The sequence below is a fragment of the Ammospiza caudacuta genome, chromosome 1 (genome assembly GCF_027887145.1).
Source record: "Ammospiza caudacuta isolate bAmmCau1 chromosome 1, bAmmCau1.pri, whole genome shotgun sequence".
NCBI lineage: Eukaryota > Metazoa > Chordata > Aves > Passeriformes > Passerellidae > Ammospiza > Ammospiza caudacuta.
Window position 1 is genome coordinate 43,257,332 of NC_080593.1, and position 105,730 is coordinate 43,363,061.

Below are 105,730 nucleotides of genomic sequence, written 5' to 3' on the forward strand. Positions count from 1 at the left end.
TGCTCCAGTTGAACACTGCCAGGTCCTCAGGACAGGGTGTTTGTCTGAGCCTGGTGGTGTGGCTCACTGTTGTCACACGTGTCTCCAGGTGCCAGGCCTCAGTTTATGACTTGCAGGGTGGTGCAAGGCCATGCAGCCTTTGCTCTTCAACCACAGCCAGGGCAGGATCCCAGTCCCACTGTTCCGTGCCAAGGGAGTGGTATTGATGCCCAAAATACGGCAAGACACCTGTTGCTGTTGACCTCATTTCAGAGAGATGAGACACACTCTTCTCAGGAGTGAAAAAAGGTTTATTTTTGACATCCCTTTGTGTAAAGCTTTATAAACCTTTCTGTGTCTATCTCCAGTTGGTCAGTAACAAGCTGTTACCCCATGGCAATTGGTCAGTCTTGGACAAGGTGTCTACGTGCAAGAAAGGGTTGTTTGTGAGACACTGTTGTCATTCTTAAAGCTGAGATGGTTGGGATTGTTGAAACAGATGCAGGAAAATAGACCTAATCTGTAGATTCTTTTGCAGGGAAACAAGTTATTTTTTGCTGTTGCAGGCTTCTGTTTTCATGAAGAGATGTTGGCTTTCTCAGGGCTGTGTCAGGCCAAGTCAGGATCCAGTCTGCAAGGCCTTATACACGCACACCTGCTGTTTGCCACCACAGATACCCATGCCTGCTTTTCTGGAGCTTCATTCTGCTCCCTTACCCTGTGTGAGCAGACAAAACCAGGAGCCCACTGCAGAGCTGTACAAATGGCTGCAATCAGGCTGCATCAGAGCCAGGTGAACAGCAGCAAGGGATGGGTTTGCCCCGAGGAAGGAGAGGTCACTGCAGAAACTACTCTGTTTTCAACTGATGGAATGAGTAATTTCAAGCTGCAGCTGTACACAAATGTCTCAACTGCTGCTTTAGTAGGTAGAAACAGAACAGCAGGATTGTTCTAGATGAAAATGGAGGCCAGGCTAGGAACTGCCAGCTGCACTCAGGGATTCCAAATATACTCACAGGAGGAGGTTTCTCCTTGCTTGCTGGAGGCTCTCAGTTGCTCTGTGGGATAGGTCAGCCTTCTGAAAACACAGCAGAGCTACTGGGGCGAGTCCTTCCTCACTTGCCAGAGTGGGAAGAAAAGGTGAGAGGATGCAGGGAGTGTCACAAGTGCTGGGGGAGTCCCTCTTCAATCCTGGGAAATTGCTGATAGAATCCCCTGTGAATCTCCACAGGGCTGAGGTCAGCCAGTATTCATTCTCCACACCCAGAAGTAAATGAGAGCTGCAGAGTTTGAAATAGCTGCCCTCAGGTACACAGGGGGGTGTGAAAACAGGGATGATGCTTCAGAGAAAACAGCAGCTTCAGCTTCAGGAGCATCAAGGCATGAGAGGTCACAGCAGGTGGGTTAAGGGATAAAAACTGGCCTTAGCCAGGGGCAAAAACTACAGTCATTGCTTTATTCTGGGAAAGCAGGAAATGTCCTGTGCCTGTTGCAGGCAGGGAGCCTCTGGGTGATGCACTGGAAAACAGCAGGCTTTGGGCAGTGCTGATGCCACCTCACCCACTCGAGGTCAGCACCTGCAGGGCTCAAGCAGCCCTTTAGGGTGGCAATACATAAATCCTGCCACACACAGGGGGGCTCCCCGCAGCCCCATTGTGCAGTGCTGGTCTGAGAGAGGTGCCACGCTTGCCCATGCCAGCCCCACGCAGGCAGCTGGCTCGGGAGGTGGCGGCTGGTGACACGGCTGAGGGGACACTTCCATCGCTGCACAAGTGTCCGCCTTGCTCCTGTGGGGCAGGGAGCCAGAGCTCCAGCTGCAGCAAACCCCTTCAAAGAACTAAATTATGCCCAGCCTCTCCTGTCTGGGGATTCCCCTTGTACACTGAAGGCAGAGACTTAATTAGCTGCTAAAGCCTCGCAAGCCGGGAGAGTTGGACCTCACGGACTGGAGCAAATGAAGCCGTCAAGCTTCCATGCTCCCATTACCTGCCAGACGCTTTAATCCTGACTTTAGCAGATGTTAATCCCGTCCCGGGTGACTTGTGAGGAGGAAGGCTGCTCCCTTGAGGAGTCACCCGGGTCCGCAAGGGAAGGGAGCGGCCCCGCGGTGCTCACGGCCCTCAGCGACAGGGCCCGATGGGCTCGGGGAGAGGCCTGGCAGCTTCCTCTTCTCCTGTTTGAAGCCGGTTTACAGAAACAGCTAGGAGCGAAGGGAGGGGGGAGGTTTTGTTAAAATGTAAACGCGTGTTCAAACAAAGCAATCTGTAAACAGGAAGAAAGGAAAGTAGGGCAGGAGCTCGACACAAAGCATGACTCCGAAGACAAGGGGCCAAATGCGGAGGCACAGAGCACCTGCCATTTCCAGCGGGCTCGGCTGGGCCCGCTTCCCTGCACCTCAGATCTGCCTCCTCTGAGCTCCTGCCTTTACGAGGAGTGAGTCATCTTGCGTCAGCTGAGGATGGGCTTTATGCAATTATTTATTTATGTCAAACCCTCCTCCCTGCCACCATGCATCCCTGATCTCATCCCCCTCAGAAAACAGATGCTTTATTACATGAGGGCTGGAAAACTCCATCTCACTTGGCTTTTGCTGAGGCTCCTTGTTTCCCAGTGGCTGGCTAGCAAGGAGACAGCAGGAATGAGCTGCGCAGCACCTCAAGGGCAGTGTGCTCTCCTTGCTTTGCTTTTTGGACACCAGCATCCCTGTCCCTGCAGGGTGGGATGGAGCAGGGAGCCTCCTCTAGTGAACAAACATGCTGAGGGATGTTTGCAGACACCAGCAGGCTCCAGCCTACACTCCCCCCAGGCACAGACATTGCTCAGGTGTCATAGCCTCAGAAGGAGAATGAGACCTTACAGAACAAGGCACTAAAACACCAGGGGAGGAATTTCCCTGTTTAGCTCCTGCTGCTGCAGGAGACTCTTCCCACCTTCCCACTCTCTTTGCTACCAGGTGTGTGTTGTTCCCCTCTTTCTGCTAAAAACAACACAGCATCCTGAAGTGGACATAGACCACTGGCTGTACCAAACAACAGTGTGTGGTGGCAGGGCCAGACACACACACAGGTGTACAACATCACTATCTATTGCTGACAATTCCCAGGAACACCCTGGGGCCAGCACAGCATCCCAGTTCATCCTACAGGACAAGCAACTTGGGGCAAAGGTGGCATGTCTCATGTCCCAGCCACAGGAAGGTAGGATGTGATTCCAACAGATGCCACTAATTTAAATTTCACACATGAAATCCTTCACCTACTGAACTGGAATGATTTCCTGCAGATTTTTCTGATGCAAAGCCAAACTCGGCTCTAACTAGTTATCGATTGCTTCCATAACACAGCTCAGGACTGAGCAGGAAAACACAGAAATGATCGGCAGTTAAGGAATTCAGGCTTTCCAGAAGATGACTGGGCTGGGGAAGTGGGAGGGGTGGTGGAAAGAAAGTTACTCTAAGAAATGATAGGAACATGTTCCTCAGTTATTGCATCCAACTGTTTCTGGGTGCAGGCTTGAATAATTTATGCATTAGAACTCTCATCTCCCACAGAGAGAATTGTGATGATCCAAAAGTCACTGTGCTTTAGCAGTGGGTTCAGCTTCCCCCAGCCACACCAAAAGGCTTATCTCAAAAGTGGAGCAAGGATGTGAACACAGCCGTGGGGGAATCTGTGCCATCAGTCCGTGGATCACATTCCATCAGCCTGCCCAAGTCACCCTGGCTGGGAGCACTACCCAAGAAGCATCTCCAGCCTGGAGAGTGAACTCCTTTTGTTTTCTCCCACATCATCCACATAACCTTGGTGAAATGCACTTGGTTTTACTCAGAGCTCCCACAGCTCCACTCCCAACTGGTGTAAGGGGAGAGGTGTAAAATCACACTTTCCCCGCAGCAGACTTACCCCATACACTGTCTGAAACCACACGGCTCAGCTGTGCTCCTGTCCTCATCTCACTTTACATTCAGCACAAGGGCTACAGCTCCCCAGCTGCTGCAGGCCAGGCAGGAAGGTTTAGAGGGGTAACTCAGCCAGCCAAGTCTCTCACATGCACAGCTACCTGCTGCAGGTGACCTGACTTGCAGGGCTGCAGCCACTAGCCCCAGGAGAAAGTTTCCAGGCAGTCCACATCACAGTGCTCTGCCCTTGTCAGGATGCTCCACTGGGGAACAATTTAACACCCACAGTGGCTCTGGGCAGAAATTCCCTCCTCCAGCAACCTGTCTCTGCAGGAGGTTGTTATAGTAGCCTCCTTCCAGCTCTTCTGTTTAAGAACAGACCAGAGTGCTGGGAACCATCCAGGACAAAGAAATCCATGCACTGCCCAGCCACAGGTATGCTGTCATGGAATCAGTTTTTAAGAGGCAACCATGAAGTGTTTTGGGAGGAAGCTGAAGTGGAATTTGGGTTTGAGGAAACTGTAGGAAAGAGCAGCTATTAAGTTACCTTGATCCTCTGATGGGGGTTCCCAGACTCCAGGTGATGAGAAAGGCTATTTGCTACCATCTTTGCCCCATATTCCTTTTTTTTTTTTTTATTTGGAAACCACCTATGAGTTTCCCTACCTACTGCCCTGGCAGCTCTAACTTATGCTACCCTTGAAGGCCATTATGTCTGCTGAAGACCTACAGAGGATGCATTAACCAGAGACATCTCACCTCCAGCCACCCCCACAAAACAGCAGCTACATCAGCTCTTGTCTGCTGAGACCTTCCCTGCCCAGAGGGATATAAGCCTATCACATCACTGCTTGTGGGACAGGTGAAGAGTGAGAGGGACTCAGAGGGGCCAGAGGGGGCCTGAGGATTGCACTCCCACCTGCAGGACTGCAGAGAGGTGAGATGCCAAGCTGCTTTTCTGGCTGTGGCTCTAAACCATGCACTGCTTTTCCTTCCTCTGCTCCAGCTCAGACATACAGAAGTTCTGTCCCACAGCAATGCCTCTTTCATCAATACTTGAAAAAAAAATCACCTGGAAGTGTGAGGAAAACTGTGCTTCAAAAGATTTATTACATATATTTGTACATATTTTACATGAATGGAATGTTAAACATACAACCTAAAAATCAATAAAAAAATATTTTCATTCGTGATTATGTACTGGCAAACCACTGAAAAGAGTACCTTAGAACAACTTAAGTCAACTTGCAATCATACTGCTCAATTAAAAAAAAACAACAACAAAACAAACAAATATATTTTACATTTACATTAGACATTGCAAATTACATTCCAATTTCTGCTCCGGGTAATGAAGGAAGGTATCTTGTCCATTACCACTGCACATACAGGTGGCATTTCAGAAGCAAGCATGGACTTCCCTCTAACTCACCGTGGGCAAGGTTAGGTCTGTAGGAAGAGGCATACAAAAAAAAGGGAATACACACTCTGCTCCCTCCCAGCAGGTATCTGCCAAAGGGTGGGAAGAGCCAGAATGAGATTTGTAATCAAGGGATAAAGGTTAACGCTGGATCACCACTCATTCAGTGCCACACTGCAGCTCTTAAAATTTGTTACAAGTAGTTTTTATGTAGCTCACTAAAGCATCCCCTCTACAGCTAAGCCACCTCCCTTCTTCCTTGAAAGTTATAGTGCTTTGGCAATATCAGCTAGGGGAGAATTCTTCACTGTATGGTAACAAATATTCCAGCTTCATCTTAATATATACAAGAGCATAGAATCAAGCTTTGATTTCTCTTTCTCTTAGAATTTCACACCTTGAGAGCTTGTGACCAGTCGTGTTGAGAAGTGTTTACTATGAAATATAACATATCAGCATTAAAAGGGACAGATTTGAAAGAAAACAAGAGGAACAGGATTCAGCAACAGATTATGTTCTTGCAACGTCGGGTTACTTACACTTGAAACTCTGCCAAAATCAAGCAAATCCTATTTATCGTTGCAAAATCTTTGCCAAAGCACACCCAAGGGCAAAAGTCTCTCAAACAAACACACATAGATTAAAAGCTGCCAGAAAGATCAGTGAGTAGGCTGGCTGCCTTCTACTTCTTTACACTGGCAACTTATTAAATCCAGGACAGAACCAAGTCCAGCCTTTTTCAGGTGCAGGATATTCTTATGGTGCAGGATATTCCTTTTTCAGGTGCAGGTTACTCCTATGGTGGTTTACCTGAGCAAGTCTTCAACAACTAATAATGCCCCACAGTGAGGTCATTTTACAGTTTATCCCATTATCAGCTCTGATGTACTAACTGAGACATGACTTTACAGAACACAAGCAGCTTGGAAAGCCAGCCTATAATTGTGGAGTAAGATAACCAAATGTAATTTAAGAGTATGGACTGGATTGGTTTTTTTAACCCCCAACAAGCTAAACCATCTCCAACTTGATTTTAGAAGCAACTTACTTATGTGGAGAAACAGAAACATCACAGATTTTTCATTCAGGAAAACAAATCCTGGACATAGTTCTGTCACGGATTTCTCACGCAGAGTGTTTTGAATGACAAAAAGTTAAGGTAGGAACTGCATGAAAAAAACCACATTTGGCTGGATTGTAGGAAATCCATAAGAAGCCTTCTCTTACAGTTACAACCTCTTAGATCACTTTTGCTGATGCCAATGAAAAGCCTATTCATATAGGAATATGGCCTAACATATATCTCATCTTCAGCTAGGCAGAGAAGAAACGGATACTATAATGACTTTAAAGCTCGGAAGGGTGGCAAGTGAATCATCAAATATAGCACTCATCAAAAAAAGAGAGAATCCTCCACTACCAAAGGTGAGCTGGAAGATCCCATAGTAGCACTTCTGCACTCCCAGGTGTGTGGTAGTCTCTCAGCAGGAAAATCCCAACAGCACAGCAGAATTAGTACCAAATTTGCACACAAATACTCCTTCAATACAGGAAAATGGCTAAAAGCCACAAGAAACTCAGAGAGATCACTGTCTGCATCAAAAGCAATGTTTTGCCACCATTTGCAAAGAGAGATAGTAACATCCAAGTGCCAAGTCCCTTGCTTTTGGTGGAACACGGAAGAAATGGAGCAAGTTTCCAAAGCCTTCACATAGAAAAGGCAGAGCACTAAAAGCATTCTCCAGCACATCTCGCATATTAGACATATCCCTCCATAAACACCAAAGATCCACATTTCTCAATAAAAATTATCTTTCCCATATTTGCTGAGATTTCAGTTGCCTGGGAGTCTGTTGTACCAGCTCTCCAGCCTTTCAGCAAAGCTTAATTAAAAACCCAGTGCTCCTAAAATTAAGAAGTAGGATAAATGTATAAATATTGAGATTCAGTCATAAACCCCCTTTACATCATAAGAGGAGAAGCAGGGAAAAAAACCAAGGTCACAAGTATCCACCCACATTTTTGTACATACCCTACATGTTTTCCCTTCCAAAATACCCCAGTACACTTCCCCTTGATTATGACAGCTAACTTGACTACAAATAAGACCATCTGTTTTTGGCTTTATCCCTCCCAAAATTAAAATACCAATAATTTGTGGTGTGCTTCGTATTTTTGCTTTTACATCCTACTCAACTCATTGCTGAATGTACACACTGCAAGAAAATGAGCTACCTCCTTCCAAAGGGAAGCATTATTATAGATATACTGACTTGTAAGTGCCAGGACAAAGGGTGCCCTGTGCTGACAGCAGTCTTGACTCCCTTGTTATTGTATGGGGTATGGTTAAATACAAACCAACTCACAGCCACCTCCACTATGAACTTCAAAACACGAGCTGCTACTGAAGAGACATGGGTATGTTACAAGTTCAGAAAAATCGCACATTTCAAGACAGTGTAAAATCTACTCTTCCCCTGCTGGCAAGCAGCATGTTTATGGCAGACCTGAGTATGGGAATTATTTCACACCCTTACATACTTAGGGAAGATATAGGCCAGATGACAGAAAATACTCTGAAAAGCACAGAATTGGCAATCTCAAGATATTTACAGGCAAAGAAGCATATCGCACCGAAATTGAAGTTATTGCTTCTTGTGGACAAGCGTGGTGTTCCTTGTTTGAGACACAGGACTTGTTTGGTGTTTATTTTTCCCTTCTGAAGCACAATGAGTTGACACCCCTGTGAGGACATTTTCAAAATGAAGGTGTTGTCTGTGACTAGAGCTGTGCCTACAGCATGGTCATCACCAGCTGATGGTGACAGAAAGCGTACCTAGGTGAGTTTCCACTGGTGTTTTCAAACCCAAGCATCACTCTCATGCTTCCAGGGTCATTCCAGGCTTGGTCTATCTTACAGGTTTTGATACAAGAAAACCTCCCATTGTCTTTCAGAAGAGATTTATGGATACCAAGAACATCAAACTAAAGCTGACCTTGTATCAGTTCCTCAAATAATCCAAGGAACTGCTGCTCTACTGTGCTGATGGAAGCAGCCATGGACTCTTGCCTGCAAAAGCTTCACCAGTGCAATAGCTAGTGATAGCTAGTGACCTGCTTTTCCAACACTGTTCCTAAACATGGGACAACAGTCCCAACTGCTGGGCCTTTAAATCAGCTACTTCCATCTGAATACAGAAGATGAAGGGTTTTGAGGAAACAGTGAGTGAACTAGAAGTATGAACTACCAAAACTGAGCTCAAGTTTTACACAGATTTATGTTTCTTGTATTTACGTACTTAACCCTCAAGCCAAAGACTATCTATGACCTCAGAGCACAGGACATCAAAACACCGACCTACCCCCTTTACATGGCTACAGGTGAGTTTCTGCAGGCATGAAGCCAACAGTAAACATTAAATCAATGCAAATGGAAAAGTTTTACTTTCAGAAGATATCAGGAGTTTAAAACATTGGGAAAATGGGCCTGCAGGCAACACCACTATTTGAGTATCACAGGTGCTGTAGTTCCACATCCCCTCCCTCCCTCCCCCAAGATAATACAAGGCAACACAAATATTCTCATCAAAAAAGGACTCTGTACAGGGAATGACTGTACATTTGATGTGACTACAGAATCGAATGTGTGACAAAATGATTCTGCTCCCACTGAAAAAGAGAACTCAACAGGGCCTCATAGCTTACAGGTTCAGCTGAAACCAGTGATGCAAGCCCAAAAGTATAGAAACTGCACTGGCAATTATGACAATTATCTAGTTTGGACTCCTTTAGATTTGCAGCGTAACAAAGGCATTTTACAGAGCAACATTCAGGAGAAAATGTTATCCAGGGAAGAACTGCTATTCAAGCAAGATGGGAGAGTTTAAGAACATGAACTGCACTTCTTCTCCAGATAGTGGTAGTTGCTCCTGTTCTTTGCCCTTTTTGATATAAATCACAGCAGCAACGGAGAGAAATGTGTACTTAAACAAAACAAACAAACAAACAAAAAAAAACCAGAATCCAACCAGAATTATTTATGTACAAGAAAAAGTCTGAAGTGTTGTGCAACTTATTGTAGCCATTGAAACTAAGAATACTGTTGCTAATAAATATTCATAAACTCTTCCCTGTGTTGTGAAATTCAGAAACTACTACAATTAATTCTCGATATAAAAAGTATGCTTCTAAACCCTGATATCTGTTCCAGTTCATTGTCTTTAAAAAAAAAAAAAAAAAATCAATTTTAACTGTGATACTTTGTGGGAACTAATACATATCCACAGTTTTACTTGGTGTATCCACCCAGAGACAACCTGTGTTTTGTGGAGCTCTGGTACACCAATATAATACAGTAAAATAATAATAAATTAAACAAATGCAGATGAATTTAAAAAAAAAAAAAAAGAAGAAAGATAGAAAAAATCCAAACTAAACGAAAACCCACACTGTCAAATGGTGGTCTCCACACGAAGACACCAAGGGTTTAGATGCAATGTACTACAGATCCTGCGACCAAAAACCACATTCAAACAAGGAAACATGAACTTGCGCATGTTCGAAAAATAAACACAAATCCCACCTCGATGTAATCTCACCCATGCCTATAAAAACCTCTCCCCATGCCCACACTTGCAGTTATTCATTTACACCTCAGGAGGCAGCCTGGAGATGAGAGTAGTACAATAAAATAATTACCTGAAACATCTTTAAAAAAATACCCGTTAAACAAATTACCTTAACTGGCAGCACTTAAAATTGGTAATTCATTTCTTTTTCCTATTTTAAAAAAAGTTGCATAGCTGTAAGATTTTGCTTTGCTGCATTTCTTTCTGTCATTTTGACTCATGAGCAATAAAAGAGACATTTTTGTTACTTAAATAGCAATACAATGTGCAGATTTCAACAATCTCTATAGCTTGATCAATATAAATTAGTTACCTGTCTTGGTTTTACTCTTTGGACTGCATTGTGACAAAGGTTTAGTTACAAAACTTTGAAATACAGTATTCCTACACAGAGCGGGTTATGTTTTCTGTTCTTGAAAAAAGTGAAGAACGTAAAACAGGGTGTGAATTCAGTAAATTAAGGTCACACTGTTAGATTTTATTTAGTTTGCCATGTACTGTTCTTCAGCCAACGAGAAGGTGAAAACGTTCCCACTCCGATCTGGGGCCGTTCCCCTGCGAGGGTCTCAGAGAGCACGTATCAAATGTCTCCACTTCCACTGGAGGCAGTAGGAAACATGTCCAATAACTCGCTTCTTCACAGAACCAGAAGTTGGGCTGAAATTTGGAACTTTGGCCTTCGATACAAAACAGTGTCAGTAATGTCTCTGGGGAGTCGATTGTTACAGGATGTGCAGCATTTTCAAAATCCCTGTGTGTCCTTTGCATGAGTGTTTGGTATACTGAGCACTACTGTCAAGTAACGGTGTCTGCAATGCTTTCTCCATGTCACTGTCCATCTTTGCCTTTTTCAGCCACAAAGAACTAAGTCTCAAGCCAGGCACGCTGTGTTCAGCAAGAGAACCTCACATCTCCTATGTTTTCTGATCAGTGGAAGCAGCTGTTGGAAAAGCAGAGGAGAAAATACTATTATTTCAGTACAGAAACCATTCAAACAGCATGAGCACAACAACTGAGTTTTCCTCCCCTTTTTTTCCTAAGTCTCCAGTTATCACCATCCCTGCTGTGGAAAAAGCAAATAGAATTTAACATGAGGCTGGACAGCCATAAGCATGTACAGAGACACAGGTGTTCATGAACAGCATGCAGCCTTCTGCCACAACCAGAGACTGGGGGCAATATAGGAAATGTGTTTGGTTATTAATTTTGGCTAACACTGCCCTGAGATCAAAACAATTATCTCAGTAGCACGATATCTTCCTTGAGGTTTTCTTTGCTAGCCCTACAACACAGACACATGAAGCAACATGAAAGAAATGCACAAATAAATGCTAGTCATGAATACTTCTGATTTTTTAAAAAATTTCCTTCAGAACAACAAAACCAAACTCTCAGCTACCAGATAGGATTTCAGATATCTCTATTTCTCTAAGAATTGTGATTGTTGGTGTGCTTTGCAATGCTTAGGGGCAATTATTTAATGTAACTTAACATTTCTGAGTCAGTCAACTAAAGAATAAATCTTTAAACTTTTAACACAGAGTGCAGATCTGCAACCATTAACACAAAACATAAGCTGGAAAAATGCAAACTTCTGTGAGATGGGATAGAAACATGTCAACATTTTTCATTTATTTATATGCTTTAAACATTCTGGAATGCATTAACATTAAGGTAGTTTTGAAAATACCTAGTTTCAACCTTTTCATATGATTCCAAAAGACTTCTGTCCGAAATACATGCCAGTACTCACAGAACAATCCAAAATGACTTGTAATTGTATAATTTTAATTTTGTTTCATTTCTATGGAAAAATCCTCTTAGAAGGTTAATGCTAAAGGTTTCTTGACACTGACTTGCCACTTTCCAGTACTAAAACTGGAAAGACCACACCATGCAAGGATGTAGAAACCTTCTGCCTATATTGCAATATACATCAATTCTTACTGATTAATATTGTCGTTCTGAGACATAGTAGTAAATTCACAATTAAAAAGAAATAGTACAGTGATTTCAGGTAGTCAAGATATTTATTGTTGGAACATAAATAGACATTACCTAAAAATATGAGTCTTGTCTTAATCTGATGGATGCTCAGGGCAAGATCTATTTACTTCAAACCATTCATCTATGCAGCTGTTGGATACATGACAAAAATGAGAACAATTGACATGAATACAAGTAATATTTAGCAGTAGGATATGAATATAAATTGGTTTCTCCATTTCAATGACTAGTAGAATTTTATATTATACAAAGAAGTATATGCATACACACACATCACTGGAAAAATTAATAACCCCAAACCACAGTAATACTTGGGTATTAAACAGTGTTGAAAACCTAAATTTCTTAAGTGTTAAAATTTTCTAAGGAAACATTTTACAAATTACAGACTTCATACACAGGTTAATTAGCTACTAACATCATCTTGCTTGTATCATTCACTGACATTTTACTTTCTGTAAAGTACAGACACTTATGAAAAAACAATATGAAAGAGGTTAAAAAACCAATCCCCCCCCCCCCTGCCCAACTCTATTAGCATTTGACGAAACTTAAGCCCACATGACCTAACTCCTCAGCCATGATACACATTCCTTCCTCATCCAGGTGATTTTCCAAGAATGAGGAGTTTGTAGCAGGGAAAATGAACTTCAAATGCATTTGGTATAGATGCAGAAAGATGTAATTTAAAAAACAACTTTAAGGCTGCTACTGCTGTTTCTTTGTTATTTTTAAATGCAAAAAAGCAACTCAGTTTAAGCACATCTTTAAGCACCCCTTAAGAAGAGTTACCATAAATGCAACCTTGTGAATTTTACATCCATTCCAGTAAGGAATACTTGCCCTTTATGATATATGCAGAGGCAAGGCAGCCGTGCTATAGTATCTCCTTGCTGCAGCTCTTCCAGGCATATTGCACACTCCCCAGCGTCTTTACTCAGCACATCCTCTGGGGAAAGAGCACAAAGTGAAAGGGTTAAGAATTAGACTACTACAAGCAAAATGTTCTTTATTTGGAACATCATGGACAGCCATAGAAGAAGGTATTTTTTGTCCTGCAGAAAGGCAAGGATCAGTGACACACCAACTGACTGAAGATTCATTATGAGAACCCATGCTCAGTTTTCAACTTGGAAGTTGAGTTCAAGCCTGAATGTAATATTTCTCTGACAAGGCACTGTAGGTAAACAACTAGGTAAAGCTCTTCCTAGCTTCTAAACACTTAGCCTGTCATTTGATTTTTCTACTCTCCTACTCATCTCTCTTGTATACATCTGGCTTTCTTCCACCAGCCTTGCTGGTAACTCATATTTCACACCTTCAACTTCTTCTCACCACGCTAGCATGTTCTACATCCCATCCACCTTTTTCTCAGTGTAAAGTATGAAACTGCCAACTGTAGGAATGTGAGATTTCCATGAAGGAAAGGTCACTGCTGTATAGCTCCAATGAGTCCTGGAGACTGAATTTTTTGCAGCATTACCAAGTCTGAGAAAAAAGGAGGAAAAAGTAAATTACTAGGAATGCAGAAGAGTTGGCTTTCACTAAGAAGTTTCTGGGAAAACATATTATTTTTAATAAAAACCTTCTCTCTTGGACACTTCTCTTAGCCAGAATGTGGGATGCACAATTCAGTCATACCACAAACAGAAGATCACATAAGGCCCTGTTTGCCAGATGCAGATTAGAAATCCCTGTTAGACACAACCTCACACTCCACAGGGCACTCCCAACAAGAGACCACATAGCAACCAAACTGGCCGATCAGAAAGGTGCACACTTGGCAAAGTAAGTCCACATGTTCAAGTTTCCATGGTTTCAAGAGAAAAGCTTCCTCTTCATTGCTAAAAGGCACCTCGAGTGATTGCTTATGGAGAGTACCTTTTGCAGCTATGACTGAGAAACCAGCAGATCTGTGCTGTTCTCTCCTGTGGCTCCATCACCACTGGCATTCCAAATACAGAGAATGACAGACTACTAGAAAGCTACCGTGGCAGCAAGAAAGTAAAAGGAAATTAGGTCTACATTGTTTCCATTAAATGACAGTCAGTTGTCTTGCAGGTGCTTGAGGTTCTAAAGCAGTGCTTATTTCAGTCTCCACTACATTCATTGGTTATTCTAAAAATCCTGTATAATGCCATGTGCGTAGCACCATGATGGAGATGTGAAAAATATCTTGCATGAAGTGAACTATTATAAAGAAAACTATTCAAAACAAAAATATAAACAATATACATCCACCACAACAAAGAAAATTTTAAAATGTATTTTAGGCACAGTAAACTCCTGTTGTTCAATCAGAAACTGTAAGCTTCTCAGAAGATTAGAGATACTAGGGAGACAATGTAATTTAAAACAATAGAAAATATTTTAAGAACTCTTACCTGTCAACTTGCCCAGAAGAGGGTGCTACGGATAAATACTTCCTTGAAGTTGGATTTTGGTATTTGATTGCTTGGGGTTTTTTTAATACAAAGGTATTCTAATGTCTGACCAGGAGGCAAATACTCTCCAGACATTGTCTGGCTACAGAGATATCAATCTTTGTCTGATGCTGTCAGACTTCATCCTCCTAGACCAAAACTTTACAAGAACTCCTGTGAGCAGTTCTCTTCTCACAGTTAGGTTGTAGGAAGCAGCACCATTAATAATTCAAGCATCTATCATACATACAGAGCATACTTAATAAAAGTAACTTTTTCCACAGAGTCCCTTTATCAGATCAGCAGCTGCTACCCAAACCAAAATGTGACTAAGATACCTCTAGTGAATTAAATCCCAGTCTCACTCCCTCAAGCACTCTCAAGAGGGAAGCATTTAGTCAAGCTTTGATAAGAGAAATTGAAAAGCTGTCCGATAAAAACACAGTTTATAAAAGAAAGCATTCCTGTGAACAGCTTTCCCATCGTTCTCCATTGTACATGTCTGGCTTATCCTGCACTCCCCAGACTGCACAATGCTTGGGTCTGAACTCCCACTGAGCAATTTAACAAGGTTCTGCACCTTTTGGCTAACATTAGGGCGTGATGCCAATTCAAACATTTGTACCTCCCACCAGCCCTGGCGTAAGTGTCTGACACTCCTTTTATTTTCCCTCCAGTACTCCTGTACTCTCCCTTTTGCCAGTACTGGCCCTCCTGCACAAATCCCTGGCAAACAACGTGCTGCCCTCCCTGGCTTCACCCCAGGCTTTCCAACTGGGACGAGGCACCAGGCACACACTGGGCTCTGCCCAGTCAGGCCAGGGGGAGCTGCTGCTGGCACAGACCGGACTCAGAAACGCGGTGCAGCTCTGCCATCCCTGCAGGAGAGGCTGCGTTAACAGGTCTCCATGCTCCTCTTCCTCTGGAATAATGAGGAATCAGCACTCCCTACTTGTGCAAACCTCATGAATCCTACCTAAGGCTCTTGTGCATAAAATACTGAGTGCAAAAAAACAACTGCTCTAAATGCCCATGTGTAACTTGCACATTAACATACTCCAAACCCATATAATTAAGCTTATAGTTAATTACACACGTAGAGTGATGACAGCAAAACCAATCCTTCACAGACTTATGACACCTTAGATCTGACTGCCTTTTGACCATTTTAGGTGATTTGGATCATCAATCTCATACAAAGAAAATGGAATGAATAATCCAGTTAGACCTGGATCTGGTCAGAATTTGTTCTGCACTCTCCTACACCAACATACTGGCTTGTATCAGATGCAAGTCAGTTTAAGGGCTATTTAACAATGACTTAAACATACCTGTTACAGAAAAATCTGTATATCATTTTGCACAGAACTACTGCAGTCTGAAGAGGGTTTTTGTTTTCACCTTTTTCTTGCAGCAGAGTGATTCAGCAGATACATTTTATTTGAAAAATTTTCCCTTAAAAAACCCAAACCAACAACAAAACACACAAACCAAAAGAAGGAGTAGCTTAAAACTTCATCAATTTTATGATTAGAACATTTATATCAGTGTATTACCTAAATTAAAGTGGGAAGAGGAAATAAGCCACATTTTTCCATTTTGCCCACATGTGGGGACACAGACAAATACCACACCCCCACATCCAAGTGCACTGCCCTCATAGGAGGTAAACACTCCTCCACCTTCCCAGCTACTTGAGCGAGTACTCACTAGCCAAAGACTGTGTTAAAGATGAAATCTTGCAAAAGAGCACGGTATTTCCCTCCTGAGTCTGCTCAAATACTTCTTCCTCTTCTCTATCCCTGGTTACTACTGTTTTAACTTTGGGTTGTCAGTAATTTTTCCTCCTAAGCTTCTGCTTTTATCTTGACTGGAAATTAAATTCTGTGGCATTTCTGCATTTATAGCAAAATAGGTAGTAGAGGATTTAAAAACAGGCATTCTGGCAATTTTGCACATACTTTAGCATTTAAAAACTTTTCTTAGAACTTTTGAAAAGGCATCTAATAATTATGAAAGCCACTACCTCAGCCATGATTAGGATTATACGCAATATCTGTGATTAAAGTGTCTTTAAACTGAGGACTGCAAAAGTGTATGCACTGCATACCTTCTGGATAAGGTAATTAAAATCCGTGCTGATGCTTTTTGTTTTGCCTTTTAAAACACAGGCAGATATAGCCCTAGGCTCAAGAAACTTGAAGTCACAAATCATGGAGATGTCAATATATTTTGGGAGCTATCACTTTATAGCTGCAGTATTTTACTTCACTCTGGGCATTCACTGGAAACAGAACACTAAGTTAGAAACACCTTGACCCAACTCAGATTGACAATTTTTGAAAATGTCTGCATTTTTTCTAAAATTTAAAACCTTAAACATCTATGGAAGCTGCCAACACAAGTAGCTTACTAGTGAAGGACACCACAAAGATCAACCCTTTCAGGAACACTGAAACTTAATGGAAACATACCTTTTGAACAGCATTGACACTAAAATTGGTTAAATGTCAGCCATTAAAAATATTGATGAAACTTTATTAAATAGTACATATTACCATGTATCTGTTTTGAAGCTGATGACTAAAAACCGTCCTAGTAAGGTACTAGAGACTGTCTCTGCTTGCTTTTAAATGGAGTATGCAGAGCTCTAGACATCTAGAAACCAAAATACTTGTTCACATATAGAGCTTGAATTCATTCATATTGCAAAATCTACAATTTTGCTGATATCACAAGGAGTCAAGGAGGACCTACACATTTCTACAGGTACCTTACTATTCAGCAGCCAGGAAGCATGTGTGTATGTGATTACACACTTATTAAATGTTACTTAATTTACTAAATCTTTATGGCTTCTGTCACATCTGTTTTTCTCCCTCTCCATTTCTTTCTGGCTGTTTCTTACTATGCTTTCCTCCTCTTCACACTCATTTTCCTTAAAATGTGTTCTCTCAAGACCTGGATTTTCTACCACTCCTCCTGCCCTCCATCATCTCATTCCATTTTCTGCTGCAATTCAGGCACTGGAGGAAGGAGGAAGAGAGAAATATTTTAAACTATCTGATACAAATAATATGGACAGCCTTCTTATAGGGGGTTAATGTCCTTGGGAGAAGTAGACACTGGAATGGAAGGAAAACGACTATGCACAGGAAGTGCTTTTCTCATGTAGCTCAGGGACTGAGCTTTGCAAACTGGTACTGACTGCAAGCAAAACCTGTCCTTCCCAGTGCACCCTAAGCACTAGGAGAGCCAGCAGTTCTTTGACATTACAGCTGGTTTTTAGTATTCTGGCTGCCACAAGAGGAATACTCTTGATTCTCTAGGGATCATTCTTGGATGACCAGGTCAGCCAAGGTTTTGCTGCTCAAAAGTTGAGGCAGAAAGGCACTCTGAAGGAAAGATGATACTTAAGTGCTCAGAGCTCCCAACAGAAGGAGGAACATAATTCAGTTGTCACTGCTTATGCTTATTTTGCCACTCAGCTTTCACAGCTGCAGGGTCAGTCAGCAGATTGAGCAAGGCAGAGCTGAAGCCATTAGCTCAGTTCACCTATGAAGATTGTGCTTTCACAGCCAGAAGTGGAAATTCACTACCCTCAGCACGGTAGTGAAGAAGCAGTGGATTTCTAACTAGAAAGATTTCTCTTTGCTTTAGTATAAGCCACCTCCTCTGGATCAAATTTAAAAGGGAAGATATTTAACATCCAATATTTTAACTTGTACCACAGCTAAGCAGTCTTCAGGATTCACAACACTACAAAGTTGAGCATGTCAATAACTTAAATCCAAATTCCCTTCTATGCTGCTGAAAAAACCAAATACCCTTGTGCTAATCAAACAAGCACAGGTGGTAACTTTTTGTGCATACAATCACCCCAAACAGCACTGCATGACTCATATGGTAATACCTAGAACTTAAGCAAGCCACAAATACCTTCCCAGCCACAATATACAAGAACTAAACCTCTCCAAAGCAAGCTGTCAAGCTGCAACAAACGTGAGCCTTCATCAAATACTGACAAAGTGCTTGATGAATTGCTGGGTTGGGCAGTGTGGTGATGTTTTTCAGCATCTCACTCTTCAGCCCTTGCCACACTGCAGCCCTTTACAATCTCCTACTCCAAGTCCAAGTGTTATCCTTGTTTTCCCCATCCCTCTCACGTTGCTCAGTGTTGGTCCAGGACTGAGATAGCTATGCACAAACAGATATCCATCATGAAAGACTTCCTGCACACACATTGTCTACAGTCTTTGGTGCTCTCTCTTCTTAAAACACAAAAGTAAAGAGGAGGGAGCTTGCAAAACAAAGGCAAAGTCACACCACAAGAAAAATATTTGCAGAATTAGGCCTAAGTGGCAATACTTGTGTAGCAACACCAGGCTGAGATAGAAGGAGATGGCTACAGAAGTGTCATTGTTTCTTAGCTAACCCACATTTGAAGAACTGGATTTAAATTTTTGTGGGACATTCTGAGTTTAGTAAATTCTGAGAAATAGCTAGATGCTTCCTGTTCAGACAGATAACAATCGGGTCTACGGTAGAGAAAAACACTTCTGGTGAGATAAAGATAAAACTGAAACAGTAGTGACAGAAATACATTTAAGCGAGCACGAGTAAAAAAGTCGGTGTTGTGTAGTCATAGTTTACCTAAACAGAATTGTATCCAGGTAGCTAATTAATACAGAAGGCAGAAGGATTTGCATGCTGAAGAAAACTGAGTTCTTCTGTGGAGAGATTTAGCTTCAGTGACAAGGGAAACCCAGCTCGAGCTATATGATACAGGGTGCCAGTACAAGTTATGGTTCAATAAAACCCAAAATTTAAATCCCAAGTATAAATAACACAGGTTTGATACAATATCCAATTAAGGTATCTTGCTTGCAGACAAAGTCAAGTTTGCACCTCAGGGCTCCCACTGAAAAGTTACACTTTGCAAAAAAAGGCCAAGCAGTCAGAGAAATAAAGCTCCTCACTTCCAAGCATCCACATCCATTCCTGTGCTGTTGTTATCAGTGTACCAGCTTTCACAGTCCAATTTTACACTGCTGACAGAGAGTGTTGGGGTAAAATAGGTATTCATACTAGATAAATTCTATTAGCCCAACTGGCCATGAAATGTCTTGTCCTCCCATCTTGAGACTTACTGCTAGTGACTATGCCTTTCCATAGTGATTCAAGATTTGCTCTCAATATAATTATCTGATTTACTCTAAAACTTCTGCTTCAGTCTTTCCAATGTCTGTTTAATCAGTCTGCCTGCAGTTTAAGATGCCTTTGGACATTAAATAATCTCAAGATAGCTAAATAACTTTCTCCTGTTGCACTGACTACTAAAGATAAATTCCATTCACCACATTGACATAAGTACTATGTCTTAAAATTGCCAAATTTTAGTTTAGGTATCAGCCAAAGAGTTACACCTGTTCATAACTGAACCACAAATAAACAGTCTTGTCCTCCAGAACATGATGTAAAAAGACTTTTTGCCAGCCTTATCTGTCTTGTACTAAGTCACTTCAAGTGAGCTGACATATATTCGTTTTTTGGATGACCCAAGGGGTACCTAATTCTTGAACTATCTTCCTTGGCATGATGTATTTTGTCCTGAGGCTTACCCCTCTCCTATCAGAAGCAATCTCCTATTGCTTCTGGGGGACAATACTTTAAATCTTGTCTTCTCAGAAGGTGATTGAGTGAAAAATTCTTGAATGCAGCCATAGCCATGTGAAATCTCACCATGAACATGCTGCCTGAAACAAAGCTGCTCACAGCAGCACATGGAATAAGGAAGCTGCCTTCAGGGTGTTTTCTTGGGTTTTCACCAGTATTACATGACCTCTCAGGTTATCGAGTGTTAATCTTGAATGTCAGGAGTTAAAAGCAGCATGTAAAGGGGCAAACCCACAAGAAACAAAACAGCAGCAAAACAAGATACCTTAGGAAACAGCGTAAAGAAAGGATCACTTGGGAAATACATCCTCCTTGGCTCCATCGGGGAAGAATGATTTACACTTCTCAAGGCTGAGTTTACCATCAAAAAGGATCTTGCACGACAAGTATGCTACAAAAGGAGGAGTGGTTGATTAAATGGCCAGAGGCAACCAGATTGTATTGCTGACAGAGTCTGCTGCATTTAGAGAGGATCCTTTCTTCCAGGGAGCTGGAGATAGAATAGAGCTGGGATGAAAGTAACTTACAGAAGCAGGCAAGAAAGAATAGAAGTGCGGGATCCACACATGCAGATCTTTTATCATTTTTGTTTGTTCAGGAGTAAAACAAAGCAAAATATTTAAATGCTGCTTATGCATACCCAGCAATTTATATCAGTACCAAGAAACTGCTATGACAGATGAAAAATCAACTTAGGTCTATTGAAAACTTGGGACTGCAGGCCAGAAATCCAGTACAAAGGTGGGTGAACTATACAGTTTCTGCTTAAGCAACAGGCAGGGTTACCATGCAGGGTACACTCAAGAAAAATGAGAGACTTGAATTCCAGCTTGCCTTGCATAGCAGATAACTTCTTTACCAAAGGTAAAAAAACACCAAAACCGAAACCCAAAAAAACATAAACCCAAACACACCAAAACAAACCCCAATCACTCAACCAATTAACCAAAACAAAAAAACCCAAACAAAACAAAACAAACAAAAAAACAAAAACCCAACCCCACCAAGGCATTTAACCCCAAGAATATTTATCTATATAAGGTTCTTCTGGTAGTAAATCACTTGAGTATCTGAGTTAATGATTTCATGAAGAAAAGCTACCACTGTGGTCAGGTGAAGGGTGAAGAATTCCTTCCAAATACAGCGCAGAAACAGGTCTCTTCCCACAACTTTACAGTCAGAAGGAATATTTCACTCAGATGCTATAAGTCTGTTAAAATGAGCAATTTTTGCAAATCAAGACTGGATGCTATCACAAACAATGTTCTTAAAAACTTAGCAGGTAAGGCAGAGCACGGATGTGGCAGAGGAAACAACAGAAGATGACGGTCTGATCAAGCTGAAGGAAAAATCTAAGTTGGATAAGATCTCGCAAGTGCAGGATGTTGATGTGGCAGTTCTAAAAGATCCCCACTGAGTTTGGGAAATCCCTTTTGCTTGGTCAGCTTCTTTTATCCCCAATGTAACAGAAGATCTAAAAGATTGGAGAGAAAACTTTTCCAAATGGCAAATCTTCAGTCGTCACCATCACTGAAATTACAGCCAGAAGCCAGAGAAATTGCATTGCAAAGATTTTCAAATAAGATGTTTCATTCTTCATGGTCTGCAATGAACTAGGAGTGTGATGGGGACACACTGACCTAATGAAATGCATGAGAACTCTCACATGACAGATAAAACAAGCACATTAGAAAGTGTCACAGAAGGAAAGGGTAGGGCAGGAACAACAGAGGCAGAGAAAGGAAATGAAGAGAAGCAGTTCAGATGAAGTTATCTATCCTATTAGTCTGGGCAATATGGGTTACTTTAATGGTGACTTGTTTTGAAGTTGGATGAAGGATTTGATTCCATGTTTTGCTCACATTGTCCTTCTTCAGGCTCCTATTCCAGGCTTCCTGCAGGTGCCCTAAGCACAATAAGTTTTGTCAAATCTTTTTTCCAGTCTTTTAACATTGGCCAAGTAACTGACTCATTGCAAGCAGAGGAGTTTGGTTTGATCTGATGCAAAATGAGTGCACAGGGAGATGGCATGAAAGATGAAACTATGAGCCTAAGGTAAAACAGGAGGGGGGGGAGAAAAAGCAGGTGTGTGTGACTAAGACACTATACTTAGGGAAGATAGGATGCATTACCAAGCAACAGACAATGAAAACACTGGTGCCAACACCCAGTGTGCATGAAGTCTGGCTTATTAACCCCAGTGCCAGGTGCTAGGCCTAGAAGGCACTTTTCCCAGCAGGCTCCAGATCAGCCTTCTCCAGATGAACACAACTTTTGGTGTTAACATGCATACATGGGACAAGGATATAAATCACTGCATAATTTTTACTTGTCTGTCTTTTCTGTTTGCAGCAGACAGACTCCTTTTTACAAGCTATTCCTATTTTAAATGCAATTATCCTTGTGATATAGATGGAATGCAAAACATGTCTGAATGCAAAGGTTCTGATAACATCAGATATTGAGCCAGGGTTTTCAAAGTTATCTCAGTTTTTCTACTCTACACTAACCCATTAGCCAGTATTCTAATTTATTGCAGCAAGCATAGAGATACAGTATTTCTGGTGCTAACAGGTACCTACAGGTTATCACTATCCCAGTGAGATACTGAGTATGTAGGTATTGAATTGCAAGAGGATGAAAAAAAACCCCAAACAAAAACCAAAATCAAAACAAAACAAAAACAGAAAAACCAAACCATCAATAGACCTTCCTTTAAATTTTAAAGTGACTAAGTGAAATTAAAAAAAAGGACAATTCCAACAGTACTCAGTAATCATGATAATTCACAAACAACAACACAAAAAGGTTAGTATGGAAGATGTGTTTAAAAAAACCAAACGTCCCCAAAGACACTTCTCCAGTATTTGTTCCAAGTTACATGCCCATAATCTGGCTGTGTATTTCTACAGCCATTTAAAGTTTTATTCTTCTCCTTGTTTTTTTCAATTTAGATGTTTCCAAAACTATTGAACATCATTATGACAATTTCAGCTAATAAAGCCATAGATTAAAATAGACTTCCTTGGAACTGGGAGAAGAAAAAAAAAGGTAAGTGTTAACCAAACAATTCCTTCCACCACTTCTTCATTCCAAACAAACAAACATTATTTATGGGCTAAAAATTAACAGTGAATACTATATTCTTGCTTAGCTACACAGGGGCCATCAAATACCTAACAATACACATCAATAGTACCTAATCAAACTTCACACAAGGAAGGAGGGCATGAGGAACATGGTCAAAATTATGAAAATCTGATAATGGTTTAAATTACAGATAAACTGGTAGTGCAGGGTTAAAATGGAAGTTGATGTTTTTATGAGGAAGTTTTAACAACGTTTCATGAGTGTTAATATAATTCAGCACTAAACACCAGTGAAGTTTCTCATGTTTCAGCTGTGTGTTAGAACTTGGGGTTATTTCTGAAGCTGAGCAAATCTACAGCCATATGAGACAAAGTCATGCAAACTTTGGGGAGCAAAGAGACTCCCCCAGGGAGGACAGAATAGGCAAGTCTAGTATTTTGTACCTATGTCAGTAGGTGTTTTACATCTTGTTCTGGAATCACTGGATTTTGTTAAAAATACTAGAAACTAGAGTAGAAACTAGAAGCTGGTAATCTTTCCCCAGTGTAAGCAGTGATAAGAATCCCCAGTTTAGAAGTGAGAGTACTCTCTCACACCAGCAGTGTTCTCACCCAGCTTGTTTCTGAAGAGTTTGCCTTGTTTTATCACTGGAATCCCCTACAAAAGCTGGATTGACTTCTTTTGTGCATTGAAAGGCTGAGTCTGCAGCTCAGAAGCACAGGACTACTTAAGTAATCAAAGGGCAGCAGGTTTTAAGCAAGATTTTAATCTGAAGAAAAAAAATAAAATACAAATGACATTTCAGGCAGTAGTTTCTAATTGATCTGCCCTTGGGGCAGTTTCTGAGCCAGAAGGAGTAGCTTATTCTTTCATACTTCTTTAGAGGGGGGGAGAAAGTCCTGATCTGCAAATAATCTGTATTAGTTCCTACAAAACTGAGAAATTCAGAGAAAGAAATATCATTAAATTCCTACATAGATCAGTGAGATGTACTCTGGTATTTATTTTTTAAGACCTAATGATTTCCAAGAGTATTATTTCAAAATCCAGCAAATGAAATCCATTTTCTATGATTAAAAAAGGGATATTTTCAAGGTTTGTCTCCACAGGGCAACTAAAAAATAAAAAAAAAAAAAAAAGAAGAAAAAAAAAAAGACTGCTGCTAGCAAATGAGTAAAATCTCAAGGTTTTAGAGGTATCAGCTTTAAAGACTGCAGAATTACCACAGAAAGCTAGCAAAGCTCGGAGCATTATTTCCCCTGGAGCTAAGTTCGCAGCAGTCACAAGACTGCAGCAGTTGCAGACGCGATTTATGACATCCTCTGAATGACCTCTCCAGCTAAAGACTGACTAAGTGCGAGCCATGGAAGGTAGCTCCGTCTGCCCGCATCACATGGTGCGCACTCACAGCACAGCACAGCACATGGCGGCGCGGCACGGCACGGCGCGGCACGGCACGGCGCGGCACATGGCAGCACGGCACGGCGCGGCACATGGCAGCACGGCACGGCACGGCGCGGCACGGCGCGGCACGGCGCGGCACATGGCAGCACGGCACGGCACGGCGCGGCACGGCGCGGCACGGCACATGGCAGCACGGCACGGCACATGGCAGCACGGCACGGCACGGCGGGCAGAGCTGTCCCCGGCCCGGCGCTGCCATTATGTAAGGGAGCACAGCACACGGCCGTTCCCTCCCCGCGGCACCCGCTCATGTTCGCTGCCTCACAGGTGTGGCTCTCATTTTCTAGGACAAGAACTGTCCTTTGACTTCAGCAGCGCTGTCAGTGCAACAGCGGTGTCTGGGGTTAAGGAGTGGCATATGAGCAAAATAAATAACTTGAGCTATTCAGCACATGAATGATCCCATTTTCTCTGTTTCTTCCAGAAACAAGTGGGCTTGTTCTATAGCTGTCAAAAGCTTTACTGTATTTATCCACAATATTCCCATGGCACAGGTATGCATTTAAAGGCAGGCAATTCCAGTGTATCGAGAAAAAAATGTTGTCCTGCTCTCAAGAACTGAATTAACTATGAGGTGACATTGAAGCTATTTTGCCATGGCTTTGCCACAGGAAGTTCAGTCTAGCAGATTTAGGCCTGGCTGAAGGAAAAGTATGCGGAAAATATTTCTCCCCAAAGGTTTGTTAGAAGAGTAAGTCACATGCACAACAAATCAGAGAAAAGTGTAAGATATTAATAGGTGTGATCTCTGCAGCGTGTCCTTCTCAGCAGGATCAAAGCATATCCACTTTATTTCATTACAGTAGAAAGAAAATCCAGCATGATCTACTGAGCATCTCCAACCTGAACCATGAAAGTGAGTTGTCATAGCTTCTTTACAAATCTATATCCCACATTTCTCTTGCATGCAAAGTAAAACAAGAAGCAATATTGATACTTCAACCACCACCACTACATCTCCATGAGTGTATCTTGCAGAGATAAATGGGGCAGTCTGCAATTCTGGGAATTGCTGCTCCAGACATTCAAAGTACTTCCCTGTCAGTTACACTGTGTTCCCATTTGATGAGCTTTCTTCACAGCCACACCAATACAAACACACAGCTTACTTTTCTGGCTCCATAGCAAAGGGTTGACAGTTTGTGGGTGTGGAGGAAAGATAAGAGACTGCAGCTTCTAAAAGTGCTGCAACTCCACACTGTAAGAGACTGACCCAGTTCATCCAGTGACTGAGGCTGGAATGGGGTCACTGAAGCAGGTCCCACCTCCTCCCTTTAGGCAGGCACAGGTTGCACAAGTTGAACTGCAGTGTGGTCTTATTTAGTGACATTCATCAGCATTACTCTTCGAGATGAACTACCTCCCTTCCCAACAAACTTGAAATGTAACAGGCTGCTTTTGCAGTGATGCTCTTCTGTGAGGCACCAAAAACTGCTGAAGGAGAGGTTTGGGATGGTGGGAAGGAAATACAGCTTTATTGAACAAAGGGAGGAAGAAATTAAGTTTGCCACTGTTCCTCTTGGCAGTCTGGTTTGAACAAGTAGCTATCTTTGGCTTAGACTGGTGAACATCAGTAAAAGCCTGCTCTTGTCCAAACATTATCAACAATTCTTAAAGGGAGAAAGTACAAACCAGTCAATCTATTTTAATCAAACATTACTTTAAACATAATTGCTCTTCTCAAATCTAACAATGATTTGCAAGACAAGTTATGAGAAGTCTGGGCCACTATTATATTAATTCACAGCAGAACATCTGTGCAAATGTCTGAGATGAAAATTTTATTTACTATAATAATGTTCTACTGTCACCACTTTAAAAAAATCTCAAAGTTCAACAGTTTTTTATATTTTCAAGAACTACTGAAGAAAACAGTTTTAAAGCATTGGGGAAACTGAATGAACCTCCTACATAATCTGGAGGATGTTCACGAGAACACAAGATCAAAAGAAAGAGTAAATAGCACTATTTTAACTGCAAGCATGGGGGTAAGTGTCTTTTTACATGTTCTGTTAAACTACCTTTTAAACTATGCTCTTCTGCCTCCCCAGCATCCCTGAGGACAGAGCACAGAACCACCTAGGGCAGAGTAAGAAACAAGAAACTTTTAGCCAGGAATCTTGTTAAACTTTAAAAATTACAGAATCAATAAATTCTATGAAGAATTTTACACCTTGGATAAAGTGGAATGAAATAACTGATCTGCCTTAGCATTATTTTGTACTGCTCCGCTAAAGGTCTAGTCCTATTAAAGGATGAGGACAAGGAGGAAGGCTTAAGCTTTTCCAGGCAGACTGGCAAGATGCCCTTTTGCAAGGTCTTTCAAGGTATGATCTCAGGAACTGTGGCAGAGAAATTAACTTGAAGTTAATAATCCTTTTCATTCCAGAAGTTTTGAGTGCACCAGTCAAAACAGCTGAGAGCATCAGCCCTGCTGAATACTCTCCTTTGATGCACAGAAGTGACCAAGCAAATCAAGTCACTGCAGTGGGCAGGACTACCAGAATCATGCATTTTGGTGCTTCAAACATTAGGTTAAGGTGCACTATTTTTCTTTCCTTCTATCCAGCAATATGAACTCAACAAGTTCTGGCATAATTATCTTGTCCCAAAGATGCTGAAACAGGCAGCAATCAACAAAGGTTGTAACTTTAATTTACCTAAAAATTAGGTCAGCCCCATTAACAAAGAATGTTTCCAAAATATTTTTATTTAATCCTTTAGGTGACTCATGCCAGTATCCAAGTCTCTGCTTTTGATCAAAATGCATGTTATGGCCATCATTTCAAAGCTGACAATTCCTCTAGAAGGATTATTGCTTACACAGATCCCAGCTCAAGATTCTGCTCACATGCAGGCCTCAGCATATGGCAGCCCCAGCAAGAAATGCTTTCCTCTCAAGACAAAACTTGACCCAACACCTCAAACCAATTTAGAACAAAAATCAGTGTGTTTAAATCACAACAAAACCCTGCTTTGCATGGTTGCTCATCTGAATCAATTGCACTGTTGTGGCCCAAGTCAGTTTGAGATCAGCTCAGCTGGTCAGAGCACGGTGCTAATAACACCAAGGTTGTGGGCTCCATCCCTGTGTGGTTCATGCACTTAGGAGTTGGACTCAATGATCCAACTGTGTGTACCTTCCAACTCAGAATATCCTGTGATTTTGTGAATTTGGTTAGACAGCATGGGAACATTCCACTATTTGTGCCTGGTGATGTAAACACCCCAGAAAATAAAGTACATTGCCAGAGAGGAAGAGCACATTGAGTTCCACTCCTGTTTTTCCTTCTGGTACACATACTTTCATTTTTAATATTCTGTCTATAACAGTTTTCCACATAGTAATTCTCCATTTCAAAGAAATTGGATAAACTCTTAATATAAAATCATTTCTGTAATCCCTGCTATCTGTGATGTCAGATCTCCAGCTGTTTTTTAATGACAGGTCCAAAAAATTCACTTATTGTAACTTAAATAGAAAAATTACAAAGTCCTTCCTTCAAGTAAGGAAATAACCTTAAGCAGTTCATGCACTGGATGTCTTAACATTGTTCCTCTCTGAATTACACTAGTGAAAGCTTTTCCCCTTAAAATGAACCTGAGTAAATATGCTGGCCAACAGTCAGACCCACTGCCACATGTGAATTAAATGCAGAGTAGTTTGAGCAAGAGCAGCACTGATGTCAAAGCAGAAGCACCCCTGAGCGAGCAGCTTTGAGGAGATCAGCTCAGAAAGTTTCCAGTAGAACACCATTCCAACAGAAAGTGCTGACTTGATGAAACCCAAAATATTCCACAGGAATGTGCTAATTCAATCAAAACTTTTGAAAGAGGACAGGCCAGCTCTCCAGGCCAGCCAAGCAGCCTAGTGAGCTGACTGGCTCTCCCCAGCCCTGCAGGGTCACTGGCTGCCCCATCTGGCCAGCTGCCAGGCTGCTGTCCCTGCCCTCTGAGGGGCCCTCGAGTCATAATAAAACTAATGGAGTCTTACAAAGTGTGCTGAGAAACAACACAAGAATTTAAAAATGAAAACCAGAATTATTTCAGAATCAAGTGGCAGGGTTTCAGCAGAAGGTACTGGGTATGTTTGTTGCAAAGCATCTAAAGTCATGAGTCTCTCTTGTGTCTCCTCAACTTTTTATAGAACATCTTCCAGTGAAAAAAGCTGTATTAATATTGCAACAACTCAATAATTATATTCAAAATCTAAACTTTACCAGGCACCTGTAATCATCAGCAGGGAGTTCAAGGTAAGTTGCTTCCAAAGCACTGAGGAAATTTACATAAATGCCGGTATCTGACCAAAACATGGGGCTACAATTTAAGCAAAACCTTTCACAGAGCAGTCCCTAAGAGGGCTCCCTGCTTGTCACCAGGACAAATTTGAACAAGATGGTGCAAGGAGCCTCATTTAACACTCTGGAGAAGCTCAAAGGATTAGGTATGGCTACACAATATTTTAGCAGTCTTTCAAAAAAAAATAAAAAAACCAAACCCTGTCAACTAGCAAGTAACCCACTTTCTTCAAAAACTGATTTTTGGCAACCTGTGGTTAGCCAGTGCATAGGACCTACTCTGGCTTCTCAACAACTCAGCAACTCAGCAAGCATTTGCTAACTGCTAGGAAAGGTTTTTGAAGACAACATCACCAAGCACCATGATATTTTCTGCACAATACCATTAATTTAACCAGCTTTTGTATAAAGATGCCTGGATATTGGTTCATGTGTGAACACCACAAGTAGTTTAAGGAATGTGGAACAAAGTTCCACAGAAAAAAAGAAAGAGCTCTTTTAAAATGCCTAATTCAGTCAGCAATGGGATCTCTGTTACAGACAAGTCACATGATTTTGAAAGAATAAGGCTAATAAAATATATTTATATGAAAATCAGCACAACTTCCAGCATAGAACTGAGACAATTTTGTGACCACTCTTTCAGAAAACACATGTAAATCAGACAGCTGCCGAAGTTTGCAGTTCACTGACCCTTTCAACTGCCAAATGCAATGCACAAAGGTAGCTCAGAAAGCAATTAGAGATTGGCTGGGAGGACTCATTAATTTATTTAAACTTCAAATCACAGCTAAGCAGTCTTGTAACATTTTTTGGGGGGAGACTGTATGCCTCAGACTCATATTTAAAAAGAAAGGTTTGGCTTCTCAGAATGACAAAATACATGCAATTTGCTCCCTGGTGTTTCTTAGAAATAACTAATACATTTACAGTACCATGAGGAAAGACATCTAGAACAGAACTAGACATAAGCACAGTTCAATCCAACTGCTCAATCTCTAAATACTTCTGCACCTGCAAAGTCTAAGTCTCTCTTCAACTCCTTGCAACACAAAACTAAGAGCTAAAAGAAGGTGAGGAGAAAAAAAAAAAGGAAGAAAAGAAAAAAAGATATTTTCCCTTCTATTGATAATAGGACTGGGAAATATCAGTGACCAACAGAAGCAAATGATGCCTGCTTGGCTCTATTCTAGTATATATGGCATGAGGCCAGGATAACAATGAGAAAGTAAAGCATAAAGAGATGCCTTCTATTTTGGAAGCAGGTATCAAAAGTTGACAGCAGCATCTTTTCTTCTCTCAAACAAAACTTGAGATGCCCTTGGCCTGTGGCAAAAAGGCCGATTCATCACTGATCTCATGATGACAAACAGCAAAACAGACAAGAAAAAAATGCATGCATATAGACATTCATATACAGGTCTGGGCCTGAAATCATGGCAGCATTAAGTTACCAACCTGCTAGTTAATTTTTTTCATTAGCCCCATTAAAGGGACCACAACTATAACACAAAGGAACAACTGAGCACTGCAGAACTGAGAAGCCATATCCTCAATTTCTTCATGCTGCAGTAATTTAAATAGCCAGCTACAGGCTATAATTTCACCTTTAGTCCCTGACTCCAGGAACTAACCAACTGGAGCCACAAGGATCAATGCACACTTCTCTGAAGTGTGCATGAAAATGAGACCATACTTCTACGTATCTTTTTCAAACCAGCTTACCTAATTTGATAGTTTCCTTATTTCACACTTACATAACCATTTCCTAGAATCAGTTTCTGAGGCTCACTGTACAGCAAACACTCCTAAGGCAAGAGATGACAAGCTGCTGTTAACTCCTACTGCATTGCCCACAACCACTTTTGTCATGCTGCAGATTATCCAGAGTGTCTTCAGCTGCCATTCACAGGTTTTTCTTCTGCTCATCTGTTGACTTAAAAAACTGTGCAAATGTAACAAAATGGCCCAAAGGGGCACCAACCAGTAGTGTGTAAGCTGAAACAATGCAAGATGAAAAAAGGAGTCTGAATAAGAATATATCACCACTGTGATTCAAACAAACATCATAAATGATACTGAGAGGTTACATTATACAATTACCATATCTTCAAACAAAAGTTAGTCAGCTGAGTGCACTCATATGTACATGTAGGAAGCAGCAGGGGAAAAGGATTTCAGTCAAATTTGTGCACCCCCCATCAGGTGGATTAGTGCCAGAGCTTGTTCTCTGCCAGTCTGCCTCCTCCTGCTCCACCCTAACTGATCCCAAGTGCATTTTCCTGCCCTGACTGGGGTGACTAGTGTGCTTCTCTTCTCTCCAATGTCCAACATCTCTCAGTACACACCTTATCTTGGAAAATGCTCAGATCTGAATTTAAGAAGGAAAAATAAAGAGGAAAAAAAGCACTCTTTGTTAGATGAAGTCAACCTTCTCAAATACATTTGTGGTAACACCGGGAGAAAAAAGAAATATTTACTTTTCCTAAGTACTGTGCCTTCAAATGGATTTCGCTACTCTAAGCATATGATTTCAAATTATTTTTGCAGTTAAGAGCCAATAGTTTTGGATAGCATTATGGTATCCAAAAAATAAGATGGGCCCAACCATTCTTCAAGACTTGTTTCAATAAAATGGTCCAGTGTAGAATACCCTAACAGCAAGGTACCTGGAGGGTCAAAGAGCTCGTGACACTGCAGGTTATTTAGTTAGTAAATAACCTGTGTTGGAAGGGATGTCTGGTGGTCTTCTGGTCCAGCCCCTCACTCAAAGCATGGCCAAGTTAGACTAAATTGCTCAAGGATGGAGGTTGCACAACCTCTTCAAGTGCCTTGACCCCTCTCATTATGTGACATTTCTACTTAACACTGAATCAGATTTTTCCCTGATGTAACTTGTGAGCACCAACTTTCAGCTTCTTGCTGTTCACCTGCAAAAAAGCCCAGCTCCCTCTCCTCTCCACAATTTCTTTCTAACTGCATTCTATTCTGACATCTGATGACTGGTGAACAGTAATCTCATTGAAGATGCACTGGAAGATTTTCTGCCAAAGCAGGCACTAAAATTTCAGTAAGACTTTTTAATTCCTTGTTTCCTCAAGCCTTTTTTTGTGCTTGCCCTAGTAGAACTGAGTGTCAGCCTAAGCCACAGTGATAAAAATGCTTGAACTCAGTGGCAAAAGTCCTGTTTGCCTTGCATTAAGGTTTGCCTAGAAGGAGAGCTTAGTAGTAGGGGAAAAAAGCAGTGCTACTACAGGTGATTCATTTAATATTGGCCAGTTTGATTAAAATAACAAAAACATATAGCCAGTCTTTATGAAGTATCACATATGGAATCAAATGAAAAAGGAGAAGTTCTTTAGTTCCTCCCAGAAAATGTAATTTTCTTGAATAATGTGCAAATGCACAGCATGTCAAGTAACAGTCCTTAATAAAGTCCCCAGGAGACTCACTTGACCCACCTCACTACCTGATGTCATTAAATGAAAGGAGGTGTAAACTACACACATCTCCACTGGACAATAAACACACACTGACCAGTAGTCAAAAAATGGAATAAACACATTCAAATAAGAATAATTTTATGTTTGCAGGACACAGGACAAATTATATTGGCATGCAGCATACAAAGACCAAGTTCTTAGGAATTAATTAGAAAACAAACTACAAGCAAAAAACCCACCTAATTAATGAGTCCACCAAACCAGTTACCAAAATATCTTATTAAGTAAAGGACTATTATCACACCAATGTTTAAAATGAATAAATAATTATCAGCTTACTTCTTTCTTACCATTGTAGGTTATCCTTGGTTTTGTCAAACACATCACAAGATGTAAATCCATTTCATCAGAAGATACAAATTTTGAACATACAGGGCACTTGAATCCTATGGAAAATAAAAATATGTAAGTGTGAGCATACTCAACCATGTAGCAAATATATAAAAATAAAGAAAAAAGAAATCTGGGGGCTTTTCAGTTTTGCCCTGACATTTCTTACATAAATAAGATTCCCTTGATTTCAAAAGATCTCAAAATGGACCATTGTTTCTGGAAATCATTCTGTTGACAATTGCAAACATTGTTAGCACCTATGGAACACTAATTTAACAACTTAACAGTTTAGGGCAGGAGCAAGAGAATCACATGACTTCACTAAAACAAATTACAAATGTGTAGAGGATAGAGCCATTAAAATTTGAACTTGGGCAGGAATCCTGAATCAACATGTTTGTTCATTTTTACTGGGAATTGTACTGAAACTTCAACCAAGGATCTTGGTTTTGCATCTTGTCATACAAGCTGCAGCATCTTTTACCGGTCTGGGGCCCTGGGAAAATATTAACTCAGGGGTGTTGCCTCACCTACTGAATCACTAAAACTTCCTGTAGCACTGAATTCGTTTTACTGTTCTCATCCTAGCCAAACACAACCTTGTTTAGCTTTTGAGGTCACCGCCTCAGGCAACATGGGGCAAAGAATAATTAAGACAGTCTGGATTGTGATGCAACTGCATCACAGCCTATGACAAAAGTGCTTCATACCTAAATTTATGTCACTGCCAAAGACAGCAATCTTCCAGTTAAAGGACAAGATCAGCTGGACAACTTTTACAATCCACAGAAGAGCCTGATTGATTTTGATCTGCTGAATAATTAACACACAAGTGAGAGACAAGAGAACCACCAGCAGGGATGTTGATGCATGGTAGCTGTTCAGGAGTGGACCTACTGGTATTTTCCAATAGGACAACATTCAGCAAAAATATCGAATCTACATCCACTCTCAGCGCAAAGGCACAACTTTCTCTCTGATGCTGTGAAGAGTAATGATGCAGGCCTGTATAAAAGGTCACTGCACCTTCCACCAGCATTCCCATCTGGGCCTGCTCCCACATGTTTTAGTTTGTTGCCTCTTGCTTCTGTACTTCTAACCTTGGGAGTCCACAATAAACCGAGTCAGTCAAGGATGACAAGCAACTTGATGCTGCACTTTCAAACAACTGATGCCTGAGAATTTTCATCTTTACTGTTAATTATTATCCAGATGTAGATCAAGCAACTAACCTGAAGCATTAGCACTTGATACAAGTACTGCACTTTCCTTATCAAGAAAATTATGTATTTCTTATGGGCAGCTCATAAGAAGCAAGTCAAAGGACAGCTAGTAACAACCATAAGGAACTCAGGGCAGCAGCTGAACATGTGCTAGAAACCACTTCCTGAGATAAAGTACAGTTCTGCTTCTTCCAGTTTTCAATTTTAGTCATATCTATTTCTTTGCGTCAATCTTACACTTCAGTTTGATCACTGCTCTTCTCTTCTTGATTTTATTCCTCCTCCCTCAACCCACATTTTTACAAACAACAGATCAATAAGCATAGCACAGCCAAATATGTCTTTTGGAAAAAAACAGGTGAAAGCATTCATTTACTTGTTGAAAGCTTTATCAGTGACCTTTCAGCCACTGTGTAGCCTCCTTCACACAGATGTCCTGGGTGACTTCACGATGCTGAATTGTATCCCCATTTGTCTGTTTAGTCCAGAAATAAGTTTTGCACCTTTAAGACTGGTTCAGACAGCAAAGAGGGGGAGAGAAGAAGCACAGAGTTTGTTTTCAGAAACTGCACTCACTCCTCCACATTCCTGCTCCTGGACTGTGTTGTCTGCAGAACAGACAGTGAGAGAGAGCTCTCCTGTGCTTTTAGTTAGTTTTTGGCTAGCTGAGGCAGTGAAGTTCCCTGGACTGTGTTGTTTGGTTTTTTTTTTTCTTGGAACTGTTCAAACATACTCTGGACTGAAGAACCCAGAAAAACACCAGGAGCTCACTCACACCTGTGGCCCACCAGGCCCAGGACACTGCCAGAGAGACTGGTAACAGACTGGGTGAGCTGAGCTGCAGCCCACAAAGAGGGCTTTCTGAATTTATTATCTCTTCAGAGGAGCAAGAGGTTTTTTGGTTTAGTATTGTTTGTTTTTTGTGCTGGTGAACACTTGGCTTGTTAAATAAATAGGGGGTTTTCCACTTTTCTCCAAGGAAATGTTTTCCCAAACCAGTTAGGGGAGAGGCTGCTTGAATCTGCTTTCTAGAGGAACCCCTTCAGAGGTTTTCTCTCAAATTTGCCCTAAACCAGGACAGCAGACTACACTTCAACATGATGAAAATAAAAATTAGTAACTCAGTCTTCCAAACACCCAAGCCCACCACCCATTACTGTTCTGTTAAAAGTTTCTTCAAAAACTGACCCAGGGTAAATTTTCTCTCAATCTTTATCACCCTACTGCTGCTGATTGCTAGGTTTTGACTAGATTTAAGACCCAAGCATTATTCTCATTTATAACCTTCTGTAAGGCATAATTGACAACACAGTTTGATGTGAAAAAGCCTCGAACTTCCTTATATGCTTCAGACCGAGTCCTGCTGTGACAGAAGGGGGTGTTTGCATTACAGCAAGTTGACTTTTATTTTCATGGCTAGTTAAGCACTGAGACAGTCATTAACAAGTTCTCTCTGCTTTCTGGACAGAACTCTTCTAGCTTATTCCCTAGAGTCATGAGCACATGTAATTGGGAGCGACAGGGAGCAGGGACAGCCACCAACAGGTCCTTAGAACTATTGTTAAAGTTAACAGTGTTAAGAAGGTATGTATCCCAGGAATTCTTGGAGGAAATATTTTAATCCAAATAAAGTACTGGGGAGAGCTTGAGTGAATAATAATGATAATTTAATAATAATACTGCTTTAATTTAAACCATGCTTCAAGATAGACAGCAGTGAAAAATATTTCAGGTTATCCTCCCCCAGAGTATTCAGATGAATATGCTTTTACCACCATGCACCTGCCCTTATACCTAGTAAATAATTTGTGTTCTAGCAATATAGTAAGTATTTTAACAATACATTTTGTTGTGGCTTGTCCTGTGCCAGAGGGGATGTGAAGGTAATGGTTAAACAACTACAAATATACTGACACAGCAAGTCTGGCATACCTGGCTGTTGTAGCTTTATTCAGTGTGCAGAACTGAAGAACCCGAAGAACAGAGCACATCACACTTAACTAAGATCCAAGGAACAACTCAGCTGACCAAAATAAAAGGTGTGTTTGTGAAAAATATGGTTTTCCAGTGACCACAGTCAGCTGTATGCCAGAGACTAGCATAATAGCAGAAAAAGAGCCTTGGGCTCACAGCACTTGCTGAAACATTCTTTAAAAACAAGTGAAATCTGATTTCTCATGCCTTCACAATGTTGAGCTGCAATCCAGCTCCTGGATTTAGCCATCTTCCCCAAGAGATGCATAGTGTAAGTTTTGTGCGAAGGAAATTGCCATCTCCAACTCCTTTTGGTAACCCCAAAGAACAATTACTTTGACTACAGACAAAATATTTACTTTAGTCTAACTGTATTTGAAAAATATGAATAAGCAAACAACATACACTGTCCACAAGCCAGTTGAAGGTCCTTTAAAATCTCATCTTTTTCTTCCTTTCCTCAAATCGGAAGGCAATACCTTCAAATCAGCATGACCCAGTTTACAATTAAGTACTGGGAAAGAACAAAGACTCTATTGTACCCCTGCCCAGCAGGATAACAACATTTATAGCCCATGTTTGTTTTTACTGTCTTCTCAAGGAACAATTCCAATAACTTAAAGAATATTTCACATGACTTTAACAATCAGCAATGGGTCAGAAATAACTTGTTTTACTGGGTTTTGTAGATAATTCACAGACATTTGGACAAAAAAGTGGAAGCAGTTATCAGATGAGGTAGCATCACATGAAGTGTCTTTCAAAAACCTATGAAACTCAATCAACTACTTTCTCACCCTCTTTACAAGGGCAGCACAACAGATAACATACAGTTCTAGGTAAAATCCAGCTCTTAGGAAGGTGTTGATTTCAGAGCATCCCTTATTTTTGTCCCAGATAACAACTATCACCTTTGCATCAGCATTATCACTGTCAGCACATCACTGCAAAGTCCTTCCTTCTCCCTCAGTAGAGAGCTCGGGCTGTGACACACCGTAAATCCACTGAAGGACCATCTCTCACCCCATTCCCTACATACAGAAGTACAGCACTAAAGAACCGAGCACCAAAACCGAGCAAGCACACACACCTCTAGCTGACTTTTGCAACTGCATCCTTAGGAGGGCACGGAGCCAAATTCTTACAAGCTCCCACCATCTAGTTTCACAACCCTAAGTACAACACTGAAAGTAACACATTACTTAAAACAAAACCAAAATCCTGGGGGAAAAAAAAAAAACAATTACAAGAAACAGAGGCAGAACAGAAAGTTGCAGTACAGCTACTAAAAAATCCCAAGGTGACAGAGAAAATCTGAAATAACTAAACCTACTTAAGTATCAGGACATAGCAGAGGTGAATTCTGTCTCATTCTCTCTTTATCACTTTCTTCAAGCTCTGCCATCTTTTGCACGTGAACCTCCAGTTAGCTAAGAAATCCCATATTCTCTGACATCAATCTACCAAACTCACACTTTTCCTCTCTGGCAGACTTGGGAATTACCCACAGGGACAGGTTGATGGGTGGCCACTCACTCCATCAGCATCAATTTCAAGCTCTTAGCGATGCCTTACTGTGTTTGCCTTGCTGTGCAAACATCAGGCTGCTTATGTTTGCACATCAGTGCACAGCAGAGCAAACATAAACATCCAACGAAAAACAAACTCTCGGACTGCTAAGATTTTTACAAAATCATGCTGGCACTTATTCTGGAATATCTACTTTGTGGAACAGAAAAAAAACCCCCACAAAACTGCTAAGAGCTTCCAGAAAACACAGGGCAGAGTGTCACAGAATTGCACATAAAGAAACATATTAGACTTGCACAGAAGAGTGGATGATCCTTTCAGACAAATATTAAACAGTTGTAGAAAGAAGTAAGCACAAATAAAACCTGCACCAACACAAAAGACTGAATGAGCCTGATCAGAGTAACTTTTCAGCAGAAAACATCAACTGGAACACTGCCAAAGCCAAACTAAAAGCAGAATGGGAGCAGCTGCTCTTTTAAAGTATGCAGCCTATTACTATTTTAAGTCTTTGTATCCTTGTGTTTTCAAATAAGATGGATAAATCTACCTTGTTTTGCAGTAAAAGAAGTCATAAGAGAAATCCTTGCATCCACACACTTTTTCTAAAGTGTATTTGAGAATAAGAAGCCTGACAAATGTTACTTACATATTCACACATGTTCTTTGGTACTTCAAAAAAGAAGTACAGACAATCTGGAAACATAACATCCAGTAAATTTGATGTATGAGGGTGGTATGCAAAATCACTATCATACAAAGAAAGCCTGCATAATAATGCTAAAAAGGAAACAATACAACACAAAAAAGAGTTGGTTACTTCTTATGTGTTCAGTAGACATGGAGAACAGTCAGTAACTCTGCTCAGTATAAAACACACATAGACACTGGGAAGTGTGCACCCTTTATCTTTTCCCCCTAGTCTGAAAACAAACAGGTTACTCTGATGTTTCCTCACAGGCCTTGATGCCAAAACCTTTTATTGCTCTTCTTGTCCTCTCTCCAATCTTACCATCATGCACTGCCAAGAACTGGGCAGAGATTTCGGGCTAAGACTTCATAAGTTCTAAGCAGAAATTAATACTTCCCTATTACACTGTTCCATTACAGTAGGTGTTAGTATATATAGATCTATTTATACACAGTGATATCTCTTTTATGGGTGTATATATAGGTAGGTACATTTTAAACAAACCAACAGGTGATTGGCTCATTCCTCTCATGTCTCACAACAACCCCTAAATCTTCAGCAAAACCATTGCTAGCCAGGTCCATTTTTATATACAGTGCTATATTTCTGCTCACATTTATTAACTCTTATCTGTCTTTTTTTAATCCATTATTGGCACTTTTTAAACTTGTTAAAAAATTATGAATGCAATTTTTTCCCTCCATAATGCTTATAAGTTTAGCATTTTATTTAGTTTTTTCAAGTGCCCAGCCTCCAAAAAAGAAATTGACTGAAAACAAACCCAAAGCAGACCACTATGACATTTCATTTGAATTATTTTCCTAAGGCAGATGTATGATCTTTTTTCCCCAACTATTTCAGCATTCATCTACTTTTTCACCTAGACCAAATTCTCTGACTTATAAGAATATACATCAAAATAGCATAAATATTTTCAAGTCAAAGCATAATGCCTCTGCTTATTCCACTTCTTCCTTTTTCTGTTCAACTGTGTAGAAGACTGTGAAGTAAAATTTTAAGGACAGCAGAAAAAAAAATGGAAATCATGCAGCTGCTCGGTGAAGTAACAGTCCTGGTCAAGATAAAATTCTATTACTCCCTTCTTCTGTAAACTAATTTGTAAAACTTGAAGTAGTTTAAAAAAAAAAAAAAAAAAAAGCTGTCCAGTAAAGGCCACATGGTCACAGAATTCTCTCTTCTCCTCAGACAGCTGAAATGGAAAAAGAGAATGAGTAATTCTGTAAACAGAAAACCACGAAGCTTTGTGCACTAAAGCATATTGCTTTAACACAGCTGAGATCTTGCCTGGCAAGTTTACCCTAGCCATCAAAGAGAATATGAAAATTATTTCACACTAAATTCAAGAACAAAGAACTAACATTTTTTAAAGTCTTTAAGTTAGAAAGCAAAAGAAAAAAGAACATTAGCAATTGCCAGGGAACCTTCTACATGAAAATTTCTAGGTGCTGTAGCTGGCAATAGAAATGGCTACTCAGAGAAAGTTTGACATTTTATGGACTTAAGTTTTTTGTTAAGAAAATGTCTCAGTGAAAAAAATCACACCTAGTTCTCTACCTTTCATCCTTCCTTCTGTTGTCAATTGTCTAAGCCAGGAGAACACAGCACCACCTGGAAAGACTTCTGGAGGTAAAAAGAAATAAAGAAACACTCCCATCACTTTGGGAGATAATATGAAATCAAACAGAAATAAGGAACACAGTACAAACATTCTAAGCTCTGTCTCTTCTAGAAAACAGTAAGAACAAATAAGCACTTACTGATTTCAGGTTCATAATCTAGTGGGGTTTTCTTCCCCACTTTTGTGCCTTAACACTGAAGTAAACAAATGTGTGAATTCCTTGAGTGAAACAAGGGATTTTCTCTTGTGTTTTCTGATTTAAATGTCTCACAGAATTCAGTGGGAAAGGGGGATATATATAAAGTGGGGAATAAAAACAAATCTGAACTATTTTAATTTAGGAGTCCACAGAATAATAAGAAACTATATGTTTGGATAATACTTTATGTCCTAAGCAAAACGTTATGAAAGACAAAATTTTATTACAAACTTCTTCAGCTCCCTTCATCTTGGTAAGTGGGAAAGTTAGATCTTCAGTAGCAATCACTGAAAAATAATGCAGTACAGAATGAAGAAGATCAATTGAATAAGACATTTTCTGACTCATAAACAAAGCCTTTATCAACTACACAATTCAGGTGTCTAATGCCAATGTAAAATTATCATGTAATGATGATTATAATTGACAGCTGTACAGTTTTAGAAACTGAATGAACACAACCATTAAGACAGAAAAAAAGCGCCCAATTTTAATATATCTTGCAAACTAGAAGATGAAATTACAGGCAGACCTGTTGAAAGCTTGATATTAACTTTAAACAGAACAACAAGAACAGCTGTTATTAGAGGAACAGCCTTTTAAGAGTGACATTTCAGATCAATGCAAGCACCCAACAAAGGGAGAAAGACAAGACCTTTTTGGCTCCACCTGTTTTGTGGGGTCAGTGTTATCCCCCCAGTCCCATCATCCATAGGGATCTGTGGTCAAGCTAAAGGAGAGACTGCTCAAGTCTCTGCCATCCAAAGTCCTACAGTACCTGCACTTTTAAACTCACAAGCACATCAACAGGAACAGTTCTTCAAGTGTCTTGTAAGCCATTTATTCACTCTTCAACTAACTACTTCATTACCTGCACTTGAAACACTCACACCCTGCCCATCACAGATCCACACCACAAGTCTCTCAATGGATCTGAAGTAATTGAAGACTGACAAGTGTGAATATAAACTCTGGTTGGGAGCAAGCTTTGGTTTTCATATAAAAAAGGCTCCACCCACACCCTAAATCCAGAAGATTTTAGCTTTTGGCTTACAACCCTCAAGAAGCACATTTTCAACTAGCAACCAAAAAACTCCCCTTAACAATGAGACTTTTCCCAGAGGAATATCTTTCACTTCCATTGTATGTTCCCAAGGGAGGGTGAAGGGCAGAGAACCCAAGGAAACACACTTCTCTTTTTCATGTAGGTGCGATGACTCCCTTCAAAATCCAACTCAAGGACAAGAAGGAAATACACTTTTCTTCTCTCTCCATCATCAGATCTTTTGCAAGCAGAGACAGGAGCAAGGTCCCCCTCTAGCCTCACCAGCAGGGTAGCATAAGGAGTATGGGAAGAAAGTAAGCCTATCACCATTTCAGAGGCTTCTCTACACAAGTGGAGCTACTTGCCACTCAGGTGAAAACATTGTGGAGCTGAGATGTCTGAATATGAAGTTCAGCCAGGGTGGACACATTTTTGAGCCTATCTTCTTCAGAAAGCAAGTAGCCAGAAAGCCCAATCAATGGTTCAGTGCACAAATATATTTTATTTACACTCAGCAGGCAAGATCATCCTGCCGACATTCGTCTAGCTCAATTGTGATGACAAACAACCCACTGCAGGCCAGCTTGGAAGTCTGAAAACTTTTAAGCAAATGAAATGCCTGAAAACTCTTACTTCAGAGATACTCCATATTCCCATTGCTTTCTTCTTCTTAACTCACTGACCTCAGTTCAAAGAGGAAGAATTCTCTCTCATTCCCAGTCTATCCTGAACCTATACATTTAGTTTTTTCTTTCTTCTTGAATTTTGCTACTCCCTCAATTTTCTCTTACTGCCTGGAGCAACATTTTTCTCAAACACCTGAAAAAGGTCTTTCCACTCATAATTTCACAACACAAGTGGAGGAAGACAGACAGGTCAACTGTGTTCTGTTGTCAGAAGGCACTGCTTGGGCAACTGAGTAATTTGGCAAGACAACAACAAAATTTTAAGTGCAGGGAACCAGTTTGTCTACACTCCCCTGCCCTACTTCACACTGTCAATAAAGATACTACATTCAAAAACATACCAGGGTTAAAGAAAATTTTCCATTAGAAACCACATAATTGAAAAGGGAGTGTAGGAAGAGCTGCTCCAAGATCAGAAGAATCAAGCCCTAGTTTTTCAAAATGCACAGCTGTAAATATCTTCCAAACTTGTACTGTATAGCACAACAAATCTGATCAAAATTACATGAAGCACGACAACAAGAGAGGAGAGGGTGGCTATACCATGCTGAGAATATATTTAATGATAGCTAAAAGGGAAGAGGAATGATGTGAAAATGGTTGAATAATGGTTGACAAGGATGACTAAACCGAACACGTGAAACAGAGCATCTCGTTGGACGCAGAGAAGTCTTCTGAGCAAACTGGCCAAAATGCATACGAGGTCTCACGAAAAAAAGAAATGGGAGGGACAAAGTAAACACTGCACTTGATACGCAGCAGACAGGAACAAAGGAGCAAGCCCCAGGAGAACGCAGCATCTTGGAAGACAGCACAGATAATGATGCTGCTTGAAAGCATGCAGAAGACAAAGTCTCTCGGAGAATCTGAACTATTATTCTACTACACAAACAAGGCGATAATGGAGACCTGAGAAAGCACAGCATTTACAGACAATTAGTCTGTTGTCTACAAAGTTTTTACCAAAGTAAGTGAGGGTAAAAAAAAAAAAAAAGAGGTCCTCACTAAGGCAAAACTTTGTAAAGTCTGATTTAGTCGAAATACTTACCAATAACCTACTTGTTCCTGCAGAAATAGAGGTAGCAGTGACAAAAACAAAAAAAAGGGGAAAACCAATCAATGACAAAAAAGTCAGAGCACAAAATAAAAAGATTACATCTGGGAAGAATATATGTAAGTAAAATGCTAAATTATTATGTGGAATGTTCCCAGGAATTTATATACTAATTCTAAACAGAATAATGATTCATTTTTTGACAGCAGCATTCAATTATATACCAAAAGTACTTATTATTACATTTATTACTCAGTATAACAGGAAAATTTTACCTATTACAGTTTCAAGAAAGCCAGGAACAAAGGTTTCAAAGCATACTTGTTTTCTTGTGCTTTTCATCTAATCTTCCATCACACAACAATAATTTTTATTACTTAAGCACGACAGCAGATTTTCCTGTATCATTATACACTATATTTTCCCCCTTTATCTCTCCACAATAGCAGTCCTCCATAGATGACATCATTTATCAATTCAGCAGGGAAATATCTAACCAATGCACTCATCTACTTTCATTCACTTAAACTGGTGAGAGTTGAGTAAGGAGGGCTGGTTGGTTGGTTATTTGAATTTGCTGGGGGGGGGTTGTTCAGGGTTTTGGGGATGGTTTTTTGTGGTTTTTGTTCATTTGCCTTGATTTTTTTTCCAGAGTAGGAGTATGGCTCATGAATAAAAACAGAACTTATTAGAAAAGTCTGGCTTAAAAATACCATTCATTGTCAGAACAAAGGAATTTTCTTTAAGGATTAACTTTTTATCTAAAAGCATGGACATCCTCTGCTTATCATAAAGCAGCCTTTTGTTTTTAAATGGAAAATTCACGCTAAGAGAAGTTCACTGTACGTTGACCCATTTATTCTTACAACTTGGCAAATATTTACCTTAATGTATGGACTATTGGCCAGACTAGGGTGTTGGATCATAATACACCAGACATTTAAGATAATTAAAGAGAATATTACAAAATATAGAGACATCCAAGGGGTAGTAACAAAATGTTAAGTTCAAAAGTGTACATTGGAATGAGACCATTAAATTCCTCAGTATTAACATAATTTAAGTGTTTAACATAAGCAGCATACAAATTTTGGGAAAATGTATTTTGGGAAAATATGCTGCATTACATCTATGTAATGCAACCACTAGTTTTGCAAAAGTTCCTATGTCCAAGACAGAACCTTTTAAGAGCATTTGAGAATGTAGCATTGTGAAGAAAGCATCTAAAATGCCTAGTAAGAGGAACAGTAAAGAAGATGCATTATTAGTTCAGAAAAAGACAGAACTGAAGTAAAAAAGATATAACCCCCTCAAGTATTTATTGTCAGTAAAAAGTGAAGAAAAGCTATTGAGTTGCATGCTTTAAATAGCTCAATGAGAGATTTGTCCATATTTAGTCTTTTACCTCTATTATGACAGTACACAGCATGCATAACATATTCCACAAAATCTTTAAGAACATCCATAAATCCCAAACCAACCAAACTTTCAAATGATATGTTACACCACTGCTACCACAGTAACTAAGGCAGAAAATGTAATTCTTGCTTCTTCACAGCTAAGACAACACCATTTGAACAAACTGTTCCTATTTTGTGTATCACTCTCATTTAAATATCTCTGGTAAGGAATGCTACTCAGCATTTCCTTTTTTTTTTTTTTTTTTTGCTCTTTACAACTGCTGCATTGGTCTAACAGTCAAACTGTTGAGAAAGTTGGTTAGTTACCCATTTTAAATATCTGCATGCAGAAGAGAAACATCTTGTTTACATTAACCAGATCATGCTAATAAGATGCACATATGCATGCATACACACACACAGAGCATAGACTCTAAATAGATTTTAACAGGGATCTGCAGTTGGAAATAATAGATTGAATGACAGTTTGACCTCTCAGCAGTTTGAAAAAATGACACAGTAACTCAAATGTTTTTACTGATCTAATTACACCTTTCACTTAGGGTGTTACATGTTTTCATTGCTTTACTCATCCATAAGGTTACTAAAGGTAAAAGAACCTACACCTGCTTAAGAGGTATGGGGTTTTTCTTCAGTGTTCACAGAAAATCATGACCTGTCCTTTGATATACATAAGCAATACTCATAAAAAAAAAAGCAGACACTGTCTTGAGTTTGAAAACTGAGATAGCATTAAACTGCAACATGCTAATAAATTCTACTTTAAAAAGAAAGGTTGTTGAGGTTTGTGTTTTTTGTTTTGTTGTGTTTGCTCTTTCTTATGAGTGACTAAGGAGCAATCACAGTTAGTATTCTTGTTTCAGAAGTGTCTGTATAAGACCAGAATCACAGCATGCCAAGTGTTAAAAATATGTTTGTTCACAAATATGTATTAGTCCCTCCTCCAGAGAGCTTACACTCTAAAATAGACAAGAACAAGCAATGGTTACAATGGGAGCAATGTCTCCATTTTATACTTGAGAAAGGCAGTAAGAAACTAGCCCTGCCTTACACAGAAAGTCAAACAAGTCTCCCAAGTCCCTAGCTGTCAGCTTTTATAAAAATGCCTATTTGGCCACAATAACATTGAGACAAAGATCACAGAAAAAGTAAATCAGTGACATAAATTTGCTCTGCCTTCTATGTAGCAATGCCTTCTTAACCAGCATCTTACCTAATGAGCTAGCCAGGCCCTACCACAGGGTCCCTAAATCCAGTGACTGCATAGTTTAAACATAAATAATAAAATGCTCATTGAAAAAAATTTTATGTTTTGAAAGAATTAAAAAGCTCTTTGGAACAGTTCTTGATTGCAGCATAAAAAATGCCTGAGTTTGAGCCTGCACTCCTAGCTTATTTACACATTCATCCCTTCACCTTCCTTTTCTGCTGTATTAGCCAACTTGAAGATTAAGAAGATCAAAACAGAAGCCAGAGGGGAAAGGCCAATAAGGAGCATCTGAAGAAACCCTTCCACAACATAACTCCAAACAGCAAAAAAAAAACCCATGCTACAAGAGACAAGCAAATGAAAGATGTGCCCAAAATGTGTACTGTACACATACTTTACCAGCAAGGAATTTACTTTTAGAAAAAAACCCTTCCATAATACACATCAAATAACCCAACACCTGGGATTTAATTCTCTTCAGAGAGGCACTCAAATTATTTTTTAGTGTCTCTCACACATTAGGACAGCTAAAGCCCTGAGGTAGACTACTTAGGACAACTACTACCCAAATGTCAAACTAATTAGAGACACAGATTTCTATCTGTTTTCCCATAGAAGCCTTTCATTCTAGGTTGAAATTTTTAACTTTCCAAAATAGTCTGTGAAGGAAACAATAGTTCTCAAAAGGCACTTTAACTTAATCAAACTATTGCCCAAGTAAGAAAGATTTCACACTGTTAAGTGTTCAGGCACTGAATTATCACATTGTTAATTCTAACACTTAACATAATTTATAGGCACTTTTCTTTTTCAAATTAAATTTCCTCCTTTATCTAAGAGGAGCACTAGTACCTGTTTCAGTAGACAGGAGATGTACTTTCAATGTCTTATGAAATAAAATCTCCATGATAGTCTTGAAATATAATTCTCTCATACTTAAACTGTTTCCAGTTTTCTAAAAGGCTTTCTTATTCTGGACTTTAGGAGAGGTCAAAACAGCTGTTTCCCACATGGACACAAGTTTTATTCCACTCCTTTCATTGTGGAAGAAGCCCTCAGAAGGCAAGAAGTCCACTTCACAGTGGTTAGTGTAAGAGCAGCTGTGATAAATTTCACAGTACAGCCACACACAGAATAGCGAGATTAAGCCAGGGTGTAAGTCACGAGCTCTGGTGAAAATACAGACTTGTTCCAGTTCTTCCACAGCAAATTCTATCTGTATTTAAGACTTCTGAGAAGTCATAGGCATGTAAAGGACAGCCTCTGCCTCCAGGCTTTGTGGGTTTATCAAGTAACTTTTTTTAAAACTTGCCTTTAACTACCACTTTTGGGAACACTTACTAAAAGCTCCTAAGGGAAGCTGGCATTCCTGCCAGTCACCACAAAACCTCTCTAGAGGAGCTCTTGCCATACCTGTCTTTTACAGCAGTTGTATGAAATCAGAGATCAGTAAACCAAGAGATGTGCCACTAAGGGAAACCCATTTTTATTGGACTTTTCCCTTGAAACGTAGCAATACTCAATATGATTCCTGGCTTTGGGCAGTGCAAATGCCATTTAAACCATTAATCTCATGTCTCTTCTTTCCAGAACTGTGCAGACATTGTACAATTTATTCTATTAATTCTGCAACCTACAATAGCAGTTTCTGGTCTGGAAGATATCTCTGCAGGGCATGCCACAGAAAACTAACATCTCTCTAATCCTCCAGGGAGTTTCTCCTGCTCCAGGTTGCAAAATGAGTGAATGCTGAACTTGTTCTGTGAAAAGAAGACTGGTACACTCTCTGTCAGGTACTTTGCTGAGAACATAGTGGGACAGACTGAAATTCTGCTCCTGGTGTAAAACTGGTGCTTAGTTAAAACTGCATCAGAATTATCCAGAAGCTGGCCTAAGAGGAAAAAATAGATGCAGTTGGAAGGGTTATGTCATATATATGAAAATAGAATTCTTTTATACATGAGAATACATTTTTGGGTAGAAGTCAAAACCAAGAAAATTGCCCTACTTAGGTATTGTGTAAATAGGACAGTATTTATTGATATCAGAGATGTTCAAAAACAACAGTGCAAATTAAAATCTTAATTAAGGAAGGATGTTCACAGCACTGAACATCTACACAATAACTTCCAAAAGAAAAATAAAAATTAATTTACCAGGTGTCTACCTGCAATAAAATTCACATGGGTTGCATTAAATCTTGAGACAGACTGATCTTGTTACACTGTCACCTAGTTACTCTAGAGCCATACAGTGACAGCTTCAAGGGGAAGCAGGTGATCTAGCCTCAGAAAAACAAAACCGAATGTGTGTCAATTCCCCATGTTACTAATCTACAACACAGGTGGGATTATAACTCCTGCAGTACCCCATTGTTCTTGGCCTGGCCAGGTTTGTCATGAAGTTGGGGGCAGTGCTTTCCACAAAATAAAACAGCTTCTGGAATCAGTTCCAAATATTAAAAGAATAATACAGCATTCTAATCTATTAGTATTCTGGCAAGAACACGCGAACACAAATCAGAGTCTTTAAAACCAATTTAGACAAAAATCCTGATCTCAAATGTATTAATATGGACAGCAACAAAGCTGCCTTATTTTTCATAGGCTAATGGCTTGTACACAAGCAATTTACAAAAGATACAGGAACATCTTCTAAAGTGCCAGTTATGACAACTTGTATTATCAACTCCTATTCCCTCAGGGACAGTTTTACAGAAAGAAACTGAAAATTAATCAAGGAGAGGAAAACCCTTATAAAACTACTAGCTTGTCTTGCACAGGCTAATCTGTTAAAAAAGGTTTGAAATTTATTTAACCTAAATGTACATCCCCAAGCAAGCAAACACAAACAGTATTTAATTCACTGTCCAATCTCTGTATGTTTCTCTAACTATTCAGGGGGAAAAACTGTTCTTATAGCAAATGTAAGAAATCAGAATACCAGGGAAAGAAATTCCAGAATGCAACTTCAGTAAAACCCCAGGACTTATAAATAAAATCATGTTATATATCATGTCTCAAATGAAGCAGGATTAAGAGGGGAAAAAAATAACATTGAAAGGTAGAATGCAGCCCTGGAAATCACCCAACAACTTGTCACTGTTCCCAGATATATGGCAGGGGGCCAACCTAAACAACCTAACCCTAACCCAACCTAAAGAAAGCAAAGCTACCCATAATTTGGGGACAAGTGATTTAGAAATACATATTTTCCAAGACACTAATAAAACTCTAGTATTAATTTTGTTTAGTGATGGATTTCTATTTTACATTTAGAAAATACACCCCAACAATTGAAATAGCAAAACAAGTTTATTTTCTTTTCTTCTTGAAATTCACCTTATTTCTTCCATTAGGGAGTACAAGAAATGCATGTGGGTTCCTTTTTTGTTTGTTTAGTAGCAAACCAAATAAAGCTGCCAATGTTCTTATAGAACCTGCTCGAATGATATAGCAGTATACCAAAAGGTCTTCAGCATAAAAAGGAATTCATATTTATTAAAGATTTCCACCCCTAAGGCAAATCCTGCAAGACACTGCTAAAAAGATGACAGCAAGTAGGGAAAAAAAAGCACATACTGCCTTAAATAAACTGCACTTAACAATATTTTAAAAAAGTATTCAAACCACACAGCTCTCTGCAGCAGGGTCATAAAAAGAAAGAAAAAAGGTCACAAAAGTATTTACAAAACTTGTTTTCACACAGGAATCAAAGTATTACTGTGTTTTCCATCTGGGCTTTGAAAGCCATTAAGTGAAATTAATTATTCACATTTTGTTCTTTTTCTTCCAAACACAAGATAGATCTTGTCTTGTTACCTCAGCAATACTGAATACAAAGCTATCCCTTTTCAAAAGTAAATATTTCATAATACCACCTTGTAGATTTTATCTTCTTGTCAAGAAAAACTAATATTATTTCTAAAGGTTAATCTTTCAGTGAGCCTCCTACAGCTCAAGGCATCTTTCTAAAACTAACTCAAAACATATCAAAGGTTTCTCCAGGTTAAGTTCAAATACTTCATTTCTCTCTTTTTAAACACTGGTGTCACAGAGTGTTAAACAGCATGAGAACAACAAGGATCTGCATAATTTGCTTTTTCTTTTCCACTTCCACATACTGTGAGGAACCAAGCAGGGAAGTCCAGTTGAAACCACAAGCCTAACAAAACTTTCAGCAAAAATGAGAACTAGATCCAGAAAGTCCTTAAACCACGTGAAAAACAAACAACAGAGATGAAACTAAGAATAAGGAAGCTGCTGGTTTAGCAGTGTCTGACAAGAAACCTATTTTATAAGATAAAAGTGAACAAGTAGATAAAAAAAAATAGTAACTGCAGGCTGGTGAGTCAAACTTGGAAAGAACGACTAAGAGCCTTCCAGGGAGGTGTACCCAGTCTACCCTTGAGGCTGTCGAAGCTGCTTTCTGCACCACAGGGCACTGGGGCAAATGAGGGTCTGTCAGGAACTCTTGCTCTTTTCAGTGGGATTGCATGGCCCAGCTACAACGCGGTGGGCCGAGGGCAGGTACAGCTCCTGGGCTGTGATGTGCTGTGGTTCCCCGGCGGGCTCCAGGAGCCCCCATGCCCAGCTATAACGCTGTGGGCCCAGGGGCAGGTACAGCTCCTGGGCTGTGATGTGCTGTGGTTCCCCGGCGGGCTCCAGGAGCCCCCATGCCCAGCTACAACGCGGTGGGCCGAGGGCAGGTACAGCTCCTGGGCTGTGATGTGCTGTGGTTCCCCGGCGGGCTCCAGGAGCCCCCATGCCCAGCTATAACGCTGTGGGCCCAGGGGCAGGTACAGCTCCTGGGCTGTGATGTGCTGTGGGCCCAGGGGCAGGTACAGCTCCTGGGCTGTGCTGTGGTTCCCCGGCGGGCTCCAGGAGCCCCCAGCCCCGCAGCACCCGACGGGAGCGGCCGCGGCTCCGCCTGCGCTGTCCAGAGCGCGGGTGCTGAACGGGCCTGCCCGGGAGGGACCCGCCTGGGGCAATGCCTTCTGCTCTCCCTGGCCTCCACACAGCGCCTATTAACCCCAAACAATTTATATCCTGATTACCGGTCTTCTGGTAATCCTGTTATTAAGTGCAGTTAGCCAAATACCACAAGAATGACACGAACGTATTAATACATGAGGTCTGTCTTCTGCAGCCAGGCCAGGATCAAGCCCTTTAAGTTGTTACTCAGGCTGAGATTCACAGCTTAAAGGCAGAAAGATAAAAACTTTAGTTTGTGTACCAGGATGCTGAGGTATATGCAAGTGTAAGAAAAACCCTGAAATTCTCCTCTATGTATACACTACGAGCGCCAATTTGTATAAACAGTCACAATGGCACTTCATCTGTGTTATGGAAACAGGTTTTTTACAGCCCAAACAGCTGCTTTCAGTGTTAAAGAAAAATTGCTGCTGGCTTTCTTGTTTATACAAGAAGCAGCAGCTTCAAGTTTACTAGCTAACACAAACAGTAACACCAGATAACTCTACACACAAGCCTGTTTTCAATGAATTCTCTTATCAATCCTCCTGAATCTCACCAGGCAGGCAGCCACTGACAGAAACAAACAACCTATGTTTTTAGAGACAGTTACTTTATTGTTAAATGTTGTCTTCTTCATTACCACCCTGGTCCTTATTTGTCAGACACACCTAGCAAATTAGAGCTTTCTACAAGCCTAATTCAAAGTAAGAGGCAATAAAAATCGAGAGGTACTAAGTGCAATAAATGTCCTTTCAGTTACATTTCAAGGCTATATGCATCATTGAAATTGTAGCTAATAGCCAGCAAGAGTCAAGTACAACTAGAAAGGAAAAAAAGAGCCTTTCATGATTGTAATGAGAAAAGAACTATCTGCTAAAAAAATGCATCAACTGCAAATTTCTGCATTCAAAATGGGAAATCAGTTGCAAAACATTAGGAGTAATTTGCTTATTAGGAATTTTTCCAACAAATCAGTAAAATTAGCTGTCAAAATAAAATACCAGAGAAATTAGATGGTTTTCCACTAAGAAATTAAGAAAGAATAAAATAATCTGCTTGGAATGGGTTAAACTCAGCTGATCCCATATTCCAGTGCTGGTAGGAACCCCAATGTCTCCTCATGTACTATGAACATCAGAGCGACTTCAGCCCACACATCACTCATTAGCATTAAATCTGTCCTTACAAGCTCTTTTGCATAAAGTTTAGGTTATTGCATGCATAACCTAAATATCATAATGAAAATTTTTAAATTAATAATTATTTTTCAAAACATACAGTGAGAAAGGAAAAAGCAATGTTTAAGTATTGCTTACAACAACAACTGAAATAGCTGGCAAAGTAACTTTCCTCTATACTTAGGTCTCTATGTACAAGTATTTGTGGTGATATTTGTAATCCTCAGTCAGAGGGTTCAATTGCCATGGGATTCACTGACTTGCAGGGTCAGGAAAGCACCATTAAAATTTACTTGCAATTGATGAGTTCCCGCAGAGGGCTACAAATGTAACAATTTAAGAACATGAGTACCGAGACTGCAGAAAGAGCTCCTTCCCCTTCAGCAGAGGAAGAAATCCTTGTCAGTTATAGATGACAATTTCTGACAAATGGGATTATGCCCTTCAAGGTAGATTTGTGAGCAAACAAGAAGTTCTGCAGGAGCAAGACTCACTGACTGCAGTAAAGCTGTCCTCAAACTGTTTTAGCTGTACCAATAGCTTAAACACATTGTACCCAGTACATTTATCATCATTGCCTGAAGGAGCATGAAGCTTAGTATGTCAGAGAGACCAGGAGGGAAAATAAAAGAAAAATAAGGTCCTATCTTGAGGCTTTTCTTCCTTTCCTATTTCTATCTGAAATTTCACATGTCTGAAATCAAATTACAAGTGTGTAATTTTGTATATTTACAAATCCTTAAGGCATAAACAGAAAACCAATAGGATTAGAATTTAATATGTTGACATTTAAATTCCAGGCTATATTGCCTTGTGCTAGATGTACAGCCTATTTACATGGTTAGCTCTTTGAGGAAACAAGTTTAATCAGTTTTAACTCATATGTGCTTCAAACCACTGCCAACAAAAAGCAAAATCTACATCACAATTTTCAAGTTTGGGGAAACGCAAGTTAGAAAAATTTGAATTCAAGGAAAAAACCTATGGTATCTATGAATAGATACCCTAAAATAAATAATTTAATCTAAATGGCTTCTTCTCTTTGATAGAGAACTAATTATCTATTTCAGTAGGTTTCTCTTCTGTGTTATTCTTCCATTAATAGTACTGATATACAATTGCTAGATAAAATTAGGATATTAAAGTTAAAATCCAAATTATACATAATACCCTATATTATGTCTTTTAAGAAAAACAAAGAAACAAGCCCTAAACTTAAACACTGATATTCTTTTTAAATGTGAGTATTTTTAAGATCCCGCTAAGTCAGTATTTCTGCATATTTATTTTTGTTTTCAGTGGCACTACAGTTGCTAATAAAGGTGTTGCAAGTAAGATGACTCATCCACACAGAAAACAGCAAAAGGGCCGGGAAAAGGAAGAAAAAAGGAGAGGCTCTCAATAAGTGACACAGAGCTTTAGTGTCACAGGACCATAGCGCAAGAGACTGGAAGACAACAGTATCAGTATCCATATCCCTGCATCCCAATTCCCTCTAAGTAAGAATGCAACAAACACCACCATTCCATAGAGACCTTTCCTTCTCTCTTGCTTACAAGTTCGGCAGCCTTGCCAGATGATTTCTTTTGAGGCTAACATTTCCTGGGGTGCTTAAATTCTTCACTCATTTTAATTCTGCATCTTTGTGAATAGTGCTGGGCCAGCAACACATTGAATACAAACATTTGTTTTTAAACATATTTCAAAGAATGCTTGCATGTAACAGCTAACCAACTTTTAGGCTGCCAGGGAACACAGCCATTTAACTGCCCAGAGATAGGGCAAATCCATGATGGAACAATGATGAAAAACAGGAGTCCCTAGAAGTGCATCTTAATAAAGTATTTTACAGCACTTTGAAAAATACAAGGGTATTGGCAAGCTGTAGTTCTGACCACTGGCTAAACAATTCTTATAAAAACTTGTTAAATATTTGCCCTTTTAACTTGTTTGTTTAAGCATCAGAGCAAAAGATTTCAAGGACCCTTGTTGTAGTTCTTGCTTTTAGAATAATAAACATTAATTTCAGTTATTTCTTTTAACTCCTGGCAAAAATTATACCCTGAATAGTTTTATCAATGCTAAGTATGCCTTGCCTTATATTTGTTGTAACATGGTAGCCTTTCCCTGCAACTTGCTTAATGGCTAGCCAATCCCTAAAAGAGAATCAACAATGACCAGAATTTAAGAATTAGAATGCTTTTGACAACCACTCCATGACCACATAAATCTGTGTGGACAGGAACAATCTCAACATTGCTGTCAATCCAAGCTCTCTTCAGAGAGCTTAATTCCAGCTCACTTTTCACAAATTAATGGATTTCCCCAACATATTAAATGGTTTAATGTCAAGAAATTACATGATCCAAGCTTACAATGCTTTTAAACATTTCTTGTAAACAAAGCTTTAAAGCAAAACACACAATCATTAACTATATGTAAACGGTTGCACACCTCTAGAGAAGTCACATGCACCAGCCCAACCCACTAGGAGGAACTTTTGCCCTCCAGCTCCAAATGTGTTCATCATTTGAACTTCATCAAATGAATATACTCTGACTTCATCAGCTGAACACAATTGTGTGCTTTGTGACTGCAGAGGCCAAGGGGAGGCACAAAGGGAATAACCTGGACTGAACACATCATCCATTATTGCCCTTGCACAATATAAAACACATTATTTGCATTAGCTTTCTTATCCCTTTGTTTGCAGTAAAACTAGCCCCACATTTCCAAGGAACATTTCCTCCACTCCCTAGTTCTATGCTGTCACTGGATCTCAGTCTTATCAAGTGCATGAAAACCAGTTTATTTTGGTACATGGTTTATTATTCTAGCAATGGCATTTGTATTTCCTCCAAACTAGAAGCTATTTCAGTACTGTATTTTAGTTCAATAACATTTTTAGCACTTCATTTTTTTACATCTATGGTTATGAAGAAGCTCAGTATCATGTGTCTTTGAAAATGTTATCACTTAAAAACACACAAATGCACAGATATGGCACATTGGGATATAAACCAATCCAACAGCCGAGCTATAGAAAATATGCATTACTCTTCAATTAATTTTAACTGTATTTCAGACCTCAAAAAGCAAGGCAATGCCTCTGAACTTGTCATCTGGTATTTTAATATTAGATATCTAGTATGCAAATGTTAGGACAGCTGAATTAGATATTCAAAGAGTGTTTCTTTGACAGCATGCAGTCCATTTCCATATGTGAATTTCATGGTGTTTTCATTCATGTGCTGCTTTAGTAGATAATTTCTCTTCAGCCAGCAACAGCCTTATGGCACTGCTGCATGGGCAAACCAGGTATTTTATTTCTTTTCACAGCACTTTAAAAATATATAAATAGTTTTACAATTATGCTTTATTATTTTGGAATTGTAATTTGTTAATAGATTGCTAGAGGTTTGATAAAAAAACAAGTCATCTTTACTCTGCTTTGTACTTAGGCAACCCACCTACTTGCCATTCATTAAGTAATACTCCCAGTATAAAAATAAAACAAGTATCTATCCAAACTGATGTGACTGCCTCTAACAACTACACCCACATGGCTAAGAGAGTGAAAAAACCCTAAAACTCATAAACCAGCTCTAATCTACAACTGAGTTTGAAAAAATATCACAGCATTGAAAAATCAGAAGGAAAGTTGCGTAGCTAACCCTGTTTTTGGGCACCTCACGCCTGAACTCAGCCACACATCTTTTAGAAAACTTCATCACAATCAGCTCTTAAGATGAACCATCATTATCCAATCTAAGATACTATAGGAGCCCTGAGCCACTCATACACATGCAAAGTATGCCTTCCAATATTCAGAACACAGGTCTGTGATTTTAAACTCATTCTTCCCAAACGACAGACACAAGGAAATGGACAACAAATTCTCAAGTCTGGCATCTAGGCCACTTCAGTCATCCTTGCTGATGTAGTCAAGACACTGGGAAGAAAGAGAACTGCCTCATAGTGAAAGCAAAGCAGTTAAATGACCACAGAAAACCACATTTTACTACTGTCATTGTTCTTTACGATCTGGAGATTGTCCACAATTGTCCCTCTGACATTTATTTAATTGACGATGCTCTGATCTATTTGGTAGTGGCCACAGCATTTTCTTAAGGGAAGTAAGATTCTTTTTTCCCAAACTGGAACTTTTATCCATGTTGACACTGAAGAATAAAGGAGTGATACTCTTCATTCTACAATAAGTAAAACTTCTGATAGCTGCAGGAAATCCAGATTCAAAGTAACATAATTTTTCAGCGGACTATCTAAGATTCTTGATAGCATGACAATCTAGTTCGGAAGTTTTCTGAAAGACTATCACCAGATTGATCTGGATTTCATTATAAAAAAAAAAATTAAGATTCTCAAAACACTGCTTATGTGTTCAGGCAATCTGCAGAAAGCACCTCTGAGCAGACTTTTGCTGTATATGGAAAACTTCACATCTGTTAGTGCATGCTATGAGAGTTTTTATTTTAGCAATACAGAACAACTACATTCAGGTTATTCTCAGTACAACTAAGGAAGAACCCATCCTTCAATTTTGTGTCAAATTCAACACTCAAAGTCAAATGCATCTGTATTTTAAGAGGACATGGGATCCTTCCCTTTCTGCATTGAGTCCTATAAGTGCCCTAACTATATTTTAACTCAAGAAATTGTACATATACCTATATTTCAGGGGAAAGAAATTCCAGGAGAGTCATAACTAAGTTTCATTTTTTTTCATTTTTTTTCCTTATGGAATATGCTAGCATTGGTATAAAAAAGCCTGTAATTTACTAGTATTGACAGTATTCCAGATCCTCAAGTAACCTCCCATACCTAAAAACTCCACCTTCAACTTTTAAAACCATAATGAAAACGCAGTATAAATCAGTCTGACGTAAGGACTAATTATGAGAACCCAACTAGGAAGTGTTTTGGAATACCACTAGTTTTAAAAGCCATTTACAGTTAAAATGTTACTAAATAATTGCTTTATATAAATGACACTTTGTATGGAAAGCCAAACAAATCCTAACAGCTCGCTTCTCCTTGCCATTATTCTTAGGTGAATTTATTATAAGTTACTAGAAGACACGCAAAGTGCATGCCAGATGAGAACTCTGTATTTATAGCACACTAAGTCAGTCAGCAAACAGAATCTACTAAAAATATCCCTGATGGTATGCAGCACACCCACCCTTTGGGGACTGTGCACAGGCTGTGGTGGTCTGATTTTGAGACAGAGCAGACTAGCAAGAAAACACCCAGCTAGGTCAGCTTCTGAAGACAACAGAGGGGTAACAGTCAAATCCCACACAGCACTCTTGTGTGTTCTGTCTGGCAGGCAGTCAGACACCTCGAGCCCTAGGAGATTTTCCTGCATGCTTCCTATCTCCCCAGGTCAGTACCATTCAATTTCCATGCAGAAAATAGAAGCATGTCCTGAGTGAAAGGGAGAACCAGCCTCATTTGTTCTATGGCTTGCCCTCCCATTTTTAAAGCACCAGGGATTTGAAGCCTACCAAACAAGAGAGGTCAAAAGCCTCTGGATGCACATGGAGATATCCTCATGAAAGGCACGATGATCAAGGGAAAGGTGGTCTTGGGAACATAGGCACTTGTTTAGGAAATATATATCCAGATATCAGACAGCAAAAAATACTCTCCTAGATGTTTAAGATATGCATTTCTGGTTTTACTCAGGTAGTTGCAGTTTTACACAAATTGTTTTCTTTTGATTGGAAAGATGTATGTCTTTAAAGATGCTCCAAAATAGAAACTCAGAGCACTCAAGGATTTCTCACTTTCTTTTCATGGGTTAAACATCTGCAAGAACAACATGCTCCATTACCACAGTAAATGAACACAATCTGTTGAAATGACCATACACCTCTCCTGAAACTAATTAAGCCATTAATGGGCAGTAGACACACTGCAGAAAAATCTTGAAAGTAATATAAAATTGGTTGCATGCAAATAGCAAGGAAAACCTACCCCAAAATTTTCACAACTTTATTCAAAACTTAAAAGTTTCCTGCAAGGCTAAGAGAGCAATTCAAGAACGTTTGCATGATGAAGTTTTCCATGAGCAGCTGGCAAGAACAGGGGAGGAGAACTTACCCAAACAGATGCATAGGCAACGTGTTTTAAAAATAGTTTTGAGCTTCTAGCAGTGACAAAAGGCTTTCTTTATGAGACAAAGAAATTACTTGGGAGGTTGTTGGAGACTAGCCTGCAATTATATGACAGAACATGACGAGAGACACTGACAGAATATCAGGCTTGCATAGGTATTCAGAAGACATTAAATAAGAGGAAGGCCTTTGTTTGAACTGGCACTGCAAAGGTTCAATCAGGTATTATCACTACCTTGATAGCCAAAAGAAATATTTATATATGCCATTACAATTAGACTGTTTCCCCTATTTACATTTCTCCCACAAATGCAGTGCTGCCATTTTTTATTATTTATCTTCTCCTAAAACCTTCTGTTGAACAAGCAGGAAGAGGGGAACAAAGGAGAAAATAAAAGCACTTGAAAAAAAAAGAGCCTTTCAAAGATCCCCTATCACTCATCTCAGCCTTTACTTCACTGCCCCAAGCTACTCATCATCACAGAGACCTGTTTCCAACTGAAGGAAATGAAAGATGACTCCCAGAGACTTCATGAGTGCCATCAGAAGACTCAAACAGTTCTTCTTTTAGCTCACTTTGTCCAAACACTTAACATTTGAGACTACAAGCACTCTCTTGACTGAGCTGGAGCAGGTGGCTGGTGGTGTTGGACTTTTTGCTACTTTTTCTTGTCCTTGACTAAGGAGGGTTTACACCTTTGCTGCCAAACCAGGAGCTGTGTATTGCCCACTGAATGCACACAGGAACAGAGCAGCCCAACTAAACACTGGAACAGTGAGACTGCAAAGGGACTGGATTCTTCAAACTCATCAGTCAGAACAGACCTTCTAAAGCTCATTATCAATAGACTTATCCTTGGACTGCTCTCCTAGCACAATGGATTTTTCAATCTGTGTTTTGGTAAAGGGGATGCTAATGCATTTACAAAATCCCCCATGTCTTCAGAGACTGCAAAAGTGACTGTTCTTTGGAGTCAACTCAATGATATAGCTGAACATCTCTACTCCTTACCCCCACCAGCCCAACAGCCCTGCTCCAAGGCACACTTCCCAACCTTTCTCCCAATTCAGGGGCAAAGACCTCAGAGTGCCCTTTAGCTTGCAAAATGGGAGCAGCATTAGGTCTGAAGTGTTTCAGAGTGTCATAATTTCTCAAAGCAATAGTACTTGTGCCATACGGGAAGAGAAGCGACCAAAAGACAGTTGAACCGCAAAAATACATCCAAATGTATCCTATAACTATAAAGAGATCTGATGGGAAACAAAACAAGATGTAGCCTTCTAGACAGTTTGACAGACATCTAAAAAACTCTTCTGAAAATTCACATCATTCTTCTACTGTTATCTGCTTCCCACAATGCAACTAGGAATTTAGGTTATAATCTGAGGGTTTCATAAACTTTCATTTGTAGAATGAAGAATTCATTCATTACTTGTACTATTATCACAAATAGATGCTACTATAATAGATGCTACTTGTACTATTATCACAAATAGATGCTTCTATAATATACCTAACAAGGTTCTACCCATGTTATGTACATTCAGTAGCTAGTGATAAATCCTGTACTGTAGAGCCCTTAATAAAAGAAGTCTGATCATTATTTGGCTTAAGAAGAACATAACAAACTTCCTTCTCCTAATAGAGTTGAACAGATGCAACCTTATCTCCAAATCATTATTCCCAATCTTGACATAGGCATGAAGGCTGTTAACAGCTGTATCAGACAACACTATATTTTTAAAAATCTATCTGTAAAAACATGATATAAAATTGTATATGACCATATAGAACACAAACTGAGATTCTGTATAATACTTGAACAGTCTCTGCTCAATCATCTTGAAAGAAGAACTGATGTGAAAATTTTAAAAACTCGATATGTTTGAGTTTCTGCTATCTTCAGCTGAATTTTAATATATTACCCCCTAAGAGACTCTTAATGACAGAACAAAAGAAAAAACAGTTCAAAGGCATTGTTGTCTTACAACAACATTCCCAAATTTGAACACCAGAAGGATACTTATACTAGGTGTTTTTGCCAAGAATTCTCCCAGTTATGACCACCCAGAAACAGGAACATAAACATGAAGAGCGTTCTAAGGAGCTGTCAACACTTGAAGTGATGGAAGTAACACATCAGCAGTTATCCAAAGCAAAGGCCATCCTAAAAGTCCATTTTTAGCTGAACCAATTGCATCACTGACAAAAACAAGCTACATTGTAACTACAGTGGTAGCTTTGCTGCAGTACTGAGGACTATGTAATCTCTAAAAACACAGTGGGAAAACTAATGTGAATCTGGCCCCATGGCCCTCCTCAGGGCCAACTCTTCTACACATAACAGAAGGTAAGAATATTTACTTTGGGGCTGGAGGAGAGGGGAAGTCCCATTCACTGAGGAACAGAGCAGGGAAACTACTGGTCAAAACTCCTGATAAGTGTTATCACCTTAAAGGAAGCTGGAACTTGGCACTGTGTTGCAAGAAAGCTCCTGAATGTCACGCACAGGTTTGGCCTCTCTGGGAGTGCCCTAAGATCTTATGGAATTTGGGTCTCACTCTACTTAACGCCCTAAGCCTACTTCAGGCATGCTCAGAGCACAAAGTTAAACACACACACATATATATGTACTCTTGTGAGACCAAGGCACTGATTGTTGAGTGAACTGAACTCCCCCTGAGATGAGACCAGGCTACACAGCAGCATTTACTCCACTGTATGTTGTTCACAAAAGTGCCTTAGCCTGAGGTCAGATGGGAACAGGAGACCTTCACAGCCAGGAAAGGCTGTTACTGCCACAGCTCCTACTAAAGGAACACAGGCAGTCACTGAACATACTCGCCAGTACATTAACGTCACCTTTATATTCTCATTTAAATGGTGTAGTAACAAGCTTAGTATAGATTTAAGCATGTTACATCAGGGGGTTAATATTTATACATTACTTCAGCATGCAAAACAGCTCAGTAAAAGTGACAATAGAGTGTAATTCACTAATGGCAAATTAATTACAGTAATTTAACAAATGCAACACCCACGTGGCACTGACTGACAAAGCCAAGCAGTATTCCTAAAAACATAGATAGGTGGAGATTTGGTTCAACTTACAGAAGGTATTATTGTTCTTCTTGTTTTATTTTAATTTTCACAGAATTGCTATGCTAATCCTCACAATTAATTTTGGCAGTTTTCAGGTTAAAAAGAAATAATTCAGCTAATTTGCAAGTTACAAAACAAGGGAGGGGACTTCAAGCATGCTCAAGATACACAAGATAAATGCCAGATACCACACCTAGACAAGCTTGAGCTAGTTACCATCAGGACAAAAACAATGCTTCAAGTTATTTTTCAGAATGCTGATGCTATTAATGTATGATCTCCAGTTGGGCTACTTTTTCCAACCATGTAGTTATTACAAAGAATCAAGAAAACACAAAAGCATGCAACTAGAAAAAGATGGCAACACTGAGTGAGATGTGGAGTAATGTATCATCAACATCACAAAATATTTAAATTGAAAGAAAGAATAATGCCTAGAAGTGAGGCCTTCTTCACAGGTGTTGCAGTATTATGATTAAGCAGTTATTCATCCCATTAAGACACACTATCTTTATGTAGTCACAAGATATTATGAATCTATTTGCTTCTTCACTAAAAATCTTACTGTATCTTGAAACTTGCCAGTTATACTCCTAACATATGGCAGTCCTTATTCATTAGTGAGTAGATGAAGACAGCGTACCCCTCCTGGCACTCCTCCTGCACTGGTAAAAGCAACAAGCTTTGCATCACTCCAAGGACAAAAATACAGTGTAGTACAGCAATTAAAAATGAGTACATGCCATAGAAAAGTAAGATCACATTCAGAGTTATTCTGAAGAGACCTTCCTGCATCTGAATACAGATTCCAAGGTTAACCCTCATCACTTCGTTTACATTTAATTCACTTCCTTCTGGCACCAAAGCAAGTTGCAGGACAGTGTCTAAGCACTGAAGAGGAAAAAAAAGTTTCACCTTTGAACAACAACTGGCTACACATTCTAATGATTCCCTTGTGCTTAGCATGAGCTGTACAGTACTCCATGATAGCACATCCTTTCATCACTACGAAAAACACATGCACCTTCTTCCCCCTCAAGGTACTTTGGTGGTGTAATGAGCATCCTTGTAAACTTGTAAAGCAATCCTGTCTACCAGCTCGGTACTATGAGAATAGTTATGTTTTCTTTCTAAAAGAAAATATTATTTTACTGTAATAGAGTTTGACAGCTTTTTGTTAATGTTCAACTGCTGGGACGAGGCAGTTTTAGATATAGGAAGTAACAGCTATGCTGACTTGAGATCACCAAGCCAGAAGCAGCAGGCCATGTGACAGAAACCTCGTGTACCCTGCAAGGGTCAGGCTGCACACAGCTCTGCTTCGGCTAAAAGCTGGGTGAATCACAGAAAACGAGAAAGCCGACCTCCTACAAATGGTATTCACAAATGGATTAATAAGAATAAAGAAATGCAGAAATTTTACATTAGCCTCTTCCTTTATCCCCTAAAAAAACAGCTTTGGGTATTAAGTTTGTATAGGTATGTATATTTATATTTATAAACATATATATGTGTGTATTAAAAATGTCAGTTGAAGAATACATCCAATAAACAAATTTGCTCGTTGTTTGACCTATACGAACAGCCTTTAGCATGAACAGTACTTAAGGGAGCCAGCAACTCTGAACGCAGCTGGCAACGAACAAGATGATTTCCAACTTCAAGGCAAAAAATACAGGCAGTAAAACCCCATCCTATACAGCCCAATTAATCTCGGTAGCGCAAGACAGACAAAAAAACCTGCAACGTGCTCCACGTTTACTATGCTTCTCCAAGGGCCTCAGCTCCCTGGTTATTTTAGAGTGTAGCCGAGTGTTCCTCCTGCCTCAGGAGCACATGTGCCCATCCTCAAGGCTACAGGGTGCCGGTGCTGCAAGCCCGGACTCCAGCGGCACGGACAGCTAGCCGCCTCTGCTCACCTCTTAGGGGGTGCACCAACAAAGAAACTTACTTTAACTTCTCTTTTTCTGTACCGACTTTCTGAACAGAGAACTTAGAAAGAAGAACAAGCATCAGCCACACATTAATCAGTGCCTAAAGAGGGGTTTGGTCCGATTTTAGAATAAACGGCGGAGACACATGATCCAATTAAATTCTAATTATGTAAGTAGTAGGCAAGAGTATTTACACAGGCACTGATTACAGCTATTAGAGTCTAGTCGCCGGCCGGAGAGGCTTCGCTTCCTCCCCGCCGCCGGGCTTGTTTCATTTTTAACCTCCCCGTTCACAGCTCTCCTTACAAACAATAGGAGACACCGGCCGAGAGCCCCGTCTCCAAACCGGGACGCCACCTTGGTATCCGTCCCACCTCGGAGCCGGGGAAAGACCCTGCACACCCCATCCCACCGCCCGCAACCCCGGCCCCGCAGTGCCGGGCCAGGCAGCCAAACCCTCCCGCCCCGGCAGTGCCCCTTACCTCCGAACAGGTGCGGCGAGAGGTGCGCGGGCAGCGAGCCGATCACCAGCCGGGGCCCGCCGGAGGAGCCGCCGCCGCCGCCGCCCCCCGCGGGCCGCTCCCGGCCGCCCTCCTCCGGGGTGCTGCTGACCGAGTCCTGCGAGCCGTAGGGGCCGCTGCTGTGGGGGATGTTGAAGGCGGACTGCGCCGCCCGGGCCCCGGAGGCCGTGGCCCCCCCTAAGGACCTGCTCCGGGGTGCCGACCCCGCGGCACTCCCCGCCGCCGCCGCTCCTCCGGCCGCCGCGGCCGCCGCGCCGCCGGGAGCGGCGTGAGGCGCCGCCGCCAGGTGCGAGTAGCGCCCGCCGCCGCCTGCCGAGCGCCCGCCGGTCCCGTTAGCGCCGCCGCTGCTGCTGCTGCTCGAGGAAGGCAGATCCCCGCCCGAGTACGCCCGGGTGCGGCCATTGGCGGCGGTGGGGCTGCTCTGCTTCGCGCCCATGGTCCCGCCGCCGCCCGGCGCTGCCCGGTGCCCTTCGCCGCCGCCGCCTTCCCCGCGGCGCCCGGGGGTGGTGGCAGTCCGGCCCCGGCGGGGGCGATCCGAGGCGCGGGTCGCGCCGGGGAGGGGGGAGAGGGAGCGTCGGGGGAGGGGGACGGGTCGCTCGGTGGGTCGGTGTGGAGAGGGGAGAGCCGCCCGCCGGGATCCGGCTCAGCTGGCGGCCCCGGCGCGGCCGCTGCTGGCGGGTCTGGGGCGCCACCATGAGCTGCTCGGGACGGTGCTGGCTCCCGCCGCGCGGCCGCTCGGTCCCGCCGCCGCCGCTGCTGCTGCTGTGCCCGCCGCCGCCGCGACCGCCACCGCCATCCTCCTCCTCCTCGTCCGCCGCCGCTGAGCCCTGCGCGGGGCACCGGCGGCAGCAGCGCCGCCGAGGCCGCTCGCTCACCCGCGGCGCGCCGTGCCCGTGCCGAGGAGGCGGGAGGGGGCGGTCGCCCCGGCGCAGCCGCTCCTCTACCGTGTCGCCATGCTGGGGGCGGCACCAGCGGGCGGGATGGGGAGCGGTTACGGCGGGCGGGGGCCGCCGCCTCGGCTCCCCCCCCCGCGCCCAGCGGGAGACCGGCCCCCGGCGGCGGCGGCGCAACGGGCCGGGCCCGGCGGCTCGCCCCGCCTCCCGCGCCGCTCCTCCCGCAAGGTGCGGGACAGCGCCAGGTGAGGCCCGCGTGGCCTCGGGCCGCCCTCGCCTCGGCAGGAGGGACAGTGCCCGCGACGGGGCCGCCGGCGGGACGCAGCACGCACACACACGCGAGGAAAGCTCGCTGTGCGCTCGCCCGCAGCCGCGTCCCGCGGGCCGCCCGGGCAGCAGAGCAGAGCCGGACCGCCGCTGGCGGAAGGCGAGCGGCCCCGAGTCCGCGCTCCGCCCGAGCCCCGGCAGGTGAAGGAGGGGAGCGGCCCGGCGGGCGGGCAGGGCCCGGTGGCGGAGCGGCGGTGCCCTCCTGTGCCCTCCTGTGCCCTCCTGCCGCGCCGCCGCCGCTCGGTTCTCCGGCACTGCGGCTCCAGCAAACGCCCGGATGCCCGACCTCGGCGGCTGGGGCGGCTCCCGGCCGCCTGGCTGGGCCGCGGCTCGGCGGGACAGCGGGGAAAGAAAGGGCCGCGTTCCCCCCTTGGGAGCCCTCCCGGGTCGGCCACTTCCGACCCTGACCGCTGGCTGCGAGTCTGTGTCCTCCGAGAACCTGGATGTACCAGGAGACATATGGACATACCGGGAAGCAGGACTAGAAGGACGAAAATCTCTTACGTCTTTGGTTCACAGGTGATACAGGAAAATGCTGTATACCTCAGTCACTCACTCAAAGTCACGTTTTTTTTTTTTTTACACAGGGATTAACTAAGCTCTAAATTTTATCCCAGTGAATAATACCTGTGTGGATAGCAGGCTCAGTTTGATCATAACAAAACATTCAGAGACATAAAGCTGTTTTGTACCTTGTTTGATACTGTCACATGCATTGAATTTATATAAACATGATTCCTACAGTTGGTCATCTGAGGAAAACTGCTTGTTTCATGGATTTTTGTCTGCTCTAAAATAGACTGTGTCACCATGAAGCAGTGCATCAGGACTCTCCATCGTAATGTCTCAGTAGGGATTCCATCTACATTCCTTCCTATGTCACAATGGCACAGTATCCAAGCTATGTTATAATTAATACTATAAAACTGATCCAAACCTTAATTAAAATACAAAGCATTATGAAGCATTACATTTACACTTGCGGCATCTTTGGTGCTCCTTCTCAGATGTGAAAGGCCTCCTGTTCCACCTCCTTTTGCCATGACTCTTACAACTGCATGTGGCATCACATTCTGGCATCGCTGCAGCTCACAGCTGGGTCTGCGAGAAGAGGTGCCATGGTTGGGGGTGGCACAGGAGGGTACTAGCCCTAACTCATGCTTGCAACACCACTTTTCTGGATGGCTAAGACACTCTGTGAATACTCTGAACACCATTTAGAGAATGCTGGTGTAAACTGTTTGCCCATTTCAGCGAGAGGCAGTGATTCCACAGCTGTCTCATGAAGAGTCTTTTGTGTGCTGGGTGCTGGGCAGACAGCTGGGGTCGATAATCTGCCGTCCCAAGCTATGTCATCCCCACTTGTGAATTATAAGCTGCAGTCTCTGCTGGCAGTGGTAGATACTCCAAAGTAGATCAATCATGAGCACTTTCTAGTTCAATTCCCTGCAGAAGGAAAATCGGTGTGGATATGCTGTCTGCTCTGCCACCACTGGTTACTTTTTAAATCCTTGTCCAGCTTCGGCCAAATCTCTCAGAGACATTAACAGTATAGAAAATAAGTGGTTATGTAGAAGACAGAGATTCTAATGTTCCCACAGAAAGGAAAGCTACTGTAGGAATTCCTATCCTGCTAGATTCCAGGAATCTGCTTGGGCAAAGGATGTTGCAAACATGACTCATAATTTCTGCTGCTCACAGAATGCCTGTGGCATGTTGAGCCCTATTGGAGCAGGGTTACAGGGAGCATGCTCAGAATTTTATGGAGTTTTTAAAATTTCCACTACTGAGTGTTAGTAGAGCTGCTCAGCTGCTAAAATAAACAGCACTTTGAAAATAGCACATTGCTACACAGTATCACAGCACTTCCTGAATTTTTTTTTACAGTGGATTTAAGAATTGAGCAGGTATTAAATACAGATCATATTTGACTGTGAATAATATTTTATTCAATTTAGGATTAAATTATGAGGCCTGTGGTGGAAAAAAAGCCCTACAAAAAAGACATCCAGTTACTCAGTCTTACAGTCAGAAAGTTACATTTAACAGCATAGGATATTTCACGGAAAAGAAATCACAGCAACAGGACAGCCTGTGTTCCCTTCTCAGAGACCATGATTGCTCCCAGTGCAATGTGATTTTCTTTTTTTCTTTTTTCTTTTTTGGTAGGCTTCAGTTTTTGTTTTGCATCTAGGACATATTTGCAGCTCTCTCACTATCAAGTGTGAGACTAAACACAGCATATCTCTCAAATAACACATCTTCAGGAAAAAAAGCATGCCATGCCTTTGAGCCAGTTTTCTCCCCTCAATTCTTCCTGGTCTCTCTGAAAAAATGAATAGAAATTTTTCTAGATATGAAAATTTGCTTTATATAAGCAACAGTACAGTTAGGTTTTCAAGCTAACATTTCTTCTAACAAATGTCTATTAGCTGTCTAGTCTTGTAGAGGCAAGTATCTGGTGCTGTAACCTACTCCCATTTGTTCATTACTACAGAAGTAGCTTGCATAAAAACTTTGTAAATTACAAAAGAAAGTCACTAGTGATGAGAGGAAGCATTGCAGAGAGAAAGTAGAATATCCTGCTGCTGACCATACTTCTATAGATTTCAAGAACTCAGTGGAAAAGCAGATAGTTATACAAAAATTAACTTCTGTAGGTTCATATGGGTGAATGCTGCTTTTGTTCCTGTAGAAACATATCTAGGGAATCATAGTCATACTTAAATAAGCACTATTTGTTCCTTGTCCAGGGTAGTGGGAAAAAACTGGTTTAGACAGGCAAATATCCTCACTGTTCTTTGTTATAAGCTGCATACCTCCTGCTCAGTTCTGGTTGCACCACTTTGTCTATCAGCACGTGAAAATAATGAACGTGATTCTTGACCAGTTTCCTTGAACATACCAGGTGACAGGTGTGCCCTAAGGATACAAAATTAGGTGCAAATTCATAATATTGCACATTTTGGAGAATGTGTACTGATAAATGGAACAGGGGCCTACATTTTGCTTGACAGTGAGCTATGCAGACAGATAATTTCCCCTCTCCCCTCCTGCCCCCTTCTTTGATGGCTTTTAAAGGGACACTGAAACAAGGATTTAAGCAAGGTTTCATTACTGACAGAAGCATCTGACCCTGAACTAATAAAGCCAGACAGAGTTTCATTCTGCTCAGAGCCAATCAGACACTCTATTATAAAGGAGAAAGATTTGAAAAGTAATGGCATACCCTCATAACATACAGCTTAATTTTATAATAACTAGTATGGGCTGCTAAAACCTTCTAAAAAGGTTTAGCCAACTAGATTTTCTGAGCAGGTACCAGGCTAGAACTGCACATTGTGATGGGAAGAGGTCAGTGCAGTTTTTATATTACTGTGTATTTCATCTGTTTGAAAGAAATAGCTCTGCACACCACTTCTGCATAGATATCTGAAAATAGAGACTTCTGATGTGTTCAGTTGCTCATATGGAAAGCAAAATAGAGCTGTTTTGTATTCCTGAAATAAGACCTGTAAAATGTACATGCCTTACATCTGCAGCTAGAGTAGGCCATCCAGCAGATGAGATGTTTTATGTTCACATCTGTCTACTGAGGGAAATAGGTCCCATATAATCCCTCTCAGTGTGACTACACACAATACATAAAGCTGTTGTAGGAATCCCTTTAGGTAGATTTTGGTGTCAGTGATGCTCCAGCTGGTGACTGGTGTTTTAATACATGCAGGAGACCCCATTATCCAGATTTAGACTTTTATTTGCATTAAATAACTCTTTACACATATTGATGTTAATCATAGGAAGATTTGGGCTCATGCTTGCACTGACACATGAAAAACAGTTCTGCAACATGTTGAGATCAATCTTCATGGAATAAAAAGACCAAGCTGCTTGTCAAACTCAAGGTTCGATTTCTAAAATTGTTTCGTTAATGTGTGGTGATGCTCACAAGGGTAAGGAGGTTCACCCTTGCTTTATAAAAATTCTGTTTAAAGCCTTCTATCTTTTGTTTGAAGTTTATGCTTTTCTGAAGTTTCTATCACACTGCAAACAATTTTGTTTGTATTGTGCTGTATTTTGTACTCTAGAGTTGCCCATAGAGAAAATCGATGTGCACAAAGAAGATAACTTAATCTTGAAAATAAACTGACATTTTGGCTGGGCTTATTGATTGACCATTTTGTACAGGAAGAAATACTTGGAAATAACATACTTGACAAAATGGCAATTTGTGCTGTGCACTTCATTACCACATGCTGTAAAGCAATACTTTAGGAAATATACTTCAGTTCAAGATTTCTCATAGGAAAGGGTATTCACCCTAATAATTACTATGCTGTCCTACACTCACAGTTGTATTATCATAGCCACTGAGTACATATGTAGGTAACCAGAGGCAATACCAAATGCTATTCATATGAATTTACCTTTTTGGTACGTGATCAGGCCAGTATTGTTACTGGTTCTGCCATAAACTGTGTTAGTTTTACTTGTTGGTGGGGTTTTTGTTGTTATCAGCTTGGCATTTATCACCTCTCTGTGTAGTTTCCTGATCTTTCATGCAGTTACAGTCCCACCCCCAACCCTCATTTTTTTACATGCTTAAGAAACAACAGAAGACAAATAGCTGCTTAGGCTATGGGCATTTTCACACCGCAGGAATCTGCACCATTTCCTCAATGAAGTGACATGGGTGCATGTTTATGTGGGCAAGGCATGATGCACACATCTGTGGGCATGCCAGTCCGGGGTAGGAAGCTGACATCTAAAGGTGCCATCCAGCTCATTTCTCTGTTTCTGTGACTTCCGAGAGGGGGCGGAGGACAAACTAACCGATGGGAAGCGTGTTTACTCTCTCTTGTTTTCAGATCTCCTGTCAGTACCCAGCAATGCCAGCTGAGTGTGCATTTGGGAGTTGGGGGAGGAGAATTGATCACCTTAAACTCCCTTTACTTGGGCAGGGGAAAATAATGTAGTGTTTCGAGGTATATGCCTGAATTACACTAATTTGTTTTTCTATGCAGGGTGGGACCACAAAATCCTTCTGCACCTAAAGAAAGAGGCAGCTGGCTTAACAGAGAGCTTTATCTAGAGCAGTTCATGATGGTTAATAATAAGGAAAACACTTCAAGTCCTGACACAGCAAGAATTGCACAGGTAAATCAGTCTTCAGAAGCTGATTGCAGGCAAAGCTCCTTTACAGGATACATCTTTCATTATTGATACTAATTCTTTGAATGCCAGACATCTAGAGAAAGAGGTAAGTATATGGAAAACAGTATTACAGAAAAATAACAGCGAAAATGTAGGAATGAGAGCAGGTGGTAAAGCCACGTGATATTAGATTTGCCAAGTACAATCTGTATTCTCTCAGGTTCTCTATTATCTACCAAATATTACCTTAACTCCTCAGAGCCCAGAAGAAAAAATGCCTTTGTCCTTATTTTTTGCACAGTATTTGCTAATATTTTATATGAATTATTAATTGATATTCTACTTGCAGTCTACTACTGATAAGCCTAATAATGAGAAACAAAAACACATAGGAATGTTAAGCACAGCTGTCACATGTGGGCAGTCACATGTGTCACAGTGACTTTGTGCAGCAGGAGTCACAGGGACAGCAACAACCATCAAGTCCAATAAAAGCTAGGCACACCAATGCATGTATCAGGATAATGCTTCATTAGCTGATGCTCAGTGAAGAACACAAAGGCATGTGAGTGGATTTTTCTGAAGGCTGGATCACAGCTACAGCAGTACTGGGTCAGGAGGATGTCAGAGAGCTCGGTGCTCTCTGCCAGAAACGTTTTCTGCCCCGGCTCCTGTGCATCACGCCTGCTGGAAACCAAGCAGGAGGGTGGTGTAAAAGGCTCCATCTGCCGTGTTGGCTCACATCCACTCCACAGAAGCCAAAACCCATGAATGTAAGAGATGAGAAATCAGAATTGTGAACCCACTTCCTCCTCTCTCTGCTTTGCCTTTCCCCAGTTTGTACTTCCCCATGAGCAAGAGGAGCTGTGTCTTGTTCTAGATTGCTGCTTGCAAAATGAGGAGTCAGGGTTCATCCACCTTCCTCAGCCTTGCCATAACAACATAGGGAATGAGGGACTTAAATTTCTTAAAGAAGCAAAATGTTTTCCAAAGTGTGGTAGAAACCAGTAATTTCATCACTTCAGAAAGCCAACATACACTTCCTGGCTGCTTGTTCTGCCCCAAGCTGGTTTCAGTTCAATATTCAGAAAATGCCAGGCAAATAGTAAATCAAGTGCAAGTTAGAACAGTCTTTGTAACTGCCTAGTGTAGCAAAACATTTCCAGATGATGCAGTATCTTTCTAGGCAGTAGGAAAGCAAAGACTCAGTAGGCTCTTGCTTGAGATGAGTACTCTTAGTTGCAGGATTAACCATCCCCATGGACCACCTGTGCAATGCTTTCTTAGCAGGGTCAAAATTATCAAGATAATTCAGAACAATTTCTTTTTCTTTATTATTTTCCAAACAAAGCTTTTCCTCTGGACTCATGGTAATGCCTCTTTAACTCAGTCATGGTATGATCACAATTTAGATAGGATCTTTTTACAGCTATATTAATCCCAGTCAAGGACAGAAAGCAGTTCTACACTTTCCACATGGAGTTTAAACAGCAAAAAAAGACCTGTTTTGTAGAAAGCATATAATGAGGCTGGAGAGGCTTGGATTCATTCTGGATAGCAATTATTCCTCTGTTGTTAAAGAAAACTTACAGAGCAGTCTGGTATTGCAAGTCCACACTGACATCTAGTGCTGAAAAAATTGCACTAGCCAGTGAGGAAACAAAGAAGGAAAAAGGTGTTGGGTTAGGAATGAAAAATCTAAAAATACAGCAAAGCATCTCTTTTATGAAAATGCCTGGCTGTTGGTGGGTCTGTTCTGTGGGCAGGAGCTGCTCTGTCTCCATGAACTTGGGTGCTGAGGGGGAATCCCTTGGGGAAATGCTTGGGATACTGGGTCTGACAGACAACATAGCAAGCCCTGGCTGTTCTGGAAAACTGTTCTTGTGGACAGGAGCAATCTTGAGTTGTGACATACTTTAAGTTTGTTTTGTAGCCACTGCTACTGTAGGACTTGGTGCAGATCAGCATAACTGATAGAGAACTGCTGCCAGTGGCCCAGTAATCTTGATGTTATAAACAAAGACTTCACAAGATTGAAATGTTCTCACCTTCCAACCTGAGAAGAGAATTTCCTGGTACTTTGGAAAGATTCCCTCTCTAAGCTGTTTCTAGGGAAGAGGGGCTTTTTTTTTATTTTTCAGTGGCTTTTAGTTCTTGATGTTCTCTTACCTCCCACTTCAATACAAAACGTTCTCATCATTTTTATGCACACACAAAAGTTTGCACTTTACAATATTTGACTGTGCCTTTAAGGGCAAATAAAGATTGTAAAACAAAATATTTGTGATTTTTAATTGTAATTTCTACCTTCCATGGGGAAGTAAAAAGTAATGATAATATACAGAATAATTAATGTTTTTCAGTGTCTTAGCTGCCAACACAGCTCCTTCCCTGTCACCAGGGAAATGGTGAGATTAAAACCATGTGCTCTGTGTGCTTTAGAAGTGAAATATGCATGTCAGTGTTGTATAAATCATCAAAGGAGACGAGCAAAAGGACAGATCCAAAGCCACCAAGATCAATGGACTTTTTTTCCCCCATTAAATCCCATGAGCTCTGGATCAGGTCCTGGCGGATGTCAGAGCTCTGCCAACCCCACAGAGAAACTGTAGTCCAAATGCTGGTGTGCTGTTTGGCAAGGCACAGCTGTGAGGTTGGCAGATGTATCCTTCATGGAGAGAATCCTGGTGTTGATGAGCAGGATTTCACAGTGGGACCCAGCACAGGGGAGTTCTTGTTTCTCTGCATGGAGGCAAAGCAGGGTCTGCCCTTCCAGCGGTTGCTGTGTGTGAGAGCATCCTGTTCCTTCAGGCACACACTGGGGCACACCAGCACGCTGCATCTCCTGGTACTGCCTGGGGAGCAGCTCTTTCCTCCTCCTCCTCCTCCTGCACAGCACAGCAAGCAACAACTGGCAGGATTTAGCCCTCACTGCCTTGCCGGTGTGAAAGCCTCTGTAGAAAATGTGGCTTTTATCCTGTACATAGCACTCTTCCTCCCATTATAATCAGAATCAGCCCAGGTGCTCAGACATAATTTCTTCTGTCACTTTTTTGCAATTTTTTTTTTTTTTCTGGGAAATAATGATACAGAAGTAACCATGTTGTCACATCTAGGCTGCTTTTTTTTTTTTTTTTTGCCCCTGTATCTTGTAATCAACAACAGTATGCAGATTTTAGAAATGTTTTCAGACTTTTGTGTCTGGGCTGGACAGATTGGGATGTGCATGGAGGATTGGCAGACCCAATTAGACAGTAAATAGTGTAAGTAGCTGTCAGAAAATAAGGCTAAAGCAGGAGAAAGCATGTGGCATCTCTCACTAGATAAGCTAGAATGATTGACATATTCAGTCAGAAACAGTCATTTTCTGATTTAATGGGGGCTTAAGACAAATTGTCTTGCAGCTGAGACCATGCAAATCAATCATTAAAATGTCAGGTTGGAGTCTGATGTCAGTTAAAATTCCCTCAATATCAGTAGAATTGCACCAAATTTATCCATCCAAATTTATAGTGTGTGAAAATTGACCCATAATTATTATTAGGAGCAAAAGCATGCAAAACTGTATCACGTCTGGAATTTTCTTGAAATAAAAAGTAATAGAATAGTAAAGCAAAAAATGTATAATAGCCTAGAGTAGAAAAGAAAAACAAGGAAAAAGAACAGGAACAGGAAGAGGTAAAGGAAAAGGAGAGGAAGGGGACAATGGAAATAGGAAAGAAAAAAGGGAAAGAGAATGAAAGACTGAAAGAAATGCCAAGAAAGGAATGCAGCAAATATCCCTGAGGAAATTGAAGAACATGGGAAAAAATTCCAAATGTATATTAATAACATTGAATTAAATCACTTCAGCATTACTGTCATCATGTCATGTTCATATTCATATTCATTCTTTCCCTTTTTGCTCTTGAGAAAAGCCAAAGGAAACCCATGAAATCTGGTGACAGCAATTCATTAAGAAGGTGCCACTATCATTTTAAAGGTGACTAGTTTGCAGAGCATATTTGGTGCAGTGATTGAGCATCCAGTACAAACACAGTCAGCTGACATGAGTTCCTAAGCCTTTAGGAACATTCAGAGTGTGTGGAAATCAATGTTTTTTCAGTGTGGTACTAGGCAATAACAGATCCATTCCCAGCTGAGAGCGCTGGCTTGCTTTGTGCAGAGCACGATCTGTTTGAATTTCAAATATCTGGGGGGAGACAGCGAGTTAGGTGGAATTGTCATAATTTAGTATTTGGTGCTTAACATTAAATTCCCTACTTGGTCCTTTGCCTTCTGTTTAGGAGTGGGGTTCAGTGAAGGGAACACTCCTGTTCATACAAACAGGGTGACTTGGGTGGGGCTACACCGACAGCCCAGGTCACAGAGCCTCCATGGGGCCTCCAGTGACTCAGGACTTCCACAAGTCCCAGTCTGGGGTGAAATAACAACTTTTGTAAAGTAGTAGGTTGGTTCTACAAGCAGTAGCTGCCCAGCAGACAGGAATGACAGAGTTTTGGCAGTGTGCAGACCATGCAGCAGCAGATCAAGCTGGGGTGGCTGACACGAGTACCAACCTTGCCTCATCATGCTGCCCTTATCTCAGAGGCTGCCATCCTTGCCTGGAGCTGACAGAAGGATACAGACAGCTTGACGTGTTAGAGGAAAGCAAAAAATATGTCAGTCAGGAGCAGAGACAGCTCAGGAGCAGCTGTGTGACCCACCACCACCCTCCCTGCAAGGCTGGGAGAAGGGCTGGGACAGCCCTGCTTTAATCCATTGCCACACACAAGTTAATATCCCAATTCTTTGGAATTTGGCCATGAACAGCTTCTAATTCAAGCTGGCTGCCCTCAGCAACAAAGAAAAATGTAAATGCACAGTGACACTTATGCAGTGTGGTGTATTAGACAGGGACTACAGAGGAAAAGAATGCTTTAGAAAATACAGTAAAACCCCTAGAATTGAGGAAGCTCAGGAGCATTTTTTAGCTCCTTCATTATAATTGGAGTAATTCTCCTTGCCTTTATCTGAAAATGGTTCTTTCCAGAATCCTTTCAGACTTCAGACTTCATTTAAAATCATATTTAATGATCTGATAGTTTGGTCTGTCTGACAGTATTACAGAGCAATAGCTCTGTAACAGCTGTAACCCACCTGAACTGATGTGCCTCTACGAATAGTGCTCAAACCAGGGCTTTGGTTCAGGTCCCGATTTGCAGTGGAGGCTGAAGGAGAAATGTTAATGCAATTCCTTTATTATGAAGAGCATTTTGCAAAGGGAAGAGAAAAAGTCAAACTGAATAAGGATGAGCTTAAGGATAAGGATGCTAAAAATTATTTAAAATACATTGTTAAATCAAAACTTATTTACATGAAGGATATATTCCCAGTGGAAGAAAATTGGAAAGACAGTGTATTTTCCCAGAAGAAAAGGAACAAAGGGAAAGAGGGTACAATGCTTAAAGAGCAGCAGCATAGGTCAGAAGAAAACTTGCCCTTGTTTTTCAGTTATCTGGCTTAATTATTTGGGCAACTTATAAGTCAGTCTAGTCTCTAGCTGATTCTGTTCCTCCCTTTGTACTCCCTACCTCTTTATCATTTTGTCAGGATAAAACACATTACAAATTGCAAGGAGCTCAAACAGTAACTAAAAGCATGTTAATAAGCACACAAGGTCAATATATTTTGTAGTATATCCTTGTGATAAGAAGAGCTTTGGAAATACAGAACTTTTAGGGAACTCATGGGTATCCAGTTTATGCAAATCCCAGTCACAAAAAACCCATGTCAATAATGCTCACCTGCTAAGGAGAGCCATGGAGCACAGAACATGCAATAAATATTTTTGCAAAAATACCTTGTAAGTTCATATACAGCAGGATATCTCTGAAGAAATAAGTCAGAGAAATACATTGTCATGTAGAGATTGTAGCAGCCTAAGAAGCCACTTTTGAATTCACCTGGTGATTTATAGATATGACCTGTACTAGGGGAAAATATATTTTTTTTTTCTGATCAGCAGCTGACATAAACCAAATGTATTTACTGTCAGTGCTGCACAATTAATCAAAAAATCCCAGAAATCAAATGGTACAGAACCTAATGGTTTTTGCTAATATTGCTGTATGGTACATATTAGGGCTTTCTCAGGTAAGAAATTAATTTTTATTCAAAAGTCTTGTGGGCATCAAAACAGAGGTAATGAGACCAGAATTAGCTGGGAGTCCAGAGGCAAATGGGTTGGGGAGGTCTATATAGAACAGTTCCTTAATAAACAGTAGGTGAAAACTCATGAGAAAGGAGGAGGATGCCAAATGGAAACGGCTTTGCCTGTTGCCTGAATAGTCTTTCACCCCATTTTAGAGAGGCAGGGTGAAACATTGTCAAGGCTGATCTGTCCCACAGGCAGGCAGTAAAGAATTTGGTCAGTCTCTTTATTAGTTCACCAACTGAGCTGACTGCCAATTCAGACCACTGGTGGAAGATTAATTATCATCCCTGTTGTTTTCATTAAAAACTGCTGTTCCTTGGTGGTTTATCACTTCAGTTTTTAAGGCCTTTCTGTGTGTGGTTTGGTCACAGAGGCAGCAGAGCTAGATTGATTTAGAAACAGATCTAACCAGACTGGTGCTGAAATTGTGGTTAAACTAGCCTGACATACTTCTTCACCTCTTTCTGTAACACACATGCTAAAAAACCTGTCCTTGTATTTACCAGAATTAAACATAACTGGAATTACATCAATAGTCTTCACAGAAAAATCTCACTCAGATGCCTCTTTGACAGGCATATGATTAATCTGGAATCTCTAATGAGACTACAGCCATGGCTCACATCCAAGCTGCAGGTCAATTGATCAACATTTGCAAGAAATCCTGAATTAGATTCCAAATTTAGTTTTTCACAGAGCTCAGAAGATCTTTTCCCTATCCTCCTCTTCCAGACTGGGGATATGCCAGTCTCCCAGTTCTATTAGTTAATAAAGATCTGAAAGCATAGCTGTTACTGAGAGGCTTATATGTGTTTCACATACCAGCAAATATGCCTGAAAAGTGAGAACCTGAAAGGACATCAAGCAGATTTCTGTAGACAGTATTGCCTTATGCTGGTTTTCAAAGAAACATGGTGGATTTTAAGGGTTTTTTCCCCTCCATAAATCAAAGAGGTTATAGAAAGGGTGATTTGTTCCTCTTCTTCTCCACAGCAGACTGTGCTTTTGAAAGCCTTTCAGAGTACTTGCTAAAAAAAGGGCTTATTACCTACCTGTTCAGGTCTTTAGAGGGCAAGAATATATTATTTTGGCAGGTGTAATTATATGGTTACAAATCCAGCATGCTGTGTGGCTGTTGGTGTAGGTAGGCACTATAAAATGCTTCCAGAAAAATCTTTTGATAGTGGCAAGAAAAGAGCTGGAATTGATGAACCAGTTTTTCCCAAGCCACATTGTGCAGCTCTAGCCCCTCAGGATCTGAATGCACTCTGGTTCTAATTCAAGTGAGCAGCAGACCCAGCCAGAGCCTGTGCAGCCTCACTGCAGGGCTGCATTCTCATGCCATCCCCCATCTCCATCCTAGTGCCTTCAGTGAGACAGGAGGGCAGGAAAACAGAGGTGGAAGAACTGCACAAGCACTTTGGTTATCATTTGTGTTTGGTGTCAGAGCTGCTGTGGGTGTATCCCACAGCTCTCAGCCTTATACTAACCAAGCTTTCTGTCATTTGTTTCCAATGAGTCTCAGGCCATGACTGGAAAACCCTCATTTTAAAGGGTTTTCTTGCAAAATGGTGCTCCCTGTGTTGCCACTGTGACTGTTGACAGCAGAGGGATTTAGGGTTCTAACCCAGCCTAGTGTAGTGCAAAGGAAACACTTGGATGAGCTGGTGTGTATTTGTTGTCACATTTGGGCATGGCATCCAGCTAGGGCCCTGCGTGAATGCCCAGGGATCACAGAATCACAGAATATGCAGAGTTGGAAGGAACCCACAAGGATCATCAAATCCAACTCCTGTCCCCACACATGACACCCTAGCAGTCCCACCATGTCCCTGACAGAGTTGTCCAAGCACTCTTTGATCTCTGGCAGGCCTGGGGACATGACCACTGCCCTGGGGAGTCTGTCCCAGTGTCCAAGCACCCTCTGGAGTGGTTGTGCCCTCAGTACTGACAAGTTGTCCACAGAGAGACTGACACCATTTCTCCTGGCAGTACAAAGTTATCAACATCTGGTTGTGATGGTCCTTTAGCTGTATAAGGGGTTTGATCCCAAAGGCACACATGGCTCTTCCCACTCTGATCTGTTTTCTGCAAACCTGTAAGGGCAGTTGGAGGGTTACAGGCTTTGCCTCAATATCTTCTTCCTCCTGAAAGCCCTTGTCCAGAAATGCTGGATTTAAACAGCCCAGGCAAGGAGCTCCCCAGTTTCTGGACTATGGACAGCTCTTTAATTAACCCCATTTATGACCTGACCTCTCTTTGCTGTCAGATCTGTTTTCACTTTTTATTTCCTCCCAAACATGACTCTGATAATTACAATTTCAGAAGTGTAAGTTTAAGTAACTTCAGGAAATTTAGAGATTAGCAGTCTTGATGGAGAAGTATGTAACTTCCAGCAGAGAGGGAACATATCCCAAATGGCCTGAGGAAATCAATCTCTTTCTTCCTTACAATTCCTTGTCTTGACCGTATGACATCCCATCTCATGTTCATCCAGGAGTGTGTTCTCACCAGGCAATACTTTTTTTCTATATGGTGTTACCATTCACACATCAATAAAGCTACAGAATTAATATATTCATATAAAAGATACTTTTCACAGTGTTCCTTATATACTATTTTCACTAAGCACAAGGTCAGATTATATTTCACCAACAGCAATTTAAAGCCAGGCTTGGTTTTTGGTTCTTGAACACACGAGTTACCCAGCATTTCCCTCTCCTACCTAAAGCAAATTTTGATAATTGAGACTCTTCTTGCTTGACACAAACCTCCAAACACCATTTATGTGGGACGAGTGGCCTCTGAGCCAGATGCACACAGATGTCTCATACACAGAAGTCTCATCTTTCAACATTTAGCCTGGACCAGGGCAGCAGACACACCGGGAATCATCTCCTCTCCTCATCTGTCTTCTTGTCACGGCTTGCTGAGAGGTTCCTACCCAGACAGGTCCCCCATGCCCCAGGCAGTGCCCCTATCTCAAGAGATATCTATGAACCATTTGCAGATCCAGAGCGAATCCGTGTTATCCTATATGGATATGCCTTATCCAGCCTACCCAGGATGAATTTTAACCGGAGCATAAGCGCAGTGTAATCATTGTTTTGTGTGCTATTTACGCATGTTTTAGACAGATACCGCCCTCTGCATAGCTGGGGTGTTGCTTCATTTGTATGGTAATGAATCAGTGTGAAGGGAGCCTTTTCTGCCTGTGATAGCTGAAGAGGCCCCCCAGGAGCAGCAGGGCCGCTAATGAAGGTGGGGACATGAGGACAAAGAGCCCCGCCACACCTACTAAGGGAAAATCTGCATCTCAAAGTGCCTGCTGCAGATGGGCGCGCTGCCAAACACCACGGAGAAGGGGGACGCTCCGGAATATAAAGGAGGGCATACTATTATCTTTCTTTAAGTCGCTGGTTATTCGTTAAATAAAAATTAAAAAAAAAAAAAAAAAAAGAAAGAAAAGAAAAAAGGAAACAAACAGGGGGAACGGTTTGATTTGGCAGCTGTGCGTTTTATATCCATATCCCAGCAAATGCAACACCTTCTCTCCCACCAACCCGCCTGCTGCTGCTACTCCACTGTTAGTGCAGGCATTCTCCTCTTCCACGTCTCCACAACCATTCTCCTCTGCCATCTCTCCGTAAGAGTCTCTACCAACAGCTGATGAATGTGCTGGATCTACATTTGCCCCAGGATGCAGCAGTCCCGGCTGTGCCTTCTGAGCACACAGGTGACTTCAGCACTTATTTCCAGGGGTCACTTTGTTCTGGGAGTGCAGCTCATGCAGCTGAGCACGATGCCCACAGCTCAGGTCACAGCAGCCACCGTTGCTCAGCAGCCTTTGCTATTCTAGTCGAATGGGTTTTGTTTTGCAGTTCTGCCTCAAATCATTCCTACTCCCCTCCCTTAGGGAAGATGCCACATCCTTTCCCACTATGGTCCCGCTGCATGCCCTGCTGCCTCCAAGAAAAGAAAACTTCCTCCAAGAGACTTTAGGTCCTGATGTGCAATGGCATCCCCTGCTGAACACAGGTCAAAACACACAGCTCACATCACAAGAGAAAGGGGAAGCAGATCAGCAGCAGCAGCAGAAGGTTCATCAGTACTCACATTCACGGGGGACAAACTGCAGCAGGAGCCTGGATGACAGCTAGGAATGGCATAGCACCGGTGGATAGCACAATGCTGCAGCAAAAGCCTGTGCTGTCCCTCCCCTACTCCTGGATTTTGTGTTGCTGAAATGGCTCCTGAGGAATTAAAAAGTCTTTTTCCCAGCCCCGCGATCGAGGAAGAAGTCGAGATTCCTCAGTTCTGGTTCTCAAGGTGGTTTATTTTCTCTTATCTCATACATTCTTTTTCTTACCCACTGAGGTCTGTCTAGCAGGTCGGGTTGAGGCACAGTGACTGCCTTGGGGTGGTGTTATCTTTTTATACTAAAAACTACATGTACTTTATTTACAATAATTTTCCAATACCTATCACCTATGTTAGACAGTTTGTCTCTAAAACAACCCAAAAGTGTCACCATCACAGCAGAAGATGGAGGGCAAGAAGAAGAAGAAGAAGGACAGGACATGCCCAGATTCCTCCATCTTGCCTCTTGAACCCCCGTTCTAAAACCCCAAAATTCTACATTTTCACCCTGTGATAAATTCACTACCATTCTATTCAAACCCTTGTGGCTTGTAACTCTTCACACAAAGTTGGTAATTGTTTCCATGGGCTAAAATCAAAGGCACAGGTGTCTTTGACTCCGTGCCAAGGTCTCTGAGCCCCCTGCCACAGTCTCAAGTCCTCCAGGGCAGCCAGAGGAATGTCCTGGGTTCTGACACCCTACTCCCCTTTTGGTAGCTAGGCTGGTTAATAGTCAACAGCCTTCCCTCTGGAAAAAAATAAAATAAAAGGGTTATATGTGGGCCTAGAGTGAAAGAGTTCAATTGGGGAGGACCATCTTCCTGCAGCAACCCATACATTTATATCCATAAATTTATGAGCTCTAAACTTGGTGTTCAGCACGGTGGGAGGGGACCTTCAGGCCTCTCAGTGCAAGTTTGACAGCAGTGTGTGAGCCACATGCCAGGGGATCTGGGCTGAGAACCTGCTCTCTGAATCTCAGCTTCCCCAGTGCCCCAGCTGAGGCTCATCCAGGATTCATCTGCAAAGACTGGGAAAGAGAAGGAGTAGTGATTGACATGGTAATACAGCATCTCCCATGCAAAACTGCCCTCAACCCCCTCTAGCATTTTCATAACCAAGTACACACTTGTTTTGCACTGTAAAGAGCATGGGAATGAAATGTGATAATGAGACGTAACGAGATGCATGTGTGAGACAAGCTGTGGACAGGCAGTGAACATAAAAAGAGACATGTACATGTGCACGTACGGGAGAAGTGGCAGATTTCTTATAATCTGGTGACAATAATCATGACAATAACTGAATTCTTTTTTATTTTCCATCCTCCATGCACTTTTGTGTCTCTCGAGAAAAGAAGCAAATGACCACATTGCAAATGGTCATTTACAATGAGCAAATGACCAGGAGCAAATGAGGCTTTCTATTCATATTCTTATAACTAAGGTTCAGTGAGCCCTGTCAAAAATGTCCACTAATATCCACTTATAAGATCAGGCATATTTATTTCATCTGTCCTGCTGCCCCTTGTAGTCTGTATTTTTTTCTTTATTAAGAAGAAGAATGCTGCATGGAAAGAATGCATATTACAGAGAACATTTGAAAATACCAGTTCAGAATTCCCTTTTCATAATATATGGCACACTCAGTGCTAAAATCTGCTTCCACTTTATCAGGAATCAGAATCAATGCTAGATCTGCCTCTGTTTCTTACACTTGCAAAATTAATACCAGTAAGCTTCATCTCAGAAAGGACTTTGAGAGATTGTCTGGCAGATATTTTCAAATGATAAATAATACACGGAAACAATACTGTCTGGACAGCGTACCAGCTGAAAAAGTGGCAATATTGGTTCACAAAACTCTTTTCTAATTATAGACATACTGCAACTACTCAGCATGAGAGGCAAAAAAAGTTACAATCTATCCATGTCCTCCTCTTTTTGGACTGTTCACAGTACTAATACTGGGAGTGGAGCATTCTGGACTGAAATCCTCTGGCTTTTCTACTTAAAGGAACTCAAAGGCCGCACAAAATGTTGCAGGCTTTCTGGTTTTTTTGCAGTAATACTTTTGTCCTTCTGCCTTTTTGTGAGGCCAGGGATGCACAGCAACAGCCCTTTAGCTGAAAGCCTGTTGTAAACTGAACCAACAGTAGCAGATGCAGAAACAGATTTCCCTTGGGAAATAATGTCAAGTCAGTCTGACAGCTGTAGTGGCAAGTACTAGCAATGCTCATTGCCCTTGTAAATCTTGGGGATAAACACCCCTAACGTGCCTGATGGTGGAGGGTAGGTGTTGTAGTACACAGTGCGCAGTCCTGTGCTCTCATAGAGCAAAAATGGCACGGAGTGATCATTTCTGTTGGGCAGGGTGCAGTTGCCTGTGCTGTGCCACAGAGCTCGTGGGCAGGCAGGGCTGGGCTGGGTGCAGAGGTTCTATGTGAGCATGTCGTGATCCTCAACATTCATTGATGCTTTTACTCCCTTGTTTTTGTTGCTGTGCAGGTGAATGGTTCCTCTTATTCAAGCAGAAATTGTTTATGCATAACACGGTGCCAAGAGCCGTGCAAACATTAAAATGTGGATATGATTCATTCCTGCTGATGGAAGAAAACCCATGGCATAAGAGAAGGAAATTATTCCACCATGGCATGGATGTCTTTATAAGAGGCTTGAGGGATTTCTAGTCTGGCTTTGCTCCCTAATGGAAAGAACATTCCCCTGTTGCAGCCTTGCAGGAGAAGTTGGGCTGGCTGCACACCCTCTTCTGGGCTGAGATGTGCCTGTCTCAGGACAATGAAGCCTCCCTCTAGGCAAATTTTTCCTCTCAGCCAATCTTCTGGATACCATCTTTTTGCCCTTTTTGCCTTAGAGGGCAAGGAAATTACTGATGGGACATCAGCAATGAAGAGAAATTCATTGGTGAAACCAGCAACCTGCTTTTCATTGTTACTTTTTACTCATGCCTGGATTGTCTTGCAGTGGTTTCTATGACAACAGAAAAATTATTTCCTAACATAAATCAAGTTTGTCAGACTTTTGCTTGTGCATTGCACTTGCTGAAGGCTAGAAAAGCAATTCTGAGACCGAAAGCAGACAAACTGATCGGCTCTGAAAATGGAGCTACCAAGGTCTAAAATAGAAAAGATTCCTTGTTTTCCTAGGGAAATTTCCTCTTAGTATTGCACTGCTGCTGTTGTTTTAAATTTTGAGAAAGAAAAGCATGGGAATAATGAACATCAAAAGTAATACACTTATATTTTAAATGCAGACACTTTGGGACAAATCACCTGTCTTTCTAAGAGAAGAAGTGTGAATATTCCGTACAGAAACAACAGAGGAAAAAGAAGAGAAAGTTCATAGAGCTCCTTTTTAGAAAATGTGAAGGGGTTTCTGAAAATCACATTCTGTGCCTGCTTGATGCACAGCTAGTGATAATAGTTATTGGTAACTGGTTCCCAGAATGCAAAACCATAAGTTTACCTTTTACTTTCACCTTGTTTCTCATCTTGTCCTCTGGCATCTTTTTGTTAGCCCGTAAAAGTATAGTTAGCATTGGCAGATTGCAATGACTGTTTTGCAGGCAGCTCATCCCTATGCCATGTGTTTCTGCTGCACAGCAATTAGCCTTTTAAAATAGTTTGAATTTTTTTACAGACTGAGTGATGAATGGTAGCACTCCGTATCTGTTTAATCTAGAATGATCATTATTTTTATCCAGAAGCTTAGTGCAGTTTGTAGTATTGGTATAAGCTGTTGGTTCTAGGCAGTGGGTTACTCTTGCTAATCTAAAATTGGTGGTTAACAGGCTGTTTCACTTGAGCTGTCTCTGACCAAGGGGGGTACCATGTTCATCCTGTGGAAGAGAGCAAACTCCACCCTGGATAAGGAGAATGGGCTGTGGTATGAGTATGGACAAGGAGATTGCCTTCTGTCCATTGCACAGCTCCTGTTTGTCTCAAAGAGAGTTTTGCAGAATGAACAAAGGCAAAGGCTCACCTTTTGCTGCAGGAAGTAATGGATTGTTTATTATCCCTTCCCTCTTTTAGTATTTGATTCAGCAAAACTCAGTAGGAGTGATTTCTCTTCCCTTCCTTCCCATCTTTCTTTTTCTCTTTCTGCTCTACTTCCTTCTTGGCATCTCTCCTTTCTTCATCCTTCTCCTTCCAGCAATTCCAAGCCCAGCCTCAACTGCACCTTGGCTTCATTTCTATTCCTCTCCATCTGCTAAAATGTATTCATGTATTATGTATCAAATGTTGACATTTATAATGTTGTCAATAAGGTTTTGAGTCAAAGCCCAAATAGAAACAAGCAAACTGGGCAGTGTTTATATCTCATCAGTACAATTTCAGACTATTTTTAGACTGAACAAAGGAAACACTGCACAGTTTGGACCTACTAGGAACATTTCCTGAACAGCTATGAGAGATAAGAACAATTTTTGTACTTTATTGGAAGTATAAATGCCAAAGAATATGGTGGTTCTCTATGGTTAACTCATGACTCAAGGTGACCCAGTGTTTCAAGAATCCCGTATCAAAGAAAACATATGCCACTGCAGTAAAGTGGATGTGCAGTCCTTTTGGAACATCCTCATCCATAAATATGAATGACTGGGAGTGGGGCTGTGTTCCTAAAGCTGCAATTCCACAGCACTTTAGTATATGACCTAAAGTGGGATTGCCCTCCTCCTTTTTTGCATCCTCTCCTCTCCTCTCCTCTCCTCTCCTCTCCTCTCCTCTCCTCTCCTCTCCTCTCCTCTCCTCTCCTCTCCTCTCCTTCTCCTTCTCCTTCTCCTTCTCCTTCTCCTTCTCCTTCTCCTTCTCCTTCTCCTTCTCCTTCTCCTTCTCCTTCTCCTTCTCCTTCTCCTTCTCTTTCTCTTTCTCTTTCTCCTCTTCTCTTGTGTGATCATACAGAGAGCCAGTTAAAGGGGAGAAACAAGCAAATAATTTCCTGAGGTGTTCAGAGGGGAAAAGAAGCACTTTCTTCCAGTTTACCTCTCCAACTCACTGCAGGATTAGTTTTTGCCAGTGCGAGGGAGAAGTGAAAAATCCAATCAGTGTCACGGGGCAGAGGGGCAGGTAGTCAAGAGGTAACAGCAACCTTGGTCAGCTTAGATCTGACAGAAATGCAGATTCAAGTGGGGATTTTGAAAATCTTGGCCATGACTTAGCTGTATCTCATGTAAAAGCATGAGAGGTGTGTCAAACTTGCTTCAGAAGCATTGTGGCATTGGGATGCTTAAATTTACAGCCCTGTTTTCCATTTCTTGTCTGTCTCTGATGTATTGATTGCTACTTTTCCTCCAAGCTGCTTGCTATGCATGACACTTTGATTTTAGGAGAGATTTCAGACAGCTCTGGATATCTTGATAAGACAAATTTCTCCTGCTCTACAGATTTATTTGATTTATGTTTATGGGATGCCCATATCTGACTCTTTGGATATGAACTCCATGTACACCAGAATAATTTGATTGCAAGTTCCATAGGTCTTCCAATTACAAGATGCTACAATCAGATGGAGGCAAAATATGAAATAGTGTCAGGCACAGCCCCAGTCAATGCGTATTTTTCCCAATATGAGATTTTTTTTTCTATTTCACCCAATAAAACGTTCAGCACTTGGAAGAAATGGAACAAAATATGATGTTATAAGAAATGCTTAGGTGTGATTTCCTCTTGGTAAAAAACAAGTGAAACAAACTGAAATTCAGCTTCTCCATTAACATGATGAAACAAAGTAAGAACTAGGCAAGGTAGACTAACAAGTACTTGGCTTTATCTGGAAGGAACAGAGGTGAAAAGAGGTTATAAGTGAGAAGAGAAAAAACAAAGGTGCTCTGAATGCCTCAGTTAGTCAAAGCCCTGCACAGATGCCCAGCTAAATGGACGGTGTCCCCTTTACTCTCTGATCTTGGTCTGCAAATGATTCATGGCATTCACTGACCCACTACACCAGCTTGCCAGCCAGTTATTAGGGAATCACAGTTTCTTTTTTGCATTCCATCCTTGCTTTTACTTCATTCAGTTAATCTCTCAGTGGTGTATTTGCAAGTGTGAAAGAAGCAGCAATGAAATGCAGAAGAGCTCTATGCATGGCCCTTCTGCCACCCTGCCTTTGTGTTTAAATGTTTTCTCTTGTGTTTGGTTCTTGCTGCTCCTGGTGTTTTTAAATATATCTCATTTTCTCTAATCATTTTACAAACACAGACTCAACCAAAGGACACCCTCCAGGGCAGAAAAAGTTCTGCTTTATTTACTCTTAGAGGTGACCTCCCCTGAATATTATATTCACAATTTATGTTAAAATTGCTGTTTACCCATTCTAAGTGGTTCAGCGCATACATAATGTCCTAAAAACAAAAAAAGACCTGGCTTTGAAACATTCTGAGGACCACCCAAGAATTGCTGAGTACTTCCCACTTCCATGAGAGCTGAGGGCTCAGAGTAACCCCTGTGCTGTGCCTTGACCCTTCTGTCAGAGCAGCACTGTGAGGCTTCACCCCAATGCTTCTGCTTCCCACCTTTCCTGTTTGCCAAGCATCAGCTGACAGGTACCCACCAGTACCTGTGGTTGCATTTCTTCAGGTGTGTCTCAAAGAGAGAAGAGCTCAGCAGCACTCTTTCATACTTAGAACAACCTCTTGTAGCTATCCAGTCAAAGGAAATTAAATGTGGGAATATTTGCAGGAAAATTCCAAATCTCACCCCTCAGTAGCTGAGCACAAGCCTTTTTGGGAGAACATGTTCTGTATCAATCACAGAGTTTACAGTTTAAATGTGTCCTTCTGGAGTATGTGACATCCATGACTTTTCATCCACTACAGGATGATCCTGTGCCATCAGACAGGACAGTTGTCTGTCCTAAAATGGAGGCAAACCTTCTTCTCTCAGGAGGTGAATTCCAAAATGGAGTCAACCTACATGTGACTTACAAGAAGTAGTGTATTATTTAGTTTCCCTTTATTATTTATAGTCACCAGGACCCATTAAAGCTGTGAAGCTGCACAAATGTTTGCCAAACTGGAGCTGTATTCTTTTAACTCATAGTGCACCTGGCAACACAATCCAGCATCTCATAATAAACACCTGAGGGTATTGTTGGGGAAAAAAAGTGATGTTGTGAAGTGATTTCAAAAGGAACCAGAAGTGTTCAGTAATGAAGCTAATATTTGGCAAGGGAAAAGTGACAGTCTGTAGAGAACACAAAATATATTTTCAGAGGATAGTGAATGGAGAAGGATATAAGAAAGCCGTGCCAGATGGCAGAACCAACAAATGGGAAAATAAACTGTACCACTCACTGGAATGTTACATGGCAATACATCATCTAATGGGTTGTAATCTCAGCTAGGTAGGCTGGAATAACTCCATTAAAATCAATGAACTCAGCAAGTCCCTCTGGGGACATGAAAAAAGACATGTCTTTAGCAAGTCTTTTTGTTTCAGCCACACTTTGGTGCTTTCTATACTGTTTGTTTTCCTCTTGTAACACACTGAGGGCCAAACTCACTTTCCAAGGTTGTCCAGTGCCTGACCCTACCAGCATCATTGCTGCTCCTGTCAGAACCAGCACTGTGAGGCTTGCTCCAAACTGCTGGAGAAGTGCAGCAGATGGGAGCAAGATGCCCATGCTGGGCAATGGTAACAAATGGCAGCCAGACAGGAACAGACCAGAGCCCAAAGCAGCCCTTGGAGCTGGGCTGCCCTCGCCAGGATGGCAGGGCCAGGGGTGCTTGGGCAGGCAGAGCTCCCAGGGAGATGTCATGCCTCATCTCCTCTGCAGAGCAGCTGCTTCTGCTCCTCCATTGTTTCCAGAGGAGGCAGGAACAGGCAATTCCAGCCCTGCACACACGCTGGCCAATCTGTTGCCCCATTATGTCCCTTGATCTGCTCTCTCTGTGTCTAATGGAGTTGTAAAGTCAGACACTGGGCACTCTGCATTCAAAGCATGTGAGCAATTTTAAAGGGAAAGCAAAGCTTTTGACAAGCAGCAGGAACTTTGAGGGAGCTAAAAATTTTGTTTTATGGCTTGTAAAATACATGCTTGTGATGAAATGACCTACTCATATGCAACAGACAACTTGGAGAAAAACACCAATGCTAAGCATAGAGCAATTTGAAGGGAAACAGGTCTCCTGAGAGTTTTTGCAGGTTTTGCTTATCTTTCCCTTTGGCAGCATGAATGCAAGAGAGGAAAACCACCTGATCTGTTTTTCCTTCCAACTTATTTTCCTAGACCTCTGCAAGTCAGAGCCCAGCACAGACAAAATTCTGGAGCAAAGATGAGTTACATCAGACCTCCAGGTAAATGGATACTTTGGCTCAGAAAGCTCAGTGTTCTCAAAGTGAGTCACTCTTGTTATTCCCTCCCTCAGATTGCAAATGACATTTATTGAGATTTCCTCTTTATCTTTTACCCATCAACAAATGACCTTAAGCTGCGTGGGCAACACCAAATAAATATGGCCCTGTCATATTATGGGTTAAGAGGAAAAGCCTAGGAAAAAAGCAAGGGTTGACGTAAGCACACTGCCAAGCAGCCCATGTATTCAACAATCTCTAATCTCAGGCAGGCCTCCTGAGATGTTTATCAAGTTAAATGTTCAGTTCTTTTCCCTCTCTTCCCATTTTTCCTGTTGCCTTTGGATTTGCTACCTATTCAGAATAGTTGTCTTGGTAAATAGGAGTACTTTGGAACCACATGCTGGCTCTTCTGGCTGAATTTTCCAGAATTGTTCCATTCCTGACCACTGCAGTACAGGAGCAAAGCATTATGAATCGAAGCTTAATGAGTCCATTATTCAACTCCTCTCTAGATACAAGATGTCCTAATTTGTGAACAATGTGGAACAGTTGCTGAGTTTTTTGGCACAGTGAGGGCCTCTCCCTGGTCCTCCTCACCCTGATTATAACCATAAGAACACAAATATTAAGGACCTGTTAGTTTTCCAACAGTTTTCTGCAACACCCTCAGAAGTCACCAGGAGCATCTATTTTCCGATGAAAAGTCACTTCTTGCTGTCAGTAGGGAACCAATGAATTGTTTCTCTGACTTGGCAGTGAAAAGAGACACAGGAATAACTTCAAAAGCAATTCTAGGTATTTTTCCTGTACTTTTCAGGGCAGTATAGATGTATGTCCTAAATGTTCTCTTCAGGTTGGCTGTGTCCATTTGTGTTTGTGCTGGAATGGCTAAAGCAGTACAGCTTGTGGGCACAAACAGTTATTAACCTTGAAGAGGACACAGAAGAGCCTCTGATGGCAAATTCTAGCCTGAACCTCCTGCCACCTGCCTGCTGCACTAGAAGGAACCTCAAGAGAAGGATGAAGGCATCTGGGTTTCAGTAAGTCCCTTTTCTGTCACTGTAGGAGTGCTTTTTCAGAGTCTAGGGAAGAATAGTCTTGAACAGGCTGCTCCGTCCTCACTCCAGAGGTACCTGGGGATCTCATCAAAACTGGGAAGTTTGAGAAGAAACTGTGGTTCAAGTGGTTTTGAAAAGCTCTGGGCAAGGAAGCCTCTTTTGCAATGTACTCTCTTTTCTCTTCATGTGCATTTATCTTGTGGTACAGGCTGGAATTATAAATCTTAGTCAGAAAGGTAGTTTTCTGAATGCAAATCTGTCCTGAGGCTAAGGAGGAAAAGGCTGGCATCCTCCACTTGGTCAATGGTTAACTACCAAAAGCCTTTCAGCCCACCAAACTTACACTCCTTTTTTAGGATGTGATAATTGCCCCCGGTGGTGGACAGGGCTCCACAGGCTATAGAAACAAACTTTGGATCAAGGTTTGTGTAGATGCTTGGTATTTAGAAGACTAAATTTGGGTAAAATTAATGTTCTCCTACATGATAAGGTTTTACCTTTGGACTGGATCACCACAGATTGAACCCTGCTTGGTCTCTGTAACCCCTCATTTGTCATTGCAGCCTCTGTTTCTTGGGCATTGCCTTTCTCCAGTGATGTTGTAAGAAGCTTAAGAGGCTTCCTGTTGTAAGAGGCCATTTTGGATTACAGAAGTCAAAACCTCTCTTTCCTTTCTCTCCTTCAAATGATCAGGGCTGTCAAACCTTGTGTTGGAGATAGCATTTTAACCCCAGAATAGTTTTCTTATTTAAACATACGTTTCTTTGCCTCTGCTCAAGCTGCCTGTATGTCAGATTTTGGCAACCTTGACAGGAAAAGAACTGTGTGGGACAGGGACTAGAAGAGGTTGCTGTGCCACAAGAGAAGTCATGAGTGTCTCAGGGACAAGTCAAGCTCCTTGGAGAATTCCACCAATTGTGCTGGAACATGGTAAGACAGTCGGAGCACTTGGAGCCAGATTTGCAATACACATTTAGTTGCATGACACGCAGGCTTCATTTGGCACTGAGTGGTACCCTATCCATGCCAATATTATTTGTGAGTTTAATCTTTATAGCCTAATTTTCAAAGATAGCTGTCTCCTCCAGCCCCAGTGACTAAAACTGTACTTTGGGGGATTTACTTCCTGTGAATTCTTAAATAATTGCTCTGTTGATTACACAAGGGGGAAATATTGCTGCTGTATGTAAGAGCTGTGGAATTGGACTCTTGGGGGTTAAGATTCTCCTGGCTATGATCATCTTCCCTGTTTGGTCAGCTCCAACAAATTGAAGACAAGCAGAACATCAGCACACAGTACACAATTACATTTCTGACATGTTGCATCTTGCTGCGCTATCTCTTCTTAAATCAACCTGTTTTCACTCTTATAATTGATTAGAGCATGATATGAAGCCTTGAATAGAATGCATTTCTTTAAAACTTGACTAAAAATAGCTTTCCTTCCACAGTGAGCTCATGTCTTTTTGCTTTGTTTTATGGTCAGTGGACTTCCATTTCACACATGCACATATTTTATGAAGTGGATTCATACAAATGAGATGTCTGAATTATTAATTTACTTTGTGATTTATTTTAGCAGTTTCCCTATATGAGTTCTCAGAAAAAGAGTTGGCTGTTATGTAAATGGACATTTTGCAGACACAGACTCTCTTCTTGTACATAAACATAGTCAAGTATATACTTTTATACATTTCATTTGGAAAGCAGTAGAGTTAGTGGCTGCTGAGGAAGAGTTTAATTTAAATACTTTTGTCACTTCTGGACTTTGTTAATCTCTGTGACTGTAGGTTTGCAAAATAAGATGTATAAATTTGTTTACCAGACATAACATAAGGCTCTGCACTAAGAAAAAACTGAGTTGTGTTCCTACTGAGTTAGGTACCTGGAGTGAAGCTGTGGGAAAAGCTCTATTTTTTTTTCCAGACATCTTAGACAACAGGGCTCCAAGGCCTGACTACATTATCTTCTGCTTCCCAAGGTTTTCTCTTAAGTCTGGGAAATGGACATCTGCTGGGAACTCGCTGTATAATTCCTGGTGAGATGGTTGGCCCCTTCATGCTCCACTTATGTCTTAAATCCCTTTTCTGTGTACACTGCAACTGGGTCTCTTGTCCCAGCATGGATTGTCCATTTTTATGACTACACTTTGCAGCACAAAACCTGGGCATTCTTGTAGGCAAATGCTCATGATAAAGTAAAAGTACTGCTTTAAAGAGAGCTGTATCTTGCCAGAGTTTCTCTGCCACATCTGTCAAAAACCAAATTGCTTAAGGAGGGCGAGAAGGGAATTTGCATTCCCAAAGCTCAGTCAAGGAAAAAAGCCCTGCTCATGCTCTCTCATTAGCCTGGCAGTGGTTTGTGGACCAAGGGCCCATGTTTGTTCAGGGGAGCTGTGACTGATTATCAACAATGATGGGCCTGATTGCTCCTAAGACCTGAGGAGACCTGCAAGGGGATTAACACTGGGGGACAGAAAATGCTCTTGGCACAAATGATCTCATTAGAATATTTATTGGCGTAAAGAAGACAAATTTGAAGGTGTCATTTGTATTCTAAGGAAAATCCCTTTGTGACAGGATGCTTCAAGAGCACAAGGCCTTTAACATATTTACTCTGTTAAGGATATTCAGGACATTCAATGCATTAAATGTAGGGGTGAAAACAAATAAGATTTGGGAAAAAAAAAAGGAAAGGAGAAGTAGGAGCCAAGCTTAGATATCATGTATATTAGAAGCTGTGCCTAGTGACTCAAAAAGCTGTAACATAGGTTAAAGGTATTCTGAGCTTCTTTTCAGAAGGATACACTTTCAACAGACTTGCAGAAATCTGAAATATTAGAGTGACATTAAGATCACTTGATTACCTCACCATATCAGTATGACTTTTCATGAAGCATTTGTTAAAATGTCCAGAAATCTGCTGAACAATAGGGTTCAAATATTTCCTCTCACTATTAGGCCACTATGACTAAAAAAAGGGAAAATAATAAAAAAAGAGTAAGCAAATCAAATTATGGTGTTCCATGCAGTTTAGCAGGGTAGCCAAAGGACATCTAACAAGTGGCAGAAGTTCAGCCATGGATTCCTTTGTCTCTTAATCAAAGGGAAAACAATGGGAAGAGATGTTCTCTTACACTGCTGCACAGTAGCTCATTTTTTGTACTTTGCACTTGAAAGGCAATCTGATACTGATAAACTTCATCTCCAAAGAGACCTCCACAGAGGGTATAAGCACTGAGCACTTAAAAATTCTAAATCCTGCAAGACAATTAAGATGCTTGATTTCATCAGGCAGTCCGTCAGCACTACAATCAGCAGTATGTAAGTGCCAAAACAAGAGTCTCTGAGAAGCCATCCCTCATCATGGACATAGTCAGAGATACCTCAGGAGGCAGGAACATTCCTGTTGACTCAACAGCTTGAAGCTTCCTTCCAGCAGGACAGAAGGTAAGTCCTGGGTATGTTGAACTTCTGCTAAGAGTGTGGTTCTACTTTAAAGGAAAGCCCTACTGAAACAGAAGAGCTGTGTTTCCTAGAAACATCCCACCTAACATTGAGAAAATGGTGTGGGACACCATGACTGAGCACTGGAATTTTCAGTGTTACAACCTTAACTCCGTCCCTTGGTCCGTCAAAGTACCAGTCTGGCAGGCCATACTTTAGGCAGTCTGAAAGGATATTTCAAACAGCCTGTACGCTCCATTAATGTGTATTTTAGCCTATTTATCCTAGCATCTCTGAAGTCCCTCCCAAGACAGTGGTCTTTTGTGTGTCCCATCCCATCATTATTCTCTCCTCCCTCCCAGCAGCCTAAAGCAATGCTCTTTCTTTCCTGACACCTCTATCCTGTGGAGTCCGAGGGAGGGGAAATTCTGCTCCTTCTCTGTAAATTCCCCATTTACTCTTAGAAAGACATTGCCAAATTTACTATCAGCTAAGCATTGCCTAGTTCAGGTGATTCCTGAAGACTATGGGATGTGACAGTTTAGAGAACAGCCACAGCTCTACTACCATTCCTGGATTATATCTTTTTCCTGCTCCAACAGGCAGCAGGAATGTGACACAAATGTTCTCCTTTCACTGTCATTAAATTGTGGCCAAGAATGCTACAATTGCAAGTTCATCAGCTTAATCAATATTAACAGTAATCATAAGAAAATTTCTTCAGGTTAAATGGGAAATGTTTTCATTTCAGATGAAGACCTTTAACCAGCACTTCAAACATGAAGTAGATACCTGCTGGTTGTTCATCGTTTTGTCATATTTTAATTCTTGTTTATAACTGGGTTGTATTTTTTTGAAAAAGAAAAAAAACTTCAGAATATCATCTGAGGTATAATATAATATATATCACCACCTCTTGGTGGTGAATATTTTGCTGTATGGCTAATGATATTGAAATATATGTATGTCCTACCTGAACAGAAAAACTATTTCCAGTTCCTTACCAACCATTAATAACATTGTTAACCAATACTCAAGTGCTGTATAACAAACTGTGCTGATTTTTGCTCCTTGCAGACTGCAGATCCCCATTACTTGGGGGGAAAAGGGGGTTATGTAGGTGACTGTCTCCATTAATTAAGCTATTCAAATCCAATTAGCTTTTCCTAGAGGGTACTTTATCTCATTACAGTTCTCTTAACTTAAACAATAAAACAAACAAGCAGAAACTACAAACCCAATCTCGCTGTTCCGCATGTCACAATCAGTTAGTGTCCTGCTTGCCAGAAAGTGAGCAGTGATGCTAACATGTCTAGTCAGGCCTGCTCTTGCCTTCATCTGAGATGGGGAGCAACTGTGATGTTCACTAGAGACACTCATCACTGTCACAAGAGAATGGCAAGCCACACAGCAGCAGTGGCCCACTGTCACCATCATATTTTCTGGAAAAATCCCTTCACCAGGATTCCTCTCCTGGGAACCTGAGAATCCTCAGAGAAACAGGGAAAACAATATTATCTCATTTGCTTCTCCTGTGTTTTGCTGCTTTGGAATGTGGTTTGGACATTGTTTACCAACAGGTGATTGTTCATTGGTTTCATGTGAATTGTTTTTACTTATTGGCCAGTTATGGCCCAGCTGTGTCGAGGCTCTGGAGAGAGTCACGAGTTTTTCATTATTATCTTTTAGCCTTCTGTCTGTATTCTTTCTCTATTCTTTAGTATAGTTTAGTACAGTATAAAATAAATACATTAAAATAATTAATTAGCCTTCTAAGAACATGGAGTCAGAATCATAATTTCCTTCCTTTGATGGGGGTCCCTAAAAATACCACAGCCCACCATGGTCCTCATATTCCAGCAGCAAGAAGCTCTTGGATGTAACTTGCCTTTGCAGGCAATCCCAAGCCTGGCTACTGCATTTAAAGGTGAGGCCAAAGTTCTGCTCTTGGTTCAAAAGGCGCTGCCTCTATGGTGAGAGCGTGGCACATGTGAGGATTTCCAGGGCTAAGGCTCAGGATGGTTGTTTTTCACACAGGATTTCACCCAGTCACAGGGAAGTGAAATGCTACCACACACCAAGTTGTTTTGCCATCTGGACACTGCAGGAAGAATTTTGCTTCTCGTAAACAGAGTGAGATCATCTTTCCTCATTAGCTAGGTCACTGAATGGCTAGCTATCATGCTGTGTCATAACAGGCACACTCCAACGCCTAATCACTTCAGACCAACAGCCTCCAAAACACAAAAATAAGGACAGATACATAATTTTACAATTCTTTACTGAAAGATGCCCCAAACTCATGTTCAGTGCTGCTTGGCAGTGTGAATGAGCACCATTTAGGTCATTTACTCAGCAGTGACAGTGATTGGCCGCTCTAAGAGAAATACCCAGATGTTCCTGTTCATTTCTTGCCACCTTGCAGGACTCTGGCAGCTGATTGTAATCCAAGAGAGGACTCATAAAACCAGAAAGAGAGGGTAATAAAGGCCAAATATGCTGGGAAGCCCATGAGAACAGGGAACAAGCTGCTCTGTCAGCGACTCAGAAGCAACCTCCTCCCTTAGGAGTCATTTTATGGTTTTTTTGTTAGAGGGCAGAATTTGAATTAGTGAGAGACTTGATGGATATTAGTAATAATATTTCTGTTTGGGAACTTGCATAGTTAAGAATGATAATCTAAACAGTCTGTGAGTGCTCATAAAAATGGATAGCCCCTGAACTAGAACAATGTACGACTTGGCAAGTTGGATCTCTAAACCCTTTTGCCCACAGTAGGTGCAATTGCTGGCATGCAGGTGGAACTCGGTAGTTGCCAGGGATGGAGCAAACTGCGAGTTGGATTCAAGACTGAACATCACCAACAAGCCTGAGAGAGAGAAAGAAATGTGCCAAAGTAGTTTTAAATTAGAGGATTTCAAAGCTTGTCATTGATATCAAAAAGGACAATTTGGCACACAACTCCTTTCCTCCTCTGGTCTCTGAGGCAAAGCCTTTGTGTCTGCAGTGTTGTTTTGTACCATACCAGATTTTGCAGTGGTGCAAAACTGCATGTGTTGACCCTTCCTTTTAGCCTGCCCCTCCTCCACAAGTGGTGAAATTGCAAACTATATGCATAAACAGCAACTTAGAGATCAGCCCTCTGTAATCCTAGTTTCCTTCAGTGCATGGACTCAGAAAGGACGCCATCACAGACCTCGTTACTTTATCAGATGACCTGGGTGGAAGCTGGGAGTGTTGTTAAGGGCATATCTAGAAGCAAATGAGGGGAAAAAGGACAAAGATCTGTAAGAATTAAATATCTATTTGTTCTGCTTCTGACAGAGCAACGTGTTTGCACAAGACAACACTTGCAGCAAACTTCAGCATCAGGGTCTGCTTTGTAATGCTGGTGAGCCCTAACAGCAGAATTTCCCTGTGACGTTTGAATAGTTTAAAAGGTTTTGTTTCAGAAACTAGAGGAAGTATTACAAGTATTATTATGATTAATGGATCTTGTTATACTGCCCATTTCCTAGATGTATTGTAGCTAATTTTAGGCAACATGCATCAACCCTTTGTGCAGTCAAAAAATCACTGGATGTGAAGACACACCAGTCTAAGGAATGTGCAGAGCTACAAGATGGACACGTGAATTTTAGATGCCTGAGACAGTCTCAGTGTCAATGACATGTCCATGCAACACATACCCAGAACCCAGAATGGGCAGCAACTGGGGAAGCTGAGTTGGGCAACTGTACAGAGCCCAAAATAACCATCTGGGGAGGAGAGCAGAAATAACATGCATCAGACATGCAGTCATTTTGGCTGAGCCCTGAATCCTTCATCCATTCCAAAGACAACTTCGTAGATGACTAAATGACAGATCTGCTTTTGGAATGCAGCATGTACTGCTGATTTGAAGGGATGGTGCCACAATTGATAAAGTTGACAACCCCTATTTAGATGACCCCTCAGGGAGATTGTGACCCTCGCAGAAGATGGTCTTTGTCTATACTTAAGATCAGATTGAGCTCCTGGGTGATGCTACAGAGGTTGCCTCCTAAGCATGTGATGGCGTTACAGTCACCAACAGGAGTTTCTGGATGATCTCTTCAGTGACCCTTGCAGTTGGATCTCAGCTGCTGTGGATGAACCAGTGACCACTGTCACCATTTGTCACAGTCTGAGGAGGACAAGGCCTGGTGGCTGAAGACAGGGAGGCTGAAAAAGGAAAAAAACTACTTGGTCCGGTCTTAATTCTGAAAACCTGCTGCCTTGCTGACATTCATGGTCCTACACCATGTCCTCGTGTCTGCTGGCATGGTTCTCACAGATGCTCAGACTAAAATTAACCACTACAGCCACTGATTGTCATGCTTCTGAATGATTGCATAATCTGAGCCACGGGGTTTAACCCACAGCCTTCCTTACCTCTGCTAAACTGACCCAGTGATCATTCCTGTAAGGTAGAAGCATAGCAGGAGAGATCTGAGTGGATGATGACTTTCTTCTCTAGCTGGTGTACACTGATGTGAGACAGCAATCACGCACAAGATTTCTCATCAAGTCCCCAGTTAGGGTAACATACCATACAGGCGCTGAGCACTCTGTCTCTTGTTCTTTATCTAACTCCATGTTTTGCATCAGTAATGTCCCAAGTCAAGGTGGGAGTCATCCCATCTGCTACCAGGTGTCTCCATCTGAGCTGGCCTTTGTCATCGGTGAAGCAAGTACCTGTAGGCATGAGTCATCTGCCCTCTCTGAAATGTCTGCATTGGGCTGAGATGACTCAGGCTCTTTCCATTTACTACAAAGGAAGCTCAAACCCAAGCTCAGGTAACACCTCAAGATACTAAGACTAGCAGAGCACTGTTCTTCATATCTTGAGGTATGTCAGTGGCCCAGTCCCGGCCTGTCCTTTCCAAATAAAACAAAGCATTTGCCCTGACAATGATGTGTCGGATTCGCACCTACATGAGTGGGTGCTCTCAAACTGGAAATAGCCCAGTTTCAAGTAAAGTGTAAATATCATGGAAATACCTCCTGTCCCTGGCTTCTACACAGCCAGCTGACAGCCAGCTATATTTTGCTGATGTTTTACAGTCACATTTTCCTGTTATCTTTTAAATTATATTTTTCCAGCCACCTTCTACTCCCTATGAGCTACTACTTAGAGACCAAACAAAGCACACAAAGAGTGGACACAGCAAAGAGAGAAGCTAAGACATACAACTAATTCTGCAAGCTGTATGAAAAAGTGCTTCTCCAAAGGATTTTTTCACTCCTCTCTCTTTTCTTTTTCAAAAAAAAGAATAGCATTTACTTATGACAGCAATAGAGATTTCTCCAATAGAGTGATCTTAGTGGGCAGTGTCCATTTAAATTAAATTTTTCTAATCAAATAGCTAACTTCATCAAGCAGCCAAAATCAATGCTTTGTATTAGACATGGACCCAAACTCATTAAGGCTTTATTATTCAAGCATGCACCTCCCTTCAGCTTTTATCTCCCCTCAAGGGTTTTCACAGTAAAGCAGGCTTTTTTTTTTTTAATTAGCCCTTCTGCCCTAGAGTCTTCTATTTGATTTTCCAGTATCCAGGGAAGTATTGTTTTTTTTAACTACTCAATCCTTGAATAGAAATTTTTTCCTCTTAGTTCTATGTTATCAGTGATAATAAAGCTTCGTGGAAGACATTTTGATAATGCAGAGACAGAAGTGCACAAAGGCAAAGCGACACTTCAAAGGAGCATTAGCTCTGATATTGCAATCTCATTTATCTGACTCGCTCCTAAAGGACAAGTTAGCAATTCGCGAGGGTGCAGTTTGCACGCACACGTGAAGTGGCATGAAAGGCCTTTTGCTGCAGCACAGCTGCCTGATCCCAGTGCCCTTGAGCATGTGGAGCTTTACGAATGCTGTTGTTGTATTTTTATTTTTCCTCGACTTTATTGTCATATGGAGGACAAACTGCTTGCTTAGCTGTTTCTGTGTGTGTTGTGTGGGACTCAGAAATGGTTGTATAAAGATTATGGTTGTTGTATGAGGTGCAATCTGAAGGTTTGCTGCTTTCCCATGTATGCTGACTAGCCTGTGACTGCTCACCAGTCCACCACTATCCACCCAGGTACATGTCTCAGTGCCAAGGATGCCATGGTGTATCTCATTGACAGGATAACCAATGCACACATAGCAGGGCAATATTAGTCAATGTTTGTGTATTAATGGGGATGAGTATATGTCTTACCCACTGGAAATACCATATACACCTATTCAGGAACTATAATTTTATTAGTAAGGGCATTAGAGCATGTTATCCAAGGCACTCCTCAAAGCTCAGTCCACATGCTGGACCAGATTGCTGTCACTGACAGCTGAATCTGTAGGGTGGGTACCACCCTGTAGGAGCACCAGTGAACCTGGAGCTGCTCACGGGCCCTTATCACAGCGTGCTGTCATCAAAACAAAAGGGCTCATCTGCTGTAGCAGCCAGGGCTCCCACAAGACAAAGAAGACTAAAACTGCTGTCACCTTTTCTATTCTTCCCATCCTTTACACAATAACTCACTGTGTGCCAGCCTTGAGTGCCAAGGCAGACACTGCACATCTGTGGCACAAAACAACCTGGTGCTGAGCTGGCTCAGACAGACACACCCCTGGTAAATTTCCATTCTGGCAGGTAGCTAAGGCATCTCTCTCCTTCCCTTTACCAAATCTTGCACTTACCTTACTTCCATTCCTGACAACTGCCAAAGTCTCCATACCCTGCTGAAAAACTGGGATGCCAAAACTGAGAACAAGAAGTGAAAACTTTCAGTGAGACAAGCTCAGGAGCTAGTGTGCCTGGGAACAAGGCATTTGGTGAAGTTTAACCTCAGTTATTTTCAAACTAACCATCATCACATGAAGAAAGCTCAATGTGAACTTTGTTGGCAAATTCTCTCCAAAGCACGAGACAGTAACTCCAAATGGAAACTGTTCTGCTCCTTTTAGTAAAAGAAATGTCTGCAAGCAGCCATTTAAATGTCTGTGCAAATTAATTCATTCAGTGATCATTTTGCTCCTGCTAATGAGTTTATCCATATTGTCCCAAAATCCCCAAGGCCTGGGGATTTTAAGGTTGTGCACTGTTTTGGGGAAAACCACAATAATGGCAGATGAAAAATGGAATTTATTGAAATAGTGTCAAAGAACTGAAATTGGCCTGAAATGGCTGTCAGACTGAAAATGTTTGCCTCACTTTCTTGGTCCAATCAGCTCATTTTCAAAGCTAATTGCTTTTTAGTGTAAGCTTGTCAGAAGCAAGCCCCAGCCCAGCACAGAGGGCTCTGAATTGTGCATTAATTTTCATACGTGCTCTGTATGTTTTAATTTTTAAATCAGGTTGCCACAGAAGTCCTGATCCATCCTGCCAACAAAAGAAGACTTAAGGCAGAGCTTAGCACCATCCTACTCCCCACATGGGTTTGGAGATAGAGTTTTCTTCATTCTGCATCACCAGCATGGGAGATAATTTTCCCTACACTTGTGCATTTCTCTGCCTCGCATTCCTGCAGGATCCACACACGAAGGTAGAGGACTGGCAGCACAAGCAGGTGATTGCCTTTGCAGTGCCTCATGTGTACTTATTTCCCTTTGTTCTTCCATCTTTTTGTTCTCAGTTTTCCATGGATGTCACCTTAGCAGTGGATTTTTGTATGTTGCCTCATCTGAACCTGTGTGATTTTGGTGAGCACAGTAAGCCAAGCCAGGCCAGCTCACGCTCTTCTGGAAAGTTCTGTACTGTACTGGACAGTACCTGGAAGTCTCCGGAGTGGAGTGTCCCTGGTGCCTGTGATGGGGATTCCCAGCCCCTGTGACTTGACGCCTTACCTGCATGTGTAAGCACTTCTAATCCTGGTCAAAGCCAGGCAAGGCTGCTTGCTGTAAATCACAGATCTGTGGTAACTTAAAGAGCCCATGGGGACACAGGTTTCATAAATGTGTGACTCAAGGACTTCATGTGCTCTGTGTTCAGGAGGTGGCTAGCTGGCAAACTAAAGAATATGCTGCTTTTAAAATATGTGCCATGAATAGCATTTTTAATACAGATAATTTGCTTGGAACATTGCTAGTTGACTGAAAGGGAAGCTTCTCTTTTTAGCCAGACCATGATTAAAACCACACCAAATATACCAGCTATGTTTGGTATTATAAACAAATACTTAGCTCTTAGGAACTCTTTAGATCATTAGCATATCTAAAAGTGCCTCAGGAAATAGGACTGCCTTTAGTATGCACCTAGGCTACCCTTCTGCTCCATGATAGAATCAATTAGATGCAAACTAGATTTTTGACAAGAGTTTTCTAGTCTGCTCTTAGAAACCTTTAGTGACAGAGACTCAATAAACAACCAGGCAATCTCCCTCAATGTCTCACAATGCCTTAGGAAACTTAATTTCCTGGTCTAAGTCTTCCTTGCTGAAATTTAAGTTCACTTTTCCTTGTTCTGCCTGTGGTGGAAAGACTATTTGCTGCCCATCAGCAACAGCATGTTTGAGGGCTGCAGTCCTTATTCTAAATCTTCTGTTTTCCTTTCTGGTCTTACTGAGCACTGCCCATTTGTACAGTCTTTTCTTATTGGTAGTGTTGTTTAGACACTCCTACTCCCCTGGGTCATTGCTGTCCTTTGAATACTGAGATATATCAAGTGCTTTTGTTTTGGTGCCCTGGTGAATGCCAAATACAGGTCTCCAGCAGAGCTGTGGTGCTCCCAGTGTCCTGTGGATAACACTTACCCAAGTGAATTGAGTGTCTCCCATACATTTTCACCACAGTGTGTTACCATCCATGCATGTTACATTGGAAACTGTCACCCTTAAGTCTGTCTGCAGAGCTTCTGACGCCTAGGAACACCAGGAGCTAGAGAAGCAAAATGGCTTGAGCACTCCCCTCCAGATCAGAGGCAGGCATGGGAACAGGCAAGAGGAGTTGGTTTTAGAGAACTGTGATAAGGAGGGAAAGAACAGAACGTGGGAATGCAAGTGTCAAGGGTTCTCAGGAAAGCCCTCCTCACAGTTGCAGCCACTTCCCAAACCACTCTCCTGCATTCCAGCCCATCCCAGAGCTTTCTCTGTTTGCTCCAGACAAACCAAAGCAGTTAATCTAGCCCTCACAGCCTTAAAGAGGTCCATGAGGGGGTGAAGGCCATACAGTATTCCAACTAATTCAGCACCAAATATTTCTGTAAAGTCTTTGTTTGGAAAGCCAGTGTGGGAAAGGCTGAGTGCATGCCTGCGTGGAACTACCTATGGACTGTGTAAACACTGCATGAATTATTCAGACATTTGTGAACAATTACTTAGGAACCACTTCTGCCTTCCTGAGAGGGGAACAAGCACCAAGCACACTGAGCATTGTTTGTACCACACTGAGGGTCCTTGCAGACATCCTGTCCTGATGCCCTGTGTACTACTGAGTATGTGTCCCTTAGAGTTAGACCACACTGGGAGCCACAGGTGTGCACTGGGGAATTTTCTATTTGGTCACTGAGCAGTTTTTGGTGTTTTTTGGTTATCACATTCTGATACACACCCGGAGTGCTCCATGAGTGTTATTGTGCCGTGCCAGAGCGTGGTTCAGAAGTGAAACCAGCAGCCAGCAAAGCAAACACTCTGTCAGGTGCTGTAGGGTGTGTCAGGCTCACTTGCAGTCTCTGCAGCACTGTGCCACGGCTGGGCTGAGCACAGCCCCCTTCTCCTCTCACTGACACAGCAACGGGTCAGGGGGTGCAGTGCTGCAGTCAGAGAGATCACAGCACAGGAAGGATGACTGATGCAAGCAAGGGTGGCAGGGTGGGGAATGAGAAAACAGAATCTGGAAAGCTCTGAGCATATTATGCTCTCTTGTTACCAATTTTCATTTGCATTGAGAAGGCAGCTTTTTTTCTAATCATCACCAGCACAGAGCATATTTTCTGACTATTTGGAGTGGTCTAGTCAGGTAAGATGTTCTCATTGAAAGCTATATTGCTTGGAAATGAGAAAGTCTGTGATAGAAGAAAGCCACCTTTTTGTTTTTCCTTGATGCCCTATTGTTTGTGAGGCACTACCAATGCTCAATGCCATGTGCACAGCATCCATGCCTGCAAGGAAGGCGTGCTCTGGTGAAGAGTGGCACAAGGCTGTCATGCTGGCTGCAGAGAAACAAAAGCTCCAGGAGGCACTGCTGTCAGGAGCAGAGGGGACACAGAGCCTCGCAGCTGTCACCCTCTGAGTGAGGCTCCCTATTCACTCACCTCCTGCCATCCATGCTCGTGGGGGCTCCAGATGTTCCCCCCTCCCTCTGCTTGTCACTCATGAGCCCCCAGGGATGCTAATGCCATACCCTCTCCCCTGCAGCATGAACAAGAAGCTCTGTTCTGAACCCGGTTTGGTAGGAAGCCTCACAGCAATAATTAGAAAATATTCATAATTTGGTTGGGGTTTTGTTGTCTGTCTTGTTGTGGGTCTGCAGCAATGAGCCAGCTCCCGTGCCCCCAGCATAATTATTTATGAATGTTCCACAGAGACCAGCTCCTATCAAGAAGTGATTAAGCCAAATGCTCGCTGGCTGCACCACTTGGCTGTTGTGGCAGTCATCCTCACTGATCACTGGCACAACAGGATACTGTCCTTATTAAAATAGACTTCCTAATTGCCTCCTCTGGGAAGGAAAGAGTTCCAAATCCTCATCTGCTTGGAAAGCAGTGGGCCCTAAATCCCTGTTTATATCTCTATAAAAAATACATGCATAAGTGTTCACATGACTGTAGTTAATGCATACACACTGGCATGTGCACACAGGCATCAGAGAAAGGTGATAATGACATCTTGAGATCTCCTGCATTGTGTGAGGCAGTGGGCAGCTGATATGGTGGTAGGTGGATCTCAGCAGGCATCAGAGAGAAGACAGCTCAGTACAGCTGTGTAGGGGGAGAGAGTCAAGTAGCTGGGTCCCTTCACACTGGCCCCTGATGGATCACCCATGCCTTGCTTGCCCCCTTTGCTACACCACAGTGTCTTAGACCTGCTCCCAGTTTGTGGTCCCACAGGCCAGCAGCAAGGAGAGAGGCTTATTGCTCTGTATTTACAATATTTTGTAGTACTTGCACTCTAAAAAAGGCAGGAGCACAGCTTACCCAGTGTCATGGAGCACTGCTATTAGTACCTGGCCCACCGATCCATATTTCCACAGAGTGCTGAGACTGAGAGTGGTGTGGCCACCTCAAACCTACATCTCCTATCAGTCATATCCTAGACACCTGATGTGGTGTGATCAGTGCCCTGATGAGGATATGAGAAGATAAGGATGGATGAGGAGGAGACACTGACCCAGTGACTTGTCTTCTGTTGTGCACTAAGTGCAAACACCAGGAGTTTCAGTAGGTGATGGAGATGTGTGTTTTCTCTTATGAACTGTGAATTTTGTTTCCCTGTCTGACAAGTCTCACCTGTTCAGGACTCAATGCAGCTCCCATTCTGATGGCTACATGCCACTTCTCCCCTGCTACTAAAAAGAAATTAGGCTAAAAAGAAAAGGGGAGGAAGGTCACTACAGCCATTTCTGATCCCCTCAGATATCTGTTCTTCCACAAATACTAGTTGAGTGAAATTTTGGGTATCCACGTCCTGTGTTAAGTAACATATTCCAGCACTTGAGTACTTTTGGTGAAGAACTTAATTGAACCTGCCTTTTGCTACTTTTATTTAGTGGCTCCTACTATTGGAGGAGAAAGTTAAAACCTTTTTCTTCTTCTCCATGGTCACATCACTTATGACTTCACAGACCTTGTAGGATCTCCCCTCTGCATTTTCTCTTTTACAAAAAAAGAGTCCCAGAAACACTTATCAATATTCAGTTTTATCTGCCATTTTATTGCCTGTTCTCCTTGCAATTCTTTGCACTTGGTTTTGATTTTATTACACCTATTAATTCATTTTCCTACAGCTATTAACCTGAACTTTCACAGATGAAGAATGGGTATATCCTGGAGCCATGGCTCACGTACATCACAAGTGAGAGTCCTTCTGCTGTGTTGGAAGGGCTCTTCAAAGCAGGCAGCCTTGCGTCTGATTTATGACATCTCCAAGGAGAGCTTAATTTGTAACTCCTGAACAGAAATTCCTAAAGATTTCAGAAGCAGTTATAGCCCCACTCTGCAGGCTGAGCCTCATGCCTTGAAACAGAGAGGACCCACTCCTGGTAGCCAGTGCCTTTGGCAGAGGTGCAGGGCATTGATTGATGTAACTGGATATATGCTCTGCTCTGCCACAGTGCAAGGATAGAGCTTGGTGAGACATGCAGGGTCTTGTTTTAACCCAGTTTTCAGAGGGAAGAGGCAGCTTGCTGCTCTGCCAGTAGTCTGTGGTTTTAAAAAGCCTTAAAACACTAGTAGCAAAGGGCAGCTGCCCATGGGTTAGATACAAAAAGAACTTCTTTTGACCTGGAATGAAGTTCCTCTCTTCCTAGTTTCACAGCATCATGTGCCACCAGAGCAAAAGGATTTGTGAAAGGCTATAAATAAAACGTTTACAAAAAAAAAAATGGGGCAGCTGCAGTTCCACGAGCGTCTGCTTCTCTCTGCCACAGACACATCCCTTACGTGCCCAAAAGAGGGGTGAGGTGAATGAGGTAAATGCTGAGCTGTGAATTCCTGAGCTACCCAGCCTGTTACTAATTACCATGATTAAATATTTACACAGTGACTGCACACAGAGCTCCCAGGCAGAGATCAGTACCCCTCTGTGGCAGCAGCAGAGAAATCCAGACAAAGAAATAGTTCCTCAAGCACTTACACTGCAAGACCCCATCCCACAATTATCTTTTCCTGGGGTCTGGCAGCATGTGTGAGAGCTTGCAGAGCTCTAGCAGGAGGCAGGTGGGGGTCAGGAGGTTTCTGACCCCAAATCATTGCCTTTGGGACTCCCTTTGCTGCAGTCTCCAGCAGCTGGGTAGGGCG

At 41.6% G+C, this 105,730-nt stretch overlaps 1 protein-coding gene across 1 annotated transcript; it reads right to left on the reverse strand.

Annotated features, from left to right (window-relative positions):
* Positions 1–4,968: 4,968 nt before the first annotated feature.
* On the reverse strand, positions 4,969–63,679 carry ZNRF2 (zinc and ring finger 2). Its single transcript, XM_058799991.1, has 5 exons — positions 63,205–63,679; positions 32,677–32,772; positions 12,776–12,881; positions 11,984–12,061; positions 4,969–10,865 (listed from the first exon to the last, which is right to left on the reverse strand). Exons 1-4 carry the CDS (start codon positions 63,677–63,679, stop codon positions 12,004–12,006), a joined length of 735 nt encoding a protein of 244 aa, XP_058655974.1. The 3' UTR covers positions 4,969–10,865; positions 11,984–12,003.
* Between the last annotated feature and the right edge of the window lie 42,051 nt (positions 63,680–105,730).

Coding starts and splice junctions, on each gene's coding strand:
- ZNRF2 (XM_058799991.1), bottom strand. CDS start 63,679: ATGGGCGCGAAGCAGAGCAGCCCCACCGCCGCCAATGGCCGCACCCGG. Junction 32,773..63,204: donor CTCGCCGCACCTGTTCGGAG/GTAAGGGGCACT, acceptor TATTTTCCATAG/GATTCAAGTGCCCTGTATGT. Junction 12,882..32,676: donor ACCAAGGATAACCTACAATG/GTAAGAAAGAAG, acceptor CTCTTTCCCCAG/AGGATGTGCTGAGTAAAGAC.